The sequence below is a fragment of the Chiroxiphia lanceolata genome, chromosome 1 (genome assembly GCF_009829145.1).
Source record: "Chiroxiphia lanceolata isolate bChiLan1 chromosome 1, bChiLan1.pri, whole genome shotgun sequence".
Taxonomy (NCBI): domain Eukaryota; kingdom Metazoa; phylum Chordata; class Aves; order Passeriformes; family Pipridae; genus Chiroxiphia; species Chiroxiphia lanceolata.
In genome coordinates, this window is record NC_045637.1 from 30,539,061 (window position 1) to 30,648,823 (window position 109,763).

Here is a 109,763-nt window from a genome sequence, read left to right on the forward strand (position 1 = left end):
CACATGAATGTCCCATGTGCACGTGGTCTTCTTGGGAGGGGCAGGGAGTTACTCCATTGGTTTGCTGTGAAAAGATTTCACCATCGCACACCGAAAACCCTTCTCCTCACCACCCCCTGAGCCCAGCTAGGGCTTATTCTTAACACAGATACATTCTTCTTTCCTGAGCCTTGTTTACTTCTCCTCAGATTTGAGATGATTAGACAACAGTCTTATCTCAAGTCCCCAGACACAGTCCAAATTCCAGTTGGGAGGCATTGGGAGGAGGGGGGTGCTTCGGTGGCAACAGACAGACTGTTGCTTCCTTGCAGTTTGACAAAAAGTCTTTCTGTGATTTTGACAATGTTTAAGGCATTACCAACCTTTCAGTCCATCACAACCCCTTCATAAGAAGAGGTGGTGGAATAGGTTGAAACACATTCCTGCAGGCTTGGTGTGGTGACCATAGTCTATTGCATCTTTAAATGAGGGCCAAAGAAGAGACTGAATTATTCATGGATCAATAAAAATCAGATGGTCTTATAAATTTCATTGCCCTCTCACCTCCTTCTATGGCTTAGGACCTCTAGTATTTCACCAAATGGAGCACAATGTCTCAATAGATCTGACAGACCCAGGGCCACCTGCTACAATGACAATTAACACTTTTTAGCACCTTTCATGCTTCACAAACTCAAATTAACATGCAAATAGTATATATGTGAATATATATTTAGAGATATAAAAATGATGATATGTATATATATATATATATGGGTAATTTACATATGATGATAATGCATGATATTTTGTGGTTGAAGACAGGGAATGTGGTAGCTGATTGAGGCATCACACAGAAAGAAGGTAAAATTGTTTAACATGTTCTTCAATGCCTTGGACAAAGGGACAGAGTGCCTCCTCAACAAGTTGGGTGATGATATAAAGCTGAGAGGAGTGGCCAATACCCAAGTGCAGTGCTGCCATTCAGTGAGACCTGGACAGGCCGGAGAGTTGAGTAGAGAAGAACATAATGAAGTTCAACAAAGGTAAGTACTGGGTTCTTCACCTGGGGAGGAATTACCCCATGCACCAGTACAAGCTGCAGGCTGACCTACTGGAAAGCAGCTGTGTGGAGAGGACCGAGGGATCCTGGTGGACAACAAGCCGTCCATGAGCAAGCAGTGTGCTCTTGTGACCAAGAAGGACAATTGTCTCCTGGGAAGCATTAGAAGAGGGAAGTGCTAGTGAGGCCTCATCTGTAGTGCTGTGTCCAGTTCTGGGCTCCCCAGTGCAAGAGAAACAGGTTGCTCCCGGAGTAAGTCCAGGGGAGGGCAACAAAGATGACTGGGGGACTGAAGCATCTCTCTTACAAGGAAAGGCTACGAGAGCTGGGTCTGTTCAGCCTCGAGAAGACACAACTGAGAGGGGACCTCACTGATGTATGTAGGCGTCCAAAGTGAGGGTGTCAAGATGATGGAGTGAGCTCTCCTCCATGGTGCCAAGCAATTGGACAAGAGGCAATGGGCAGAAACTGATGCACAGGAAGTTCAACCTAAATATGAGAAAGAACTTCTTTACTCTGGAAGTGACCATGCACTGGATCAGATTTCCCAGAGAGGTTGTAGAGCCTCCATCACTGGAGATATTCAAGAATTGTCAGGACACAATCCTGTACAAGGTGCTCCAGGAAGACCCTGCTTCAACAGGAAGGCTGGACCAGCTGACTTACATGTGGTCCCATTCTGTGATTCCATGAAATCACATTACTTCCTGATTTAGTATTTGGCAATCTCTAGTGCTCAGTATGCCTGCTCCAATAAAAGCTATTGTATTGCTCTAACTGGTGCTAAAACATACTCTGTTTCTATGATGGTTTTTCCTAAACCTGATGGTCCACAGGCAATAAAAACAAAGAAGTAACACACTACTTAGATTTTCTTATAGAGCTGGGGAAGAAAATACATCTGCAGAAAGTGAAATAACACAGTTTTAGAACCTGTAGGTTGGAGCACGCTGGGTTACAATAGTGGCAGTGAGCAGAAATGGCTCCGTTTTTTCTGTCATTAAGGAAAGAATCTGCAGCAGCAACATTTCCCTTACTTTACACCATAACATCTACACTAACTTTAGTTCTGATACTGAAAGGACTTAGGTGAGTCAATGTGACTGACGTACAATCACAAGTATCTAGGAATCAAGGTAACAAGACCATACAGGGATGATTACTGCCTTCCACTGAGGGAACTGCTTAAGTAAGCTTTGAAGTTATTCTATTCAGTATCCTGGTCCCTCCCAAGCTTTCTTCATTTGGAGGATTTGACAAATGCTATTTCAAATCTCTGTTACTACTATTTCTCCCGGGAATTCTGATCTTATCAGAGCAAGACCATAGCCAACATGACAAATCATGAGCCAGCAAAGCAGATGTTATTCACTGAATTCAAGAGTCACCTTTGATCAAGCAGCATGGGTGTTGTCAGAAAAAGTATAAACCTTCCAAGAGGACAAAGTTCATGTGTAACATCAGGGCCACAAGCCAAAAGAACAATTTTGTCTTTACTTTAGTCCTCAGCAAACTGATTTCTCTTAATAGAGAAATGTTGTTCTGAATCTTAATTACAGGGCAAGTAGATTGCAACATCACTGAAGGAACACATCGGTTTATTAATGTCTCCACATAAAAGTTAATAGTTTACTCATTGCACAAGTTATTTTAAGGTAGCTGAATACATAGATACATGTATTTCAAACATTTTCAGGAATGAGTATCTGCCTACTATCCGTGGGATGATTTTACTTGCAGTCATTGTAACAGCTATTGCAGGACAGTCTGTTAATCCTCAGCAACTTCAGACAGTCTGTATAAATGCTCTTAGGTCTTGACTATGAACAAGTCTCTGTTACTGAGTTACATCCAAACCCTGGGAAGTGCTGATGACAGAGTGTTTGCAGACTTGCCCTCCTCCGTCTGCAGCTGAGGAGCTGGGGCTGATGCCTTGACTCTTGCCAGCACTGCTGCAGCCAGGGGAACAAAACCAGACTCAGACTGAGACACCAAAGGGGAGTGTCAGAAAGCGACTGAAATACAAGTATGCATGTGCATCTATTTATGAACACACACATTGGATTTATTTGCCTCTAAAACAATCTTCAAAGATTTAGTACTCCCACTTATCCTGGACTTGAGTCACTGAAATCAACTACTGGCAGAGGGACAGAGCCAGGACAGCATGAAAGCATATTCCTAAAACTGTTATGTTCCTTGACATATGCAGCATATTCTTCACTGTCTACTGTTGTTCCCATGGCTTGTTGGGACCTGTTTCATATTAGAATGCAAGTTGCTATGGGCAAAGCGTGTGTGTACTTGACCACACCTACAGCACCCTGATCCTGGCTTGGGGCTTAATTGTTTTCATTTTAAGTAATGCATGATAAAATTAGTCATATAACCCAAGAGAACAAATAGCACTAGGCAGTTTCTAAACAACCTGCAGATGGGAATCATTCACACAAACAATTCAGCAAGCATTCAATATAATATATTTCACAAAAATAAAAACACCTCATGCATTGCTAACTATAGGTAAAGCTGTCTATGGCAAACTTCAAGAGAACTCCATTTACTGTGCAAAGGCTTTAGTTCCAATTGCTTAGAAGTTTTCTTAAAGTTAGCAGTTTTAAAGGAAACTTTCGTATTCCACCTATTAACTGAATTGTACCGTCCCCCCCCCATTACTGTCTGAATATTTCAACCATTTCTGAGAATGAGACTGGGAGAAAAAAACCCCTACTATTTGGTCTTATATGAAAATATTGTAATGATATCTGGGGTTTTTCAATTTGAAAGGAAACATCATGCTCTTTATCTTGATCAAGAACACAAATCAATGACTTCTGTTAAGAAATATTTAGAGATACTTTGCTGAAACCTATGTGCAATGTGAATATTCTTTGAATGTGTTTGTTCAATGTATATTATTACTGTTAGAGAATTTAACCAGGGAAAATAAGTCATGTATCTTTTGGTTATTGATAAAAGAGGTACACACACCTTGCTAATTATAAAAAAGTAGGAGCATCCGAAGCATGTTGTTAGAGCTGGTATATTAGTGATTTGTATATTAGTGACTAACTAACATACTGCTCATTGCAGTGGATTCCAATTAGATGACTTTTAAAGGTCCCTTCCAACCCCAACTATCCTATGATTCTATGACTACAGTGTATGTTAACAAGATCAAGCTAACCCACAGTATAATAATATAAAATTAATTATATTTGGTTTTGTCTTTTCCATAGAAGCAATTTCATATTCACAAACTTATTGGAAAACATGGGCAAATCAATTTGTCTTAAGAAAAAGGTAGTCAAGCTCTATCCTGGTGGAGTATAGTGGGCAACCTGAAAGTATTCCACAATTATGGAAAAACATCAACACTTTTCCTCTGGTCTTGTGTTCAAAACCGATGTAATTTCCATTCCCCAGGAGGGCTCTGCTATATATTTCCTTAGTGCAACCAGCAAGAATTAACGGATTTTATAAATTGCTATTTATGACCCTTAATATTTTTCTTCTTGTAGCTCCCTCCCTATCAAATCTATGATTAAAAGCAATCACATTTGTCAATATCTCATATCTGACTCAGCAGTACACAACACTCAGGGGGCTGAATATAAGGACTGAGGCTACACCTACATAAGTAAATAATGTGAAGTGCAAGCAACACCATGGCCTATATCCAAATTGCTGAACTCTTTTTTTCCCTCCCATTTCCTGTGCTATTCCTTTCTGTCCCTGAACAGAGAGTTTTTGGCATGGTTATGGTCTAAAATGCTAACAATTTAAGACAGTAAATGATACTGGATAATCCATAAGCACAAGCATGGGCCATGCTAAGTGTGCTGATAAGAGAGGTAGCCCCAGACTCCAAACTCAGTTCTCTTTCCTGTGTGTGTCTTCACTCCTAACATTTTTAATGAGTATGATAAAGTTGTCACAGAAACTGACTTTATTCCTGATGGTAGCTGAGGCTGAAAGCAAGAAGCCTGCATGCTTTAGACTGGACTGGCAAAAGAGACACTAGAGCAGTGTCTGAGGCAGAGTATACATATATTTATATATTTTTTTTATTTTTATCCCTTTGTCTTATTTGCACCAAGATTTGGCTTGCTTCTGAAAAAAAAAGTCCTGATTTGGATTCGGTGAACATGCAGGTTTGTGTATTGCCATGACATAAAACATCCAGACTATAATTTCTAAAGTTTAGATAAGACAATTTCTAGACATGTTACTGAAAATAGAAGGAGTATTGTAGAACTAAAATTATCATCTCAAGAAGAACTGCAGCATATACACAAATCCAAATTCCATATTACTTTCTTAGTGTCAATGATGAATGGCAAAGATCATCAGAGTTCCAGATAACAGGTTTCTAAACACAGTTTACTTCATGCAAAATACAATGAATCATCCAACTTGTATCCTCTGTTGTTCTGGAGAGATGAGATAGTGGAGTTGCTTTGGTTTTATGCATATTTGTTTGTTCAGTTTACTGTTGAAAGTTTGAGAAAGACACAGTGAGTACATGTTCAAGACATGACAGACTGGATCAAGATCTAACAGTACCTTAAAGTCAAAGGGACTTAAGGTAAAATCTCAGTGCCTCACATCCTCTGTAAATCTAGCCCCAGAAACAATTCTATCAATCTTTTATAATCTGCATTTTTTTTCTGTCATCACTTCTTGGTGTTTGAAGGAATAGGTAGAGGTGTTATAACTGGACTAAATGCTAGCAAAACAGACACAAAAGACAAATGACCCAGTGTCCTTCAGAGGAGACAGCCCACAGGAAAAACAGAATATTATCTTTATTTCTTAACCTAGTAATTCCTGATCAACACATTGTATCACAGAAGGCAGTAAGGCTTTCCATATTTATTGCATTTCTTTTAGTAATGACAGATTTTTTTCCTTTTAAAAATAATTTAAAAAAAATTTGAAGTTCAAGTGTTACTTGCCAAACAGAATACGCAAGCTCAGATAAAACTAACTTTCTATTTTATATTCTGATCTTCATAAGGAAAAAAAATCAGGACATTTTCAGAAACTTCTATTTCTCCTATAGGATCAACAACAGAAGAGCTGAGAAACTCAGTAGAGATCCCTTTGGACACTGTGTACTCTTTGCAAAACGGAGCACTCAAAAAGATGGCTCATGAATGAGCCCAGGTTTATTGTGTCGTCAGCAAGACTGGTTTTTTTAGGACTTTTTTTGCTGAATTTTCTTGTACTTCTAAAAAGTTCTGAAGATTGAAAAAATAATAAGTTAACTCTGTGTGCAACAGATAGCTGTCTAGCTTTAAAAAAATGCTAAGGAATTTAAAATGTTTTATGCTGTTAATATTAACATCAAATTCTAATATTATGAACTTCCCACATAAATAAGATACCGTGTCATTGGAGAGGTCTATTATTAACATAAAAAAGCACATGTAATGACATGAAGCAGTTTTGAACACCACAATTAATTGGCCTTGATTTAGGGTAAGACTGAAGCATATATTTACTAGGACAAAGGTTGAATGTTTTGCTGATTGGCACTTCATTAAATTTGGGGGAAATCGTAGTCTGCTTTTTCTTTTTCAAATTCAAGAACTGTGCTATGAAAATTATTTTCTTTTCCTGTAGCTGAATGCAAGAGAAACCAGGTAGAAACTAGGATTCTCCTAGTTCATATTAACTACAAATAAAAATACAAGCTTAATTTACAATACATAATCCATTCTAAAGCATACAAAGAAGAACCTCTACAACTTTCTTGTTCTGCCTTGCTCTCCTCTCCATTTTGCTTTTAAAAAAGTCCTTTGAGGTTGGTGATGATTTGGCAATGGCTTTGAGTTCCCCATCTGGTTCAGCCTTTTGTTCCTGTCTCACAGCAGAATCACTAAGTTAACTTTCAATGCCAGACTAATGTTCCCTGAGATCACTCTGACAGTGCATATTTGAGAAATAAAGGGATTTAATTGCATTTATTACCCATTAAAGTCCTCTTCTTCTGTTTTCTCCCTCCCTCTAACCTTCCTTTCAATCCATAAACCTATTCAGAATTGATGGATTGCACAATATTGCTGAGGAGTATAATCTTTGTTTTAAAAAAGGAAGAAATATTATTCAAAGCACTCATCCAGAAATTTGGCTGAGAGAGGCCTGATCACAATAACACTCTAAGTCCCTTAGGGCATTTCTCTTTTCTTCTAGAAAAGACAAGACACTGGAGAACATGTGATTAAAAAAAAACCAAAACCAAGAGCAACAATAAAAAACCCCAAAACTAACAACAAAAACAAACAAACCCTAAACAAACAAACAAACAACCAACCACACAAAAATTAAAACACTAGCCAAAAAACAACAAAAAACCCCAAACCCTACCAATGGCAAAGAAAAGCAAACAGACTTTGAAATATTTTCCTTTTGTGACTCATTATGTTCCTGAATTGTGACAAATATGCTAAACAGAACAACTGGATGCTTGACTAACTCTGGGTGTGCTGAATTTCAGTCTTATTTCAATTCAGGAGTATAGTTCTGAGATAAATCTTCTGATCATCCTCACTTACCAGTTAGATTCACACAAGCTCTGAGTGCACAGCTCAATTCCTTTCAAATTAAACCAAACCAGGAGACGTGCTCCCAACGCATGCTCCTCCAAACCCTAAAATATTTAGTCCATAGCCCGTAAAGCTGTAAAGTAAACTTCCCCTAAAATGTATACGGTATAAATGTCAGACCTTAGCACACATTCATTTGCTCTCCAAATGCTTCTGTAGTGCTATCCTGATTGCCACTATGAATTTTGCCTCTATGGCTGTATTGGGATACAGTTTGTGCACACAATCATGAAATCTATTTGTTCAAATAAGAAAGACTTCTGCCTACAGCCATCCTGGGAAATCAGGTACAGTGAGTGCTTTTCCTGTGAAACAATTACTCTCCAAATGCTGCAGGTCAGGATTTCAAAGCACGTGAGAGAGAGACTATAGTTGAGACCAGTGAAGGCAGAAATTGGGGGATTTTTTAATCTCTTAAAATTTTAAGACCATTTTTCATTTGTATATGAGGATATGTCTAACAGAAACTGCTGTGCTGACATTTTCAAAAGATCACATCTTTCTCACGATTTTCATTGTTGTTCTTATGTTGGCATGAATAGCTGCATACTTACAACTATCTATATTTCCAAATTGATAAACCAACAATCCATTTGATTAAAAAGACTATTTGCAGAGCCATGCTCTCAGTGCTTCCATATGCCTACAGAGGGAAGATCACAGCAAATTACTACAAAATCTGATCTAAGTCTCCAGAAGCAGTAAAATTCTAGTTTGTTGCCAACACGTGTGAACCCAGACATGATGGACCTCAAGAACAGCATTTGGGGCAAGTATACATTAATGGACATGTGAGAGTGATCGGAGAAAGCTGGATGAACTACTCTAGGAAAGCATCAGTGTTTCATTAGGCAAAGAATGCATAGTTTGGCGTAACCAAGCATTTCTGCATACAAAAGAACTGGAATATGTATGTACAAGTGAGTTGCTTGAAAAGTTGAGGTCATGATAGTTGCATGTCACATTTCTGACATTTTTGTGAATACGAAAGCATAGTTGCGCTGTCTCTCTTAAAAAAAATAGAGAAAAAAAGGTACGAAAAGTAGATGAAAAATGTAGTCCACATTTTAACTATCTTTGGGAAGCATATAGGTAAGAGCTAAAAATAGTTACTAATGAGAAAAGTTTGGTAAAAAAACTATTGCTCCTTGTGAAGAATAGAAATGGAAGTTAGTATGGTATGACAGCATCTCACTGCGCACAGCTGATTAGGAAGAATTTTTGAGTAAGGAAAATGTCTCAAGAGTGGGAGGAAAAAGTGTTGCTCAGAGATGTAAAGTTTTCTCAGAGACGTAAAGCCCTAGATTTTTAAGCAACAAATTACAGAGCAAGCAGACAGTGTACTGTAGAAATGAACTTGCATTTGTAGTAGGTGGAACAGGAAAGAATGTAATAGGTATTTTTAAATCCAAATATTTATTTCCTGAAATTAAATTTGAAAATATGTCTATAAATAGATCTCTACCATAGTAATGTAGTAGTGAAGAACTGATCACTGCTTCAGAGCCAAAGCTGCAAAATTCAGCTGCAAAATTCAGTATAGCATTAACTATAGCCAGGGGGATAGTTTACAATAGAAGAAATATAGTTTAATGTGGCTAGTTTCTCAGGTATTTTTCAGGAGGATATGCTGACATTTTTTCAGAAAAACTATAAAATATGAAGAAAGATCAGAATACTGAAGAACACCTTTAAGAATTCTTTAATTATCTTGTTTTAGACATCTCAAACTCCTGACAAAGACTACTCTGAGAGCAATAAAGTCCCACAATAATGTATTTTTCTGACAAGTTCTGTAGGCTGAAGCAAGAGATTAAGTTAAACTAACCTATGTTAGTGTCTTTGGAATATGGTTTTCTTTTCCCTCAGTGATGCCATTGTATAGAAGCTGGTCAATGTAAAGAATAAAACAGGGTGATTACTCAAACTCTTGCAGTTTCAAGGTTAGGTTGGAACAATGTTGGTGGCAGACACTATATAAGAAACACTGTTGTATAAAAACAGAGATTTTATCAAGATGGAGAAGATGACTCCAAAGACTGCAAAGGAGTCCCCAAAGGTCTTCAAAGAAGATATTCATATTTTCAGACATATCATATTTGTCTTTTTGATTAAATTCTTAAGTTTCATTAGATGTGGGCAGGCCCTACATTTAGCCCACGAGTCCATAAAATCAGTTATACAAGAGTGCAGTCAGACCCATAGGCACCAGAAAGCAAATCAAAACTGCATCCTGAATCTTGTTAGCTGCCTTTGTCCTCCACACCCTTAATTTGTTAGGGCTTTATTTACGTGGAAGTATGTTATAGGGAGTGTATCACTTTTCTGAAGTGGTATTTAATAGAGTAAAATGATTAATTGGCATTTTGGTGAAGATAGCTTGGACTGAAATTCATACGCAGTGATGGATCAGCATCAGGGTTTGGGAATAGAGCGGGTGAAACACCATGAAATGTTCCAAGATTACTTCAAATATTAATTAAGGCCTCACACTAACTTCAGCCTTCCCTGATAATGAAAGGCACCAGTCTTTATGAAGCTTTTTTGTTGTTTTGTGGGCTTGCAGCCTTTTACTTGCAACACTTTTTGTTCTTAGGTTAAATGCTTGTACTACAGTATCTTAAGTTTATCATGGCATTCTAGAAGGAGAGCTGTCAGAAAAGTCTGGGGCACTTGCAAGTTCAATGACAATATGTTTTGTTGAAAAGCCTTTAGGAGTCTGTGGGAATCATAACTTGTATCTGTTCTGCTAATACCATAATTGTCTGTGTCCCACAGTATGATACTTTGTTCTTCAAGGCTCCAGCATGGTAAATCCTGGGGATGCATTTCCTCTTAAAATACATCAATAGTCCAACAGCAGAGAAAAACCCCCACCACTTTATCAAACACAGAATTAGAAATAAAAATGAGATCTCAGAGATTTGCAGAAGACTTAAGTGTAAAAATCAATTTAATCATAATTATAGAAACCCATATTCTTTACACTACATATCAGCAATTAGTCAACAAAATTACCCATATTTGTTCCAAACAAAAATATTTTGGCAATACTTTTTTAAGTACCATATTTCACTGTGTGAAAATAAGCTTCACATCAACAAAACATTAATCACAGATTCAACAGTACTGATTCAATATCTCTTTTACATGAGATTAGATGTTGCCATCTGTAGTGGTTTGGATTTTGTTTTCCCCCAGAGGATAAGAAAAGTGGTAGACCCCAAGGGGTGGAAACCCCTGGAAGTTTTGAAAGTCTGTCCAATGAGCACTCCTGCAAAAATGTAAACATACCACAACCAAACGGAAGAGAAGAGTTGTAGTTTTGGGGTTAGAAGAAGTGGCCATGTTGTAAAAGCCATGAGGAGAGGGGCTCTGAGCCCTTCGGGGCCTCTGGGCCCCCCCCCCCAGCCCCAGCTGGAGGCCACAGAGACTCGGAACAGTGTTAAGCTGGACTATGTGTCTGTAGCTGTGAGCTGGAGGATATTTTCCATCGTGAGTGAGCAGAGACAGAGCAGAAGCAGCGGCAGCATCCAGAGGTTATGGCTAAAAGCCAACTGATAAGACCTGAACCAGAGAAGCAGCAGAAACAGCATGCAGCCAAGGAAGACTCAGAGTTGCTCAAGCCGAGGTAGAGAACCGGCAGCAGAGAACAGAACTAAGTTTCTACAGAGAGGAAGCTTGGGGGTAAGGACTGCAAAACTCCCCTAAACCTCATTGGAGATCCCTCCAAAAATGGAGGGGTGGACTCTTACTGATTAGAAGTCCTAAATGAGTAAAGGAGCTAAAAAGCTCGGTCGTCCTGAGAGCTCAGCCAGGACGGAGTGTGGGAGGTTGGCCTTGAGGGCCCTCCCTTGCTGCAAGCTACAAAGAAGCTCGCAGCCTGAGACAGGGCACAGAGGCCCTGCAAGGAACTTGAATCTCCTGAAGATACCAGACTGTCACGAAGACCCCCTGTGCTTCGTGATACGACGTGGTGAAACGACCTTGTCTGGGGTGACGAAGCCCACGGAAGACCCCTCGGTTGGTTGGCGACAGGGCCGAGAGAGAGTTTGGATACCTCTCTCGTGAGTGCTGGCAGAGATCCAGCAACAGCTGCATGCATGAGAGAGCCTGCTGCCTTAGAAGAAGCTGCTGCCCTGAGAGACTGGAAGGGATCTGTCCTTCTTTCCCTCCTGGACTTTTATTTGGAGGGGAGAAGAGATCTGATCCATTGTAAATACTTATGTCATAGTAGAGATAGCTAAGGTTGTGTATAATGTATTGTAGTATTTATTTGTACAGTCACTGTAATATATTCCCTTTCCCCCACTTTGAGTCTGATTGTGTTTTGTCTGGAAAAACCCATCTCACATTAGGTTGAGATGTGGGAGGGGGAATGGAGGTAGAGGATTGGATTTTGGGCTATCTCAAACCATGACACCATCTCACTCACTTTTCATAAATATATGTAGAGTTAACACTTTGTAAGTTAATTTTTCAGGTGATGTTTCAATTGGCTGTGCAATGATATTATTACCAGGTATTTAAAAGATGTGTAGATGTGGCACTTTGGGACATGGTTTAGTGCTGGACTTGGCAGTGCTGGGTTAACAGACAGACTTGATGATCTTAAGGGTCTTTTCCAACCTAATGATTCTATGATTCCACTGCCATAATGGCTTTTCAAAGGCAACCATTCCAAACATGGAATTTCACTCTGACCAGAGTTCACGGTTGGGATTATTTGGTTTGGGCAAAAAAAAAACAAAAAAACCCCCCAAAAAACCCAAACCCTTTTTGGATTCATTCCATGTGGAACAATTTTTTTCAAGGACAATTCTGAATCAGCAGAGGGTCACTCTCAGCACTGTGACACAGCAGCCCTGCTGATGGGGTGCAGAGGCAGGTTGAAGCTCCCTGGTAAAATGCTGCACAGTTGAAGAAGCAGCATCAGAGGCTTTGCAGACAGAGTATTAGATATCATGACTTTGGCCACAGGAGAATGGAAGGAACTGATTGCAATGCAGTTCCTCTACAGTGACTTCCACAAGGCTTTTACCCTATCAGGGGAAAAAAAATAATCACTCTTCAGTCATATTGAATGAGATGGAGCCTTTTCATTTCCGATTCTCGACATTTTCTCTGTTCATTTTTTAAAATTGGTCACCCAGCACCAGCATACTTATAAAAACTGATTAATCACGTAAATCTAGCAGTTGGCTTGTTTAAGAGGTTCGTCTGTTATTTACAAGATGGGAAATTAAACTTGGCATAGTGAGGAAAATCGGATTGTTACTATTCCAATCATTAACTGTATTTCACTTATAATTTTTGTACTGTCAAAAATATATTCCAGTTTGCAACTAGTTTAACAGGGTGGTTTTTTTATGCCATCATATCAAGTTCCCTTTTAATTTTAAAGAATGTTTTGGTTTTCTAATCTGAGGACTATCATTTCATGATAGAGTTACGATTACAATGCTGACAATCCTTTACAAGAAAGTGTTTATTTGTGGTGGATTGAACCAAGTGTTCTGGAAGAAAAAGAGGACAGAGAATATAGTACCACTCAATATTTTGGTGTCAATATGGACTTCAGTTACTTATTCTGATCTGAATTTCCAAATAGTCCTCTACAGATGCAAAACATGTCTGGTCACATACAGCTTGGCTATTCCATATGCAGAAAGAGAAATTTAACTGTATAACCAGTTCCACACACAAGTACCCTTTCTAAATATATCTGCAATTACTAACACCTAATCACATGGCCATAAATCTACCTGGAAGATTACTTATCTTCTCATGTTGCCTATGCAAGCATAGGAAAATGAAGTCATAAATGTTCCTTACCCCAGTAGTTTGGACACATGATATGCACTTCCCATCTATATTCTCACACTGTTTTCCAGTTCAATACGAAGTACAACTCTGTCACTTTAATAGATGATATATTTTTCATACAAATATCACGCAAAAGCAAAATATTAAGGATATTTAATGAAACCCCATCCTCAAAACATGAGTGAAATTGGACAGACTACAAAAATTATGTGAAAATTTGACAAATATTTCAGGGTATGCAATATTAAAATTAATCCACTGGAGCAGAATAAATTAGTATAGGAACTTGATTATTATTGTTTACTAGAATAGCAGCTCCTGGTGGAGACTCCTATGTTTCTAAACTATAATTATATTTTTTCAGCCACTTTTGCCTGTTTTACAAATAATTTTTAAAATCTAATGTTAGTCATACTATTAAAAATTGAATGGTTCAGACACATGATTTGGGAAACTGAGGTATAAGACTACTGAACAGAGAGTTTGTCACAAGAATGTGTTTGTTTGTCATTTGGCTAAATCATTGTCTGATTTACAGACAATGTAAGTATCACCAGCTGGGAAGTGTTATTATAATAAAAATAAATTTAAAAAACCTTCAGAGAAATACATTTGAGTATGCACTGGTCTGTATTGATACTTAAATACTGAAATAAAACCTGTGGAACTAAATATCCTTATAGGGTCATCCTGAAACTTGCAAGAGCATGGAGAAGCCTTCACTGAAGGAGTTCAACTTCTTTTGAAAGACAGTAGAAAACTCCAGCCAAGTTTTATAATGGCTGAGTGAAACAGTCCCAGTAATTGTATCTTTCTCCAGCATAAAAACTAGATGGCTTGTAACTCAGTATTACTGCATCAGGCCATATGTGCTGGATCATTAAAGGCAGTTAAAATAAACAGATAAGCAGGAAATCCAGTCTGGTTTTACAAATCAACAGTGCAATTAGCTACTTCCACAAACTTAGTAAAGCGGCCCAGAGCTCAGCAATCTGAACAATGGAAAATGTTTATGCATTTTACTCGTAAATTGTCCTTCACTGAATGCTTGGGACATGGTATATTTTGCTTGTAGATTTGTGACTTTGGGAGAGCAAGTATTCTCATAATAAATATATGTTTTAAAGTCTGTTCTTTAAAAAACTTAATACATTAACATGGAAATAGCAGCCATTACTGAAACAAATAGGGCAGTATGGACATGCAATAAAAAAAACCAGTGGTAGAAGTACGGACTGAGTGAGGTAAAAACTGAATTCTTCCTAGTCTGGATTATAATCCTCTTCTAAGAGGATCAAGTACAACCTGAGCTTGACACTTCTGAAAATCCAGTCATGTCTGCACCTTGAACCTGACACAGCTGGGAACACCCAGAACTCAACAGCAGAGGAAGGAGGTCCTCCCCGTGTCCAGGTCTTCAGTCCATCAGGAGCTGTTTTAGGCTTAAATGTTGATCCTACATGAAAAGGTTTCTTAGGAGAGCTGAGGTACACAACAGCCTTAATAGGCTGATCCTAAGCCACAGAACCACAGAGCTGAAGTTAAGAGCTTGATGAAAATATGAAACATTTATTGAAAAAAAAATGTTTGCATCAACTTAAAACTTTGAAGCTCCTTCTTGGTGGAACAAACACACCACAGGTTCATTTTGGGCCCAACCAGCTTTGGAAGGAACGTCCTGATTTTCTTCTCTGCAACCACCAAAGAAGTCCTCAGAACCTGAAATATTGTTCTTATTTTTGGTCATATCTGCAGTGACAGCCCATAAATATTTTTTACCAAATGGCTAAGCAGAGTCTTATTTTTTATTACAGCATAGGATATTCATTGAAATCAAGAAATATCAGTATTCCATTTTTCAGTGATTTTTATAAAGGAAATTAATGGAAGAAAAATAATAATTAATGGCAGAAGCACTATTTTTACCTAATTTAAGGTATATTCAGTCAGCTAACATATCTAGGTGATTGTTACCCAGAATGCACAGTCTTGTTCAAATGGTCTGCTAAAAACAGAACAAAATCACAGAATCATAGAATTACTGAATATTCTGAGTTGGAAGGGACCCACAAGAATCATCAAGTCCAGCTCTTTAAGTGAATGGCCCATATGGGGATCAAGCCCACAACCTTAGTGTTATTAGCACCATGGTCTAACCAACTGAGCTAATCTGGGCCAAAAAACCCCACATTTTGGGGAAGAAACAGGGACCAAGCTGGTTCTCTTTAAGGCAGATGTTATATATCAGTATTTTTAACCGATCGTTATTTATTTTGCCTGGAAGCAAGCCTACCATTTTCATACGGCTTGTTGGGTTTTTTTTAGCAGTTTTATGCCACTGGGTAGTATCTACTGATGAAATGTAGTCAGAAGAGCTGTTTGTGTAATTGCACTTTCAGTGAAGCAGTTAAAATTCTCTCCTTCAGCACTTGCTTGCTCTCACACCCACATGCTCTTATTCGTATGCAGCGTCTTATCTCTTACTGTCTGGCCTGTGAATTATGTGTCTGCTTTTATGTTTTCTGCCAGTGTTTGCTCATCATTGGTTGGTCATTTTTCACCTCCTGAGATACACAGTCATCACAATTACCAGTTGTACTTCCATGATAGAAAATTAAAAGTATGTCCCTTCGCTTCAATATTTAACCCTGTCTGTGCTAAAAAAGGTTGAAAACTACTCTAATCACAGCATACTATCTTTTTCTAATTGAGATCAATCTAGAGCTAAAAATTTATGTCATGTTTCCTTAGTATTTTGTTACTAAAGTTATCAGAGTCAGCAGTAGTCTTGGCCTCCGTCCATAAAATACAGGGTCATAATAGATCACTGTGAGGTTAAGTCTGCTCTTCCATATTATGGTACACAGTAGGCTGAATGGTGGAACAACAACCTAAATGGAGATGCACACAACACTGCAGGGCAGCAAATGGTTTCCTGAAAGCAGCAAGAGGCACTTATTCAGAGGGATCATGTGAGTGGTAGGAATTACTTGCTCCCTTAGCTGGGTGATGCTAAAGCATCTGGCTCCAACACTGCCATTAAGCCACCATAAACACCTCCTATTCTCTCCCATGCAGTACAAAGAGTCAGATACTGGTGGAGTGACTGTCTGCCTGGTATTGCTGCCAAAAATACTTCAAGGGCATGTATGAATGGAGAAAAAAATACCAACAGGCTGCTTTTCAGACTGAATTACTGGCACAAAAATACATGCATTTTAATGAAACTTCTGTTCACAGAACAGAGTGTTCAAGAAATTGAAAATCTTATGCAACTTCCAATAGCATATCTTAAGGGGATTCCTCTATTTATTTTGACTTTTATTAATAAATTAAGTGCTGACAAATTTATCACACGTTATGTGCACAGATCTTCAATCACCTTTGATCAATCTTTCTTTAAAGCACTTTGTTCTTGACAATATCAGAAAAGTCTCTAGGGGTGCCAATAATAGTAATACTTATGCAAATTCCCTGGCCCTAACTGAAAGTCTACAGAAAAAAAGACAAGTTAACAATTTGCTGGTAAACATCAGTATTGCTCACAAAAGAAAAAACAGACAATAATTATTCATCTATGAAATGCTGAATCATGGAACGAGATAAGCCAGAAACCTTGTCAGTATATGTTTCCCACTCTGTTTTTTTTTCAGTAGGCTTTAAGGCACTGATAGAAATAAGCACATTCTCCAAATCACCAACTCTTTGGCAGCAGATACGAGAAAAAGATTTATCATGGGAACAACAGGGATGTTGAAACTAGATGGATCTTTAAGGTCCTTCCAACCCAAACCACTACACGATTCTATGAAATTACAGTTTGCCAGCCCTCTTCCTGCAGCAAACCCCTGCAGTGTGAAACAGTTCAGAAGCATGAGGCTATCTGACCTGACCCCAGGGTCCAGCCAGACCCCAGGGGGAGCAACCCCACCAGGAGGTAGCTCTGGAGAAAAAAAACCTTCCTTGCCCATCCAGGGCACTAGCAACCTGCTAAAATGGGAGGAGCTGAGCTGATCAGAGGTACAATTACATGGTCAAGTACGTCAACAAAGTTGCCCCCTCCTTAGAGACCTACAGGTTTTAGTAGGTGTCAGAGACTGAAATGGTTAATGATTTATGCATTCTAGGAGACTTTTACAGGCTTTTTACTTGCATGATACCTCTGATGAGCAATTGGGCCCCTCCCTCCCTCTGCTAATTTGGAAAGGCGGGAACCAGGAAATACACAAAAAAAAAAACTCAGCACAGACCCAGGAGATGTTTGGAGGCTCGAGGCACGGCCCGTGACACTGACCATGGATATAACTCACAACTTCTTGGAGTGTGGGGGCTTCCTTCCTTCACCCCCAGCAGATCAAGGCCACCACTTCAGACATGGAAGCATTGTTGGACCCCGTGGGCGGTGACTATATACATCTGTCCACCCTCAGCTTTTCTTTCCCTTACTTTCCCTTACTGTCATCCTGGGTTTTTTCTCTCCCCTATGCATTTTCTGCGCCCCCCAAAGATTATCTCTGTATCACATTGTTGTATGACAGCACCCAAACTGCTAGCATGCCTGTTGATACAGAATTGTTAAAATAAACCTTGCCAGTATATGTTTTCAGACACCGATTATCTAGTGTCGTTTCACTATAATCCACCCCAAGGGAATTACTGATAAAAACCTGAGTTACCCCCTCTCCCCTTTTCCTGGGGCGGGTCGTAACAGTAGGGCATGTGCTGGAAGCCATGACTCCTTATTTCTAGCAGGCACTCAAGGAAGAACAGCATCTGTGGCAAGGCCACAGAACTGACAGATGGGACAACACTTCTGAAATACCTCCAGTCAAAGCTTACTTCTGTGGCACAAAAGAAAACAAGCTTGTTTCTGAGGAGGGCTCTGGGAACAATTAGTGCATTTGCTGCTGAAGAGCATAAAAGGCAAGATATTCTCAGTTATGTTTACCACTCCTGAAATGGCTGCACCGCCAGCCATGGTCTATAACCCCTGTATATTCAGTGCTGAAGCTGCCGTTTCTTTCCTGAGAGTTAGAATTAGGGTGAGAATGTTAAGGCAAAGACTGTCTGGTCTGAATTAAAGTCATATGCAAACAACACTGTAGAAATAAATACGCAAAAATTCATGTTCTTGTCGTCTTCTGCAGTGTGCACCTGTTAAGTATTCCTCTCAAACCCTGTGAACTTGAAAATATGCTGGAAGCTCAGCAGAGTAAAACAATTGTTGTACAGCATGGGACAGTATCTTGTGCTGCTTTTGAGTGTAGCTGTATAGTTAAATAGTGCTGCTGGTGGGATCCTCTTTTATAGAACCAAAGCAAAAGGCTGAAAGTAACCTGTGGACAAGACACTGTGGGTTTTGTGCAACTGAACTCTGGTGCCAACACTCTTCTGACCAGGGACTCATTTTAAATAACTAGGGAGAGCAGAGCATCCTAAATGAAGCTTGCTCCTAGCAAGCAAACCCATCTGAAAATGTACAAATCTTGGGGCGTACAGAGCAAAAGCCCAGACAAAGATATGAATTTTAATATGGTTTCAAAGGTTCAGAGGGGACACATGCTTTCCCTTCCATTCAGGATCTAGAAGCATCTCCCATAATCACAGTAAAAGGCCTTAATTTTTCACCTTCCAGTCCTTTGAAGTGCAGACAGGCCACTTTTAAACAACCATGTTTACATTTTGTGACACTGTTAAAAATGTGTCATTCTGGTCATCTATGTCAAATACTTGAGAACAACACCTAAAATTTGAAAAGTTCTTAATATGACACACGAATTTTCCTGAGGGCTGAAGGATTTTTAGGACATACCTTTTACATGAGTACTCCATGACCAACTATCATCTTCTGCCATCTGCAATTTTGGAGGATGTGATTGACTTCTACTGCCCCTGAAAAGAAATAAAAACAAAAGATGGTTTTCTCTAGCTTAGAAGAAAAAGGAAAAAGAAATCACAAAAAACAAAGGTGATGGAATGTTCAATTGTGCAAAAATATGGTGAAGCATGAAAACAAGTTCTACCCTACCCCAAAGGATTCATTCTTTGTGCCTAAGTTTATATACCAGTGGTGACTTTTCCAGCTTTGCAAGGGATGCTAACACCTTGCCTTTCCCTCCGCTCTGCAGCAAGGGGGACAGTCACAGTAGGGAGAAGGTGGCACAGTTCAGGAGGCAGCAATGCTGCCTTAGCATGGGAATACCCCATCTCTCCAGGGATGCCTCTCCCAGCTGGCTACTCTCTGAAGGGTCCCACTGTGCCTCCACATCAGTTCCCACTGCTGCTGGAAGACTGTCAAATGCTTTGCTGTGGGCAGCTAGCAGGGTTTGCTACCTTTAGGAGGTGAGCAAGGGGCAAAAGTTATTCCACGAGAACAAGGTATAATTTCAGGTAAAGTTCTCCATGTGCTGCTGAGTGAACAGTCTGGCTTACACTGTGCAATTTCTTCCTGTCTCCTCATGAAATAAGGACTGTGGTAGTCCATTGGGACAGTGACCCAAAGTCTTTTCCAATGCACAACAGGTGAAACAAACATGAAACTGGAAGAGATTACATTTCAATTTCTAAATGTGGCCAGAAGTTGTGATCCAGGGTGACAGACTATGTAGGGGTGCATACACATACGGATCCTCTGTGCTACAGGGAGCAATCAGTGTCTTGTGTTGCCAGTAATCGGGTTTTTTTCTGTTGCCTTTCAGAACAAAAGCTCCAGAAAGGAGAAGACACTGAAGCATGATTTTAATCAAGGGATCCAATTATAAACTTCCACCTTTTTTTTCTTTTTTTTTTTTTTTCCCAAGTCAGTAGCTTTCTAGCAAGTTTTAGAAGTGCTATAACTTAGGCCAAAATCAACAGCATTCGGTTGTGGACACACACCTCTGAAAAGTAAAAGAAGCCCTTGTTCCTAACTACTTCTTGTGACCAAAATGCAAAATGTAATTGTGAAAAAGGAACTGTGCAAACTCTGCTAAAACAGACTTTTAAATGGTGTATTAGTTTTCATTATGCAAAGTTATAAGGTTAAAATCACAGATTTAATATGTTAGTTTTCAGTAATTAGGCAAACCCTTTCTCAGGTATGTACAGAGTGTGCTGAATAAATTATTACTGCAAATGCCATGTGTATTTCAATGTTTTTCATATAAATTAACTTTCATAGTTTCCTTTTTTTAAAAAGTACATCATAAGTCATGAATACTCTAAAATAACATGAAACTATGTTTCATCTTTCAACTGCTTTCAAAAAGAGTAGAAAAAATTCTCTTGTTCAACATTTAATTAAAATATCATGTTAATATTTAAGAACACAAGCAGGATAATATCTGTATGAGATGAAAATCCCATGAGCTACTATAACTTTCTCTGATTCAACAGATATAAAACAGTGCAGCACACACTGATAAATCAGCAGGTGTCAGACTTACAGGTTACCACATATACTGCTGCTAGAGTTAGCTTGAAACTTCATATACTTGAAACAAGGTATATGCTCCATTATTTAAAAAAAGTATGTACAAATGTATGTATATACATTATGTGCCATTAAATACAATTAAAATGGAGTCGAATTTTGCACGAATACCAGGAATTCACCTAATCTTTGAACTTCTGCAAAAATAATTTCAGGTTGTAAATATCAGCCCCACAATCAAGAACTTCTAGTAGTGCTTTATATCAGAGATTCAGTTGACCCATCATTCATTTTCATTTCATTGGAATATTTTTTCTAATTTGCAATAAGCATCCAAAGCAGAAAGCCAAATAAACAGACGAATTAATTTTATGTATCTTTACCAGCTATCTCCTTTTGCTATATGCATTGGCAAAGATGACTTTCTACCTTTACATTGCTTTCATTAATCATTTACAAATGTCATTCTATATAAGACTTTTTTCACTAAATGTGCACTTTAGAGTTTCTGGGGAATGTTTATTGGGAAATTTATTTAGAACCATGCTTTTCAATAACACTTATTCATATGTACATCAATGAATTCAAGACTAACAAAAAAAATTTAGTTTCAATTTTGATTATGTTTTTAAATTTTGCCTATTAATCCTCTTTTATTCCTGAATATATTAAAGCAGTCTCTTGAGGCATTGTTTGCACATTCCAAAACATCTTGTATTTCCTTATCTCCTTTTAGATGAAAGCTTGTTTTCCTTAACCTTTTTATATTCCATGGAAAATTTTTTGCATTTCAATAATCATTTTCAGATGACGACTTGTGTTCAGTATTATTACCTGTATTCAGTTTTCATATACTATTATGCCATGCAGACAAACCCCAATAATTTTGGAAAGCTTCTGGTTGTATCAACACCATTGGCATGTGTTGAAGTCCCATTTGTTATCACAATGATCCTTATTAGTTTGTCCTTTTCCTCTGAAAATTCATGGAAGGAGCCCACATTCTTTTGTTCTTATTCACAGAGAAAAGAAAGGGGTTTTCTGCTGTAAATCAAGGAAAATTTATGAGGAGTTCACCAGTTTCAGTGTACAGACAAAATATTCAACTCCCTTTCATCCTTACTTTCTGTGATTTAGCATCTGATTTGATGTAGGTATATCTATACACATTCATAAATAATATACACTGAAGTTTCTTGGTATTTGGTTATTACTGCCATACAAAGAAGATAGATTCTTTTACTTCAAATCCTGAATTTTTTTTATTTCACATAACTATATACCTCTGTATTGCAACAATTGCAACTGTTTGTTAGTAGGTTTATTTCCCTCAAAGGGAAACTGAAATAATTATTTTGTAATAATTCATCTATTTTATACAGCAATGATATTTTCCCTGATAAATAATTTGCTTGTGATAAGCTAAGCATATGGGCTCTTAACAGTCAGTTCCTACCTTCCAATTGCTGAAAGGGATTGAACTTACACCATCCCCAGGCACTATCATGAAATCTATTTGCAACAGTATATATTTATTTTCTTTAGGAAACACAGAGCTTCAGCTACCTATGCTCTTTGCAAGTCCATACCACCACAGCATTAGTTACAGAAACAGAGCTTGGGACACAGGGGTGGCTATGATATAAAGATTCCATGCAGTAACACCATCAAGAGTTTGCTCAAGATTTACACTGCAGTTATACTGGCCTTCCACTATATGCCAATACATTATAGCAGATATTATAATAGAGGTCAAATCACAGTAACTCGAGAATAAGGAAAATAATATGCATTTTTCCATAAATGCTGTTAGCCTGATCTGAATTAAAATTTCTACAATTAACAGTTCATCAGATTTGTATAAGCTGTCAGTCCCTGCCACAGTCTTAACTAGAGTCCATTATGACCAAATGTAATTCAAAGATTCTTCAAATTTATTAAATTTAGTTCTGTAAATTCAGCAGACACCTAACTAGATGATGCCCTAGAGCTCTCTGAACAACCATCAATGTGCTTAGCAAGCCTGTGTAGAACCAACGCAGGCAATCTTGTTTCTGTTCAGCCCAAACTTTAAGTACCATCTGGTGTGGTGGCTGTTGTACCATGCAAATCATGATGAACTGCAACCATCCAGAGACAACCAGTGAATCGCTGTTTGCCCAACACTATCTACATCCACCACCACTGAGGGAACCTAAGACATTTTATACTCAAGAATATATGAAATATATTGTGGCAGGGACTATGGGCTTTAGTTCAACAATATTTCATTGTATTGGAATCTTTTAATTTAAATACAATGCATAGCCTATCCTGAGGAGCCTGTACACATGGAAGAACGACTTACCCCTTAATAACTTGAAGACTTCCATATGTCTTACAAAATTACAAGGTCAAGACTGACCTCTGCAACAAAGGACTTGTTCAAGGACCTGCTTGCTGGTTGCCATCGCTTAGGGATACTATCCAGCCATCAGGACATTCACGGCACTCTGCAATATTTATTGACCACATTCTCAGCCTCTGACTCCTCTCTGATATCTGCCTAATTTGTTTTCTCTGGCTGTGACACTGACTGGTGGTGCCCAGGCTCCGACAGTCGCAGCTCCCCAGTTGCTCATGACCAGGAGCTGCATAGGGTCAGTCAGGAGATACACCCACTTAGGGACCCCACTTCAGAGGAAGGGCCAGTGTGTCTCACCTACCCTGTCCCAAGCCTGACAGCATGGAGAAGTCACAACATGTGAACTAGAGTAAACTCTCAGTTTCTGGATGTGTGCCATATGAGATCATATAGACATCAGAATGATCTACACCAAAACATCTAAATTGCTTAGCTGGACTTATTTTTAACTCTACACTTTAGTTCCACAATAGAATGCTCTGTTTAGTTAGATTTCAGAGTCAGCGTGGGAAAGCTGTGTTCTGTTCATTATCCACTACTGTGCTGGGTATTTAGGCATTGCAATTTCATTTTTGTAATGATTCAGCTCTTTTATTGGGAACTTGCAACTTCTTAGGTATCAATGTTCTTCTTTTCCGTTCAGTTTCACATGAGTTTAATTCAAATTCCATTGACTGAGAGCACTGCGTAGCACAAATGAAGCCATGGTCTCATTAGTACTTCTTGTAATAATTACTTTTTGCAAACATGGGGTTTTGAATGGCTTTATAAAGTAAGTTTTAATAAACAAAAGAGAAAATTTGTAGCAATGCAACCTATTGCAAGAAAAAAATGACAAAGAGAGACAAGGTGCTAACAGGTACCTACTACTCTGGAAGTTTTCTCTCATCACATAAAATCAGGATGTCTTTTTTATATGAAATGTATTTTATTTTTCTCTAAATGAATATGTACCATGCTGGGTTTGGGGTTCTTAATTTCATAGGTTAATCACCTATCATACCGTAAAATCATTTGTGTTTACATGGAGTTGCTATAGCACTATTGTCTGTGCTCTGATTACACCTATATCCACCAGAGATTTCGAATTGTCACTCTTTGGTTTATTAAATATTGATTATCAATAACTATTTTTGATATCCAGACATGCACTGGGAATCAGAAAACCTTTTTGCATAAGCAAATGATTAACAGGGAGCCTTGCAATATAGAGCAGACACGAGGATTTATGTAGTATAATAATGAGAATATGAAATTTGGGTTTATGTGCACAGTGAGAAAAATAAATATTGAAAGAAAAACAGTAAATATTTTAAACTGAAAGACTACTTTGAAATAGTAACGGATAGCTTATTTGATTAAACTAAGTGCAGGAGAGTATTTTATAGTTTCTGTAAATGAGATGTTCTGTGTCAGTACATTTTTAGCCTTAGGGAAACAGCAACCCTGCAGTTGCATTTCACTCACTGGGATAACAGATGACTTAAACATCCTCCTTCACTATCTTTAACTGTTGAGTAGGATAGCTTCCAGTCTGGCAGAAAAGAAAACTTCTTTTCCCATGGATCTGTTCTTTCATAAAGGTCAGCACAGCCTCTGCTTCATCTCTGTTACTTTAAAAAAAAAAAGAATTCAGTAAATATACCAGTATATTTGCTAACCCCTGAGTTCCTAGGGCATTTTTTGCCCTTCTTTCTTAAAGAATTAAAAAAAGAAAGAACAAATGAGAGAAATATATTTCTCATTGAAAATGTTTGCTTTATGATTTCATAATGTTTATATAACACCAATCTTCAAAAACCCTCATATTGGTATTTGGCAAGTATTTCTTCCATTGTCAAACTGAAAGTTTTTTTACCTAACAATTAAGGTGCTTGCTAAGATGCTTCCTCAACAATATTTCTTCCCACACAACTATTTTGTCATCTGACTGCTACCATAAAAAAGAGGATAAATGTACTGCAGTGAATCTTAAGGGATGTTTTCAATAAAACAAGCTGGCTGAATAAAAATCTGAGCACAGATTCAATTTCTGGGTTTTTAAATGCATTTTGGTGGTATACAATATTCCAGTTGTTTGCATTAACCGTTAATCGTAAGCTGATTATAAGTTTTAGCCACACATTACTTTGTGTCTGAGCTTACTAGCAATGCACTTTATATTTTTCAGAATCAGTCATGATTCATACGGCATGCAAATGCAACAAAGAAGCCAGAATTATAACCTTGCTCAGTGTAATTGGAGGGACACTGTGAGCCACATGGAAATGTCAATATTATTCTTTATGTATAATATTCCCTTTGTTTGCATTATCCTCAAGAGTATCATGAGGATAACTGCCATGGTCCAAAAAGGGGGGAGGACCGTGGCATTGCACGAGTCCGGGACACAAAGGTGGGATGCAGGTAGAATGCTTTATGCACGCGTGCACCCGGTCTTTTATCAGCTCGGGAGGGGAAAGGGCCAGAACATAGGGCGGAGCATGAGACAGACAAGCACATGGACAAACCAGGATAGGGACACAGGCAAAAGAGGGAGGAACCGGGGAGAGAAGGGGCGAATGGAGGCTGTCCCCTCTCTGCAGCTTCTCCAGCCAATCGGCAGAGAAACAGGGGAGCAGGGAGGTGAACAGGCCGGGACATGCCCGGGAAATATAAATTCTGGGGAAGCATACAATGTGTATATACATCATAACTGTAAAGTCTGTATCATAAAGTCCTTTCAATCACTGTACATCTTTTTCCACTTCTGAGATTTTCCCCATTCTGATTCCTGGCCCTTCACAGGTAATGATAATCACCAAAATTTGGTCTTCTAGCAGACCACAGGGCAAGATGGTGGAGAGACCAGCAGCAATGTATAGTACGAGAAGACTTTGGACAGAAAAAGGTTTTTGGCCTTGGCAAAACCAAAGTCACCAAATTTAGTCTCTGGTTACAATAAGGTTGGTTTTACGTGTATCAAGTGAAGTTTTCAGGAGTCAGACAAGATACTGCCTAGTGCTTGACCCTCCTCCCACAGCCCCCATTACAATACAAGTAAGAGGAAGGCACGTTACCAATTCCACCCTGGAGTGCGATGCAGCAAATATTTCTACATCCACACCCCGCCCCACAAATAACAACAATATTTTACAATCCAGAACATATACCCTGCCTTTAGTCAAAATTTTTCATTCATTCTTTTAAGCAGCCCTTAATGCCCCTCAACGCTGGCAACTGGGTCCATCAGACACAAGGCTGACTGAGAGGGGACCTCATCAGTGTCTAGAAGTATCTGAAGGGAGGGTGTCAAGCAGATGGAGCCAGTCTCTTCTCAGTGGTGCCAAGCAACAGGACAAGAGACAGTGGGCAGAAACTGATGCACAAGAAGTTCCACTTGATTATGAGGCAGAACTTCTTTACTGTACAGGTGACTGAGCACTTGAAAGGCTGCCCAGAGAGGCTGTGGAATCTCCCTCACTAGAGATATTCAGGAACTGTCTGGATGTAATCCTGTGCCACGTGATCTAAGATGAACCTGCTTAAGCAGGGAAGTTGGACTACATGACCCGCCGTGGTCCCTTCCAACCTTACATATCTATTTTGTTCATTTAAAAGTTTTCCATAACTTCTCATTTTTTTAATGTACCTACAGGTTTTCCTGCTTGCAGAACTTTGTCGTAGATTTTGGACACTTGTTGACCCAGAAACCTCCCTGGAAAAAAGTGTCTTGACAGGTTTCTCAGTGTACACCCTTGCTCAGTTAGCTCCACATTTCCAGTATGGGATTCGGTTTATGCTTCCTGTGTTCAACCAGCAGTTCCAGCTGACCTCCTTAAGGGACACTTACTTGCCAAAGAACCTTTTTTTAGCGGTGGTATTTTTTAGTATCACTGACTCTTATTTCAGATAGGTTAATTTTTATTGCAGTCAATTTCAAAACTCCAGGTTGTTCTGAAATCCATTACCATCCGCTATCTGATTTTCTAAGTCTGTTTTCTTTCTGTGTAGCACATGTATTCCTAGAAGAAGGAATGCAATTAGAGGCTTTGTTAGTTCGAGTCAGTAGGAAGTACAGCTTCATGCATCCAGCTCAATGATCCAAACCCCATTCTTACTTTCTATTGCACAGCCAGATGCTGCATATTTTAATTCCATTTTCATGCCCCAGTTTGCCTCCTGCATTTATTGCCTCAGCTATCTATGCAGAACAATAAACTACACTTGCAGATAAGGGACTGCATTCTTTGCTGATTATCCCAACAGGGCTAATAACAATGAGACATTTGCATCTTTGCACAGCCACAGCAGAATTTCTTTGCACTGCTAATAATTTCTCGGCACAGTATGGATCGAGTATGCAGGAAGAAAGAGGAGGAGGTGGTGGGAGTCGGGGTGGGTCAGAGCATCTCTCTCGCTGCCGTGCGGCACCGGGAGCCTCGGCTGCCCTGACGTGAGGGTTGGCACAGCCCGTGCAGAAGCACCTCGATGTATACCGGCGTTTGAGCAAAACACTGGCTTTGCCAGAAGACAATGTCAGAGCCTCAGGTCGAGTTTAGGCTGTATTGTTTGGCAGGGTTTACCGCTGACATTTTAAAGACAGTTCTGGCTCCCTCTCGTGGAGGATGAGCCACAGGCAACGTTCTCCCTATGCACAGGACATACCGGTGACACGTTTATATATTCCTGGCCCTAAAGTTTGCATACTAATAAGACAAACTATTTCGTTAAAGCGATCAAAAGGACCTCGCGCTCTGATTTCTAAAAAAGTACTTCCTTCATCTGCACTATCTTCCTACACTAAACCACCCCACTCAACAGCACAATACTGCATTTCTTCATTAAACTTCAGCAAAGCTTCACAAGGTTCCTTTCCCTCCTCAGTACTTCCATTACTCTGCCTATCTGATATCCACCTTGCCACCAACCTCTAGCTCCTCCATACACCAGACCTGAAGATGGAAGACGCTCTTCTTGCCAGAGCTCTCCCTCAGCACTCAGCATCACAAAAATCATGACTACCTCTAAAATAAACAGAACCAATATTGAAGGCAATATTTATATTTCATTCTTGCGGTTGTTTTCTGAGATGTTTCTTTTTTTTTTTTTTTTTTGCTGTGCCTCTTTCACAGGAGTGAAATAAAAAAGTGACACTGCAATCTGGTAAGGGAATAGCTAATGTCATATACAGAAGTAATATAGATTTTCTTTTCCTTCCTTCATATTTCAATTCAGGTCTCCATGGATCCATAAAATATGACATCATCTTACTAAATGCTCATGTTTATTTGATGGTCCTTCATGATCTGAAGTCCTTTATTTCCTTCATTAAGCAGAAGAAAATGCAAAGTGAAACAAGAACCAGTGGGGAAAAAAAGGCATCATCCAGACTTAAATCCTTACCAGTGGCTCCCACATTGAGCTTGACTGGTGAGATAATACCTTGATATTTCACTTTCACATTAAGTTTTCTATGTGATGTTTATATGAGGTATTAATTAATATAGCCTCCTCCTTGATCGTGCATTAAATGATTAACCACTGATACAATATGTTTATTATTTAACAAATACATAACACTTATATGTCTTTGCTATTGGAGGAAGGTGGTGTGGATTTTTCACACGTATCTTTGTCTCAGACATTTTGGGAGCACTCAAGATCATCTGCCTCAGTCAAACCTTTGCAGGGTTAGCCTACAGAAACTCTGGGGTTATACTGTCACTGATTTTAAAGCCAGAAAAATTGTTTTAAAAGTCCATATCTTTCAGACATGGTTATACCCAAAATCAAGGTAAATATCCAGCATCATGGAGTTTTGCTCATATAATATAATCCTCACAAATTAAGCTAGGTAAAAATCTATTTAAAATATATCTCATGTATTAGACCACCACAGTTCCCTGTCATACTGTTGAAGAAGATGAAACCTAATAAGCACACACACACAGACCCCCCCAAAAATCCTGAGAGTAGGGTGCATATGAAAAACAGCAAATAAAATCATGTAAAATTAATAGTTTGTTCAAGTTGGTTTAGTTGCTTTTTTTTTTTTTCAATTGAGAGAGTAGACTTGGCTGGCTGTAATTATATTGCAGGGGTCATTACCCTTATTTAATGGAAGTTCTCAAGTGCTTTTATGATGGAGCTGTATCACAACAGATACACAAAACACACTACTTCCTTTTGCAGTCACACAAGATCCCCATCTACTCTGCAGAACTGCATGAGATACCATCCTGTAAGCACATAGTGTCTGGAGCAGTGCCTGCTCAACATGATCAGCCAGCTGTCTTAAGGCAGCAAGAATTTCAAAACCCTTCAATGAACAAATATTTAGAGCATCCATGTCTGCAAAAATGTTTCCTTGCTACATTTTTCAAACCCACAGAATCATTTTCAGAGCACAAAGGCAGCAAAAGGTTTCTAGAAAACAGCATTCCAACGTCTCTACTTCTTTTAAGCTCTGCAAAACTCATACATGCACTCTCATACAAACTCACACATGGTCATGAATGTAATCTATCATAATTTGTCAGAGCAACACAAAGCTAGGGACAGAACTATGAGCACACTATAGTGTCATTCACTTTTGACCTTTGGTGCTTAGAAAAGGGCAAGCAATTTCCGGTTCTGCTCCATTAGGAAAAACTTTCATGAAGAAGGACAGAGCTCTGTTAGGACACTTCAGACATACTCCTAAGCCCTGCTCCTGCACAGTGGCAGTACAGCACCACGTACAGAAAACAAACAAACACGGGGACCAAACCACACTTGATTTTCTTTAGCTTTGCCTATCAGGTTGTCTGCAAACTGCAAGGTTTCAGAATTCCTTCTCTCATGTTGATTATCTGATTTACAACAAAGCACAAGTTTATATTACAGCCACTCCTTCTGTCAAGGCATTGAGTTTCTTTCACCCAGCTGCCAATTTTCACAAAGCTTGGAGGAACTGTGAATCTTCATGATAGCCAACTTGCTGTTCATAACAATCAATGAAACCAGCATTTTAGGATAAGAAGGTACAAATCCAGTGAGAGCACTGCTTAAAAGATAGCATTAGGCTGACAAGAAGAGGACGCTGCAGCGACAATGTAGTATGGAGAGAAGGACTCTTTACACAATATATTTACATATAAGCCAAGAACTAACTGGCTTTAAATAAGCTCTCTTCAGTAAAATATAGACAACAATTAAACATTTCCAAAATTGACTTAAGTTGAATATAGTCCTAAGGTCTGGGAGTCTTGCTTTTAACAATCTTATTTATTCTATTCAGCCTTAGAGACTTTTTTTTCATTAATACAAAAACTAAAATCTCATTTATTTTTGTCAGAGAAGAGGGTTGATATGATGGTTTTCCAATTCCTATATAATCATTCTACTAAAAAGGAAGAAGCTCTAAGGGAAAAAACCAAAGATTATAGATGTTTGTAGTCTGTGACTACATACAAAATGTTACTACTGCTATGACAGGGGCTTTTTGCATACTGGTAATTGGTTAAAATCCAACTGTACAATAACTTAAGAATGTATTACATGTATAAAATCCATAGCAGGAGTCTATCAAATAGGAAAGTAAAACCTGTGCTTTTTAAGAGACACTGAAGGACACTTTTGTAATATTCAGACAGCAGGTATTGGTTGTGGTCTAACTATGAAAGAAGCTCAACAGATTTATGTCCAACAACTCCTGTATTATAGTGTGACTTAGTGCTGCAAGGAAGTAGATTACTTAATATGTGAATCACTGAAGTTTATAAAGGAAGATTTCATGTCCTTCACTGTCAGCACTTCACATCCTCATATATCCACATACCATGACACCACTACTCTGAGTGGTGAGAGTAGGCCTGAACAGATTTGTAGTCCAGAATTTTAGGATTAACTAGGAAGACAACAGGTATTCTACAAAGTAATCCACTTCTGCACACGTTGTTTTGTTTATTTTTTCTAATTGCATTCTTCCCAAGAATGCAGAGAATGGATCCAGAAGGAGACATCTGTAAACTATAGCACATTAGGAAATTTTGGTGCATTTGGAAGGAATTAGTAGAAGTTAAACTACTATAAAAAGGCATCTAATCCATTTGTGAAGCACATACAATTTCAGATAGCTGTATACAACAGAAGGTCAGATTGTTACAATCTCAAATAAAGTACATTACACCTTGTTAAACTGGCATCCATTAAGGACATGGCCTAAAACAGCAATGAGCTACAGGGGAAATTTCATACCCACTGTACTGTACAAATTCAGTGTGTAAAGCATCAGCCATTTAAGTTTCCAAATTGGCGAGACTACAGCTCCTGTTATCAGAGCACAGTATCTGATGTAATCCCCCAAACATGTTTTATAGCTAACAAAAAGGTAAACATGTCTATGCAGAATTTGACTTGCAGACTAGCTAGACTGCTAAGTTCCAGTTGCTATGTGTTGGCCAAAATCTGTCACACTAAACAAGCATTGCATAACACGTCTCTCCCAACCTCTGAGCTGTGCTCTGGTCACCTAAATTAGGAGGCAGAAGACAGGAACTCAGAATGGCTTGGGAATTAGTGGCTTTGGAGATGAGACTGAATATATATTCTCACTTTTTGGCAAGTTGTTGAATTTAGGCAACTTTCTTTTGTTAAAGACCTATCCAGAATTCTCAAATGTGACTTCAGAGATCAAAAACTGTATTCATCAAAATGTAAGATCAAAACTGTATTCATCTCTATCATAGAAGGGAGATAGTCAAAAGCAAAAAAGCATTTTTGCTCAATAAATCTTTTTTTTCTAAGCTTAAACAGTATTTGTTTTACAAAACCGTCTGAAATAACATGGCATCTTGAGATGTATAATTATTCATTTTAACTAAAAAATACCAGGTACTTTATGACCACCACTATCACTCAATACCCAAGGGCAGATTTCAGAAATTTTTTGGCTTACTGACCTGTTTGACTTGAAGCTCCATCAGAGATAATAAACGTATAACAGAAATAATTCTTCTGGTTTCTAACTGGTCTTCATATCCCATAATTATCTTCTACTTTCTGAAAACATGGAGCATTACTTCTACCTAATGGATCATTTTCTTCAGGGCAAATGACCTATTAGATAAAAAAATAATTATATCTGCATGCTTCTTTTTCTATGTCAGAGAAACGACTGGGAGGACACTTAGCCATGGTAGTTCTGAGTGTGTAGTCACCACATTAATTGTTAATGACAGCACTAAGTGATAGTGGCACTTGGATGAAGCAGTTACCTGCATAATAATCATTGTGGTGCGTCCCACTGGGTTCAGTTAGCAATACACTTACCAGTTTATCTGGTTATCACTCTACAAATCAAATAAACTGTCTTTCAGCCTTGACACTTCTACCTATTCAGAAGTATGTATCTCTGAAATCAATCTGTATTTGTGCCCCTACAAGGGCAAAATATTGATTATCTCGCAGATGGCACAGACGGGAGAAAGCAAACAAAATTTTCATTGGTTATTGAAAAGGAGGATCGGAAATCAGACTGCTTTTTGATAAAGGACAACAGCATGAAAATGTTTCCATCAGATGCAACACTTTTAATTTTGGGCCTACCAATATGGAGCAATGAAGCACTTTCCATGAGCCTTTGCCACTTATTTCTCTGCTGCTCCAGAACAGACATCCTCCTTTCCCATCATGTTGCAAGCACCCTCAAACAGCAAGGGAAGGGCACCCTTTAACATTTGCACACACAGGCACACACTGGCAGATACCTGCAAAAACCAGCACAAATATTTGCTACAGCTGACAGATCATATCAAGTTTTAACTGGAACAGTAAAAATGTTTTGTGTGAGCTATGCCAATTTTCTCTCACTTGTGAGCAGCTACAGTGAACAAGTTACATCTTAGCAAGTATTTTCCTTCAGCGCCTGTCCTCCTTTCAGAAGTCAACCAGCCAGTTTTTACTTAACTTTTCCTAAAATAATCTATCAATAATATTTTCAGGCTGAGAACAGACACACCTTTATTTGGTTTAAAACTAAAGGAACACAAGAATAAAGCAGCAGCCAAAAAGCCATCAGACAAACAATTTTACATGTAACTAAAGCTAAGCATTAGGGTCATCCTAGGGGCTTTTGCTAGCTTAAAAATTCTATTCTGGTCCATCTCCTCCTCTCCAAGTAGCCTTGGAAGGGAAACAAAGTCCTTCAACCTCTTTTTGGTGAAGTTACTCTTCGTAAAGGATGACTTTTGGGTTAATCTTGTAATAATAGAAGCTAAAGGCATCTTACTTAGAGAAGTATGCGTTATTCACTTTTCCCACACTTGTATTGTGTAATTTTGTTTAATCTCCTAACACTTCAGCACTTACTACAGAGATAATAAAAAATAAAACCCATATGTGAATCCCAGTCCTCACTTCAGGAGTACTTTCAATTTGTAAACAATGGATAATTTAATTTTAAAAAGCATGAGCACTGTGGGGAGCAGGAGCAGGAGCAGCTCCTTCCTTCCCCTAGTAAGGAAGGCAACACAGCTTATATGTTGCCTTGCTTTACAGGTTGCTTTACTTACAAATGGGGCCAAAGTATTCTGCAATCCTGATTGTACCTGAAGCTTTTCCACACTGTTGAGCTTATAGCCTTGTTCCAGAAATCGCTGTGTGGCCCATGGGACAGTGCAGCACAAACTACACCTCCAGACATTCTGCTAAAGCCCTTCCAGCCTGACCTGTTTCAGGCACATCTCTCACCTGACTTACCATTTTGTTTAGCTGATGACTCTGTGGGACTGACATGCAGTGCATGGCAGTCATTTCACATGTAGCACAACCACAGCCTGCCTCACATTCAAAGCAGCATGCAGAGCACTGCCTGAGTGAAAGATGAGAGTGATTTCCAGACTACTTACGTTTTCCCCTTCTCCTCCCATTTATTTGGTGCCCATGTTCGAACAGGACCAGTCAAATATGGTATTGTAATTTGACAAGGAAAAACCTATGCTGGCTGTGGCCAACACTGTGATGCCAATTTGCACTGCATACATATGCAAGTTTTTGTCATTTTACTCTTAAGTAACTTCTTTCCTTGTTTGCTCTGAGTGCAGTGATGCCAAAAAACTGTAAGAGGTCAAGGTGCTGAGCAGTGCCTCAGTCCCTGGCAGACACATATGGCCCAGGTGAGCAGAGGGGAAAAAAACAGGCTAGTCCTTAAATTTATCCAAAGAGGATCTCCAACATTTTCATAACTGGTGTTGCACTGCAAAAATCATGCCCACTTTACCTTCTTGCTATTTTTTAAACACTATTGTAAAAGTAATATCAATATGCCATATTTATGATCTTCAGTTCCTGCCTGTGGTGGGGCAAGATAACCACAAAGTATCCTCACACAGTGTTTTTGGAGGGAAAAGGAAAATGCTGTAACCTTCTACTCCTCTGCATCCATAGATGGTGCAGAAAATCTGGGAAGCTGCACTGACAGCTCCCTGTGAACACAGTACACCTTATCATTCCTATGGAGCCAGTTCCTTCTCAGCACTCTCAGGCCGGCGCACCAGGGTGTGCATCCCTGCTGCACATCCCGGGCACAGGACTGAAAAGAGAGGGAAGGAATCCCTGAGTATTTAATAATAAGTTGGTTACCAGCTGGTCTGGCCCTAGCCTGTCTTTGGATACTCCACCTGATTCTTCCTAAGGCACTCGTCCAACCTGTGCACCAGGGCCTAGTAGTGGGGACTCCGGCCTTCACAATACCAAGCACTTTTTGCTTTTCTGGACCTGGCAGCTTTTAGAAAAGCCTCTACAAAAGGGCGAAGAACAGATTTAATTGGCACCAGAAGGGAGGTACGTATCCCACTGAATCCAGACATCCAAGGAGTGGAAGTGGGCATCCCATTTAATTTTCTATAGATGTGTCTTGTGGAAAATGCCTTGATCACTTTCTGAAGCTTGGGTTGGAAACATCTCCCCAGGCAGGGAGCAGAAGGCTATCCTCCTGTTCCCCCTCCCTAATGGATCTGCCCTGTCTTGTTATGACCACAGCAGGGTAGATCTCCATCTCAGACTTAGAAAAGCTTGAAAGGTCACTGTAGGATGTAAGTTTTCTTGGCCAAGCTCCTAGGTAATTTGCTTACCAAAAGTTACTGGCAATAGGGGGCTTCTTTGCAGGGCAATGGCTAAAAAGGTATCTTTTGACAGAGTCAGAGAGAGGCAATCTTCTAGTGGCTTAAGCCTGACTCCAGCACCCGGTTAAAGGTTATTCCAGAATCCTTCCCCAGGATTTCCCTCCAGGAAAATGGAGGGAACAGCAATTTTGGCTTGGGCCCCAGGATCTGCAACTAGTGGAAGCTGTCCATACGTCTCCTTTATGCCTCAGTCCAAATCCATGGAAGCAAATTTGATGTATTGACCTGCTAGTATATTTACCAATAAGCACTGGGGAAGACTTTCTGTCCAGGTTCACAAACTGTGTTATAAACACCACTGGCTAATATCTGCATTCAAATAAGACCCTTATAAGCAGAGAAGGGCATAAGGAAGATTGAGTTAGGGCAGGATATGTGCAAGAAGAATGTCACATGGATTTGAGACTGGTATTTTCCCCAGGAGCACCCCAAGTACGTGTATACTTAGTACCACACTTCTGTACCAGAAGTGCCTTAAGGGATCATAAGACAAATGTGAGAACACTGTGGCACAGGGATCCCTTTCTAGGGTGTTTCTCAGAAGCAACTAAAGACAGTGTATATGATGCCGTGATGTCTGCAAGGCTTTTCTTCTGTGGAAGAAGATGTGGTTGTTCTAACACCTTACAAAGCACTCCTGATTTAGGGGCCCAGGTTGTCATTAATGGACTAGCACTCCTGAAGAGACCCATATCCCCCTGCTGAAACCCTTATTCACCTCCCTAAATGTCCCAGTCACACAGTCTTACCTAGACACATCTTCAGTGGCCTTGCTCACAGCCTTGCCCTAATCTTAACCATACACAGAAAAAAGGCACTAAATTGTATCATCTGGGGCAGAAAAGATAACAGATAGCATTGGGTGTGACATACACAGAAAATGCCACAGCTTCTCAGTGCCTATGTAAAAATACATCAGACAAAACAGGTGGTAAAATGGAACTCTGCCTGTGAAATAACTTGTGAATTACTGGCAAGTTATTTTTCCTTCCAAAACTGTATGACCCAGAATCCCAACAAATAAGCCATGGATAAGAAATAAGAGATATATGGTACATTTCTTCAACAATTCTGGAGAGAAAGGGGTTAAAAATTGCCGAGTCATGAAACCTTTACTATTGATATACCAACCTTCATTAGCTGCCCTTCCTATTGTTGTTGTTCCTACAAAATTACGTGCCTTTTTAATACCTTGAAAGAGACTCAAATCTGCAATGCGAAGTGTGACATTCTAAAACATGTTTCCGAATCACAACAGCCTATTAAAGACTGATTAATCAAACAATAGTAATTGTGGACATGAGGCAAAGAGAGTCTTGACAGTCACATTTAGCTTTGGTTCTCCTCCATCATTTTGAAAATTGTCACTGTTTAATATTTTGAGAATAATTTCTGAAAGTAATTTAAAACAATTTTAAAAAAGCTACTATTAACCAATCACTCATTTATTCCCTTTAGTTTTAAAGCTTAAATTGTTATTTGATCCTTTTTCTGTAGGTTAGAACAATTTCAGATCACTCTTTTGAAGACAGTGTTGTTACCCCTGCTGAAGGAGAAAACACAAATCAAAGGTACTAAAAGGCTCAAACACCACAGAACAAGCACACACAGTTCCATTCACTGTTTCCAAGTCAGCTCCTTAAAATGGAGATGATAAAACAAAAAATACAGTACCTGCACACTGTTCTTACAAAATGCTTTGGCTTGATCTTCACGTAATATATACGTGTATTTTGTTAAAAAAAGAAATTCAGGTCTCAGCATGCACCAACTGTTTGGATTTGCCAAGTGATGCTTATTGAGCAAACTGCATTAACACATCATATTTTAATTGTAATTTTTCTTCTTTCTTAACTATCTCCTCCCACTATAACCATGCACAGATCTCATACTCGCTGCAAACAATGGAGAAAGACACATTTGTAATGGTTTACACTACTATTACAATGTAATTTGCAACCTTCAAAGATAGATGTGTGTTTGGAACTATTTTAGGGTGACTCCAGACAGCAGCAAAATAAATGTCAGAGATAACTCAAATCTTCAAAGGAAAAACGTTCTTTTTTCATTCAAGCTTCAAATCTACAAACTAATATTTTGCTTAAAAATAAACATGTAAGTGAGCTATGCTTAAATTGGATTAAAGAGACACATGCTTGTGGGATTGGACCCACAAAGTCCACACAACAAGAGTTCTCTGCTTCAAGTAATTTCTTCCTATTGATTGGTTTTTTATTAAATCAGTTTTAAGAAGACTTCTTCTTCAAGATAATTTACTACCATGCAATAAATGCAGCTTCTTGGTGGTAAAGAGTACATTTCATAAGGTTTTTTAAGTGCATGGATTTAAACATACTGCTGGACTAAACAAACCAAGTAAAAGTTGATCAAGTAAAACTATACCAAGGCTGGGAAGAAATGGTTAGCAAAATAAAAAAAAAACCACCAAAATTCATAGAATTCATCACATTTAAGTTTGTTTTCACACTTGGAGAAGTTAGTCAGCTTTATTTTGTGTTTGAAGGACACAGAATATCCTTTCCTAAAATAAGCATTTATTCAGAGAAGGGATTAAAAAACCAAACCAAAAAACCAAACACTTCTTTCAGATGGAGAAAAAATGTCTTTCAATTAATTTAGTAACAGACCTAAATCTTCAATGGAATTGTTGTAACAGGACACACACATTCACTAATCCAAACCAAAGATAAAAAAACCCTTTAGCACCTTGTAGTATATTTCCAAGATTTAATGTCTGAAACTAATTCCTCAGGTAGACACTGGTTCTAAAAAATTGCAGATTTAATTTTACTCCCCAGCACAGTGGTTCCAATGACTTTGCTGTAACTTTTCAGGGTGACTCTCTAGCTGCCTTCAAAACCAGGAGGAAGACTTCCAGTTCTCTTAAAAAAAAAATCAAAAAGGAAAAAGAAAAAAAAGGAAAAGGAAATTGAGGAAATGGAAGAAATAGAGTAATATTTCAGGAACAGTTTGCCTGAAACCAACTCACTAAACACATTTTCTCAAGACAAATAATGGACAATGAAGAAGAGAGGGGAAAATTAAAAAGTTCCATAAATGCTTTTTTGTATTGTACATGTAATTTTGTAAAAAAGAGAGACCAGTAAAAGACACATAGGTTTACTTAAATAATAAAATATAATTGATTATAATTTTGGAAAAGAAGCTTTTAAAAGCACAACGTCAAAACCAAAGGAAACTCCAAGACCCTGAAATGCAATGAAATTTTCATAATTTCAATAGGGGTTTATATCTGCAAGGACCACTGCTCATCCACTACCAAACCTCCTCTCCTCCCTAAAATAGCACTTTTTAAAGTAGGAAAAGCAAAAGAATATGCATTGACAGAAACCCACCCCCAAGTCCTTGTTTCTTCTGTGCCTCACTAAGAAGGAACAGGATTTTCATAATTTGTCCTGGCTGAAATATTAATTTCTCCCACATTCAGTCTCCTCTGAGGCACCAAAACAGACACCAGCTCAAAAGCCTCCAGTCAGTGGAGAGGACTGCCCCACTGGAGCCTCTCACCGCCACGGAGCTGATGCAAGCAGATGTGACCCAGGGGCACAGTACCAGCTGGGTTTCAGGCACACCCCAGGCCCCAGCAAACAAAGACCAGAAACAATTCTCGTGACGGAGGGAAGCCAGGGGAAAGCCTGATTCATGCACCGGGCTCTGGGATGAGAACATGAGTAGTGCCCCTGGCAGCCAGGAGTGAGGAGCCTGATTCCCACTACTGCTGCCTCACACCACACCATGTCCTCCACATTGGTAGTGCTGCTCTTAGGAGACTTCCCCTTCCTGGTGGTGGTTTCTCAAAATACCTTTATTTGGCATATTGCTTTTGATGAAATCTTTATTAGCATCTTCCTGTACAGCAAGACAGGAAGAGAACGTAATGACCCCTTCTTTTCCACAGCTCGATAATGAAAATTTCCTGTGAGCTTCACACACTTTCACAACTCTTATCTAAATAATTTTCCAGAAATACTGTTTCCTTCTTTTTATCTAATTCTCACCAAAGAAAAAGAGACACATATATTATATTTGAGTGAATGTAAGATATAATTCTGCATTATAATCAGTTTATCAGTCAGTTCATGTGTTTTTGTATACAAGTCATTTGTCCTGTCATTGAGGTGAGCACTGAAAAAAAAAGTAGCAACAGTAATTCAAAACCATGGGTGTTCTGGTGCAATGACAAGATTAGGTCCCTTGGTTTTGCCTAAATACAACAGAAGATCAGAACTTCCCAGACCCAAGTATCAATCAGAGTTTTGGGTGCACAATAAATGTAACTCCGAATCCCAGTTAATTTATTTAGAGGGAGGAGTAGGGGAGAATATGTCTCTTCTTCTCCCCATCCCCCATAGTTAATTGAGAATAATTTAAGTGTCAGACATATTTAGTCCTAAAAATAAGAACACAATAACAGTGGCCACATTTTCCTGAGTCCCATTAGTTTGTGACAACTGCAGCAGGTACATTTTATTCCAAAATCAAATAAAAAAATTATAACTTTTTAACTAATGTTATACACTAATACAATCAATGGTGCTGTAAGTTTCCAAGCAGCCTGAAGTCAAATCTAAAGTCATGATCAAAAGACCTTTTCAAGCTGACAAGTAACAGCTACAGAAAGACAGCAACATTCTCAGAAGTATTTAGTCTTTAGAGAACTGAATCTTAACAAGAAATTATATGCTTTGCAATCATGTAGCTACCCAACAATTTTAGTATTCTATTGGAGGTTTATATGTAATGCCTGCTTTTCTAAGAATAAATTTGACCAGGTCAGGGGACAACTGGATATCTAAATTTAAACTTGTTTAAAGAAACTACGCTCAGGAAGTGTACTGAACAGAATCATGGAATATGTTCATACATGAACAGATAAAATTACTGGTGCCTTTCAGTTGTTAGCTATGCAGTACCTTCTTTTATTGTTTAAAAAGTTATTTTTGAATACAGTGTGAAAGAAAAAACTGCACACATTTACAGCAGTGCCCTGCTCTGGACCACATCTTTCCAGAGATCACTTATTTGGAGTCTTAGTCAAACTATTTACATAGTAAAGCCGATATATCTCTTATTAAAATGGTCAGGTCCAAAAATTGTCAAGGTATTATAGAGAAGTGGGAGACCTAACATTTTAGAAATTCTACAGAAATATTTCAGTTTTATTCTCTCCCCGAAGGTTTCACCTCCAGCCACAGTCAAGTCACAGCTTAATTCAACTCCAGAGGGAGAGGTCTCTATTTACAGCTCAGCACCAACTGTGTTTTCCAAAATGGGCAAATTGATACCAGTCATTTAAACAAGGTAAGTCTCAGATGGGATAAACTTTTATATCTTCAGGAGTCCTTTCACGATTTCTTGATAAAAACGTATTGTTAAGATGATATTCACATAATTGGGTTTATATTTTAATTCTTCTAATATTACATCTGGTTGGTGTCTGTTTTTCCTTTAAAAAATATGCGTAACATATTCTCCTAAACACTTGAATTTTATCGCTCTGCAGGAAAAAAAACATAGCTAAATCACTAAAAGAAGCACTTTGAAAACAAAGTGCATATAGTGATTCAAAATATTTTTTAAAGTACATAAAAGTCACAAAAAAAGCTTGAATATTTTAGCACCCTCTACATACAAATATATCAAATAATGTCTATATCACAAGTTTATGCCACAGTCCAGGGTTAGGTCATGTAAGAGGGATTGACTGGGATCCAAATACACGATATGGGCAAAGTAAAAATCACACCAACTATCTGTCACTTTGACTGAAGAAGAAGTTTCCTATACATTTAACAGATTTTTCATCCCCCCAAAAAAATAAGACTCTGCCACTACTGAAGAAGAGAGCAAAATTCCTTTTAAGACTCCAGCACCTTTCAGAGTCATGTTTCCATTAATGTGTAAAGCTGCTACGCTGACTTTTTGCATCAATCACATTATTAAAAAAAAAAAAAAATTGAAGCAAATATCAGTCTTCCTGATGTTTCAGCCAAGAAAGTAACATAAGCAAAGCAGCTAAAGAAGTTTTCCTTTATATTGTACACCTTGACAATTTACTAACATCTGCATAAACTACCTCATTCTGTGAGCACACATGTACTGTCATAAGAAACTGGAAGAACTACTGCCAGAAGGAAAGCTGATTTTGGGGGGTTTTGCATGACTGGAGCTTTATAGTGCAGCTTCTTCAAAACATTTGAGTATTGAAAGTGCAAGTCTCTAAGTGCCAGACCCTTGAAACAGATAAATTTGCTTGGATTACACCGGGTACAAATCCCCTCCAAGAGTCCTGTGGCATTTTCTGACCTGCACATGGTAGCAAATTCAAATATACAGAGGAATGTTTTCAGACAATATTTGACAGAAGACAAAAAAGAAAACAATCAATGAAAAAAAAAGTGACAACTTAAGACACAGTAAGAACTAGATCATTTTCCTATTAGTGAGTCAAAATCCTTGTCCAGATTCAAGATCTGAACAATCTATCACATCCAACCTCACACTCATTAAGGGAACAAGCAATGACATGTGCTTGCTCCTTGTATGGAGCTGTGTTGACATCAATCATTATTCTTTGCCTGAGTATTATGGTAGTGATGTGCAATTATTAGTAAAGTCAACCAGCTCAAAGCTGAAGGGGTGGAAAAACCATCTCCTTTTTGAATCTTGACAGAATACTTCTGAAGAAGGATTCATTAATTTTGCCAAAGAAAAACTCATGAGAACTGTATAGCCAATCCAAAACAGAGTATAATTCAGAGTCAATAAAGAGGACTAAGTATCTCCTCACAGAAGGAGGAAGTGGCACAACTTCAATGAGAGAGAATGGGAGGAAACTATCCTGAGCAGTCCATATATTTGCTACTTGACAGTCGCATTCCAATATCTATTTCCCTCCTTAGAAAAGCACTCTAATGAGAAGGGAGCAGGATTATGGAATTAGCTCTCTGTGCTCACGCACAGCAGGAAAAGAAAAACACCTTCCTGAGCCATTCTCCATCCTTTCTTAATCCTTTCATATTTCTCAGAATGAACTTTGCCGCCGGTAGGGTGGGGGGGGAGGAGGAACAACACGAAGAACTCCGAAAAAAAACATCCACCTTCCGCTTCTGACCCCGTGCCAAAAGCCTGGAGTAACCCTTGAACTGACACGGAGCCCTCTTGGCAGTCGCGCCTCCCACAACCCACCCAGGGGCAGCTGAGGGAGCGACGGGGCAGCGCAGCACCTCTCAGACCAAGCCTCTCCTCCAAAAGCGCGACTCCACAACACGGAGTGGTGTTGTGTGTTGTTTTTTTTTTTTTTTTTTTAGGATATCCTCCCCGCGTATGAGCGGATCTTTCCACGCGCACTGCCAAGGTCCATCCTTCCCTCCCTGGCCGCACACACGGCACTGGGCGTGTAGCTGGGGCTCTATGTAACCCCGCCGGCACGGCTCGGCCCCGCCATAGCCGCTCCGCGCCGTCCGTCCCGGGCGCTCCCGACCCTGCGGCAGCGGAGCGGGGATGCCTCCAGCCCCGGCGGCCGGGCCGCCGCCCGCCGAGCCGCGGGCAGCTCCGCCGCGGCGGAGCAGAAAGTGAAAGTACCTGCGGCCGGCGGAGCCCCATGGGAAAGGCAAAGCCCGGCCGTCCCGCCGCCGCCTCTGACAGCGCCGCGACCCCGCTCGGCGGGCGGGCGGCCGGGGGCTGCTGAGCCCCGCCCGGCCGCCGCGGCCCCTCTCGGCCCCTGCGCGGCGCTCCGCGGGCTGCGGGCGTCATGGGCGACACGGCGCCGCCACCATGACCGCGGAGCCGTCGGCGCAGCTCCCTGACATCCTCCCCGCGGACCATGTTCCATGGTAAGGAGCGAGCCCCGCACCGCACCGCTCCGCTCCGAAGGCGGCGGCGGGAAGAGCCCGCTCCACGGGCGCCCCGCTCCACCTGCCTCCCGCGCTGGGCTGGGCTCCGCCGCGCCGCTCCGCACCCCCGGCCGCGCTGGCTCCTCACCGGCTCCGCTGTCTCCGCGCCGTCTCGCCTGCTGTGCTGGCGCAGTGCCGCCCGGTGCCTTTTAAACCCATGGTGACGGTCAGGGAAATTCCCAGTTTTGCTTTTTTTTTCAGTTTTCCCCGTAGAATGAAAGTAAAAGCGTCCGGTTCCCATCCCGCCTGCTGCCGGGAAGCGGAGCTCCGGAATGGCAGAGGCAGCGGGACGGCGCGGGGCGGGGGAGCTGCGGGAAGCATTACCCCGCGCCGGTCATCGCTGCACCCACCGCGGGCACCAGCTTCCCTGTGGCCACCTGCCTCGCTGTGGGCATCTGCCACCCTGTGGGCACCAGCTTCGCTGGAGGCACCAGCTTCCCTGTGGGCATCTGCCTCGCTGTGGGCATCTGCCGCCCCGTGGGCGCGCCCGAAGCAGGTGCCGCGCAGCGCCGGCGGTGCTTTGCCCTCGGGTCTCACTCGCGGAGCGCCCGCCCGCCCCTGAGCACGGGTTCCGGGGGGCAGACGGAGAACAGCTGGCAGCGACCCGCTGCCCGGGGACTGCGGGCTGCGGAGCGGGTCCAGGGGCAGAGGATGCCGCCCGCCGAGGCGAGGGTGGATTGTGGCTGACCGGGGCTGCTGCGGGGATTCCGCTGCGGGCGCGCCTCGGGCTGCATGCACAGGAGGGGTTTTTTAAATTAAAAATCCAAGAGGGTTTTTCCAATTATTTGGAAATATTGGAATACTAAATCTTCCCGTCTTTTCTGGGAGAATTTTTGGGGCTTTCCAGATATGACTTAGGAGTTTCTGGGAGTTTACGGAAAAGATGGGGTATTACCAGAAATACAGATTCTCTTTCTTTTGAAGTGCTGGTCATATGGAGTGCTATAAATTCTTCTTCTTTTGAAGTTACCCTTTCGATTTTCAGTGTAAAGCTCCCAGAACTTTTTATGACACTCATCTAATGGTTCTTCCAGAGGACTCATTCAGAAATGTCTGAACAGATTCGACCCTGGTCCCGCAAAGGCTTAAGGGACTTCACAAGCAGGCAACTCACTATCTGCCTTGATTCTGTAATTTCCTCATTTTAAAAAAGGCCCACAATCTGTACAATACAGAGAAAGTAAAAATAAAGAAGTAAAAGTGACCTTGCGGTTTTCACCTGTTGTCTCCACTTGTTGCTGAACAAACCGAATTTTAAGTGATGGAGTCAGTTAGATTGGTTTTAAATTAGAAAATTTTTATTTTTGTCTCTTGAAGCATGTTTGTGAAGCAGCATATCCAAGTTGCTTGTATTACTGCTACAATGCAAACTAGCATTGCAGTTCTTTTTTTTTGCACTGGAATCAAGAGGTGCAATGGAGATTGGAAAAATGTCCTGTAATTGAGTTCTTGCATGTTTTTGAACATCTTTTAAAATGTTAAATCTTAGTCCTTCAAACTGATAATTTGCTCAACACAGTTATAGTTAGCATTGAGATTTACAAAGTGGAAGTCAGGTGTGTCCACTTGGATCTTGAAGATCATAATAGAGTCGCCTTACATGGTTTTTGTATTTATACATGTAGGATCCATTTAAGATCCACTTAGTTTTTCAGGCTAGATTTTTTTTTTGAGAAACTAATAGACCTCCATTGATCAGTATATTGAAAAGGTTAGAAAATTTGGTTTTCAATCCATCAAATTTCCCATTAAAATTTGGCAGCTTGCAACAAGAAGAATTCTGTGATTTAGCTCGTACATGTAAAACTTTTCCAGTCCTTTTTCTAGGACATAGGTGTACACCACAGCGTGTTCACAAGCAATCTATCAGAAAAACAAGGTTTTGGTAGTCAGGAAAAGTGGTATGCTTTCTTCTTTGAAGCATATGCTCTGTGTTTGGAGTTGGTTGGGATGGGTTGTGTTTGTTTTAATGGCTGGAAGCATGTGGTGTGTCTTGGGGTTCTTGCATCACGGAGGTTAGGTGGGTCAGCAAAAATTATGGTCAAGTTTCATTGCTTTCTTCTTAGTTGTTGAAGATTTCTCTCTGAGGCTGTGATTTGCAAGTGGTGCCCAGATCCAGAGGTGTCCATCTATTGAGTGCAGGGTTGGTTGTACCCAACAGCCCATCCTCGCCGTAGAGGAAGAACAGTAGCAGCTAGGGTCAGGGCATCCCTTCTTCCTTTCCTGCCTCCTACCCCATAGTTACTCCTTATGCAGTTGTTCTTCTTACTCAGTAGCAGAGATGGGCAGAAACAGCTCGTACTAGTCCAGCAATCTGCTGTGATCTTCACTAGTCCCCCATCAGAAATTTCTAGCTTTGCTTTTTTGTCAAAACCTTCCATTTAAGCATCATCCTAGCTAGTTGAGCTGTAGACCATAGTGCAGTTATGAGCTTCCTAATGTACCTAGTTCTTCATTTCAAGTACCAGGTCAGTCACCTGCAGCCTTCTGTTACCCTGTCAGTCACTTTGGGGTCTTTTGATATTTTGGTCTTTTCTCTCAGCCTATCCTCACAGAACTCATATTTTCCTGGATATCATCCAAAGACAGAAGACCAGGGATCTGAGCAAAGCCAGACAGTACACTGAAGGGAGAAACAAAGAGGGGGACAGCAAGATTTGTTCCAAAACAAAAATCTTGAAGAGAAGGTTGTGCTTCTGCTTTATCTCATGTTATCGCCATTAGTATGGCTTCGTACATTTGGTCAGCATGAAAATGTTTTAAACACACCTTTGATGTAAAGATGTGTTTGTGGGGATTTGTAGAATTTATCAAATGAAAAATGGACAGGATGAGATTCAGCTGCAGGTTAAGACACTTGGACGTCTAAACTTATTTGACTAAGACACTTACTTGTCTACATATGCCTGAGGTGGTTATGGGTTGGTTATGGGCCGGTTATGGTCAATGGAGAGACCTTGTCAATGCTTGCAGTGAAGCCTGGAGATGAATTCAGCCCAAGCAGTTGCCAAGTTGCTGGTCAGCTCAGTAGTTTTGTTCTCTTACTAATGCTGGCTGAATCATCTGAGTATGAGGGAGTTTGGACACCCAAACAGTGTCTTAATCTGGAGCAGAATCCTTCTCTCAAGAAAGGATTAGTCATTTGTTGGTACAAATATCCCTTTTAAACTATTTCAACAGATTACAGAATGTATTGGTAAATAAAACATACACTCTGGGGCATTTAATGTATATTTAACTGTTCTTCTTGTAATCCAGCCTTTTTTAGATCTACTCTTCCAGTTCTGCCACTGCTCCTTGTTCTGTCTCCAGTGAATTCATCTAGTTGCGCAATGGAAAATAAAACAACTGAAATCCATGTGAAGTATGAAAACATACTAATTCACGACATCAGCGAGCTGGTAGGTAATAGCTCTTGGGCTTTCAAAAAAATGATTATTTTTAGATGATAGAAAATATTAATAAAAGCTCTAACATTAACACACAAGAAAAGACCAATTTAAAACCACACATTATCCTGGAATAGTGGCTTTATTTGAGGGGGTGTGACAATTTAGTCTCTCTAAAATCTCTGAAATCTGTGGATGCTGCCTGTTTGCATGTACGAATACTGTGATACAGGTATTTGTGCCTGTGCATCATCTAGTTAGACACATGTACCATTTGGCCATAAATGGGATGATATATTGAATTAAAAGGTACTCTTTTCTAAAGTAATTTCATGACTACTTCTGTTTGTATGTTTTTATCAAAAGAAGAAAACATTACACAACTTGTAATTTGTTCTACTAATTGTAGACTTCTTGACTGAAGTTTTATGTTGTCCATCGAAAACAAACGCATAGAGGCACAAAATTCATATGAAAATAAAATTCCTTTTTATTTTACCTATTAATAATCTTATTTAGCCAACAAAGAATGAACTTTTCTAAGTTGGCAAAACAGTATCACAACACTTTACTGATCTGTGCCCAAAACTTACCTTCCAAGTGTTCTTCGTGAATTATTTATTAACAATTAAATTCATCTGTCAAGATTTTCATGGGAGAAAACACCATAGTTGGATTAGCAGAGGCATTTCCATGAAAATGGGATTTTTTCTGACAGGTTGTCACTCAGTGAGAATTCACCATTCTGTTGCAGTCTTAAACCAAGATGTGTTTGCATGAAATCCAAAATTGTATACAGTGCTTTTCCAAAGGTGAAATCAGAAGCCACTGTATTTCTTCACACTTATGATCCACCACTATTCTTCAGAGCACTATGCCAGTGGTTTCCAACCTTCCTCTACCAAGACACATCAGCCCTCATCTGGAAACAAAATACTTCTAGGGTCAGAGAATGATCATTTAACATTCTGATCATGTTGTGTTTGTTAAGATTATGAAGAGAGATAAGGGACCTTACCCTGAACAAGGCACCAAAGTTGGAGAAAATATTCATGGTCATATTAGAATAGACAACTCTTCCCTTCAGTTTGTTGTCTTATTGCTGACAAAAACAAGTATCTCCTACAGAACAAAAATAAACCCTCTTGGTGAGCAGTTACAGGATAGCTGACCTATCAGAGAAAATAATATGACAGAAATAAGAGCCTTTGGGAAGCAGATCTTGCTATCTTCCTGTGGTAGAGAGGCATGAGGTGCATCCCAGCTCCACTCAAACTGCAGGGTCAGGGAGACTGGAGGAATTTCCTGGGCTGGAGGTGGCAGTGTTTTGCCACTGCCCAATTGTAGGATAGAGCTTGATGTAGTTGGTGCCTTATGATGTCATCAAGGATTTGAATGGAACAATGCCATTCTTCCAGGTACATTTTGAAAGTACTTATCTTTTTTTTTTCCTTTTTTTTTTTTTTAATTGTAATTTTTTAATAAATATTATGGAGGCTTTTTTTAAGACATGGAGTTTTTTAGGAGACTGTATGAAAATAAAAAGTTATGAAAATAAATAAATAAATAAATAATGAATTAATGTTTGTGAAACTAATGGGAATGTACTGAATTCTGAAGCTTTTACTTCCTAGAACAGGCATGTACCAGTAACTACTGCCCAAGTTTCTTCATTTTTCTATCTTTATTTTTCCCAGTTTAAGAGAGATTCATTTGTCTTATATGTAAAATCAGTGCTGTGTGGGTGATAGCAACTGCCCACTAGGCACTTCCCTACAATTGCAGAGCCAAAGTCAATAGCTTTCAGTCCCTCATCCTGATGTTTGAAGCAGTTATGGAGATTACTAGTGGGCTACATAGTAGATCTCTGTAAGGTAATTTAATTTTCACTAATGACTTTTCTGAGGTCCAGATTTCCCTTAGGTTGGTTTAGTCACAGCCAATAAACTGTCTTCATAAGTGGTTACTGTGTGTTATACTAAAGGTGATCTGAGGAAGCCAGTGGGAATGGGTAAATCCCGTAGCAGTTAGCAACTGAAGTTGTAGATATATAGGTTTCAGGGTGATTACTTATTTGGTTATTTATTTATTTGTGCAATTAATTATTTATTTATAACTTTTGGTGCTGTGTGACTGCAGCAAAACTTCATTCTGTTGTGGTGCAAGCAAAGACGTGCTTCCAAATTAGATTAGCTTCCAAATGTTGTTGGTTTGACTTTTTTTGTTTGGTTTTATTGGGGGTTTTTTGGTTGTTTGGTTTGGTTTTTTTCCCCAGTCAATATTTGACTCCCTAAAGTCCTGGTTTTGAAAACACTTCCTGGATGAAATTCTGTTTATCTTGGGTGACCTTCCAAAATATAGACACTGTTACATGAAAATATACATAAAAACTTTAGGAATTAAGTTGTCTAATGTGTTCATATAGACGCCTAAGTGAGGAGATCTAACACAATATTGTCATGAGCTGCCTTTTTCAAAGCCTTTCTGGTTGCATTGGGCTATATGAATACAGGCTGAAGAAGAAAACGAAGCTTTTGTTGAGTTGGGTTCCATTGACATCTTGATGACAAGTGTGAAAGTAAAAGAAAAAAACAACAGAGATTAAACCATTGATAAAGATTATAGTCACACAAAGGAGCAAGTGATATTGCTTAAGCCATATTCTGTTAGTACATAGCAAAGTGAGTGCTGTAGCTGTTTAGAGCCTGGGTCATGTATTATGGAGATGAACATTGACGAACATTGTATTTAATGTATTCAGTGTTAAAATTCAAGAGATTTAAGATTTAAACATTTCTGTATGTTTCAAAATTGCCAAAGAACAAAGTAATTTGATAGAATAGGAAGATTTAAATTTAACAGATTTATGTCCAATTCTGGGCTTCCCCATACAAGAGAAATAAGGAGCTACTGGAGAGAGTCCAGCAAAAAGCCGTGAAGACAATGAACAGACTGGAGCATCTGTCTAATAAAGAAAGGCTGAGAGAGCTGGGACTGTTCAGCCTGGAGAAAAGAAGGCTTAGGGCGATCTCATTTATGTGTATAAATACCTGAAGAGAGGGGGCAAAGAGTACAGAGACAGGTTCTTCTCAGTGGTGCCCAGGAATAGGACAAGGGGCAGTGGGCAAAAACAGAAACACAAGTGGTTCCCTCTGAACATCAGGAAATACTTTTTCATTGTGAGGGTGACTGAGCACTGGCACAAGTTTCCAAGGGAATCTACATCCTTGGAGATATTCAAACCCCATCTGGATATGGTCCTAGGCAACTGGCTCTAGGGGCCCTGTCTCAGCAGGGGCATGGGACCAGATGGGCTCCTTCCAGCCTTGGCCATTTTGTGATTCTGTGTGATTCTGTGAATACCTTTAGATAGTGTAGCTGGATTGGGGTTTTATTTTCCTGCTTGCTGAGGTAGAGCTCAGAATTGTACACTAACACTGCTACCCCAACCGAGGAGATGCTACAGAACGATTTACTGTTGACATCACTGGCTGTTAGGCAGAAAACTTCCTCACTTGATTAAAAGTACTTCCATGTCTAAACATATACGATATTTTACAGGTAAATATATCTGCTCAGAATCGTGACAGGTGCTGCAAGAACAAAAAACCCGGAAATATCAAAGTGTTTTTCTGCAACGATACTCAGGTAAAATTTAACTTCTCAGAATTCAGAGAGTATAAAATCAAATGAGTTCTCTGTACACTCCAGTCCCTGAAAAAAATATTGTGATAGAGAGTAATATAGCCTTTTAATAGTCAAATCATAATTTTTAGGGTTGTTCTTTTTCATGACTCTGGAATCATAGAATTTGTCAAGAAAACTGATATTTTTAAAATTAAAATATTAAGCAATTCCATATCCAAGAAATGTGGATTTTTTTTTCTACTATAAAGATTTTTCTGTACAAATAGTACAATGGAAATGGAATTAAACATTAAAATTTCCCAACCGCTGTTTTTATTTTTCTACAGAAACTTTTATTAGCTAAGCTTTCCATTTCAGATCTGAAAGCTTTAAATAATAGTTTGGGCACATCTCAAATGGCAGAAAGCACAACTGTCAGCCGTTGCTGCAGATTTTATCATGACTTGATAGAAGGACTGACTCCAAAAATCACTTCCTGTTTTTCTAACAGCATCAATTGATTACATTATGGCTGTGATTTCTCCCTAACATCCTTATGCTATTATTATTACTACTACAAATTGCTTCTTTAAATATTTTGAAGACATGGCAGGTACATTAGAGTACTTATGCGTTTTATTGGAAAAGATTAGCACTATGAAAGCAAAAGAAACTAATGGTAATTGATGGAGGGTTTTTTTTTTAAAGATAAACCAACATTGCAAAGAATCAATGGTGCAGACCTTTCAGGACATATTTTTGTTTCTCCCTTTACAGGAAATAGAATCACTACAGAGCATGGCATGCAACATGCTCAGATTCTTTCATAAGCAAAAAATCAGCAAAGCCTTTAGATGGAAAGCAGCATTCGTCTCATGTGGGACATTACAGGTTCTGAAGTGCAAATGTGAAGGACACAGAAAAGAAAAAGTAAGTGGTAATGATGTTCTACAGTTTATTTTACCTTTTTGACTTATTGCTTAGAGCTATTCAACACAGACTATCACATCTACCTCTCAAATTTACAACTATATACACATTATATGCAAGAGGAATTTTGCTCTGTATAGCACATGTCTTATCACAGACATTAAGCCCAGTGCAAAGACTAAGTAAAACGATCCTCTGGAATTCTATGGTGAAGATATCTACTGTGGTTCAGTACTGAAATACCTGAGTTAATTCTCCAGTAAAAGACAAAGGCCAGACTCGTGCGAAGGTGTTTAGCTTCTCCAGTGTATAAAATCATAGTTGTTACTTCTCATTGGGGTTCTACCCTAAGAGTAATGTTTAATCTGGTTTGTTTTAACAGTTAGGGGGGAGTTTGTCTCTTTTCCATAATCTCTTTGGTCTTTATTTTAACTACAGTATCTTAAATTCAATAAGAACAGTTAGGCATGATAATAATTGGATTTTTAGCCATTGGCAGAATCTTCTTTTTAATGTGTCACTCAAACATAGCACAATTATCTACAGGCTACCTTAGCAAAGGGAGAGCGTTCTTTTAAGTGTGGCTCAGTGTTATCTATTGAACACAAAAATATTAACCAACATCAAAAAGTCTCCACATAGCACCATAGGATATAATGCTTAAATAGTTGGATTGAAGGCTGCATTTAACTCATTCTTTTACTCATTGAAATGGAGAGACCTTTATAATCTGGGACCACATCTTCAAAGTAATGTTAGATGATTTGCTTAGTCACCTGTGCTGAATCCACTGTTTGCCTTACTTTAAAAGGTATCCCAGTCAAAGTCATAGAAGTCAGAGTGTCACCCTTGCAACTCCTACCTAACCTCATGGATGCCTGTTTTTATTTTGAAGACCAATTAAAATAATTTAGTAAAAAATTATGAGTAGCCATTGAATATGAAAAAGGAACCACAGTAGTTTTTTCTGTTTAAGATCCTGAATACTAGGCCACAGCACCAGCCCCTAGAACAAGCCTGTCTTGTTCCACCAGTCTCAACACATGCAGTCGAAGTTTGGCTCACAATTTAATTGGCTTTATTTTCCCTGTCCTTCAGATAATGGAGGATAAATTTTAAACCACTGATAGAGGACATACATGATCTCAGTTGGACACACTGGTTTCAGCTGTCCTAGTTTACTGTGTATTAAAGCCACGTTCTCCCAGTCCCATGGGCAGGGGTGGCAGCAGGGCTCTGTTCAGAGTGAGAACATCAGGGTGATGCAGGCTGTGTACTGCCATGGCTTGCTTTGTGAGCAGCCCAGCTTTCTGGCTTACCATGCATGGTACCTGCAGTATTTATTGAAATGTAACAGAATGGGTTATTTTAAAAGATGTCTGTAGGAATAGAATAAGCAGTCCTCAATTAACAATACAAACTGTTCTTTTTCAGATTTGTCCACATGTAAATGTATTTGATAAAGAAGATACAGAGACAGGTGAACAGTCCAGAAAGAAATGTAACCAAGAAGTTTGTGAACTGAAAGAAAATATATCTAGCCTTAGATCCTGCTGGAATAAATTTGAAAAAATAATTTCCAGGTGATTCCAGGTGAATCCTGTTCTTTTCTTTTGAAGTGGCATTACTTGGTACCTTTGCATTTTATATGCATTCTTCAAGTAACCTTGCTCGCTTATATAAACACTTTATGCCAGAATTCTGATGGAAAGCTACTGTACCTTGTTCCTGGAGATGGAATAAGCAGAAACAGCTGAACAAGCTGCTGAAATCCAAGAAGTGGAAATAAAAGACCAGCATGTGAAACAAAGAACTCTACAGAAGGCTGTGTCCCACCTTTGTGCTCTGGAAACTACTTTGAATATTCTGATTTTTCAAGTAACTTTATAATACCATCACATGAAAGCAATCTATTTACATGTCTACTGCAATTTATAAAATCGTCTTAGAAGCTGCAGATGAGGATAACAGTATGGAAAAGTAGCTGGTTTCTTTATATCTATGTAAAACTCATCAAGATCCAAAAGTAACAATCTATCAAAGCAGCAGCTAATCTTGAGTATGTTCTGCTGACATAGAAGTGTTTTCAGTGTAGGTCACATGGGTCTGCTAACTGATTTGGGTTTGGAAAGAGCAGGGAAGAAGTCAACTTTTTGAAAAACTTAGGGTACTGATTTCTGAGAGATGTAGCATGCTTCTGCTCTCTGAAGTAGAGGCAAGACAGCAAGTCCTATGGAAGGCAGAAAAGGAGAGGCCTGAATGTAAGTTTGTTCAGCTGACTAGCAGCACTAGCCCTATGAATTTGGTTAACCCATAGTTAGCTGCAGGAGGAGCTAGAATTTCTTAGCTTCGGATTGTGATTTGTTATATGCAGTTATTTTATATAACGTGTTTTGTTAGACAACCATGAATTAAAATGTGTGAATACTGTCAGAGAATAATATATTGGCATTTAACTAATAAAGTGTTCATATTTAATTTTGGATAAATATAAGTATTTTTATAGTTGTTTATAACTCTTTTGCAGTTTCTTACTTTGATATTATAACTCCTTTGGTAATAAAATATTTGTCTTATATGGAATTGGGCTGTTCAGTTTTTGACTGTCACTACTCCATTTTTAGCTTTATTTCACAGCCAGTCATTTAAAGCACAGCTGGTAATGTAACTTCCAGCTGTTGGGTACTTCCCCTCTTAAAATACCTGTTTCTTAGCTGCTTGTAACCTGGTCAGTTTAGGCAAACATTTCCATACCAGCCACCTGCCCTGGACTAAATACTTTGGGAAAGCTTTAGCTAAGCCAGCCTGTTGTTTCCTATTTCACAGTAAACCAATATATAATACTGTTTTATCTGTGCTAAAAGCATCTTTCTGCAGAACTACTCTGAGAAAACTTTGGTATTCAGAATAAACACCTGAAAAAATGGTGGGATATACTTCAAACTGTTCAGTTGACTGGAAACAGCACTTAGCCTTATGTGTTTGACTGGAATAAGACTGCTGTACTGAATCCGTGAGGGAAGAGGTTAAGAGCAAAGCAAACATGTCATGCTTCCCTGCAATACACCCCTCTATTGGGTCTGGCTGAGATGGAGTTCATTTTCCCATAGCAGCCCTCACAGTGCTGTGCTCTGCAATGGTAGAAAAAGATGCTAGATAGATGCTGATAGCTAGAAAGATGCTGATAGCACACCATTGTTTTGGCTACTGCTGAGTAGAGCTGGCACAGCATCAGCACTGTCTTTTGACATTTCCCCTGCCCATGAAGGGTGTGAGGGTGGGCAAGATCCTGGGAGGGGACACAATCAGGCCAGCTGACCCAAATTAGCCAAAGCAGTATTCCATACCATATGGCATCAGCTCAGGTATAAAAGCCAAGGGAAGGAGGAGGGGGGGGGGGGCATTTGTTATTTACGAGGTTTGCCTTCTGGAGCACCACTACAGGTGCTGAAGCCCTGCTTCCCGGAAAGTGGCTGAACATCACTTGCTGAATACCTCTTTTTTCTTTCTTTGCTTATACACATGCAAACTTTCGCTTCTGTTTTGGTAAACTTCTTTATCTCAATCCACCAGTCATTTTTCATCTTATTTTCTCTCCCTTGTCTAGCCAGGAAGGGGAGTGATAGAGTGACTTGGTGGGCACATGGCATCCAGCCAAGGTCAACTCATCACAACCCCCTCCAGCCCCCATCTATTTATGGTGACAATGAGGCAGGAGTAATAACTTTGTAAAACTGTGATTGAGACTTCCACATATTCTCTTTAGCTCTTCATGTAAGAGATTGCAACTTTAACTCCAAACACTTAAAAAATCCAAAGCCAACCCATAAATCTTTTATGTAATGGGGAATGGAAACATTTCCAACTATCATACTGAAGATAAATGAATGTAACCCCTATTGTAAGGACTTCTCTGGAAATCCCTGCCTCTAAAGGGACAGAAAGACAACCCAGGAAACTGAGGATTCAAGTGGTCTCTGAGACTGAAGAACAATGGTTTTGGTTTTCTTTGGAAATTTAGGAACAGTTGAAAGCCAAGATTTATTTCCTAATAACCACTTGGCAAGGAAACGGCAGTGTGAATTAAAACAAAAACACACATGCAGCATTAGCTACTACAAAATTGAAAGTTAAGTCAGCTTAAATGACTTAAGCAGCAGCCCACAACTTAAATCTTGAGGCAAATAAAGCAGTTTCAGGACTACTGTGGGGGAAAGACCAAGATTCAGAACAGAAATTTAAACTGAGTGATTAAGAAATCATGGATTTTTTTGTGATTACTTCTCTTAATAAATACCCTGCCTGTCTGATTCTTGTTGCCAAACTTCTTGAGTCACCACTTACATGCAAACACTAACTGCTAAATGCACTGACTTGTACTCTTTGTTCTCTTCTATTTGAATCATAGAATCATAGAATCAGCCAGGTTGGAAGGGACCTCAGAGATCATCAAGTCCAACCCTTGATCCACTACCGCTGCGGTTACTAGACCATGGCACTAAGTGCCACATCCAGTCTCTTAAAAATCTCCAGGGACGGAGAATCCACTGGGCAGCCCATTCCAATGTCTGACCACCCTCTCTGTAAAGAAATTCTTTCTAATATCTAACCTAAACCTCCCCTGGCGCAACTTGAGACCATGCCCTCTTGTCTTGCTGATAGTTGCCTGGGAAAAGAGACCAACCCCCACCTGGCTACAACCTCCTTTCAGGTAGTTGTAGAGAGTGATAACCTCCTCTGGTCTCTCCTGGAATTACAAATGTGGCAATAAACTGCTTTGCAGGAATGGGCAAAGGGAAAACTTGCATGGTATTATCACCACCACACCTACCTCACTACCACTTTCATTTATGTGATTATTTATTTTTTTGGCCACAGCAAAGTAGTAATATGAGTAGAACAAAACCATGATTTAGAAATACATAGAATTTATGAGAAGCTATTGTTGCCTTAAGGTTTTTGATTTTTTGATTTTTCTAATTTTATAAGTTTTAGAAGTAGTTTTGTAGCAAATGTAGATTTTTAGAAGCAGCTGCATTCATTCCCTCACCCTTTAGCACAGTAGCAACATAGATACCCAACCCTCTTACCCCATTCCATGTTCCCCATATCAGCATTGGAACAAGATGTTCTTCAAGGCCCCTTCTAACCTAAACCATTCTATGATTTTATATGATTATAAGAAAGCAGCAAGGGATGATTAACCCATGAGCAAGATGGGGTTGCACATTTCTAACAGCAAGAATGAAATACATGCTCTGTGGTTCATGAGAAGAAAGAATTTCTGGTGCTTAGGAAGCCAAATCAAGGAAGGCCACTGGAAGAGAACATTCAAATACCAACTTTACACCATCAAAAAAGTGTTTACAGCTGTAGCTCTTAAGCAAAAAGATGCAGGAGTAAATCTCTCTGTCTGGTTTTGTTTCCTTCCAATTCCACCTCTCTGGCTTTGTGCTGAGCAAAAGGTATGTTGGCTTTACCACATGTTTCATTCAACAGCTATTTAGGTTTTTATTGGGATTTTTTCTTCCTACTGATTAAAACGTTCATGGTGAACCAGAATAAAGAGGAAGGCAACATGACAAATATCATAGAATCTCAGCAGTGACAAAAAATTTTGCTGACTTCTGGCACATAAATGAATTTCATACAAAATGAAGGGAAAATGTATCTGCCTTCCTCCAAAGCAGATATGGTGAATCACAGAACATCATAGAATCATAGACAGGTTTGTAAGGGACCCTAAAGATCATCTAGTTCCATCCCCCCTGCCATGGGCAGGAATGGTACTCACTAGACTAGGTTGCTTAAAGCCCCATCCAGCCTGGCCTGGCCTTGAACACTTCCAGGGATGGGGCACCCACAACTTCTCTGGGCAACCTGTTCTGGTGCCTTACCAATCTCACAGTAAAGAACTTCATCCTAACATTTAATCTAAATCTCTCCTCTTTCTGTTTAGAACCATTCCCCTATGTCCTGCCACAGGTCCTTGCAAAAAGTCCCTCTTCACCTTTTTTGTAAACACCCTTTAGGTACTGGAAGGCCACAATGAGGTCTCCCCAAAGCCTTCTCTTCTCCAGGCTGAACAACCCAGCTCCTTCAGCTTGTCTTCAAAGGAGAGGTGTTCCAGCCCTCTGATCATATCTGTGGCCCTTTGGACTCACTGCACAGGTTCATGTGCTTTTTATGTTGTGGGCCCCAGAGCTGGATGCAGTACTCTGCACCACACTGAATGGCAGGCCACACTTCTTTTGATGCAGCCCAACATGTGGCTGGCTTTCTGGAATGCAAGCGCACGTTGCTAGCTGATGTCCAGCTTTTCATCCACAAGGACCCCCAAGCGCTTCTTGGCAGGGCTGCTCTCAATGACTTCTTCTCACAGTCTCTGCTTATGTCTGGGATTGTCCTGACCCAGGTGCAGCATCTTGCACTTGGACTTGTTGAACCTCACTGGGTTCTTCTGGGCCCAATTCTCAAGTTTGCCCAGGTTTCATTGGATAGCATCCCTTCCTCCTCTTGTGTCAACTGCACCACTCAGCTTGGTGTCATCTGCAAACTTGCTGAGGGTGCACTTGATCCCATTGTCTGTGCCATTGACAAACATATTAGAAAGCACCAGTCCCAAAACAAGAGTCCTGAGAGACACCACTTGTTACTGGCCTCCACCTGAATAGGGAGCCATTGACCACAACTCCCAGGCTGCATCCACCCAGATAATTCCTTTTCCACTGAGTAGTCTACGCTTCAAATCCATCTCTCTCCAAATAAACAAAAGAGCTCAATAAGAGGAACTTACTGAGAGTAATGAAAAGAGGAATTTGTTTCTATTCATCCAAGTCTCATCTCACCAGTAAATTTAAAACCCCTATTCTTTTAAAATAACAACTAAGTGGCTCACCCCCAGCTACCAGCAGAAGACTGGATGGTCCTCATATCAGGTCTGGTGTACCTGAATAAGGCTGAAATTATATCACCTAGCCCTACGTTATGTCATTTAAGACAATATCGCATTTCACTACAAAAATTTGTGCATCACAAAAGGTTTTATTAGCATATTTGCTTTATTGTTAACAAGTGGTAAATTAGCATTAGGTGCTGACTTACATTTATTAATTAAAACAGAACTGACACTTTAAAATAAACAAAATGTACTGAATAAAATGCAAACAAACCCAGGAATTCTGGCAAAAAACCCCCCCCGGACGGTTGCATACACAAATATTTAATGCACTGAGGGGTAAGGCAAACATAATAAATGCAATGCTGACAAAATTAATCACCTCAAACATGAATGAACACATTGTTTAAAAACATGGAACATCAATAAATAAACTTACAAAGATAAACATATTAAGTGTCATATAAGGGATGAACACCAAGAATTAAAGCAATCATATAAAGTAGGTGTTGTAACAGTCCTGGCATACTCAGCACTCTACAAATCCCACCCAAATTCATTCATGGTTCTGCCAGAAAGCCAAACAGAAACAAAGAACTATGGTAAACCATGCACTCCTATTTAGAACTTCGGTTCAATATTCAGCTATATTAAACTGAATATTTGATTTGCTGACTCAAAGTATTATGTTCAAATTGGGGAAATGTGATTTCCCTACTGATTATTTTTGTGAAGAAAAAGCACTAATTAAGAGGAAGTTTGAATAAGCTGTTTTCTGGCAAGATGAAGTGGAATGGGCCTAAATAGGATCCTCCAGAAATGTGCATTCTGGAATGACATAACACCAAAAAACCAAACCCAAAACAAAACAAAAAACGAACTAACGTGCAAGAGTAATCTCTTATACTGTGAATACTTCAAAGAACATATCAACCAAGTAACTATTGAATACAGTTAACAGAGTCTTTTACCTAGCACTTCTTCCAACAACACAATTAGGTCACTCAAATCTTAGTCAGCAAGTTGGAAAAAAGCCCCAACCAAACCAACCAGCAGCAAAATGATCACAAGTTGGAATAAGCTGTACTTCAAAGGCAATAAAAACTATTTTCACCAGAGTCACTAAAACCAATTTTACCAAAGATAAAAATTCTACCCTGTCATACAACCCATATAATTATTCATAGCTTAGTCAAACTGGATAGAATTAAAGTTGCAAAAAGTGCTCTTACAAATCACAAATTTGTCAGCCAAGATTAAAAAACACTCGTAACGGATTTGTTCTCTGCCCATATACAAAGTCTATGTGATGGAAACCAGCACTTTTTGTGAGCTTTGCAATACACTTAATTTTATATGTAGACTAATTACATAGCCTACATTAGTGTGCACTGACACATACCTTGTTTATTAGCATTTAAATACTGCCGTCATTCTTCCTTCCACTGATTTGGTAAGCACGCATCACGAAACCGCTCTCTTTGCACACACTCTCAGCTGTGGCGGTGAACTCGGAGCTTGTAGTCTCTCGCAGATGACAGAGAATCTCCATGACACAAAAACTGCATCAGGTCTTAAAATTTGGAGTTACCATCCTGAAAACCTGCAGGATGAGTGTCTGCACTCGAGCAGCTGCTGCTCTGGCACTGCGAGAGAGGCTCCACGCTGGAGCATCACGGAGAGCTTCCCCCACCGCACTACCCTCCCATCTGGGGAACCCTCGGGTGGAGCTTTCCCATTCGCTCCGGGGAGTTGAAGGACTCCTGGGGAGTTCAAGGGCTCCTCGAGTCTCTTCGGCGAATCTGAAAAATTCTGCCTAAATGTTCATTTCATAGTTACATCCTGAAATGGCAGTGAAGCACCTCCCTGTGCCCACTTCCCTGCATTGCTGTGTGAGACTGATGGTATAATCATCCATATAAACACATACTTTAATTGCTGTATATTTAGGGATTCCAGTTCTGAAACTACCTAGGGTGTGAGTATCATGCCTAAATATAAACCTGTGTAGGACACATCATATAGAGATTAAGTCTTATGCTGTTTTTACTACTGAAGCTAGTATTTTTCATAACTCCATTGCACTTCTATAAGCATAGTTCCAATGATCCTGCACTCCTGGCACAGAGAGGTCCCTTGTATAAGAGATAATCACAAAAGTACAATGAGAATGCAAACTCCTTCAGGCCAGACCTCAAAACCAGCCTTTTCCTCATTTCTTTAAATGGAATTTTACCTTTTTTTTTCCTTCAATGAATGGAAGAACCTTAGTAAGCACATTAGGAAGATATAATGGCAGACAGTAAAAGAAAAGTCTGTCATAGGGTCAGACAATGGTATAGGAATCATTAAAAGAATCACATCAATAAATTTCACTACAAAATAGACAGTGCATAGTTCACATTTTTTCCTCCCATGAAAACCAAGGCATAAAGGTGTGGGAAAAACTAGGGCAAGAGGATTTGGACTTAGATCACTAATAAATTAAATTTGGGAACTCTTGACATGTGTAATACACTAAAGATTCAAAATTCAAAGTCCAACTCCCTTAAAATTTCTTTTTCTTTAAATATAACAAATTTGTTTCCCACACTCACTTCTGCAGGGGCATTATGAAAACAAATCTGCTGTTTTCTACAAACATTTCACCGAGATGGAATTACAATAATCTGTGCTGATACACGCTAGGGTCTGTAACATCAGTGACTTCAGATATCTATGTCGTTCAGTAACAAAACCACTTGATAAACAGGAAACATACTGGGCCTCTGATAGTCTCACTATACAACAGCCAACTGCACAGTCAAATATAATTTCATTGTCTGCTTATATTTACTGTAGATTCAAACACACACACACACATTATCCAATGTTACTATGAACAGTCAATTATGCTTCACAGACCTTCTTTTTAAGGCCAAATTAAACTATCAGTTTTAAAAATCTTTTTTTCAGTTTAAGTTAATCTCCTGTGCAGTCCTTGTGATAAATCATAGAAGTGTAAATGAAGTAAATGATGTGCTACTCCAGTAATTTACTAAATGCTGCACTGAAAGCAAAGAATTACACAAACAACTCAAAAGGCAAAAAACACAGTAACTGTATGGGGATTGATTTGAAACTAGGAAACCTGCCACCTACAATTCAAAAGAGAAACAATTTGTTTTTTCTACAGTCATATTACTCCTAGAAAAGCTGAAAGGCATTAGTGCCGTATTAAACATTCCCTTTGTAGAAAGTGGTAAAACGCATTTTCCAGTGGAATCAACTGAAAATTCACCAAGTCAGAGTAGATTCCCTAAATGATCAAATCTATTCTGTACTGGTATCTTTGCTGATGGACTCTCGGCTTGCAATAGTTCAGTCTGCAGATCTCTATGGCCCAAGTCCAGGACAACTTTTCCAAAGCAGGCTTATCTATGCAAAGGAATGCAGAATTCCAGTTCTTCCAAGTCCAGATATGAATATGTCATAATAGAGATCCCAGAATCTAAACTACTTAGAAAATAAACTGGCCTAGTCAGTTCTAACTATCATTACAAGTCATCCATCCTACCATGCTCAACAGCCATCTTACACCAATTATAACATTACACTGAATTAAGGATAATTTCTAAAAATAATTTTGTATAAAAAGTGTAAGACAATCATTGAACTAAAATTCTAAAATATCGATAGTTTGCGGCCTGCAATGTGACTACGTCAAGATTCTTAAATCTCTCATCCTCCAAGACTGGTATGTGCTTTGAAGATATTTTTCTTCAATAATGTTTTCTTCTAAATTGGCCCCATTGATAACAATCACAGTTTTTGAGAATGCAAACAATGACCATAATACTATCATGGAACACTACATTCTATTTTTCGTAAGCTACAAAGAAATTACATGAATTGATGTTAATGGTGTTTGTGAGCTGAAAGTATTCATTTCTAACAAAAAGAGTGTATTTACTGCAGGAAAGGCACAGTTGAGTTGTTTCAGATTGTTCTTTTACGCATTATGAAGACGGTGCAAGTACTTCAAAGCAAAACTTCACAAAACAAATTACTACATTAAGATACAAAATAAATGATTCAGCTTGTGAACCCAACAACTTTCAAGGTCTGACCCTTCTTCCACAAGAATTAATGTGAAGTCTGTTACTAATTTCAAGAGGCTGCTGTTCAGAGCCCAAGAATACACAAAATTGCAGTAAAACCCATGTCAGGTATTGACACATAAAGCTATGAAGCACAGCTACTCCACTATGCACTCATACGTAAGCTGTGTTATTTTCACAGGAATAAGAATAAAAATAGTCACTATTTACATCAAGTTTTACTGCTATAATAACATACATTTTTATGGAACTATTTTTTTTGGTATTGGATACATCAAGAAGGCTGTTTTCAAAATAACAGTTCAACATTTAGGTAGGATAAACATAGACCTCATCTTTCCTTCAGGAAATGAGGGAAGAGAAAAAAATGAGCAGGACCTCTGGAAACAAGACAAAGACATGAAGCACGACACTTTTACATAGGCTAGTCATGGTGGAGCACAGGAGGAGGAAGACAAGTATTTCTGAACAAAAGGAACTTAATAAAATGAAGATATTTGCCCTTATAAATAGATAAAAATATTAACATGTTCTTCTTGAAAAACAGAACATGAAAAGCCAAATCTTGCCTGTCTTCTTACATGCAAAGAAAATTCTCAGGTAGTCTTTTCACTTTGATTCTTTAAAAAGTCCTAGGAAGTAACTGGAAAGTCCAATTAGGATATTACTGTTAGATAGTTTAAAGATCCAGACTTTTTACACTATTAACTTGGAATTTATAAGGAGTTGCTCATGTTGTTTTCACTTAGAACACAGCATCTAAGTTACTGTCACAGATGAAGGAAATACCTCCACAGAGAAACTTCTGAAGCCCAAGTTCTTCATGGCTAGTTCCCTATGGGTAAGTATTACCCTGCATATGTGATTTAAAAAAATCCTTTGTCTAGTTGGCTTTACAAAAAAAAAAAAATAACATTGAACCACTTCTGCTACCTAGATTACTTAACACTTCTTTACCTTAATTTTAAAGATTTCCAACAGAGAGTACAGAGTATTTCCTTGAATGGCACAGTCTTAGTAGCTACTATTTTTATATACAGTATATATATTCATTTATAAATAACTGTGTAACCAGAAGATTGCACTCAGAAAATTACAAAATGATGTTTAGACATGTTTGCAGCATGAAGTCAAACTGGCTGGAGTGCTCTAGCTTTCCATGCAACAGTACATAGCAGATGCTTCCAATTTCTCATTTTCTTTTTGCTTTTAAGGATATGTTCACACAACCATTCTTCGAATTCCACACTCACAGCAAAACTTTGCCCACTCCACTGGATACCTTGTTCCACATTCATGGCAGAACTTTGATAAGTGTACAGGTGAAATTCTTTCGCTGCTTTTTGAACTTCCTCCATTGACTGAGGATGCACAGTCTCCACTGTCACATCCAATTTTACCGTCAGACCTGAAAATTCCCAGATAAAGAACATTCTCTGTAAGTCAATTCAGTATAACTTGATGTGAAATTATTCTAACCTCTGCAGTGAATTACAGTTATTGTTACTGTAATTTTCATGCATACACTTCCTGTTTACAGTGGTATACCTTATAACTCTACCCCGGCTCCCCTATGGATCTCCAGATACCCACCTTCCCTGCAAGAAAATGAAAAATGCCAAAGTTCTAGGAGCAGGATCAAATATTTGATTTGCTAGTTAGATTAACTGGAGTGTTTTAAAACTTAAAATTTAGCTTGTCAAAAAAAAAAAAAAAAGGCTAAAACAGCAACACAGTTTTCATCCTACCCTTTGAAAGGGCAGGCAACAGAGAATTTGTGTGCTTAGCATGAAGATTTCATTCAATTTCTACCGAGAGGATATGTGCCTATTTTTTCAACAGCTCCTAAGAGGTTTTTGACATTTCTAACACGGTCTTCTGTGCACATGTGAGACAGCTGATGACAAAGGTGTGCTGGTATGCTGTCTGATGATAAATATGCAAAATAGATTGAGTAACTTAAACATGCCAAATAATATTGACCATTAAATATGCAAAATATATTGAGTAACTTAAACATGCCAAATAATATTGACCATGAGTTATCTATTTGCTGCAGAGAACAATATTTTCCCCAACTTCTTTTGTAGTAAGTAATCTCCTTTAATGAAGGTTCTATTGATGACAAAATCCACAAAGTTAAAAGCTACCTTGAGTAAGTGTCTGAATTGCTAGTTTTTCTTTTGTTTGCTAAAGCACCCGTGCTCATGGTTCTTGCCACACTAGGAGGGGTTGATGTCCGGGCTTTTGCTGCGCCTCTAAAATAGAATAAATATCTGGTGATTTATATACACAAACAGAAATCCATACAAGAATATGCATTTACAAATAATATACATAAAAAAAAGTTAAACAATCTACACATTAATTAATCGTATGAAAAGTAACTCATTTCCTACCAAGAGCAGACAAGAGCTTTGGCATGAACTTGCGTGATTTGAACTGATATGACTTGAATCTTACAACGACAAGTTAAATGGAACAGCAAGTCCTTTCCTGTTCATGTGTCTCAGTTGCTAACCCACCAAAATACAGGTAGACCCTGCACTAGGGGTTGTTTTAGTACATTTTAATGTCTACCTTGACAAATTACAAATAATTTTTAGAACTGGCAGGGCTTTCACAGAAATAGACTGCAGGTCTTAATAGTTTAAGATCTGCAGAAAGGACATCATATTCTCAAGACTTTGTGACCAATATGAAGTAAGTCACAAGACTTTTTTCTTCATACCCACAGACTTTATTTAGGATGCATGCTTCTTAGATAACGCTGTAGATCCTCTTTCTTCAAAGCATAATTATATTGAGAATATAAACAGAAGGAGGAGAGAAAAAAAAGTGCATCCAGCTGGGCATTAGGGCCTCATTTTTAACAGCCTGTCACAGTGTTCCTAAAGTTGGCTTCAACAGTATGACCACATAGTTGCAAAAGCTGTTTTTCTCAAGATTCGTGAGTTTTATGAGAAGCCAGTATACAACAAATAGCGCATCCCAAATATAGAGAACATCTCACAGCTTGCTTTGATGAGTAGAGAAACATCAGAGTCCCCTGAAAAATCTGAGTGGCACTAAGAAAAATAAATAGGAAGGGGCATTGTTTTAGCATTAGTGACCGAGGACAGAAGTTTTCATCATTGCTCAAAAGAATTACCATTCACTGGAATTTCTTCTTCTTTGGCTAGTGTTCAGTTACTATGACATCTTGTGCATGACCCACCAAGTTTTTCTGTTCTCATTCTTGAACAGCTATGCATAAATGAAATTTAGGTGGGACTGGCTCATGTACATTAAAAAAAATTAAAACGAGACTCCATTAAAAAAGGTTAGCCATCAAGAGCCCATTCAGCAACAAAAACCCAAAAGTGAATTTTTTTTTCCCTTCCATTCAGATGAACCTAACTGTTCCTTTCAGAATTATACACAACCTGGTCTTGGTTTGGTTTTCAAAGCATATATAAGGAAATGCATTCAACTCCAGTAACTTCAAATGCAACACTGATACAGCTGAGGAACATGTAATAACTCCTGAATTATAGACATGTTGCATAAAACACTTCTTCCATCATTTCATGAGCGTAGGCTAAAGACGGCTTTTCAGCTCCTTCCATCACTTAAACTAATGGTGAATTGATCAAATGATTAAGCACAAAGGTGGAAATCAGAACTAAATTTAAGATTAAATAAAGTGAAATAATACCTAACTAAAGTATTCAAGTTTAACAAGAATGGCTTTGACATGGAACAGGGAGAGTGGAATGATCAAAGATTCTTGCTCACTGGGCAGAATACTAACCTGCTTCATTAGTTTTCCTGCCTGCCCTCTTATTTAACAAGGAGATCCTAAGGATGGATTTACTTGAAAAAAAACACTGTGGAGACTGAAAAGCACTATGTCAGTTATATCAGAATTAAAACTTACTAAAAGTTATGTCTTTCAGAAGTTATAGAATTCCAGGATAAAAGTCTAAATGTAACCTAAATTACACTGCTACAAGTATGCACAACAGTACAGATGCTAAATACTCTATTATTTCCTCCATCTCATTTTACAATGAGGAGAGACCTTTGCTTATAATTGAGTAAAATTCACTAGAGCTCAATAGTGGAAAGAACATATCAGACTGTTACTTCACCTGCTAAGGAAGCTAGAAAAGCATTTAAAGAAAAAAATCAGCTGTACACACAGAAACAGTATGGACCATCATGGATCAGGGATGGTCAGACAATGACACAAAGAATAGAATTGTGTCTCAATTTCTGTTTAGACAGCTCAAAGTAGTTTAAAGTAAATTTTCCAAAAATATTACTGACTCATTTTTCTCTGGATTTTCACCTTGGGACTAACATAATTCTTTTTCAAAACTAACAGCAATAATTTCTTAAACTGAAGTCTTTTCAGGGTGTACTTTGAATCAATTGGCTTTGAACATCATGTTAGGAGTCCTAGATATCTGAAATAAATTGACATGAAAAACAGGCCACTATTCTTTCCTGTATTTTAACTGTTCAGTTTTCTAAGATATGTACCATATACCCTCCTCCCACTAGGTACTCTGAAAATTAATCTGATGCTTTAATACTAGGTGTACATTAAAGAAATTTCAGAGAAATTAGTGCCTTAAAAACATTATTTGTATTGTGTCTAGTGCAGCATTCAGTGACTGAACAAGGGAGGGGTGGGAAGAAATCAAAATTCTGAAAAGCCACATTCAAAGCGCACTGTCCAGCCTGTCTATTAAGGGAGGCAAAGTCCCATGAACAGATAAAACATCATTCATTAAAGGTTTAACAGGACATCTTCATTCCAAAATGTTTAAACATAGCTTTCTGCATAATTTCTGCAGTCTTTTTTCACTAGTTTTCTAAATACACAGAAAAAAACCCTAAATATATTTTCAGACTAGAAATTTTAATATAAGTCTTGTAATTAACTGCAATGACTCTCATTGACTGCAATGAACAGCAACCTCACCTGCTTGAACCAGATGGTCCATTGTGGTCTCTTCCAACCTTACCCGCTCTGTGATTCTGTGATTTCTGCCTTTTTTGATGAGTAAATCAATACAAGTAGCAGGCTGCCACTGTCTACGTCTTTATTCAGCTCAAATCTGGACACATAATTAGCAGCAGGTTTCATGTATATTTGGTGAAAAACCTTGAAATTGCATCCTTAAGTAGTAATCTGATCTCTAGAGAGAGGTCTTCCAATGAAGTCGGATATTCTTGATTATTCAACTTTTGCCACAACAGCTTAGGTCTCTTTTGATCTGTCCCATCTCTGCTATCTACTTACTCACTTATTTTTTTCTGTTTGGTTGGATTTTTTGTTTTGATTTTGAAAAACTATATAAAATCCCCACTGTAAGTTGTATCACATGAAGTATTAATACAGCCTGACAGCAGAGGAGGCTGTGTACCACAACCACCTGGAACTCCTAAAATCTGGACATACCATTAAAGACATTTATTATCGACTTTCAATTTTAAAAGAAATAAGACTGAAGGTGACTTCCTTTCCTAAAGCAGCTCATGTTGTACATCCTATTGAATTACCACTGCTTGCAAAATAAAAATCTGAAAGAAATGTGTAAAGAAGCTTGTCTTTTTCTATGCATGCATCAGTATCATAAAATACTGATATATAAAGCTTGCTTCCTAGACAGGGTGTTTTCAGATATTTTTGACAGTTGTCATCGTAACACCCACAACAGCTCATGGTTCTGTGCAAAGTCATAAATAATTTTCTGATGATTAATGCCATGCATCCCAAAGTCCAGAAACCTCTGCCATCCACACTGCTATGCTGAGTTTAAGAATCGCTAGGAACTATCCACATTTGCTGAACATTGTTGGCATACAACACCCTGAATCATCTCCCGCAAGGAAGGCAGATTTAACTCACCAACTCTGGATATTTCAGTAAGAACAAGAGAGGTGTTATGAAGAACAGAGCAAGTGTCTATATTCTTAAAGAAATTTTCTCAAGAAAAATCAAATCACCACTGTACGGACTGGGGATATTGTAAGCAATTGTAGTAACTTGTTAAGTCAAATTTTCAACATCTTAATAATGTATTAAAAAATGAAAAACTGACCTGATTTTTGGTGGTTCACAGGATTTTTAACTCTAACCAAATATGCAAAACAACAAATAAAGAAAGAAAATTTTGTTTGTCTAGAAAGAGCTTTCCCTCCTTTCACTGCTTTTTTGCTTCTTCATATAGAAACCCAAGTTCAAATGTTTTGTCCCTGTCTCAAAGATATTACAGCTTTGGTTACAGCATTAAGAGATTCAGACACATTTCTACTCTTTAAAGCTTTCCATTTCATGTATGTGCCATATCATTCATTACTAATTTCTCTTTTGCAATACGCTTTAAGGTACAGTTTATGAAAAAACAGCCTATTTGAATTTGGCATCTTACAAATTGTATCAAAGGCTTAACTACGATATAGTATCTATTTCCTTTTTAAAAGATCAGAATAACTGGAATACCCTTCCTTCCAAACTCAGATCTTATAAAGACTTCTGAATATTCAAAAGTCTTTGTATGAGATAACTTGGACTTAACAAAAGACTTTACCTTTCATTACAAAGTCTGCCTTCCACATGTTTTTGGAACAGATATAGGAGAGAGAGAAACATTTGACCTTAAGGGAATAAAATTACTAAAATAGTACAATTATCAGGCTTAAATTCTTACTTCAGCTTTATATCATGCAAATCAGTTTGATCTCAGATTTAGAAAGACAGAAGTTTATCACTCTTAAGTCATAACCTATCAGTGACAGAAGAAATCAAATCTGAGGAAAATGTGCATCCTTCCCGTCCCACTATGAAGCTGTTTACCTCTCACTGATACTAATTGTATCATCTACTCGTCTCCCACAGCACTTATATTGAAGATATACTGGGCAGCTCATGTCTGTCAAGGGCACACTTTTCTGCTTAAAAGGAACATTTCTGCAAAACAGATAAACCATACTGATTTGTAATACTTCTTTATAGACAAGAACTCATTTGATCTTTTGTTGTTACTGTCTGGTTTTGTATCAGTGTCATAAAACCTTTGTACATTTCTTCCAGTGTGCAGTGCTGGGCCTAACTTGTCCATCTTACTACTAAAATATATAAACAGGTACTCATAAGGAGATTGCTAAATTGCTATTCAAGTTATCGCAGAAAAAAATAAAGTACTCACAGTTAAATACCTATATTACCAAAGAAACCCCACTGACTTAAAAAAGAATGTATAAAACAGACTTTAATTATCCAACAAACAAAAGGGTTTTTCTTGCTTTAATGAGGAGAGGATTTCATAGACTTATGTCTGGATTAGGTATTCTCACAATCTGCACAATGTATGCACATTTGGTCTCCTTTAAGAATAACTTTCATGTCACACATTGCATCTAGAAAAGGGGGCTCATAATTTCACGTTGCAAGTTTAAGGCGTTAGAAAGTAATAGATATGTAAGTACAAGACTTCTTAACTTTAAATTGGCAAGGAGTAAATTTTTTTCCTTTTTCACTTCTTTTTTTGTTCTGTAAAGGATGAACAGAGGCAAGCCTGAAAGAAACCCAACTTTGTTTTAATAACAAAAAAACCTATGCACAATAGGCAGTACTATATGCACAGGCAATACTTTAATACTTTTTTTTACTATTGTGGATAACATTTCCAAAGCAAAAAGAATAAATCAAAAGTAAAATTTTAAAACCATTGGAAAAAAAAAGCAACCAACCAAATAATAAAAAAACCCCACCCCTCATTCATATCATCATAAGGAAAATTGTAGTTTTTCAGAAATCACAACTTATATTAGAAAAATTATATCTTCAAGTAAAGTTCTGCATTTTTATAATCTTAAATCATTAAGTAAAAGCTACAAAAATCCCATTATACCACCATTCCTACCTCAATAATGTAACCAAAGTTTCTTCTCAAAAGAAGCCTGGTAACTTAGCCTTAACTGGAAAATTATAACACTTAAAGAGTATTTTTATTTATTTTTTTCTGAGATTAAAGAACTATGAGGAAACAAACCAAGCAAAACTGATGGACATCTATCAGAGGCTGAAGCTTAACTCTTCTGTTTCTCATCCCTAAAGGGAAGTCATAAGGAAAAAACAAGTAAAACCAACAAAACACACTCTCACACCCCAAGAAATAATTTCTTAAAATTATTGTGCAGTTTTCTGATTCTTGTCATACAACCCTAATAAACTACAATGCCAGGAAAATTACAAAAGAGCTAATTGCTGTCAAGGAAGCATATTATTTTCAATATAGCTTCTTATACATACTAAAACAAAACCAAAACAAAAACCCACACAACAGCTGTTGTGTATCTGTGACATCCATATCATATTACTTTTCATACTCCTCATATTAAAAGGTACAGAACCTGTAGAGCTTCCAATATAATTTATTTTTTGGGAAGTTTCTGGTGTGAATCTTGCAATCCACATTATGGATCTTACGCTTCAAAGGATATGTCCCCATAAGGAACAAAAATTCAACAGTGCTAAGTGATATTCATTTTAAAGTCAGCAAGGAACACCGGGATTTTAGTCTTGACAATTTAGCCCCAATAATGCAGGCAGCAAGATAACCTCCCCTACAGTTTCTCTTTTCACTCCTCTTCCCAAACAGATGTTCTAGTTCAAACTAATTAACCCAGGAAATGCTTAATCAATTCCTGTTTGACTCAATAAATACTCTTTACATACTTCCCAAGGAACTGAGAAACAATATTGAGGTCTTTGACACTGCAAGACTCATACTGCAACCTAACATGATTTTCTTAGTTATTTTTGAACCCTTAAAATATTATCAGCGTAATCTGTGAACATCAGGCACCTACAGAGTAGAATAACAAAGAAATAATGTAGAAGCAGTCATAATATTGTCAAAATAAAGACATACAGTATTTTTTCAAACTTAGACAGCCCTTTCACGTTCTAATGAAAAAAACACAATCGTAAGAATCTTCTGAAAAGCAACCCAAGACAGCTCCTTACTTTTCTTCATTTCATTGAACAAAGTTCTGTAAGCTACAGTCTTAATGAAAGGAACAAGCTATTTTTAAAAGATAATGTTTTAAAGGCTACAAATGTGGTATGCAAAATACATTAAGTGGAATTTAAAATTTACTGGTGTTGGTTTAGCGTGCCATTCGTACTGTATTTCAGCTGTAAGACAGTACTGGATGTACCACTAGCAGACATGATTCCCAGGAAGCATAACTTTGATCAGCTTAACATTAAATAATACAATTTATCCCCAAAATAAAATATAAATTACGAATTAATTTCTAAAGGTTCATTTGCCCTATTAAAAAATATCATATAATTTTCCAAGTCTCGGTTAAAAAAAGAAACAAAACAAAACTGCTCATAAATGAAACGTGCACAGAAAATTATCTGTACAAGCAAAAGATCCCTGGCTGGCCACAAATAGTGGGGTCAAGCTCTGCTAGGCAAAACAGTTTGCATGTGGGTCCAGAGTTTGCCTGTTTGCCTAACCTTTAGATTACAAAGAACCTAGCCAATTTTTAGTCCCAAAGATCTGATTACTTCTGCCAGCTTACTAGAATTGTCCTACCCCTCAAGAAATGTAAAACAGTGCTAACCTCTACACTATTACAAAATGCATATCAAACTTGGGTTCATAACAAGATTCACTATCAAACGATAAGCCTAGTGACAATTTATGCAGAATTAATTTTCTTTTTCTCAGTTCTTCAATATCAAAAAGATAAACCCCTATTTTCACCCAAGTGACTGAAGGTTTTCCTACAGTGACATGCTACTCTTGCACTCTTACTTGATTCTCTAGGACTCAGAGATGATGCCCTTATGCTGCACTTTCATTCATACTGGAATAACTGGCTGTGTTCTTACTCTGTCCAGGCAGAAAAAGAAAACACTCACAGCAGAACTCAGCTGGCACATTCTGATCTACACATACAAAGTAAGCCTCGCTGACACTAACCTAGTTAATACTGATGTTGCTGTGGTGTGCTCTCTCAGTCCTTTACTCGGGGAGCAGAAGAGAATTCAAATTAAAAAAATGAAACCACATGGTAAATATGACTTACAATAAGGCAGTTCATAAAATTTGGTTGCATTTCTGCTTGAACAAAATAAAAATTTATACAAGGATATTGTGTTTGAACTTTATATGAGATGAAGTTCGAGACTCTTTCCTTTACAGAACTAAACACCTTGCACACAGCCCGTTTCAGCCTCGACCTTTAAAAAAGCCTCGACCTTTAAAACCACGGCACGAGCAGCTCCCTGTGCCTGTCACGGGTGTTTCGGGCAGCATTCCAAGAGCACCACCTGAAGGGCGAGAGGGGAACTGCAGCCCACATATGTCCCTGCCCTCTAGCTCTGGGATCATCCTGCCCCTCGTCCCTCCATCACAGAGAACAGGGACCACAACTCCACAGAAAGCAGTAGTGTCTAAAATAAATTTCCCCCTCCAACACACATATAGTTCCTCCTTGATACTGCACAATATAATTGTAATTCCACTATTCAGCCTCTCTACTATTACCTCTTTGCCAAATCCAGAATTAAAACAATCCAGGCAAAAATGGAAGGTTCCACATTTAAGTAATAGATTTAAAAAAACCCAAAATGTACAGTTTCCCTTAGTGCAAACTGCAGGAGCCTGTTTTTCACAACAAGACCTTGAATTTAACCTGGTCAAAAAAAACGTGCGGAGACTCTTAAATGTTTGTCAAGGAAAAAAGAGACAGTGACTGCTTAACAATCCATTTAAAGGATTGCCCTTAATACAATCTATGTAACATTGCTCAGTAAATCATTTCACTGACAACTCAGAAGTAAGAGCATGACATCTTACACCATAAGCTCTGTCTGACTTAGGTACAACACAATCCCAGACCTCATGGTTAGTCATTTTATTGGTTAAATCATAAATGTAGTAAAAGAAATATATCTTGTTTCATCCTAATGAGGGTTACTTTAAAAAGCTCTTTGATTTTAAAAAATAATTCCAGCTGCAATTAGCTATAGCCCAAATTATAAGATGTTTCAATGTTTAAAATCTGTGTCACTACAGTATTAACTATTCTCACTCTCTGACATAAGATGTTGACTGCTAGTGTCTCAGTCCCAGGTCTGATAAAATTTTGTAGGTATTTCAATAAAACCCAGTGTATTTCCCCCTCACACCCCAATACAAAGGACAAAGTTGAGATGTTAAGCCTGAAGTGTCAGGGATTTGCGCTGCAAATTTTATTTCAACCGAAAGTCAATTCAATTCAACCAAAGGTGTCCAAAGACCCTTATTATCTCCCATAAACATATTAAAAAGCACACCCACAAATATGAAAATGAGAAAGGAGTTGCCCCCTCCCACCCCACCATCTAGGAGCACAGCAACTGGTAACCAATTACTACCAATTAACTACAGTCACACCTCCATTTTTCCAAAAAGTATAAAATAGATATTTGAGATACTCCATTTTTGAGGATGAGAACATGACCTTACTTTGTGGAAAGTCAAGGAGCTTGCTCCTCTCTTCCTTCTCAAAGCTGTGATGCCTCTTTGGTAAGATTTGTGTCTCTGACTATGTCAGAGTATAGCTGGGAGCACTTGTACCTTGCACTATACACTTTATTTTGTAGATCTAGTGCATTTATCACCAGCAATCTAACAAGAATTAATAACCTGTCGCTTCAATAAACTACACTATTTGTGATTCTGAAAGTTCTTATTGAATGTAACCAGACTTAAAGCACCTAACTGGTTATAATCAGAACTGAATCCTCATGCTACAAGGCATTAGGAGGGAGGTATGACAGAGCTGTCATTCATATTTGTGCGTAACTTGTAAAACCTAAAAGCAATAAACTAAAAATCACTAGTTTTGTCTAATTGCTATCCATCCCCATGAGTTCTTTCAGAATGTCCTTTTTTTTTCTCATGAACTTAAGCCATTGTTTTTCTCCACCTTATAGCCTTCATCAATCAGATACTCATTTTTATAGGAACAAGTCTTTTTCAATCACCAGTGTTATAACTGCAAACACTTTGTTGTACGTTCTGTGTTCTCTCAGTGCTCCTTGGTGTTCCTTAAACTTCTGTAGAACTGCATCACTTTTCTTCTATCCCTTCCATAGATTTCTCTTTGAGATAATGTAAACGGTCTGCCCCCCTAGCAAAATATCAGTAACAGCCTTGATATCACACCAGCACTTACACTGAACTCTTGTAGTCTACATCTATCACTCCTTGCTGTTGTAAGTGTACTGTTTCCATTGCTTTATTTCTGCTCATTCATTGCCTGAAGACAGGAAAGGGAAGAAGGAAAACATCGCTCCTTCTGTGCTAAGAGAGGAGATACTCTCACAACTGGTAGTCTGTGGCAGAAGCCTCTTTCTTTTATTTCCATGAATTGCAGGAAATTATGCCTAATGCTTTCTCTTTTTTTAAGTCACTTCACATTCACCAGGAAAAAACTTTATAGCTCCAACCACTTCTGCATATCCATAGATATTTTATATCTATTTTTATCACCTGACTTCCTTCGTTGTTACTTTAACTTGAGAAAATGCATCTTTGCCTTTTCCAATGTTCCTTAAACATTAACTGTATTTATAAATAAAGGATAAATTCAAATTCTGAAGCTCAGCAGAAAAAAAATAAAAAGCAAGTGAAGCAGACCACAGAGACTTCTAGAACTAGCACAACATAAATATGAAATAAAGCACAAATGAAAACATTACATGGAAACTTACCCTGCCTGTGGGTTCACCACTCCCAGTGAGTTTTTATGAGCTGGTGATAACGTCTGAATTTTACTTCCAGTGGATCCAGATGAAGGCAGTGCTTTACTTGAAGAGGCACCTTGCAGTTAAAGCATGTATAAAAATATAAGAAAATATAAGAATTTGCTGGTGAAATGATGTAATTTATTACATATTTTTAACTGTAAAATTCAAAACAAGTTTTAGAAATATAAAGATATGAGCAAGTGTCAAGATACTAGGAAAACCAAATATTTTTCCAGAAATTTACAGGAAATATGCTACTGAGATATGTTTTACTCTAATAAAAAACGTTGGATCTCAATTACTTTCTTTACAAAGAAAAAGGAAAGAAATGTCAAAGTATGTACAAACAGAATATATTTGGTTTTGCAGATTCAATTCAGAAAAATAAAATAATTTGACCTGAGTCAAATAAACGAGAAGAGTATCCTCTGTGCTCAAGAGTCTTTTTAGATAGATGCCAATCAGTGCCCCTTCCAATTTTATTTTAAATGAGCTTTTACAAACCACTATTGCAAATAAACAATCAACTTTCACTGAATAATCTGAGAACTAATATTTAGAAAGGAAACGGAAATATTGATAACATTCATTTCATACCTACAACAGTTTTGCTAATTCCACTCGGCTGTGGTAAGCGCGACGATGGTGATGGTGTTGATCCTACAGAAGGCATCTTCTTAACAGCAGCAGGTTTGTACTGTAACAAAATACAACCTAGAAATGTAAGCAATTAAATCAAACTATCTATAAAACACAATAGGTAGTTCTTTCAGGTACTGTGGGAGAACAGGTGACTTCCTACTACGTAAACTGTTTCTGGTACGGGAATGTGCAAATGGTTTCTGCTAGTCTGCTTTCTTATACATACAGATGATTCCAGTAGAAGACATTCTCTAACTCAGCGGTTTTTAGTTGTTCAACAGTACATTGTTCTGCATTTTTCAATTTTCTACAGATTTTATCATCTTTTTCAACAGTTGTCTCACGAGATTAAAATTATGATCTCGTTACTAGTTAATTTAAAAAGACTACTCAAGGGCAGAATCATTTTTGTCTTTAAAATCCAAATCTTACGTTCACCTGTGCAGTCTGGACCAGTCCCAGCACCAGTTCAGAATACAGTACAAGAATCACTAAGTAACTACTTGTGTCTGTTTAACTCTTCCCAGCTTCCAGAAAAAAAGAGCATTACCACCAAATGAAAACACATATACACTTTAAACCTTCACTTTTTTCCTTAATATACCTGAAGCCCTCTAAAGCCTTCAATTACAGAAAATATTGCTGTCAGTTGTCCTGTAGCCATGTACCTCTGTTTGACTCCTTAAGGAACAGTCTTGAATTGGATTCAGAAAACTAGCACAACAGAAATTCAACTTCCTTCATAAAAACTGCATTTCTACTTCCTGCTGCTACCTTTACGTGTCATTTTCATACTTCTGAGTTACATTTATGACTGTTTTTGGCTTTGCAACTGCTGCCATCTGATTTATGGATCTCTGTAGCTCTTGTAAGAAAGCAAAAGCCTTGTCCATGCTTAGTGTTGCGTTTCGGTCTAGCGCAAATAACAAAATTACATAACAAAATAGTTAACTCCACTTAAAAGCAACACATTATTTAAAAAGCTTGGTTTGATGTTGAATGCAAGCTACAAGTTAAGAAAAATGTTGTAGCTCACCTGTGTTCGAGTAGGAAGCTTCCCTTTGGTATCAGCTGCCAATTTCCCCTTATTAGTAATACGTGCAGCTTGCTCCTTACAGAAATTGATGTGTCTGTCCGCTGCATTTTCATTAAATCTCCTCTGACAATATGGACACTGAATGTAATCTTAAAAACATAAAAATCTAACATTAATAACGTGTTTTAAAGGTGAGAGTGTTTTAAAGTCTTTTAAAGACCAGCCTCTCCCCCAGAGCAAATTATGGCTTCTTGAATCTGAAAATGAAATATGGATTGCTGGGGAAAAGAATATTGTCCATATGTAACAAAAAAGATGTTTCTCATTTGATGGATAAGAATCAGAATGGTTGAGGATCAGCAATAACCTAAACAAAATCAGAAACACTTTAAGAGATGCTGTTCTGCAGAGAAGGTAGCCTAAAAGGTATAGGGACATGGAAGGGATATCAGTTGGAAGGAAGTGGAGAAGAGATTAAACAAATAAACAAACAAAAATAATAATAATTTAAAAAAATCACAAACAGAGTTCAGTTTGTTCAAGATACGAAAATACATTAAAGCCTTTCACACACAAATAGCAAAAGAAAACAAAATCTGTTTCTTCTGGCAATTTTGAAAGACTGAGAAATACTAACTGCAATACTGGAAATTACCATTAAAAAAAATCATAAACTTAACAAACAAAAAGAATCAGAAGAAATTCAGCCAAAATTAGGAGATATCTCTAGAGACATGCAAAGGAGACTAATTGGTGGCTGTATTACTTTTCAAGATTAATTTCAAACAGTATTACATGCAGGAAATAGTATTACCCTCACTGGGGAAAAACAAGAAAGGCTACGCAAATATTTAAAATATTAAAAGATATATCAACTGTATGCTGGAAATACACAACTTAAAATACAGTGTCCCTGGAAAATAAAATGTTCAGACTGCAGTTTTACACAGATATTTCAGTGTTTAGAGATAGTGATGCTGTATTCTCCAGACTACAGTATTCAAAACCATGTAAACATCAACTTCAGAAAAGCCTGACGCCAGCAGAGCAAGTTAAATTAGGTAATTTTAGAAATGTATTGTAGAAAGTTAGCAGAGACTCAACAGTCACTGCCCCCAAAATTAGTTAGATATTATACAAATCTAAAATAAGATTTGGATTACATGTTACTACTCCAAATGCAGTAGATCTGTCTTAAATTGTTATCCCTTTAAAAATTAATAAAAAATTTTGAGTAAGTCAAAGGATGTAATGACCACCAAACCATGGACAGAGGATACAAGAAGGAACACAGAGAAGTAACATAATAGGAGTTTCATGGGGTAACAACAACAATTTTTTATTTATTTATTTTACATATACTCTGAGTGTTCTGACTGTAGCAACCATCAACTATACCTTAAGAGACAAAAGCTCAGACAAAAAGAACTACAGTATCTAGTCAAACCAAGAAAGTAAAAAAAAAAAAAAAAAAAAAAGCTAAAAAAGCTAAAAAAAGAAAAAAAGGAATAATGCAGCTATGAAAGCCCCTAGATAGCAGGACATTTCTGGCCAGGGCAGTACAAATATGCAGTCAAGTTCAAGATGCTTTAAGGTCCTTCTTAACATCATGAGGCTATTCCACACCTTTGCGGAAAAAGTGTAAGAGATCAAAGCAACAGTAAGTACTGCTTGTTTGTGAACTCAGAGTACTAAATTAAGTAGGAAATAGGAATACAAGGCTCTTTCCATCAAAAACAAAAAGAATAGCTGCTTGTTAGAAACAGGCGTGCAAAAGATAGAGCTGAATAGGAGAGGATGGATACACTCCATGATACCACGCACAACATTCCCTCTCTCCTCCAGGTCTCCTTCCAAAAGAGGAAAAGAAGCAACAGTAGCTGCTCCTGCTCTGTTTGTAAGACACGAATCCACTATCATTTTGTGCATCTTTTCATTGCTGATTTCCTCCTCCTAAGTCTTACCCACTGCAGCAGGATGAAGCCAGGAGACTAAACACAGTAAAACTTGGAAAACGTAAAAAATGGAAGGAAGAGAAATAGAGACACATTATCTCCCCTTTACCTCCTATTAGTTCTCAAGCAGGTTGAATAGAGTTATGTCCTTCACTTCAACTCATTTGCAGCCTCTGGAACCAAGGGAGCACCATTTTAGTAGCTTTTTCCAAGCTAGATTTAGTTCTGGGCTTTTACACCTGTAATTCAGAACCTATATAACTACATGATTAATGATTCTTTCCATGATCAAGCCTCATGATTCTTATCCACAGCTTTAGCTATTGGCTTTACTTTAAGATGTATATAGCTTTTCAAGATCCTGCATACAGAATACTGAACAATGCAACTTAACCTCTTATAGTGAATGCACAGTTACAATCCTCATACTAGACTAACACTTTTCTGTAGAGAAACAAGGTAGGGAACACTTTACATACTCACTTGACCACAGACAGGCAGAAGCAAACACATGCCTTTTTCCATTTTTCTTAATATTTCTGAAAATAGCTGATTGAGCTGATCAAATGGCTTAGCTTTGAGGACAAGAGGAAGAAATATACTCTCCAACCTATTATCACATCCTAGAAGTTACATGAAAAGTATATTTCCTTCTCACTCATATCAGACTGCTTCAACACTTTACCCAGCCTCAGTTCTGAAGGCACCCAAGGACTGCCACTCCCTTGATAATACAAAATCCACACATCTCACATACCCAAAACACAAATACTCCCACAACATGAGGATCATATGCACATTAAGGCATACACTGCATACATGAAACTAAATGTGAATGCAGCAAGAAATGGGAGAGACTACATTTGAAGAACAGTGTTGATGTGCACTCCCACAATGTAAATACGTTTTGGGTGCCAGCTAATTAAAAAGATACTCTGCTATTTCTGAGCTGTTCCACTGTTGTGGACACAAACAAGGTATTGAAACAAGTTGTCCAGCCTATGGCTTATAAGATGGTAGCAAGCTGGAAGCTGGCCACAACCACCCTTTGACACGTTAAAAACAAAGTCATGCACTTTGACTGCTACACAGGATGTGAGCCAGCCAGACCCATGGTCACAAACCAGCACGTGCACAGAGATAATATGGTAAGTCATCTTCAAGAACTTGTGAATATTGTATTCCAACAAATTCCTTTCCAATTCAGATTTTTACAAATTAAGTTTAAAAAAAAAATCTCTAAGTAATTTGACTGTTTCACATACCAGGGTCATATGATGGCGGAGGTGGTGGAGGGAGTTTTCCACCGTCTTTAAGATTAAGTCCTTTGGCTGCTCGTATAGTTGCTATAAATTCTTCATGCTTTCGTCGCCAGTTGGAAGGTTTTTTGGGTGGTTCTGGCTAAGAAGCAAAAAAGAAAGCTTTATCTGTTTGAAGTTTTTACTTCAAGCTAAGTATGTGCCTTATTTCAGTATACAATATTATAGTTAGATTTCTTCCAGATCCTAGTTGATCTAATTATCAAGAACTGCCAGCAGAAATAAGCCTTATAATGCATATATAGTTTGCCTAAAACATTTGTATTCAGAGCAAATTATAACATACCCGTGGCTTAAGAGGTTTTACTGTGGGAATGTCAGTTCCTTCTGCTCTCTGTCGGCTGGAATCGAATGTCTTCCTTTTCTTGGCAGAAGTTTTTTGGCAAATGGGTCCATGCTTTTTCTACAAGCAGTAGCAAAATAAAAGGAGAATACACAACTTAGTTTTGAAAATAGAAGTTATTAACACATTATTTCTCTCTCTCTTGATGTACCAGTCAGCAAAAAAGGCCCAACTCCTGATGAAAAAGCTCTGACTGTTTTCACTCAAACATTTATGCCAGCTATTACCTTTAAAACAGAACTACAGGAAATCATGAATGCATATACATGGTCACAAAAACATGGGCGATGATGAAAAAAAGTAGGAGACATCTATATTTGCTCCTTGCACATAAAAAATTGATGACAGGTAGGCAGCATTTGCCTTGAGTGGCAAGACAAATCAGAGGTGCCTGAAATTCATATTCACATTTAAGGACAGACCAATTTCTATTAAAAATGGAGAACAGAGTCTTTTGAAGACAAAACACTTCATTTACTATCTGAGACTATAAACCAAGATATAAAGCTGCAGAGACAAGGACTGATTCTGTAACCCTAGAGAAGATGCTTTTAGAAGCATGTATTCAGAAAGTGATGGGATCTTAAAATAAAATTAACCTCCCTTTAAGGAGCTTTCAAACTGAGACAACTCGAATCATTAATTATTCGGGGAAAAACCCAAAACCCCCACCAAAACAAAGCACCTTGATCTACTTTATTCAGCTATAGTGACTACTGTTTAACTCTCATATCAATTTATCAAATCTAAAAGCCAACAGGACTCATACTGTTATGAACTTACCAGTGCTGCTGGAAAGAAAGTCCTTCCACAAATCTTACATGGCAACAGATCTCCAGTTTGCGCTGCAACCTCACCTTAAAAAAACAACATACTTCTATAAGAAAATTTGGTTAAATTAATGATAAAACATGCTTTCAAAAATGCTAACCTCATATATACTTAGCAAAAGTAACAGATATTACTGTAAATATACATCCTTTGACCTGTGCAGAGACTAGGAAGATGAGAAAGGCAAATAAGATATAGAAGTCCTTAGGTGCTTTTGAAAGTTGTCAGGCCCAGTAACGTGACACCAGCAATTCTGATAATTTACAATATGTAACTCCACACCCTTAAAAGGATACAGACATGTCAACATGCAAATGACAAATCCACTCTAAGTCCCAATAACAGCTAAAACCCACCAAGAATAATGATATTTCATGGTATTTCTGTCTTTGGAAGAGAATCATCTGTTATAGTTTCAAACATAAGACACATCCTATCACTTATTTTTCTCTACTGAGTTAAACTATTCCACTTTCTCTTGTAAAGAAAAGAGTCTTTGATGCTATTTTTACTATATATTTTATTCAGATTATTACTGATGGTTTACAAAAGCATTTCTGATGTTGCTATTCAAGTAGTGGTAACAAAAATGTAAATGCCATACTTGACATACAGCAGATCCACAGAACCAGACAAAAGACCAAAAAATCAAATCATCCAGGCCTATGCAAGCAAATATATTCGTATAGCATGCATTATGCAATGGAGACATGGCAGAGATGAAAACCTCCAGAGTTTCCCAATAAAAGGCATGTATTATATCTACTACTGATCAGAGGAATACAGGGATATTTTTATATCATGTATACATCAAGAAAAAGGTGTTAAGTCTGGACTGAGACTTACTAGTTGCCCTCTCTATAGTCAACTGACTATTACAACACAACTGCTCTATTTATACCACATTAAAGTAAAAAACACTGTGATTTGACTTGTATTTTAGGTAAAGCAATGGCTTAAACTAACCAAGTTATCAACATAGCAATGTTCAATGATTTGATCAGCTTTTGTCCCCTGTTTCCCAGTGGAAAACTATTTTCCATCTAAACACATACACTTGTTGATTAAGTGTACAACCAGTCGTAAAAAAATGAATAATTTAACAAAATACTTCACAGCAAACACACAGATTCTAGAAGCCATGGGTTCCACTGAAAATCTGTTTTTCCCCAAAAAATTAAAACTGAGATTTTTGTATCAATATGTAACTATTGTCTATTTCTTTTTCAATTACTTAAAGGAAATTCATTAGCAGTATGTAACTACCTATAATGTATTAGTTGTATGCATACACTACAGAGCACAATGCATTTTTAGAATCATAATCATATGAAGTGTTGTGCAGTTTAAAACATTTATGCTCATATCTTTAATTAATATATATGCCTTTTCCATGTAGACATGAATAGGCCCATGTTGCCATAGCATAGCAGGACTGCACTGACAGTAACCAAGTTTTAAAACTGAAAGTCCTAATCAAGCTTCCTTTTGTGCCATCTAAATGTCTGTGTTTAGATGTACACAAGTAGGAAAAAGTAAGAAAAATACAAAACATGCAGATAAATCTTATTTTTCTTATATTCTTGCATTGAATTATACTTGAATGTTATCAAGATTTACCAGGAACTGATTTTTTAACCGTATTTTTTCAATCTCAATTTTAAACAATCATATCTAAAAATTTTTCCATAGGTCTGTTTTCCTAAATCCACAAGCAATAACATGCACACTGTTTGTACATAGCTTAGAGGGCTGGAACCTGCCCTCACCATTGACATCATCGTCATCATCATCATGGCTGGGCTTCGCGAACAAAGATTTGGGAAGGGCTCTACCCACGTTTGTTACAAGCGCGTTGGTGGCTAAAAACGTCAATATGAGATAGACACGTCCGGTTGCAAAAGGCACAGCAGAAAGACTCCTTAGGTGGTACATTCTGCAAGACACGATTCCTTCTGCGTTGTCTTTTCTCCTCGAGAGTGATCCTGCGTGTGTTCTCAAAAGCATCAGCAGCGTTATAGATGGTGTGTCTCCAGACCTCCCGACTGGAGGCCAGAGTAGACCAGTTATGTTGATCAATATGGCCAAGGCTGAGATGTTGTTTCAGGGAGTCCTTGTATCTTCTCTTTGGGGCTCCTCTCTTGCGGCAGCCGGTGGCAAGTTCACCATAAAGCAAGATCTTAGGGAGGCGGTGGTCCTTCATCCTGGAGACGTGCCCTGCCCAGCACAGCTGTGTTCTCAGCAACATGGCCTCAATGCTTGTGACTGCTGCTTGTTCTAGAACAGATGTATTGGTCACATAATCTGACCAGTGGATGTTTAGGATTGTGCGGAGACAGCGCTGATGGAAGCATTGAAGAGATGCAGACGGTAAACGACCTATGATTCGCATCCATATAAGAGAGTAGACAGCACAATGGCTCTGTAAACACTGATCTTTGTACTTTTCTTCACGTGTTAATTTTGCCAAACTCTTTCATGGAGTTTTCCAAAAGCACTATATGCCTTTGCCAACCTGTTGTCTATCTCCCCGTCAATCTTACCATCTGAGGAGATGAGGCTACCTAGGTAATTAAACTGCTGGACTGATATGAGCTCTGATTCGCCAATGGTGATATGGGGATGATGGAAGACTTCCTGAGGTGCAGGTTGATAGAGAACTTTTGTCTTCTTTAAGCTGACTTCCAGCCCAAAGAGCTCAGTCAGGGCCGTGCCGCGGGACCACTACGTTCCTCACCATTGACCTCAAGGGTAAATAGCAATGGTTGTAAGCTTTTCTCAATTATTCCACTCAAAAATTATAAGGTATGCACAGATTTGTTTGTTTGCTTCATGAATTCATTCTTCAGTGTTCCCAGCACTCTTAGTAAAGATAACCTACAAACTCACTTCTGCTAAAGAGTTCAACTTCCTTCTATGACATCATTCTAATACAACCCTCAGCTTTGTAGGAACAAGTGAGAAAGGCATTTCACGGCAACACAAAGTGACACTGTTTGCAGCTTTCAGAAACTAGCTGAAATAAATTAGAATAAGTGATCTTGAAATCAACTATATAACCTAAGATGGAAGATTTGATTGAGACAAGAATTCTTTCAAGTATCTGTCTTAGTAAAAGAAGAAAAGCTGTATTTCCCATTTTCTTCACTGTTCACTAAACTCTGGAATCTGAGCTTGTGTTTAAATTCACCATTAAAAGAAGTAGACTTGATAGCTGCTCACCTGATCGAGCAGTATTTACATAGGACATACCAATGCATAAGGAATGCCAATTAGCACTTAGTGCAGCTACAGTTATGGAGCTGTATTTCCTTACAGCATTCCTAGCCTCCTTTGTTGCTGGCAGGTAATCATATTTGCCCAGAGCTATTTCTACCACCAACACCTCCCCTGAAACACAAATAACTGATTCAAAGCACAAAAGGAAGTTATTTAAAAAAAAAGAATGCTCCTGAAGTTTTGTTGAAAACAGGAAGCCTAGTGTCTTTTATATTTGCACACTTATCCCTTCAGCTTCTTAATCATTCCTCTGTGATTTTCCCCACCTTTAAGGTTAAAAGAAAAAAAAATCCCCAACAAACCAAAACCACAAAATCTTAACACTTTTCTCTAGGAGTCCATGGGCCTTCTCTTAGAAGGGTTAGCAATGTCATCAACAAGAAATCTGAGAATTTAAAAATAAAACACGGGAATAGAATTTAAAAATAAAACATGAGAATTTTGAAAGTTGCAAAAGAGTTGATTTTGGCTTTGTTTTGTTTGTTTTTTAAAAAAGCATTCGTGCATGATATCTCTGAAGAAAAGTTAAAAGAAATGGTTGTTAAATTGGGATGTACTGGGGGGGAGGAGATTAAAAAAAACAAGGCATACTAAAATCAAGAAACAGAAGAAGGATGTGCTTGACAAATTGGTCTGAGAATAGAAATTGGTAGTAAGATAGTGTAATGGCAATTTTCTTCATTCTTTAAGCCTAGCAACAATGCAGGATTTTTTTAAAATCACTTTGGTTATACATCCACGGAACACCCAAAATCCAGTTTTCTTTTTACCAATTTTAATACCACTAATCACCGGCAGTTTAGATGCTTCTATTAACTTGTTAATTTGGAAAAGGACTGACATAATTATTACTGTTCATCTAATCTAAACATATCTAGGGAAAAGATGAATACATTCAACATTGTTATGTGAATACTACAGAAGCAGTATTTCAGTGGAAGTGATGCCAGAACTATGACATAATGCTGTACATCCTGTTCTCCTACTGTTTGCCTGAGACCAGGTCTCAAAACTGAGTTCAACATAGTAAGAAGCTGGTATCTGAACTAAACAACTAGATTGGAAGTTTTATTAGCAATAATCTCATCACTTGTGTTTCTAAACTGTCTGTCAGAGCTCCTCCTCCAGCTACTTCCAGTTTTTTTCTACCTACATGTAAGTTATTGCACACATTCCTCTGAATATGGTCACAGTTTAGTTGCCTATACTTTCTGATCTTGAAGTACATACTGTACATATTGAAATACATAGCTGTACCATCAGTCTCCAGATGTACCACAGTGCTTTCAGTATACAGATGAGCTCAGACTTCCTTGAAACCTGGATTTCCAGGGAACAACTTTTTTTCTTTATCTCTTCTCATGTTCAAATACCAGAACTGATTTATGGCAGAAGGTGCAAGCTGCCAGTTCTCAGATTTACCTTGGTGCAATGCTTGGATGTTGAGGTGTTGGAGCAGGTGCAGAGAAGGGCAATGAGGCTGGTGAAGGGACTTGAGCACAAGTCCTATGAGGAGAGGTTGAGGGAGCTGGGGTTGTTTAGCCTTGAGAAGAGAAGGCTCAGGGGAGACCTCATAGCTACAACTACCTGAAAGGAGGTTGTAGCCAGGTGATTGTTGGTCTCTTCTCCCAGGCAACCAGCAGTAGGACAAGAGGGCATGGTCTTAAGCTGTGCCTCGGGAGGTTTAGGTTGGATATCAGAAAGAAATTCTTTACAGAGAGGGTAATCAGGCATTGGAATGGGCTGCCCAGGGAAGTGGTGGATTCTCCGTCCCTGGCGGTTTTTAAGATGAGGCTGGACGTGGCACTTAGTGCCATGGTCTAGCAACTGTGGTGGTAGTGGATCAAGGGTTGGACTTGATGATCTCAGAGGTCCTTCCCAACTCGTCTGATTCTATGATTCTATGATCCATCAATACATACACGTTTGATCCGACACAGTCATGACTTAACATTAGTTCTTGCTGTCATGTTTACAGAAAAAGCAATTGTGGAAACAGATTCCACACCTAGAGAGAGCAGAAGTCTTTGGTATTCCAGTTTTCTCTTTTGGAGAGCTTTATATAGTCAAGAATGTGTGTGCACTTCGGTATAAAGTGCAGAATGCTTCAAACAAACAAGACTTAGTAACAGTATTTTGCCTTTTTGTAAAATCCATCTGACTGCCTTAAAAACCTTTTATTTTTTCTGCCACAGTGACAGTACTAAACCTCTTGGGCCAGACAACTGTGACAATCAGAACCATAAAGCCTCATCAAATTCAAACTTGCAGAAACACTCCAGTACAATTCCCTGTCTTGAGACTACCTATTTGAAACCAGCATGTAATCTACAAGTGTTCAAAGTTATCACTTAAAGAGTATTTGCCAAATACTTCTGCAAAACTGTATTTATTGCTTTTAGCATAACTCCCCTCTCATCTTCAAAAGCAAGGTATTTTCTACTTAAGAGTTCTAGATATTTAAGGTGTGATTAAAAAAGCAGCACATTCCCCACATTAGTTAGAATCAGTATTAACAAGCCACAGCATCTAGCTCTCTGGGGACTGTCAGTCTCTAAAATATGTCCACTAATCAGTAATGACTGGGTTATATTTTTTAATCAACACATTAACTATAGCCTGAAAAGGCTAATGACAAGAGTCACCCAAAAATAATACCAATGCAGTGATGTAGGTAGGGAACACTTCTTTGAACTGCCAAATACAATTTAGAGCATTCATTTTTAAAAAGTAGTTTTAAAGATGTTATAGTCTATAACTCCGATGAGGGAATTTTTCTTGTCCCTGCCCCCACTGTAGGAAAGATGGAGTTTGAATGGAAAGGGGGGAGGGAGTCAATCAGCTTTACAAAAGATCTAGCGGCAAAGCCAGATTCCTAGCTAATGGCCCATCAAAGGCTGGAGGGGGGGGGGGGAAGTTTGAGATTTTTTTTTTACTACTGGCCCGGTTCACGGGGGAGGGGGGGGGGGGGGGGGGGGGGGAAGCAGTTTTGCTGGGTTCTCTCTCTGGGACAGAGATGGGGGGGTTTTGTGCAGGCATTTTTGGAGAAAAGGCCTGGAAGCCAGTCTTTCTGGCTTTTCATCCTGCTGAGGCCTGACAACTGGCCTTGGTCGTCTTGCACGCTGCCTCGTGACCCCAGCCGGGACCTACTGGGTTTTCATTGGAGAGTTGCGTGCTCACTGGGAGAAAAAGAGAAGCCTTGAGACACCGTCATCTGAGGACAACAGTGAGTTCCGGGGGGGCGGGGTGTGGACTGTTTTCCTTTCCCCTTTCTTCCACTGGGGGAAGGGTCCTCATTTTCTTTTTGGCTTCTCCCACGACCCGAGACCACCCCCCAGACCCTCCTTCCTGCGCGGTGAGTGCCACAGCCCAACAGCGCCCCCTGCCGACCGTGATTAGAACTGCGCTAAAGACAGAGAAGTATTCAGACTTTTGTTTGAAGGGGACTTTTGGGTACAGGACTATTGTCTAGTTTTTTTTGTGTTCTGTTACTGTTCTTGCCAACATACATATATCTTTTAATAAAGGGTTGTTTCTTCTGTTTTTCCACACTTCCTCGATTAAAGCCCCTTAATTTTGAATTTACAATTGCTGAGAGAGAGGATTTTGGTTTGTCTCATAACTCATCCTCTTTAGCAAACATTCCAGTCTCTTCAAACTGACACAGAAGAGAATTAAATAAAATAATGGAAATATGAATGTAAAAAAGTAAGAAAAAAGTATACCAATGAAGGTGTAAGTTTTTCAAGTTTTCATTATTTTCCAAAAAGAATTCTGAAATGCAAATGAAAGCCAGACAAATACACCATACTGCTTAACAACAAGGCCGTATTTGCCATACTTTGGTAAAGTCTGCTTGGTAACTGAGAACATGCCTGATTTACCCCACCAAGCACAGCCCTTCTCACCTCGGCTATTCAGCAGTTTGCAGGAAGTGTCAGAGAAAGGATGAGGAAATCATAGTAAGCTCTGTCTCACAGTGTTCATATACTTTGAAACTTTTATGCAATTAGGTTATTCACAACTGTGTAACAAATAGCAAATCAAACTACTTTTATCTATCTACTCCTACTTTTGGAGGAAAGGCTCATGAATTCTCCTCTACTTCAGTACTGACAATCTTGTATAAACCTGTCACGTCTCCTTCCAAAATACAACTAAAAAAGCAGCGTAACTTCCTTTCCTTTGAGTTGAAAAGATTTTCATAGTACCTCTGCATGTTACTATATCAGTTCTTCTGCCTGACAATGCAAATGCATTGTATTTGTCAAAATTACTGTTATTGCATTGAACATGAGGCTGATAGTGAGTTTGTTATTACTTCCTTGAAAATAACATATCAAGGAGAGACCCACTGCCTCAAAGTGACAACCTGGAGGAGGATTCTACAAAGAAGATTTTCTTAGTGACTGAGAAATGAATTGCATGAAGTCAAGAATGGCTGTAACAGCAGCACACACACAACTCACATCATGCAGTACTGTCTGTCCTTTCCTTCCTTCCTCATATGAAGCGTAACTTTTAGTGTGAAAACATGCCAGCTGCAAAGTAACCAGCTCTCCTGGACTTCTCTCTATGGCCATATTTCATGGGACTCTTCCAAGCAGATCCCTAATGTCAAAGCCTGCTCTCCTGAACTCCAGGGTTGAGATCCTGCTATTTACCCATTTCCCTCCAGGATCCTGAATTTGATCATCCCATGGTCACTGGAGGAAAGGCTGCCCCGACCTTCACATCTCACATGTCTGTATGCATGAAGTCCAGCAGGAGTGGACTTCCCTGTCAGCTCCTTTATCACCTGGGTCAAGAATTTGTCATCAACGCACACCAGAAGCCTTCTAGACTGCTTTTGCCTTCCTGAGTTGTCCCTCCAGCAGGTATCAGGTGGTGAAGTCTCTCAGGAGGACCAGGGCCTGTGAATATGAGGCTCCTTTCAATTATCTGAGGGAGACCTCATCTTCTTTCTGATCAGGTGGTTTGTAGCAGACACCCAAAACAGCTTTTCCCACATTGGTCTGCCTGCTAACCCTGATTCATATGCTCCTAGGTGACTCCACAGCAAAGCTCCATGCATTCTCACTGCTCTCCCACATAAAGGACAACTTCCCCCTTTGCTGTCCAGCTGGTTCTTCCTGAAGAGCCTGTACTCATGCACCACAGCACTGCAACCCTATGAGCTGTCCTATCACTTATGCATGATCCCAACAAGATCCTAGCCCCAAAACTGAGTGCAGACCTCAAATTCCTCCCATTTGTTCCCATACCATGAGTGTTAATGTGTGGGCATTCTAGAGTGGCACTGAGTCATGACAATCATTCAGAAAAAATCTGTGAGACCTTCTCCCATAATGCACATGGAACAAATCCAAAGGCATGTAAGCAGCACTATTTGATCAATTTGAATTCCAGATACATCATCTGGTCTTCTATTAACAAGCTCAAGATCAACTAGAGGCAGTCGAAAGCATGTGACCTGCTCCAGACAAGTGCTTTATAAACTCCTGGAACCAGGTTTCACCCAAATGCAGCAACTGCTTTTGAAGATAACCACATCACTTCTGTGTGCAGGTAAAACATATTTATCTTTCCACTATATTCACCCAACTGAATTCAATTAATAGGTCACTCTGGTTTCTGCAATTTAAGTTAAAACTGCAAGAATTCTAAAAAACTACAGAAAAGGGCATAAAACCTCTTAGTTCTAAGATGCTGAAGAAACCAATCTGAAACATTCAAATTCCTGTTTACACATATTACTTCCTCCTCTTTAAGGGTGAAACATATTCTGGTAGTGCTCTTCCCCGACTGTATCAGACTACACTCAGCTTTCAGAATTGTTCCTTAGGTAAAATATTTAATTTCAGTTTTTCCCCAAGATGTAAACATTAATCAAAAAATAGAAACGTAATTGCTTTTAAAAAAGTAAACACATTGACCACAGTTATACCCTGTTAAATGTGAAAATCAGATCACTTAACAGAGCTTCAAGTATGCTTAGTGAAACACAGCTGTTCAATGCAAAAGTCACATTTATCATTTTGTTTTAATGGCTACCAGAGACAAACAACTTCTTAAAAAAATATACATTAATATTAGTTTTTCACTTCAATCCTTAATAGTCTGCTTCTTGCTGATTTAAGAATAGTGTACAATAAAATTAATTCTTCTGTTGAACAGATTGAAAAAAAAAAAAAGCTGAAGTTTGAAGTCAATGGAGCTAAAGAAAATGGCTGCCAAAATAAGAAAGCTGCTACAGGCATCCAGTGAGGCAAGACAAGGATGAACTCTAAAGGGAAAAGAAGACACAAATTAATATTATTTTGTGTTTTAAAACCCAATAATTTTGGAAAAAAAATAAGACTGGGCAATAGCTTGTTCAGAAATTCTGTCAAAGCAAGCATAAGCACTTGCTCTCAAGAGTCACATTACTAACGTAAAAGCCCAAAGGAGAATGCTTGTGCTGCTCAGACATTATCCGTGCCAGGAAGGGTCCAGGACCAATTCCAGTGCAGACCCCAGCTCCCAGCAGGAGATGCCATACAGAGAGCCTTGAGCCTTATTCTTACCAGACCTCGGGGACACACCCCGACTGCTCAGAGTCTACATGCTTAATCACAGGAGTCCCTGCTCAGCATCTGCAAGGGAAGGCATTTGAGAGTGCAGGCTATTTCCTGAGCAAGCAGCCACCCATCCCCTTCCAACCACAACCAGCCTTCCCCGGCTGCCAGAGCACAGGCTGAAGGAGAACGCTGGGGCTGGGTAAGTGCTGCCATTACCCACCACAGAGCTGGACTTTTGCCCTCTGACACAGCTGCCCCTTACTCCTTAGGCTGGGATGGGCTGTGAACAAGTGTGGGAAGCGGCATTCAGTTGGCTCAAGCAGCTGTTGTCGGCATCCTCCCAGAAAAAACAACAGACTGGAGAGAAGCCGATCAAACACCACCATCGGTCTGCTCTGGCTTAAATGAAGTCAGGAATTCAGTGCTTGGATCCCTTCCTCCATCTCCCTCAAGCGAAACAGAGCAACAGACATGCCAATGTGACAGCTTTTTTTCTTGCCATCCAACACTGAAAGCAACAAGAACATTCATTTTAATCCATCAAAAATGGCCCTGAGATTCAGCACATGGTGAACTACTCACAGACTTTAAACCTCACCTTAGAGATCACTATATTTTCAGACAGAGCCAGTCTATTGCTCTAAGTATTTTCACCAGTAAATTAAATGAAAATTGAAAAACAGCCAAACAGCACACAGGCTGCAAAGTAGCAAATGCTGAGCTAGTAACTTTAGACTTAACATCAGATTTGTCACCCATAATGACAAGCATATACTGATTCCTTTTACAAAACTTTGATACTGAAAGTCAAATCTGTAGCTTTAAATTTGTAATATAACAATACTGATAAAAATAACATAATAGAGGAACTGCCTTAAAGAAGCAACAAAAGTAAATTTTAGAAGAAACTTTTATGTTACATAGAAACTTATTTTGCCATTTCACTGAACGTTTAAACTTGAACATAGTGAAAATATGCAACTGTAACCCTGGAAATATTATTTACCTTTTTAAATGTCACTAACGCAGCTCCACATGCCAGCTACTACACATCAACTCTCCACCTTTTGGAAAGAATCATTATAAACTGGGTAGAGTTCTTTCTTATTAACAGCATGCTTATATAAACCAAAATAAAACAGATCTTGCATCTGTAATGCTGAGCTTCAGCAAAGCACCAGCTTCTGAAGATGGAAAGTCCAGGACAAGCATCCTGAGCCTGAGGGGGTCTTCCACAGTCATAAAAAACACGTCAAGAGAGTGCTGCCAGCAGATGAAGTCCTGTCCTTCACCATAACCACATCCCTCCTACACACAACTGGCAAGGACCTCCTGCACAAGTCAGCTCTGGGAAATGATTTTCCTGAGCACTAATATATTGATGCAGGAGGCTGGGCCAGATTTCAGAAGCTTCCCATGCTTCTTTGTCAGATGGGTATGACTGTGCAACCACACATCCAAACACAAATTTAATCTAAAATGGCAACCAGTAATGTTCTTCTGAGTTGCCAATGGAGCAATGACTGGACAAAAGCATAACACCCAATGAAATAATTTATTGTTATTGGTTTTGCCTACATTTTCCCTTCTTAGGGCGACCTTTCTACAAAAACTTAATCCGAGCCTAAGCTAATATGCATCAAGAGAGACAGTCTAAACTGTCGGTAAGTTGAAAAGCTGTAAAAAAATAGCAAACCCACTTGCTTCAAATATTTTGAAACAGGAAAGGGAGTATTTTATTTCATTGAAAAAAATTTTGTTAAAAAAATGCTTTGACAAGCTCTTGCTTTTGAAAGTACTTTCACAAAAAGGTTCAGTATAAAGGTGAGATTTCACCTATGATTTAGCAGTTCTTCCTCCCACCGCTCACAGTGCCTTCTGATATACAAACAACATGTAAACCATTTCCAGCAAAGTCAGAAACTGGACAAATTCTACTGTAAAAAAAAATCATAAGTTTTTTTCAGGCTTTTGTTGTTATCTGTAGATCTACTTTCCTTCTACCCTGTGTTATGAAGGTGCTAGAGCTTATGCAACACAGCTAGCACAGCAGGCCTTGGTAAATTAGCTCAAAGCTATATCAATTGATGGATGGGCTGCACATGATGTACAGTCTCAAATGCAGTCAAACACACAGCTTACTCAAAATTAAAGCAAGTTTTCCCCTTTTGTACAGATAACATATGACTGTCATGAGAGTCGGAGCACCTGATAAGGCATTATTTATGAACGCTGGACACCAACCTTCAGATTTCAAAGGCATTAGCAAAGAATGTTGAGTAAATCAAATAAAAGAAAAAATCTTGGGATTTTAATGCCAATTTTTGTCCATATTTATAATCTTGATGAAGTCACTAAGCACAAGAAAAGAGTCTGACTACCGTAAAATCTACTAAAGACACAGATCTACTAAGATCACAAGTATTCCATGAAAATTAGTTCAGTTCTCCAACCGTGCTAGAGGGGATAAAGAACAAAGGCTAGTTTGTGCTTACACCTGTTTAAGCACTCAGTTACCTCTAGAGAAGTAGAGCATGGAAGACTTAATGACTGTTTTGTGACAGTTTCTCAGAGCAGGTCTCTCTTTTTTCTTAAATAGTATGGTAAAAGCTGCTTGCAAAACACAGTAATGACAGGCCTACTAAAATGCTCAGATTGCAAGCTGTAACTTCATGAATTCCAAGCTGATATCTATGGACAGATATTTCAGAAAGCAAGGATATTTCCATTAATTCAAGCAGCACAGGACAAAGTTGCAAACACCCTGTCAGCAAACACATACCTAGTTTTCTTCACCGCACTCAACACTCGCCTAGCATGATAAGCGGATCCCAACACCCACCTCAGCCATCTGTTCGCAAAAAGAACGGCTGCTGGCGAAGATGCGCGCAGGATGTACCGTACCCCGCCTAAGGGGCACCCGCCGAGCGGCTCCGAGCGCGGCCGCCGCAGGGAGGGGCCGGCGGGGCTCGGTGCGGAGCCGAGACAAAGCGGGGAGCCCGGTCCTGCCGCCGTCCCCGCCCCGCGGGCTCCGCGCCGGGACCGAGCCCCTCGCCTTCGTCCGCCGCCCCCTCCCGCGGCACTGCCCCGCCTCAGCCCCGCCGCCCCAGCATTGCCGGCGGGGTCTCCGCGAACGGGGAAGGCGGTGCCCGGGCCCGGCTCCCGCCGTCGCCACCAACACCCGATAACGACCCGCCACAGCACAGGGGCGCGGCCCAGCCCGCCTCGCCCCGGGCGCCCGCCGCTGCCCCGGCCCTGCCGCTGCCCCTCACCTTCCAGCCCCTCCATGGCGCGCCCCGACCGCCGGCTCGGGCTCGGGCTCGGGCTGCGGCTCCAGCTCCGCTCCGACCGCCGCTGCTGTGGCAACGCCGCCTCCCGGCCCTGCAACAACCGCCGCTCTCATTGGCCGGGCGGCCCCGCACAGCCACAGCCCCGGGGCGGCCGCTCCCCGCCCCGACCTCCAGCTCTGCCTCTGCTCCCGACCCCACCCCACCGGCGCACGAACCTGCCGTCCTCTCGCAGCCGCCCGGCGAAGGGAATCCCGAGCCCCGCTGCGCCCCGCCGGGCCCAGGTGGTGTCACCCGCCCTCAGGCTGCGCCCTGGTCAGGTGTTCCCAAGGGAGCAGGGCACCGGATCTGGGCATCTCCCTGTAAAACACAGGCTTATCCTGGGCTCTGGTGCGATCTGACGTGTCCTGTAGCCCATATGTCGAAGTTATGCTGCGATGGGGATCTTCTTCCAAGAGCAGCGCTTGTACATGAATCAGGGAATGGTTCGGGTGGAAAGGACCGCTGGAGATCATCCAGTCCAACCTCCCATCAAGGCAGGGTCACCTGGAGCAGGTTACACAGAAAGGTGTCCGGGTGGGTTTTGAATGTCTCCACAGAGGGAGGCTCCACGACGTCCCCGGACACTAAAGTGAAGCATATAAGAGCAATGACCGTGCGGTCGACAAAGCATCTGAGCTTTCTCTGTGTGGACACGGGCGGCAGCTGGGATGGTTCCAGGGACTCTCCACCCTCAGCGCCCAGGACCCGAACAGACGGGTGCTGAGGTGTGGCCGTAATGGGTGTCCCCTTGCTTGTGAGAAAACCAGAACAAGCACGGGAAAAATACACAAAAAAGTGGTTTTCAGGTTCACATCCTGAAAATAGTTGCAGACAGCGGATTCCTCCACCCTTTCTTCTTCCTCTTATTTTCTTAACTGAAAGAGGTGCTTATATAAAATTAGTGTCTTGAGGGGGAATCTCCTGCTACAGGATAACATTTGAGTAATAGACGTTTTTGGAAGATAGTGCTACTAAATTGCTGTTAGCTAAAGAATATGAATAATGCTTGATACATATTGAAATTCTTTTGTTCGTTTTACAAAACCTCTCCACATTTTTAGCAACAAAAGCATTTGAAGATTTTTTTCTTCAAGACATTATTTTATAACTAATTTTTGAGATCTTTCATTTGTCTTTCCTGTGGCAATATTCCATGAGCAAATCATAAAGTTTTTCTATAAAAAGTATAATAAATCTCATAGAAATTACTACTGTCTTGACAGGCACATGCAAATCATTTCTCTTCTTATGCTAGACAAGTTGGTTGATACAGATTTACTTGTCCATAGAGTCACAGTTACTGACTCAATCATAGTTCATCTGCAAATGCAACTCAAGGATAGCAAACCAAATACATAAAAACTACATTAAATTGGAGATTTTGAACATGTTGTCTTCTCTGCATTCCCTTGGCATGGAACAAATAGATCCAGATGTTGCATGTCAAACAGCCAGTGTGTAAATCATGATTAATATATGATTAAACCATCATTTGAGATCAAAAGCTTGAATATATATGGTAATTCTAGCTGCAATTTTTCTAGTTAGTTTAGAACCATAGAAAAATACATTTCAGAGTTGCTTTTGATTTATAGAGTTTATGCTTATAAAATTACAGGCCAGGCCAGAAGCAACGAATTTGCTACCAAGTTGCAGAGTTCTAAGCTTTGCAAATGATCCATTAAATCTTTGACAAGAACTTGTATAAGCCCATAGCTAGCAAGCATTTGCTGTTTAACTAACCATTAGGATAGTGTATCAGAAGTGCACTTCCTTTCATGGTATTTCCATATGTGGATTATTCAAAACCAAAGGCATAGGTGTTCTCAGTTTCATATTACAGTTTGATATTAGAGGTGCATTTAGTTTGGTTTGGTTTGTTGTTTCTCTTTGAAATTGGAGGTTACTTTTGTTAAAATCTGGGGCACATGGTAACTTCAGCTCACCCACCTTTAAGTGTCTACATTGAGGTGTTCACCTCTGAGCTACCTGTCAGGTTTCCTAGTAGAGTCTATGGAGATTTGTCTCTGCAGTTGATTTAGTCTATGGGATTGAGGGTGCAATCTGCCTGGCCAAATGTAACATCTATTTCAGGATGAGAGACGAGTAAATAGTCAACACCTGCATCAGAGTAGGATTCTACTGCAAAGATAAAAGGCTCTTCTGGCTCTTGTGGATGGTGTCTGAACATTTGTTGTGCAATTATGACTATGGACAGCGTATCTTAAATGACTCCTGATGCTGAAAAGTTGCTGTCTTTTAATTGTAGTGTCCATATGGGGAACAAGGGACTCGTCCTTCATGATCATAGCCACTGTTCTACATGAATGCCTTCATAAATTTACCTTCACACTGAAAAAACCCCAAGCCTGTGGTTTTTTTCTGTAGACCTACTATGCCAAAGGCAAGTATGTTCTGCCATGACATTCTTATAACATTTAGGATTTTTTTTTTCCAAACCATATGCTAAATTTATTAATTGCTAGTTTACACTGTGTATGCTTGTGCCAACATTTATTTCTGGCTTAAAATTTTTATTGTTTACCTCTTTGATGCATTTATAGGGAATTAACATGTATTCTGTTTTCAGTATTTGGCTTATGTTAGCCTAAACAAAGTAGAGCTCTTTTGAACTGTCCTCAAAAACTCTGCTTTCTATTTCCATAGTCATCATGGTTCCCCTTATTGCACCTATTCCATGTTAGTTCATATTGCATATGTGATCACAACCTTAAACTGTCTCTGAGAGGTGATCTTACTGCATCACTTAGAGTTCTTTGCCTCTGCTGGGAATATTTCTATTAATACATCTTAGGTTACATTTGCTATGCTATGGTAAGCTTATAGGCACCCTTATATATTTAGCTCCTTTCCTTTATCACTTGTTTTGCAGAGGCAGCAATGCTGACAGAAATTTGAGCCTCTAAAAAGTAATGCAGTCCAAACTGCTTCTGTTCGGAGCCTTCAGTGTCTCTGAGGAGCAGCAAGAAAATGCGTCCCTAAATGCAGAAGTCACATCTTCCTCACTCACACTTGTTTTAAAGAACTGAAATACAAAAACTGGCATAGACATGACTACCCATGACCAAACCCCAGAAGTAATTCCAAAGAAAAGAGGTAAAAGCTAATCTGTGGTATGCTCAAACATTAAGCAGAGGTACAGATAATACTATAGATAATACTATATAGATATACTATAATAATGCCTAATATTGACAGTTTCCAAAAAGACTCAGGTCTTTTTCTGCTGGCCAGTAAAAATACAGTTTTTCACTTCTTGTTGGTAAAAAAGAGGAGTTTTCCCACAGAGTTAAGTTGGGAGTGTCAAATTAGGAGTTTGTGATAAATTAGGAAAACCTATTTTCCTGTGGTTTGTGAGCATAGATAAAAGTTACAGATTAGTCTGGATCTTTGGCTGCATAAGTTAGCATTTTCAAAAGGGCCTAGAAACGTGGAATTGTGGTCTAAGATTTGCAAGAATACTTCATTTGGGGCAGAAGTGTCATAAAAGGACTAAGTCCTGTGAAATTATCAGAATTTCATTAACATTTCAAATGCTCTCTTTCACTACTTGAATCCCTGTCACGATGACTAAAATCTTTATAAAAATCAAAACCTTTCCACTATCTTTCATTTTGATAATGAACACTGGATAAAGAAGGATTTCCCAAAGCGGTATTTTAATTAATACATTTTGCACTATAACTAACTTCTGGGAATTCAGATATGCTTGCACAGGGGGACTTTAAAATTTAAATATTCCTAATAAGCTTTTTCTTACAGTTAATGCTAATTGAGGACTACAGACAAGAATGATTACTCTCCTACTAAAATAATTCCTCAATTAAATTACTACAAGAATGCCTTTTGTTCTTTTGTGGGTTATAGTCACAATTTATATTCAGGATTGGAGTATTGTGATTTTCCTATCAATCTTTTTACCAAGTCCTTTTTTTCAGAACAGTTTTATAGTTTTGTTTTCTGTGGTACTCCTAAATTAGACAGAACAAGACCAGAAAGCACAATAAAAATTGGTAAGCAGTGCTGGAGTGAACAGTTTTTGGTCTCTCCAAACATAAATTGCTCAACTGGTAAAGCTGAGTCTAAACTGGAAGTATTGGAGCAAATGAGTTACAATAATACACAAAAGACAAAGAAAATAATAGTTTAAATTCTAGGATGTCGTGATGTTAGGTATGGTTTCTCAAGCCAAAAAGCCAGTAACAGAAGGAGGCCAGGGACTGTGACTTTGTCACTGGATGTAGTACCCTTGTTGTTCTCTTATTTCTGTATATTGGCTTTTGCAACCTGTATAGCAGTCTCTATATGTTGGGGTGCTAGTTTTTTACAGTTCTACTGCAGGTTAGTTCTTAAAAAATGAGTGGGAAATTCAGAGTACAGAATATGTAAACCAAACAACTTGACTTCTAGTAAATCCCCTGCACTGTTTGTGTTTAATTTCCAACATGCTTCCACTCTTCAGCTTGTTGGTTTAGGACACACATGGCACAAGCCAAAAGTGAGAGATTACTGCAGAACAAAGCAATGCTGAAAAGCTGATTTTGCAAAGCCATTTTATATGAGAGAGTTGCACAAAGCACTTTATGTGTTTCTCTTCCCTAAATGCTCACTTAGAAGATGGACTTTGCTGGATAGGCTTGTAAAAACTGGGTGCATCTCTGTATTGTACAATCAAGTTGACTGCCCAGCTGGTGAAGTATTCTGCTCTTCTGGAACTCTCTAAATGCCTTGCAGGGCAAATAAAATTAAAATTTTACATATGTACCATGATCTTGTCAATTGGATGAGGTTGTTTCACACTTTTAGGAATTTTTTTTAAATTAAGGAAATTAAAATGGCACTATAAATTAATCTATGTTTATATTGTAATTTGATAGTGTATTTCTCCACTATTCAGAGGAAAACATCACAGTAAATCATAATAAGACTCGAATTTCTGTCGGAACTCAGATTTTGTTTCAGAATCAAATATTCTCAAAGAATAGAAAGAAAAGTTTCCTTTTTTATTTACCACCTAACATACTCAGCTTCCTGCCATTTTCTTTCTCAGAATGTGATCTTGTGATCCTTCTGTTCTTTGACAAAAATCTAGACAGATTATGCAGTGCATATCATCCCTTATTGTGTTGTGAGATATGACTAAATTTGCACGTTTGCAGTTCTTCTCTTTGGGAATACGTAGCCATGGACATGCTGGTAAAAGTCCTTCTTAAAACAAATAATTTTTACCTAATAGTTTTGCAAAGAGAGAAAACATTTAAATTTCATCTAGTTTTAGATGAACATTGTTTTGTCTAATCCAAGCATCATTAAGTTGGAGGTACTTTCCTTAAGTTAAACAAAGAGCCCAACCAGGCCTGTTCTAGTTGTAGCTGATCTCCCAGTGATTGTCTCTTAGTATTTTTCCTTCCAAAGCCATAACCTCACTCCATATGTGTCTTCGCCCTTTCTCCCTCTATCTCTTACTGGTAACAGTTGTGCACAGCCATGAAGAGAATTTCCTCTGTCTCATAATGATTTGTGATTTTTTTCCCAAATGCTAGATATCTGCATGCCCTTTGTTGTTTTCCAGTATTAAGGTATATCAGTGATTACATCTACTTAGAGTGTGGGATAAAAATTGACTCTTCAGCCTCTCTAACACCCAGCTCAACAGGGTATTGCAATAAATAGCTTTTTAGGTATAGATCAGTATACTGAAAGTTATCAACAAACTGAAAGTTACCATGGCAAATGTGGTGGCTCTCAGTCTGAGCTCCTCTGGGATGGCTTTCTCTGTATAAGTTGGCTTTTCTATGTAGTTAGATGTTTGGATAAAAAATTAATTTCATCATATGATACAACTCCACTAATCCTTCTAGCTTCATGTGAGTACTTATGGAAGAGTCTTCACATATTTGGCACATAGTAGATTGTAAAACATTATTCATGGTGATGAATAGTTTCTCATGAGTGACTTTAATAATTACTGTAAGTTTTAATATAAAGAACTAACAAAATGTTGCATTTTATTTTTTAATTTGTATTTGCCATCTGGTGAGAAGTTTTCTTTTCCACATCTTTATAAAAACTCACCAAATATACACAGGCTCCAACAAGAAACACAGAAATAGGAGTCAGTGCTTTCACTTTGAGGAATGGGCCCATCGCACTGATGGCATCATACTAGACTATATCAACAACTGGGCTGTGACATAGTTACATTTTTAATCATAGAAATCAGAAATAGAGGGGACACGTGCTATTTCTGAATAATTTACACAAATACTTCATGCCATTTGATCAAACTGTAGAATTTAGAGGTGCAAAAATCTTTGATTATTTGATTCACTGGATAGTATTTGATTAGACATAGCTTCTCTTTGGTTCTCTTCTTTGGTTTACTGTGAAATTTCATATTGGTTTAAAGGATTTACATACATTGGTCTCATAACTGAAACTGAGTGAAGGTTTCTGTTTTTATCCAACACACTTTGAACTCAGAGCCTGAATTAAGCTGATATTTGCTCAAAGATACTGCATGTAAAAAAACCCAGTTTGGATATAGAATCTGTTACTTATGAAAATAATGGCCATCGGCTACAGAAAGCTTTTGATCTCAAACTGTTACTGACACTGGCAGAGTAAGACAAGGAAAGAGGAAAAGAAATCACACAAAAAACCACAAGCAGAATGAAGAGTTGAAATTGTCCTGTGACTCTTACTCATAATCATCTTCCTCTTGCTTGAAGAAAGCTAAATACTTGCAAAATATAAACTTAAATATGGGACTTTGGTTTTCATTTAATACTGGGTGTGAAGGAGATTTTGAGAAGACAGTATTCCACACTGATTATAACACTTTATGATGGGGGTTTTTGTGTGTTTCTTTTGTTTTCCTTATGCCATTTTCATGTTATTCCCGAGGATTTTGTTGATTTTAAATGGGATTCAATTTTATTTTTTTTAACAGATAATATATAAAATATGATTAAGAAAAAATGGGCAGGGCAAAATTCTTCAAATAAATATTTTTTATTTCATATGTCTGTACATCAATATCTCTTATGTACTTCTTAGTCTTTAACTCATGAACACGTTTTAAGTGTTCAGTAGATTTTTATGTCCATTTGGAAAGGTCATTTAGATCACAAATGTATCAAGTGATGCTAAGTATTGTCAAAATGCAAAGGATTTAGTCAGAAATCAAACATAGGCAGTAATGAAAGAGAAGTGTTCTGCTAGCAGGTACTTCTGGTTTTCCCCCTCCTTATTGATTCCTTTCTTTGATTTTTCTTTAAATACTATAGGAGAACTGATTCTTTGAAAAGTCTAGTTAGAACTGAAAGGAGAAACAAGGAAATTAAACTGAGCGTCAAACCCAGTTTTGCATTTTCAAATACCCTTTTTGTGTGCATCTAACTGCCACTATGCCAGCACAAACCTTTTACTCTAGCATACTGACTGGTTTGACTTCCTGAAAAATTTGCAACACAGTGTCCTCTTACCTGCATCTCTGTCTACCTTCCTCTGGTTCTAGGGACCACCTCGTTCAATTTCCACTGGTGTGAAATTCTTGCTTTTTGTGAACCTAATTCATTAGTAATAGAACAGAAAGAGCTGACTTAGCAATGCCTTGCAACCTGCAGTTCAGGTAGAAACCCCACTGAATTCTATTACTTCTCTGAATACCTTAAAGTCAGTCTCTTCTGTTACTTTCTTGGCTTGAATTGCTCTCAGTATTTCAGACTCTGCTATTTCCTGTGTCCTCTGTCCAGGTTTTCAAATATGTTTCCAGAACTTTGCTCTCAAGAATTCCTCCTGCAACCTCAGGTTCCTTGCTTTCCTCTGGTTATTATTCATTCCCCTCACTGATTTCTGTGTTATAAGCAGAAACAAATGAGGCCAGCTCCTCATTTGCATTTCTGATCTGGCTTGGATGACTATGTCTATACATCTTATGTATACATTTTATGCACCATAAACAAAATTTGGGAGAGCACAGTCAGTAGAGATTTGACTGCTTGTACCTACCTTTTCCTGAAACCCAACTTATGCTAAAGTGCCATACAAACGTGATTTGATGTTGTGAAAGGAGATTCTTGGCCATCTCAAAGTACCCCAGGTTCTCTCATCCACCCAGTGTCCAACATAAAATCACCATATGCAGTTGGGATAGATGGAGGCTGTTCAGCCACGCCTTGGGGAGCTAGAGCTATTTGCACTTCAGATAAATATGTGACTAAGTGGGTTTTAAAGTGCCTGCAGTGCAAGTAGACAAATGCAGAGTTTTGCTTAGGACATGGTATCTGAGTCACTGTAAAGCAAGGTCCATTTGTGTCTTACATGTCAGCACTCTGTATACCTGCTGAATGTAGCCTTTAGCCCATATTAAAGATAGACATTACCTCCCTAATGACCAGTCCTACAAGACTCAAGTCTTGGTGCCTTTGCCCTTATGGCAAAGAAAGAGAGTGGTATCCTGGACTGCACTGACAAAGCATTGCCAGCAGGTGAAGGGAGGGAATCCTGCTGTTCCACTCAGCGTTGGTACTCAGTACTGATGAGTATTACACTACACCTGGAGTACTGGGTCCCATTCCGGATTCCCCAGTACAACAGAGATATGGACATACTGGGCCTTCCGGTGGAGGGCCATCAAGATGCTGAAGGGATTGGAATATCTGTCTAATAAAGAAAGGTTGAGAGAGCTGGGATGGTTCAGCCTGGAGAAGAGAAGGGTCAGGGGCATCTCATCAATGTGTATAAATACCTGAAGGGAGGGGGCAAAGGATACAGAGCCAGGCTAATTTCAGTGGTGCCCAGTGGCAGAAGAAGGGGCAGTGGGTGCACACCAACATACAGGAGGCTCCCTCTGAACATCAGGAAGCAGTTTTACACTGTGAAGGTGACTGAGGACTGGCACAGTTTGCCCATGGAGGTTATGGAGTCTCTATTCTTTGAGATAGTCAAAATTCACCTGGACATGGTCCTTGGGCAGTCTGTTACATGTGGCCCTGCTTGAGCAGGGGGTTTGGAGCAGATGACTTCCAGAGGTTCCTTCCCTCCTCAACCATGTGGTGATTCTATAATTCATTCCAAACATAAAAGTTCAGAACAGTTCGTGACAGAGCCTGAACATCCCATTGCACTATTATTTCCATGTCAGGACCACAGTGTATTATGAATGAGTAGATATCTCTCAGGTCATTCAGTTTTCCTACATTCAGACCCCAAACTTTTTGGACCTCGAACCTTGGATTCAGATTTCCATTTTAGCTCTTCCAAGTTCTGTACTTCCCTCTAAGTCCTCTATAGAAATCTCAAATGTAATTTCCATCAGCTTATGTGTTTAATCATCCAATTTCTTAATCAGTCATCTTTTGTTTATGTTATCCTATAGTTGTGTCTGTGCCAGTTCAGTTAATATGCTTGATGCATAAACATCTGGTTATTGCAAACAAAATTATTATTATTTTTGCAGAAAACAAAAACAAAAATTAGAAGCAAATGCTGCCACTGATGTTCTTCGAGGCAATTGGTTTTTTCTTGCTGATGGTTTACAATTACTGTGTAGCTATTTTTGTGTATAACAGATTTCTTAGTTTCAGCAGAAAAGATGAGGTCCCTGTTTCATATCTATGGAGATATGAATCAGCATGCAGTATTCTACTTGATACAGTAATTTACAAGAGCTCTGCATTGTTGAATTGCACAGAGTGAATTCAGAAATTTTTACTTGCCATCAAAATAGCATATGAACACCCTGTAAGGCAAACTCTCCCCTTTTTTGTTTGCTGGAGAGAAATGATTTCTTTCCCAATCCCATCACAACTCCTTTCGTTTACAGTTTTAAAAGTCCTGCCATTCCCAATTTGAGGAAACACCATTTTAACAGAAAATACTGCTTAGTTACGAAACATTCCCGTTACTCCTATGGATCATTAAACCACTACAAAAACATCAGAGAGGCTGAATTTGGGTGCTGTGGTGCTGCTGTGGTATAGATGATTTATTGTCCTTATCCTTCTATTAGTAATGCTTTGTGGAGTGATACTGACAGACACAAGGTTTTCTACAGGTGTAGGAAACCATGCAATATGATTTTAGGAAATGGCAAGGAAACTATTTTAGCTTCATTTTCAGAAAGACTAGATTTTTTTTCAGAAATAAAGGTTCTTCCTTTTCCAATAATCATCTTTAGCTACAGTTGTTTTAAATGAACAGTAGAAAGCCTTTTTGTGAGTGAAAGCACAGTCTTAAAGGTAAGAAAAATTTCCTCCTGGTCCAGCTGCATGCTAAGTAATAAAGACTGAAAAGTACTATAAAACCAAAACTAGGTGACTTGATGTCGGTGTTCATTGGCATTGAATATCACAACAACAAAACAAGCCTTTCACTTTGCAAGATGTGAAATGTTTTTCCCTTAATAATAAGTGGAAAAGTGGTATTTGGTCTTAATAGCCTTGACCTGAGTTCTTGACTTTGTGACTAAAGAAGGTTACACCCACATAATTGGTCTAGAAAAAAATGTGACCCCTTGTTATTAGTAGATGCTAAAGCTCACTTTTATCCTTTCATGGGTTCAGTATGTGCTTCCAAAGCCATCAGCCTGAGATCTGACCTCACATTCTTACAGTTTCTTACATTATTCTGTGATTCTACGCAAACCTTTCCTTCATTTGAAAGAGGATTTTGCTTTAAGGAGTTGTGTAGAAATGCCCCTGTTCTTTATTCAAGTTGAATTCCTGAAGTTGTAAAGGTTCAGCTCAGTTAGAAAGCTTGTAAGTAGGAGTGGAGAGTGAAACACAGTGATGTGCTCAAATACCATTCCGAATATTGTAGTGCTATTTACCTAACAACCCTCCTGACATTCTAGGCAGGTCCTGATAGAGTACTCCTTTTCCTTTTTATACAAGCTATTGTAATATTATATTAAACAGGAAAGGCATTCACGCCCAGAGCCTTTTAGTAATGCATGAAGTAATAACTTATTATAGCTTTTTCGTTGGTGAGTCCTTCCAAATTTGTTAGCCTTGATCAGGAACTGAAAACAGATCTCTCTCTGCAGTAGCCTCTTCCAAATGAGACTTTATCAAAGTGGTAACAGTAAAGCCTGTGCTGCCACAGTGAGTCCTTTGGCATCTGAGCCTTTGCCCAGAGAGGACATTCCACCTGACTGGCAGTGCTACCTCTCCTTTCTACTTAGGTCCCCAGAAGTGTAAGTTTTCACTGTTTTGGGTCCAAAGCACTGGCTTACAGGAGGAGTTTTGTAAGTGTTCTTTCCTTAGTGCAATACAATCAAGAAAAATGCTGGAAAACCTTAGCAAGGAATGTTTTTTTGTAAAAAAGAGGAAGACAAGACTGTCATGATCTGTGATTGCCTTAATAGGTATCTATCTGCTACGTGACTTCATAGCTTGCTATTTGCTGTACTGCATCCATCTGCCTTGTGACTGACTATATAAAGGATGACTACAAATGGCTTTCTGAAACTCTTAAGGAAAAGGATCTCACTCCATAACTCAGACTTGCAGGACTTAAAACATAAAATGGGACAAGGTGAAGTGTAAAAGATAAAAAGGTCATCTACAATTATTCACAAAAACAAAATTCTGACTTCTCTGTACAATTCTTGGAAGACGCTTCAGTTTCGGATGTCTGACTTGCCATTGGAGAGGTCCAGTCCTAGATGGAACAGAAAGGTAACACATTCTGTGACCGGCAGGACTGGTCAGGGGACAAAACTCAGCATTTCTAGAACTGGAGTTGCTAATGACACACTTCAGAAAGAAGAACCAGGCTGGGAAAGTCAGAGGAAGTGTATTCACAGAAGCGGCAAAGAAGACCCATCACTGCAAAGAAATCTAACTGTCCTGCCCTTTTCTTAAAAATAACTGCTGTAAACCAGAAACTGAATCAGAAGTGTGGTGTTCATCAGGTTTTTGGAATCTCTGTGCACACTGTCTGTCTGTCTGCTGTGTTCTCTGGCCTTGTAAATGTTTTAATTTCTAATAGTCCTCTCTCATCTCTTCAAAAGCATTGAAACGATAAAGAATTCCTCCAAGAAGGGCACTGAGCTCTGAAATATCTTTGCTGGATTCTGCTAAGGATAATTTTTTAGGATACAGACATTTTACTTTAGAAGGAACTCCAGTCCAGTGCCGGACAACCCCCTCCCTACTGATGGACCTGAAGTAGCAATTTTGCAGCAAACACCCTAGGAATAAATACATCTATGCATGGATTTAAATTCTGCTAAAATATGAATCTGATTTACAGCATGGGCTTGATACAGAAATTATAGGGTACAGTCGATTCCTGCCCTCAAAGCCAATAAATAACTGTAATATTCAGTTCAGTACTATTACTCTAGATTTACATCATGGGAGCTGAATTTGCCCCAGCAGTCTCAAATCTACTCAGGAACAATGGATTTTAAAGAGATGGAGTCAAGGGAAAATACTCACTTGTAATTTTCTTTTTTTAGATGACCACTTAATTTCAGTGTCTGACTTCACTGATTTCTCTAGTCATAGCTATAGATTTATGGTATACTTTTCTGTCATATATATACCTATTTCTATGCATGTAAGATAAATCTTTCTGTTAAACATAGTTGTGTAAGTTATATATTTTTTCCTATTAGTTTTAAATGCATTTTCTTAGTGTAGGGTAGGTCTTTATAAAAGTCTTGTCAAAGTATTTTTTTGGAATACTGTAAAAGCAACTGCCAGGTCAAGAAAGGACTAACTCCAATGGTTTTGTAGACTTTTTTTTCTTCCTCTGCATGTAAATTGTGTTCTTCCAGTTGTATGTTCCTCTTGATAAGGGGTATTTGGGGATTTTTTATGAACTGGCAACATCATACATGAAAAAGGTGGGTTGTGTTATAAAGGCAAAGACCCTAGGATGGGGAAGCAGTAACTGACAGCTTCAAAAGCAGCTGTTTGTCACTAACCTCTCTCAAAATTTGCCTGGAACATTAATGCCAGAAGGAAATCTGCTCCTGAATGCCAATACTTTGTTGAATAGTTATAGTTTAGGAAGGTTTTACCATTCTTGTTGATGGAGGGAAAATGTTGGTTATATCTAAATTTCAGATCAGTTGTGGGGTTTGTGATCTCTCGTGTGAGAGCTGAAGAGTTACTAAGAGTTGGACTGTGTTCATGAGGAGGATGCAACTATTGCAATTCTCTGTCCTCTGAGGATGCCTAGACTGACTCTGGGTTATGGGCACAGAACTGGGATCTGAGGAAGCCATGTGCCTGTACATAAGCATGTAAAGAAGAGCACTAAGTGGTGTTTAAGACCTGCTTGTCAAGGATGTAAATCTCTGCCTTTGGGCTTGGGGGTGCCTTTCTCTTCTTTGGCTTGACTGCTCTTATTAAGTACATAAATTCCTTTGAGCAGTTTCCTTTGAAGATGAGATTATCAATCCTCCCTGTTTCCTTAAAGAAAACAATCAGCATAGTTTTGGACCCATTGTGAGGTAATCTAGTGGTTAGGACTTTCATCTGGGAAAAGGTAAGTAAGGCCTTTAATTTCTTTTTACACAGTACGGAAATGCTTTAAAAGGAAGGCTTGAGACTCTCAGCACTAGAATTCTTTCTTGCCTAGAAGGTGGAGATTCAAAGCCTCAGACAATGGATGGGAATTATTCTAAACCTCTGATGTCATAGATCAAAGTTTTATTCTTCAAACTGTAGTGGAAACAGGCACTATTGCTACATCCTTTGATAAAGTGGTGTCCTAGGAAGAATGACTGTTAGACTAAGACACAGTGTACTTCCATGATCATCTGCCCCCTTGCTTTGTTCCATGTATGCTTGAGGTACTTAAAAGAGCAGAATGACCCAAAGTTTCACAGAATCACAGAACATGCAAAGTTGGAAGGGACCTACAAGGTTCGTCAAGTCCAACTCTTAGCCCTGCACAGGACCATCCCCAAAAGTCACACCAAGTGCCTGAGAGTATTGTCCAAATGCTTCTTGAACTCTGTCAGGCCTGGTGCTGTGCCCCCTAGTTCCTACGGCTTCAGCAGGAAAGAGGAAGAGATCTTACTTTCAGCCACAAAAGGAAACAGAATCTGGACCTTGAACTATGTTTAGGTCCCTTATTTAAGGTTTCGAGTTTTGACTTTAAAAGATCACTGGTAAAAGTGGTGAATAGCTGTCTAAAAGAGTAAGAACTCAATTTTCTGGAAGAATGAAGGGTTTAGGAGGCAGTTCTGAGTCTCATACTCAGTGGCTGCCATACTCACAGCCACTAAATGAGCTCAGTCAAAAACAATCCCTGTGGGAGAATGTTTCCCTCTGATGTTTATTTCAGCTCTCTGGGAAGGATGAGTGAGCATATCGGTTTATGGCTAAAAGATGATAATGGAAAGAAAGGGCTAACCTTTTCCATGTGTGAAGCTTTAAGGTTATATGCTGCACCTTCACTTCATGTACAGCACATTTGTACTTCCTTGTCATACAGCCTGGCAGATTGGTTCACGGAAATCACAAATTTCAAAGCCCAAGCTGTCACACTGCACCAGAAAGCTTTTAAGATAAAATCACTCCCTTGTCCTGTAACGTATTTGCAAAACGCTTGGTGTATTATCTTTGCTGGAATATAAATGCTAACGTGCCATTACAAAGACATTTGAACAAAGACAAAAATCATCTCATCCTGCCCGGACTACTTAGGTATTATAATGCTCAAGAAAAATGTGTTCTGCTTTTCCTATTGCTGGAACTGAAAAAATAAGTGAATTGGCATGTGATTGTAGTTACTGAGTCACATGATTTCTCTGCTTGGGAAACTGTACAGTTATATCATTACAGAGATATGCAATATGCAATATATACTTATCTATATAGATCTATATGATTATATCTGTATAAACGTACTTAGTATATCTCCATATGGCTATATCTAATCCACATGATTAGATGTATATATATAAATAAAGATATATAGGTATAGACAGAAATACATGTATTTTCATAAATATTTTATCGACGATCTTCATGGTTCAAGAAAAAAGTACTAAAATAGGGAGCCTTTCACTGGTCTGAACTCAACCACTTCTTCCCAGGGCAGAAACCTATTACTCCTGGCTGAGTAGGGGGATAGATTCTTTGTCAGGATGAAAAAAAGCCTCAGCATGATCTTTCTGAAACCCTTCCTAAGTGTTCTCTGTTCTGTAGACAAAACCACAGAATAACAAAAGCTGAGTTTTCACCTTGAAGCTGTTACCTACAGAGTGCCCATGCTTCTCTGAAACTGCGTGTTTCCTATACAAAAATATTCAAAAGCCTTTTCATTTTACTCAAATAGGACAAAT

General features: G+C 38.8%; 2 protein-coding genes across 6 annotated transcripts; one reads left to right on the forward strand and one right to left on the reverse strand.

Moving 5' to 3' along the window:
• Positions 1 to 27,189: 27,189 nt before the first annotated feature.
• ZC2HC1A (zinc finger C2HC-type containing 1A) lies at positions 27,190 to 94,505 on the reverse strand. 4 transcript variants are annotated; one of them, XR_004357874.1, is made up of 11 exons: positions 94,373 to 94,505; positions 81,214 to 81,287; positions 80,374 to 80,490; positions 80,034 to 80,169; positions 76,814 to 76,962; positions 75,733 to 75,832; positions 75,100 to 75,208; positions 64,472 to 64,579; positions 63,604 to 63,729; positions 32,219 to 32,375; positions 27,190 to 27,298 (listed from the first exon to the last, which is right to left on the reverse strand). XR_004357874.1 is itself a non-coding variant. In XM_032692441.1 (10 exons), exons 1-10 carry the CDS (start codon positions 94,386 to 94,388, stop codon positions 46,695 to 46,697), a joined length of 939 nt encoding a protein of 312 aa, XP_032548332.1. In that variant the 5' UTR covers positions 94,389 to 94,505; the 3' UTR covers positions 46,679 to 46,694. The 4 variants fall into 4 exon arrangements, 3 of the variants coding, with proteins under 3 accessions (XP_032548332.1, XP_032548340.1, XP_032548317.1); XM_032692441.1 differs by lacking the exons at positions 27,190 to 27,298; positions 32,219 to 32,375 and adding an exon at positions 46,679 to 46,698; XM_032692449.1 differs by lacking the exons at positions 27,190 to 27,298; positions 32,219 to 32,375 and adding an exon at positions 69,321 to 69,440 and having other exon boundaries at positions 58,348 to 63,729.
• IL7 (interleukin 7) lies at positions 43,225 to 53,894 on the forward strand. 2 transcript variants are annotated; one of them, XM_032692464.1, is made up of 6 exons: positions 43,225 to 43,317; positions 46,636 to 46,778; positions 50,328 to 50,414; positions 51,171 to 51,325; positions 52,757 to 52,916; positions 53,021 to 53,894. In XM_032692464.1, the coding sequence occupies exons 1-5, from the start codon at positions 43,308 to 43,310 to the stop codon at positions 52,908 to 52,910; spliced, it is 549 nt and encodes a 182-aa protein (XP_032548355.1). In that variant the 5' UTR covers positions 43,225 to 43,307; the 3' UTR covers positions 52,911 to 52,916; positions 53,021 to 53,894. The 2 variants fall into 2 exon arrangements, with proteins under 2 accessions (XP_032548355.1, XP_032548365.1); XM_032692474.1 differs by having other exon boundaries at positions 51,171 to 51,323; positions 52,758 to 53,893.
• Positions 94,506 to 109,763: the final 15,258 nt, after the last annotated feature.

Coding starts and splice junctions, on each gene's coding strand:
- IL7 (XM_032692464.1), top strand. Junction 46,779..50,327: donor TTCACGACATCAGCGAGCTG/GTAGGTAATAGC, acceptor GATATTTTACAG/GTAAATATATCTGCTCAGAA. Junction 51,326..52,756: donor GGACACAGAAAAGAAAAAGT/AAGTGGTAATGA, acceptor TGTTCTTTTTCA/GATTTGTCCACATGTAAATG.
- ZC2HC1A (XM_032692449.1), bottom strand. Junction 75,209..75,732: donor AATTAGCAAAACTGTTGTAG/GTATGAAATGAA, acceptor TTTAACTGCAAG/GTGCCTCTTCAAGTAAAGCA. Junction 64,580..69,320: donor GAGTTCTTGTCTATAAAGAA/GTATTACAAATC, acceptor ATTCTATTTTAG/AGGCGCAGCAAAAGCCCGGA.